General features: G+C 40.5%; 6 protein-coding genes across 10 annotated transcripts in view; 5 read left to right on the forward strand and 1 right to left on the reverse strand.

Annotated features, from left to right (window-relative positions):
* The first annotated feature begins 7,764 nt into the window (after positions 1-7,764).
* Positions 7,765-25,011, forward strand: LOC139170578 (alcohol dehydrogenase 1B-like). Its single transcript, XM_070757993.1, has 9 exons — positions 7,765-7,920; positions 12,705-12,806; positions 13,519-13,657; positions 16,498-16,585; positions 16,687-16,900; positions 19,039-19,302; positions 21,347-21,482; positions 23,806-23,944; positions 24,877-25,011. Exons 1-9 carry the CDS (start codon positions 7,903-7,905, stop codon positions 24,899-24,901), a joined length of 1,125 nt encoding a protein of 374 aa, XP_070614094.1. The 5' UTR covers positions 7,765-7,902; the 3' UTR covers positions 24,902-25,011.
* A 1,408-nt stretch (positions 25,012-26,419) lies between these two features.
* LOC139170577 (alcohol dehydrogenase 1-like) lies at positions 26,420-45,728 on the forward strand. Its single transcript, XM_070757992.1, has 9 exons — positions 26,420-26,658; positions 31,484-31,585; positions 32,605-32,746; positions 34,903-34,990; positions 35,092-35,311; positions 38,273-38,533; positions 40,579-40,714; positions 42,266-42,404; positions 44,676-45,728. The coding sequence occupies exons 1-9, from the start codon at positions 26,641-26,643 to the stop codon at positions 44,698-44,700; spliced, it is 1,131 nt and encodes a 376-aa protein (XP_070614093.1). The 5' UTR covers positions 26,420-26,640; the 3' UTR covers positions 44,701-45,728.
* A 7,836-nt stretch (positions 45,729-53,564) lies between these two features.
* On the forward strand, positions 53,565-71,673 carry LOC139170566 (alcohol dehydrogenase 1-like). Of its 2 annotated transcripts, XR_011559642.1 has the most exons (10): positions 53,565-53,670; positions 57,288-57,389; positions 60,075-60,216; positions 62,892-62,979; positions 63,400-63,622; positions 64,769-65,029; positions 66,541-66,676; positions 68,548-68,686; positions 69,615-70,421; positions 71,371-71,673. XR_011559642.1 is itself a non-coding variant. In XM_070757959.1 (9 exons), exons 1-9 carry the CDS (start codon positions 53,653-53,655, stop codon positions 69,637-69,639), a joined length of 1,134 nt encoding a protein of 377 aa, XP_070614060.1. In that variant the 5' UTR covers positions 53,565-53,652; the 3' UTR covers positions 69,640-71,673. The 2 variants fall into 2 exon arrangements, 1 of the variants encoding a protein (XP_070614060.1); XM_070757959.1 differs by having other exon boundaries at positions 69,615-71,673.
* A 21,824-nt stretch (positions 71,674-93,497) lies between these two features.
* LOC139170567 (alcohol dehydrogenase class-3) lies at positions 93,498-112,314 on the forward strand. Its single transcript, XM_070757960.1, has 9 exons — positions 93,498-93,712; positions 97,781-97,882; positions 99,423-99,564; positions 99,852-99,939; positions 101,498-101,717; positions 103,898-104,158; positions 105,535-105,670; positions 108,165-108,303; positions 111,959-112,314. The coding sequence occupies exons 1-9, from the start codon at positions 93,701-93,703 to the stop codon at positions 111,981-111,983; spliced, it is 1,125 nt and encodes a 374-aa protein (XP_070614061.1). The 5' UTR covers positions 93,498-93,700; the 3' UTR covers positions 111,984-112,314.
* Positions 112,315-115,216: 2,902 nt separating this feature from the next.
* Positions 115,217-137,557, reverse strand: METAP1 (methionyl aminopeptidase 1). 2 transcript variants are annotated; one of them, XM_070757991.1, is made up of 11 exons: positions 137,527-137,557; positions 131,595-131,646; positions 129,504-129,616; positions 125,688-125,748; positions 124,068-124,159; positions 123,828-123,911; positions 122,784-122,922; positions 121,697-121,828; positions 120,586-120,729; positions 118,681-118,746; positions 115,217-117,032 (listed from the first exon to the last, which is right to left on the reverse strand). In XM_070757991.1, the coding sequence occupies exons 4-11, from the start codon at positions 125,746-125,748 to the stop codon at positions 116,869-116,871; spliced, it is 882 nt and encodes a 293-aa protein (XP_070614092.1). In that variant the 5' UTR covers positions 129,504-129,616; positions 131,595-131,646; positions 137,527-137,557; the 3' UTR covers positions 115,217-116,868. The 2 variants fall into 2 exon arrangements, with proteins under 2 accessions (XP_070614092.1, XP_070614091.1); XM_070757990.1 differs by lacking the exon at positions 137,527-137,557 and adding an exon at positions 136,964-137,490.
* Positions 137,558-139,542: 1,985 nt separating this feature from the next.
* EIF4E (eukaryotic translation initiation factor 4E) overlaps positions 139,543-144,179 on the forward strand; it is a 19,260-nt gene continuing 14,623 nt past the window's right edge. Inside the window, exons 1-2 of one of the 3 annotated variants that reach the window (XM_070757963.1) lie at positions 139,543-139,654; positions 143,550-143,665. In XM_070757963.1, the coding sequence (XP_070614064.1) occupies positions 139,637-139,654; positions 143,550-143,665 (134 nt within the window). In that variant the 5' untranslated portion in view covers positions 139,543-139,636. Of the gene's footprint in view, positions 139,655-139,965; positions 141,323-143,549; positions 143,666-144,179 lie in introns of those variants that run through there. The other 2 variants (XM_070757964.1, XM_070757962.1) reach the window with 2 other exon arrangements.

The following is a 144,179-nucleotide window of genomic DNA, read 5'->3' on the forward strand; positions in this document are numbered from 1 at the left end:
CAGCTTCAACCACAACAACAAAAGAGTACACAACAGATTTAAACTTAATATTAACTGCTCCAAACTTGACTGTAAAAAATATGACTTCAGTAACCGAGTTGTCGAAGCGTGGAACTCATTACCGGACTTCATAGTGTCATCCCCAAACCCCCAACACTTTATCCTTAGATTATCTACGGTTGACCTATCCAGATTCCTAAGAGGTCATACATAAGAGGTTAGTAAGGGGCGAGTGCAAGTGCACTAGAGTGCCTTCCGTCCCCTGTCCTATTCAATTCAATTCAATTTATTAGATTTGTATCTCGCCCCTCTCCGAAGACTCGGGGCGGCTCACAACAGCAAAAAAAACAATATAGAATAGAATAGAATTTTTATTGGCCAAGTGTGATTGGACACACAAGGAATTTGTCTTGGTGCATATGCTCTCAGCGTACATAAAATAAAATATACTTTTGTCAAGTATCATGTAGTACAACACATATTCTATCGAAAACAAATCTAATATTAAAAAACACATAAAAACTCTATCATATTTAAAAAGCAAACAACATATCCATATCCAAACATAAATATAAAAAAAGTCTGGGGGATAGGTGTCTCAACTCCCCCATGCCTGGTGGAATAGATGGGTCTTGAGTAATTTACGAAAGACGAGGGTGGGGGCAGTTCTAATCTCCGGGGGGAGTTGATTCCAGAGGGCTGGGGCCACCACAGAGAAGGCTCTTCCCCTGGGGCCCACCAAACGACATTGTTTAGTCGACGGGACCCAGAGAAGGTCAACTCTGTGGGACCTTATCGGTCGCTGGGATTCGCGCGGTAGCAGGCGGTTCCGGAGGTACTCTGGTTCAATGCCATGTATGACTTTAAAGGTCATAACCAACGCTCTCCTATATCTCCTATACCTTCCTTCCATTCCTATATCTCTTCTTCTAGTCTTTCATTGATAGGTTCTATTACTATATCTTCTTTTCTATTCTTTCATAGATATATTTTACTATGAGTATCTCCTCTATAAACTTCATCATGCATTTTACTATGTGTGTATATATATATATACCCACTAAAACTCTCATTGTGTATTGGACAAAATAAATAAATAAATAAAATCAATTAAATATGAATTAACAATGTGGGGCAGCAGCCAAAAAAGCCAATAAAATCCTAAATTGTGTTAACAAAGGGCTACAATCAAGATCAGGTGAGGTACTAATACCACTCTATAAAGCCTTAGTAAGACCACACCTAGAATACTGTATGAACAGCTTTGAATGGTACCGTATGTTTTTCCACCGTACCGTATGTAAACCTGACTACGCCTTATTTTCGGGGGGATGCCTTATATTAGCAAATTCTGCAAAACCTCTGACATGCCTTACTTTCGGGGTACGTCTTATTTTCAGGAAAACAGGGTAAGGAGCTCGATTTTTAAAATTTCCCTAAATGAAATCTAATTTCCTTTGGAAATAGACTGTCTAGAAAGCTGATGTTGTTTCTGAAACATAGTGTCTCCTAACTTGACCCCTTTTATTTCCTGGAAGTGATGGGCTACAAACTGTTCTTCTCACATGCCTTAATGGTTGGTCTGAATCCTGTTAAAGTGTGCGATCCAGATCCTGGCAAAATGCCAAGCCATAAAAGGCAGTATAAGTACAAACTAGCACTTTGGATTCCATCCAGAAGACTTTAGAAAGCCAATGCAGAGCTTAAAGCACAGCTGTTGCTTTCAAAGCAGACATCACAACTCACTGCCCTCTGGGCCAGAACTTCCCTGCCATCTTCAAAGTCATCCCCATTGTAGGGTATATTGCAACAGCCCCAACCAAATAACAACAGCGTGAGTAATTGTTGCTCAGTTTTCCTGCATTAAGAAAGGGTAATGCAATAGCTCAACCGAGTAATAACGACATCCATGAGAAATTGTTAGGCTTCCTTCCAGAAGTAGCGTGAGCTAAGAGTTCCCATCAATGCGAAGCAGACTGCCCACAAAGTCTGCAGAGCCACAGAGCTTCAAAAAAAACCCATTTGTCTCCTGCTTCGAATAAATCAGTGCAAAACCAGAAGAGACCAAATTAAAACTTCTTGGCAGACTTTGGCAAGCAAAGACGAAGGCCTCTCAGATCCAGATTTGTGAATAGTGATGAATGAGGGTGGGGGGAAAACCCATGCATCAGATAGACAAAAATCAAGATAACTTCACCTCTATCTATCTCACCTCTATCTCACAGCCAACTCCCACTCAGTAAAAGACCTTGGAATACTAATATCAAATGATCTAAGTGCCAAAGCCCACTGCAACAATATCACCAAAAAGGCTTCTAGAGTTGTTAACCTGAACCCAAGCAGCTTCTGCTCTGGCAATCTCACGCTACTCACCAGAACCTACAAAACTTTTGCCAGACCCATCCGTGAATACAGTTCATCTGTCTGGAACCCATTCCACATCTCGGACATCAACACCCTTGAAAATGTCCAAAGATACTTCACCAGAAGAGCCCTTCACTCCTCCACTCGAAACAGAATACCCTACGAAAGCAGACTATCAATCCTAGGTCTAGAAAGCTTAGAACTACGTCGCCTAAAACACGATCTAAGTATTGCCCACAAGATCATATGCTGCAACGTTCTACCTGTCAATGACTATTTCAGCTTCGACCGCAACAACACAAGAGCATGCAACAGATTCAAACTTAATATTAACCGCTCCAAACTTGACTGTAAAAAATATGACTTCAGCAACCAAGTTGTCGAAGCGTGGAACTCATTACCTGACTCAGTAGTGTCAACCCCTAACCCCCAACATTTTTCCCTTAGACTATCCACGATTGACCTCTCCAGGTTCCTTAGAGGTCAGTAAGGGGCGTGCATAAGTGCACCAGTGTGCCTTCCGTCCCCTGTCCAATTGTCTCTCCTTATCTCATTTATCTTTTCTTCCTTTCAAATATGTTCTCCTATACTTTTATATCTTTTCTTCTATTCTTTTCTTTACTTATATTATTACATATCTTTCTCTTCAATGTGTATTATGTATTGGACAAAATAAATAAATAAATCTACTGAAGCACCCAAAGGTGCTTTTTTCAAGAGGCAACTGAACTTTCTGGTTTGCCTTTGAAGACGTTTCATTCCAGGGTGGATTGCTCCAACCTCTGCAACCAGGAAATCCAGTTGCCTCTTGAAAAAGAGGCACCTTTGGGGCAACCATGACCTGGATGACTGAAAATCTCCATAGACATTTACTGAAAGGCTGGCAAGTTCCCATGAATATTTCAACATAATCTGGATTTGCCCAACCGTTTAGATAAAGAAGCAAATATACATCACATGTAATACAGCCTTCTGAAAGCATTCTGCAAGACAGTCTCAAAATGGGTGAGCAGTGTGGTCGGGCAGTAAGAAAAGCAGGTAGGATGCTTGGCTGCATAGCTAGAGATATAACAAGCAGGAAGAGGGAGATTGTGATCCCCTTATATAGAGCGCTGGTGAGACCACATTTGGAATACAGTACTGTGTTCAGTTCTGGAGACCTCACCTACAAAAAGATATTGACAAAATTGAACGGGTCCAAAGACGGGCTACAAGAATGGTGGAAGGTCTTAAGCATAAAACGTATCAGGAAAGACTTCATGAACTCAATCTGTATAGTCTGGAGGACAGAAGGAAAAGGGAGGACATGATCGAAACATTTACATATGTTAAAGCAGGGGTCAGGAACCTTTTTGGCTAAGAGAGCCGTAAACGCCACATATTTTGAAATATAATTCCGCGAGAGCCGTACGTATCTCCCTTTCTCTCTTTCTTTCTCTCTCTCTTTCTCTCCCCCTCTCTTTGTCTCTTTCTATCTCTTTCTCTCCCTCCCTCTATCTTTCTCTTTTTATCTCTCTCTTTCTCTTTCTCTCTCTCTCTTTCTCCCCCTTCTCTCTGAAGTGGGGAGGGCCGGGTTGGCACCAAGGGAGCTCGAGACGGGGTGCAAAAGCAAACTACTCTGCTGGCCCAGGCCCACATCGGAAGGAAGGAAGGAAGGAATGGTAAAAGGGGCGATCAAGAGAGGAATGGGTGAATGAATGGACGGAGGGTGGGAAGGAAGGAAGGAAAGAGGGAAGGGACAGGAACAGAGGAAGGGTGCAAAGAAAGCAAGGAAAGGTGTGAAAGGGGAGAGTAAGAGAAGAAGGAGTGAAAGAAGGGAATGAGGGAGGAAACAAGGGAGGAAGGAGAAGGAAAGCAAGAAATGGAGGGAGGGAAGGAAGGAAGGAAGGAAGGAAAGAAAGAAAGAAAGGGGGAAGGGACAGGAACAGAGGAAGGAAGCAAGGAAACTTATGAAAGGGGAGAGTAAGAGAGGAAGGACTGAAGGAAGGGAGGGAGGGAAGAAGGTAGGAAGGAGAAAGAAAAGAAGAAATAGAGGAAGGGAAGGTAAAAGAGAGAAAGAAAAAGAGCAAGAAAGAAAGCAAGAAAGAGAGAAAGAAAGAATGAAAGAGAAATAAAAATAGAGAGGGGGAATGAAAGAAATGGAAGGAGGGCAGGAAGGAGAGAAAGAAAGAGAAAGAAAGAAAGCAAGAGAAAGAAAAAAGAATGAAAGAGCAAGAGAGCAAGAGAGAAAGAGAAAGAGAGAAAGAAAGAAAGAAAGAAAGAAAGAAAGAAAGAAAGAAAGGCAACTTCAAAGAAAGGCTAACTGAGCATCTCTCACTCTCTCTCTCTTTCTATCCCTCTTTCTTTCTCTCTCTTCCTTTCTATCTCTCCTCTTCCTTTCTCTCTCCTCTCTCTCTCCCTCTCTTTCTATCCTCCTTTCTCTTCCTTCCTTCTCTCCCTCCCTCCCATCCCTCCCTCCTTCCTTCCTCTCCATTTCTCTTTCCCTCCCTCTCTTTCCCTTTTCTTTCTTTTGGTCCACTTCTCTCTCTCTCCGCTTCTCCACTTGCCTCCCCCTCGCGCCTCGCCCTTCCCACCCGGCCACCCGCGCGCGCTTACCAGCAGCAGGAATTCAAGTAAGCCCAAAAGAAGCCATTGGCTCCGGGCGGCGTTCATGGCCCCCCCGAACCCCCAGCCCAGCTGGAGCTCCCTCTCGCCGCCGCCATCTCCCTGCGACTGCCTGCGGCCGCTGCAACCCCCCCCCTCCCACCGGGCCACAAAGGACATTTGCCGCCGATGCCAGTGAAGCTTCAGCTGGGCGGGGCGCTGCCGGTACTTCCCTCCTGGGGCTCCCGCTCGCAGCTGTCCCCCTGCTTCTGCTCGATGCCGCGGTTTTCGGCGCTGTCCTGCTGTGCCCCAAAGACGGAAGGCGGGAAAAAGGCGAGAAGAATGGAGCTCTCCTTCTTCCTGCCTTCCGTCTTTGGGGCCCAGCAGGACAGCGCCGAAAACCGTGGCATCGAGCAGGAGCCAGGGGATAGCTGCGAGCGGGAGCTCAGTGCTAGGAGCCCTGTCTGCGAGCCAGATACGGCCATCAAAAGAGCCATATCTGGCTCGCGAGCCATAGGTTCCCGACCCCTGTGTTAAAGGGTTAAATAAGGTTCAGGAGGGGAAGTGTTTTTAATAGGAAAGTGAACACAAGAACAAGGGGACCCAATCTGAAGTTAGTTGGGGGAAAGATCAAAAGCAACGTGAGAAAATATTATTTCACTGAAAGAGTAGTAGATCCTTGGAACAAACTTCCAGCAGACGTGGTTGGTAAATCCACAGTAACTGAATTTAAACATGCCTGCGATAAACATATATCCATTGTAAGATAAAAATACAGGAAATAGTATAAGGGCAGACTAGATGGACCATGAGGTCTTTTTCTGCCGTCAGTCTTCTATGTTTCTATGTTTCTAAGTTCTTCTGTAAATATCATATAATAGGACTTAAAAGGTTCTTACTTGATGAACAGTGAAGGCAAATGCATAATTATATACCAACTGCACATGGAATTTGGCTAGACCATTCATAAGTAATCTACTAGCAATGTCAGCTGGCCTGGCTTAATCATCAATTTTACTCTAAAGTCAATATGTGCTACAACGTGGCCAAAGGTCTTCAGTTAATAATGTTTGTCTAATTTCCAGAAATGTTGAAATATTATCAAGATGACACAACATTTATTCCGCTTCTTGCTTCTTAGTCATCATGTCTCAATGGGCTCTGTGTAGACTCAAAAATAGCTGAGCTTCTTTCTATCCATGTTTTCTATTTAAACCAGAGTGAAAATATAAGAAATGCTGTAATACGATGAGCCAATATCTTAAAGGTTCTTCCCTCTGTTGTCTCCAGCAAATCTTTTGCTGTCTCTAGGGAAGGGAAGGGTAGGGAAGGTTTGCCTATTTGCCAATGACTCTAAAGTGTGCAATAGGGTTGATATTCCTGGAGGCGTCTGTAATATGGTAAATGATTTAGCTTTACTAGATAAATGGTCAAAGCAATGGAAACTGCAGTTTAATGTTTCCAAATGTAAAATAATGCACTTGGGGAAAAGGAATCCTCAATCTGAGTAGTGTATTGGCAGTTCTGTGTTAGCAAAAACTTCAGAAGAAAGGGATTTAGGGGTAGTGATTTCTGATGGGTGAACAGTGCAGGCAGGCAGTAGGGAAAGCAAGTAGGATGATTGGCTGCATAGCTAGAGGTATAACAAGCAGGAAGAGGGAGATTATGATCCCGCTATATAGTGTGCTGGTGAGACCACATTTGGAATACTGTGTTCAGTTCTGGAGACCTCACCTACAAAAAGATATTGACAAAATTGAACGGGTCCAAAGACGGGTTACAAGAATGGTGGAAGGTCTTAAGCATAAAACGCATCAGGAAAGACTTCATGAACTCAATCTGTATTGAGTGTCTGAAATTTGTACCTGTGAATTTTTGGGAGGATTCTACCAGAGAGCCCGACAGAACAGCTTTTAGAAAATTATTTTAAATTAATTGTTAATTGGATTCAGAAGGTTTTTTTAATAAAACATTTTAAAAAAACAAAAACAAATACAGAACAACGAAAGAGATTTAAACTAAAGACAAAACATCCAAACATAAATTTGCCAACCTATTTGTTGGCATTGCAACTGCAGAAGTATTTTATATATTGTCTTTGGAGAGGGGCGGCATACAAATCTAATAAATAATAAATAATAATATTGAACTGTTGTAAGCCGCCCCAAGTCCACAGAAAGGAGTGGCATATAAATCCAATCAATCAAACAAACAAACAAACAAACAAATAATCAAATCTGGTGGTGTAAGGTATTTTATTGCGGGAGGAGGAGTGAAGGACTCTTGTGAAATAATTCTGGACACTCTCAAGTCTTCGGAGAGGGGTGGCATACAAATCTAATAAATTATTATTATTATTATTATTATTAATTATTATTTATGTCTAATATGCAATGCGGGTATATCAGACATAAAGGCCATCGTGAGTGTCCAGAAATATTCTTCTAATCTGAAAATCTCTTTCTTGTATTCTCAAAGTAAAATTGCTGGAGCTTTCCAATCGCCATCTTTTATAATTCTACAATATATTTTTTAAAGTCAAGAACCGGAAAGTATATTATTGCATCTGTAACCATACCAGACTGCTATTTTTTTTTTCTTGAGCTTGCCAATGTAGTTGCATTTTCACAAATGCCTATGCAAATTGCTGTTTATTGGTCTTACGTAACACAACCCTTGATGTATTACTCTTACAGCTAATAATATTTGCATTGAACTTAAAAACTCCTGGTAATCTATAAACTTACTTGCCTCATTGTTTGACATTACAAAACACACTGGCTAAATTAGCCAAAGTAAAGGAGTGGTTAAGATTGTTGGGTGGAGCTGGGAAAGTATAATAGTTAGCTAAAAGAGAAGTAAACTTTTTGCAATCCATATTTTGAAGGCAAACTGTTTTGCACCAAGTAGAGTAGCCTAGAAGAGGTGAAGTCGTGTATTACAAAATCAAGGACCATGAGCACTGCAGGGAAAGTAAGTAAACTATTATTTCTTTGAATGGGGATTATTTATTTCTGAGATATATCTCAGTATAGAATTGTTTCCAATGTGGTTGGCAAATTGCCTGAGACTGACCCCAAAATATTGCTGTATTTGATTTGATTTGCTTTATTGGATTTGTATGCCGCCCCTCTCCGGAGACTCGGGGCGGCTAACAACAATAATAAAAATATATACAAAATAATCCAATACTAAAAACGATTAAAAACCCATTAATATAAAAAACCAAACAGACATACAGACATACCATGCATAAAATTGTAACAGCCTAGGGGGAAAGAATATCTCAGTTCCCCCATGCCTGATGGCAGAGGTGGGTTTTAAGTAGCTTACGAAAGGCAAGAAGGGTGGGGGCAATTCTAATCTCTGCGGGGAGTTGGTTCCAGAGAGCCAGGGCTGCCACAGAGAAGGCTCTTCTCCTGGGTCCCGCCAAGCGGCATTGTTTAGTTGACGGGACCCGGAGAAGACCCACTCTATGGGACCTAACTGGTCGCTGGGATTCGTGCGGCAGAAGGCGGTCCCTGAGATAATCTGGTCCGGTGCCATGAAGGGCTTTATAGGTCATAACCAACACTTTGAATTGTGACCGGAAACTGATTGGCAACCAATGCAGACTGCGGAGTGTTGGTGTAACATGGGCATATTTGGGAAAGCCGATGATTGCTCTCGCAGCTGTATTCTGCACGATTTGAAGTTTCCGAACACTTTTCAAAGGTAGCCCCATGTAGAGAGCGTTACAGTAGTCGAGCCTTGAGGTGATGAGGGCATGAGTGACTGTGAGCAGTTACTCCCGGTCCAAATAGGGTCGCAACTGGTGCACCAGGTGAACCTGGGCGAACGCCCCCCTCTCCACAGCTGAAAGATGTTTCTCTAATGTGAGCTGTGGATCGAGGAGGACGCCCAAGTTGCGGACCCTCTCTGAGGGGGTCAATGATTCTCCCCCAGGGTAATGGATGGACAGATGGAATTGTCCTTGTGAGGCAGGACCCACAGCCACTCCGTCTTGTCTGGGTTGAGTCTGAGTTTGTTGACACCCATCCAGGCCCCAACAGCCCCCAGGCACCGGCACATCACTTCCACTGCTTCGTTGACTGGTACTCAACCTTGGCATTTTCTTGTCAATAGCACCCTGAAAAACTTTTATTGCATGTAAAACTATTTATCATCCTGGTTAATCTTCTCTGCTCTTTTTCTAGGGTCTCAACACCTTTTTTGGTCACCACACTATAAAAAAGATGTTGAGACTAGAAAAAGTGCAGAGAAGAGAAACCAGGATGGTTAGGGGACTGGAGACTAAAACATATAATGAATGGTTGCAGGAACTGGGCACAGCTATTCTAGTGAAAAGAAGGACCAAGGGAGACATGATAGCAGTCTTCCAATATTTGAGGGGCTGCCTCAGAGAGGAGAAGGTCAAGCTATTTTCCAAAGCACCTGAAGGCCAAACAAGGAATAATGGATAGAAACTGAAGAAGGGGAGATTCAACCTAGAAATAAGAAGAAATTTTGTGCCAGTGAGAACAATCAACCAACGGATCAGCTTGCCTTCGAAAGTTGTGGGAGTTTCAACACTTGAGACTTTCAAGAAGAGATTGCACTGCCATTGGTCAGAAATATCAGAAATGGAGTAGGGCAGTGATGGGTTCCTCCAGGTTCAGACCAGTTTCGCCAGAAATGGAAGCGATCTGCTGGTGATGTCATGATGATGTCACCAACCTGCTTCGATTGGTGACCTATGGGCACCGCCATCTTTTTTATGGAATGAACTTCGGGACTTTTTTTTTTCTTCTGAGCATGCCCAGAAGCCTAGTTTCCGGCGCTGTGTATGCGGTCGCCATCTTGTTTCTAGCTTTTTTTTAAAAAAAGTATTATTATTTTCTTATTTTTTTGGCACTGGGCATGTGCGCATGCGTGAAACACCTGTGCGTGCATGAGTCACACCCACATAGTGTGGAGAAAGTAGGAACTCCTTCAAAGTTGGAGTTTGAAGGATGCGACAAAATGGACAATGCAAAATTGGTATAGGTACATGGTGGACCATATTCAATTTGAAATTATGGACAAAAGGATAAATTCGGATAATGAAACTGAGTTGGGACAACTGATGGGACGGTGGGACAAGGTAAGACGATATATGACGAGCAGAATCCGAGACCAAGCTACAAGAAATAAATTGGAATCACTCTATAATATGTAAATAGATATATTGCTCTTGGGTTAAATGGACTATACAAGAAACACCCCCGATTTGGTGGTGGGGAATATGTGTGTGTTTATGTTGTGTGTAATATAAATTTGTTAAAAATTAATTTAATTTTTTTTTTAAAAAGAGAGAAAGTAGGAATTCACCCCTGGCATAATGTCTCCTTCTTGGGGGAGGGAGTGGAGGTCGGACTAGATGACTTACAAGGAGGGGTGAGCTACTGCCCGGACGGGGAGGGGACGGATGCAGTGGAGTAGCGAAAATGGAGCTCCACCCCAGAGCACCCAATTTGCACTGAAAGATATTGAAAGAAAATGCAGGGCGTCCTGCGCAAGCCACGCCCACAGTGTGGAAGTAAAAGTTTTGCTAGCCTTTCACTGCCTACAAGTTCCTTCCAACTCTGTTAATCTGTAAATCTGTAATTCCAAAAGTTCATTCCGTCCACAGCACAGAGGTAGTGTTGGAGGTGAGAGACTGTTGAACAAACACAAATCTCACATGCTAATTTAAATTTGGTGGACTTAAGCTCAGTCCTTCGGTTCCTGGCTTTTCTTTTTAAAATAAATCAATCCATTCTAAATAATAATAATAATAATAATAATAATAATAATAATAATAATAATAATAATATATTAGATTTGTATGCCGCCCCCTCTCCGAGGACTCGGAGCGGCTCACAACAAGTAAAACATCATATGGCATTGGACCAGAATACCTCCGGAACTGCCCAGTACCGCACAAATTCCAGTGACCGATAAGGTCCCACAGAGTTGGCCTTTTCTGGGTCCCGTTGACTAAACAATGTCGTTTGGTGGGCCCCGGGGGAAGAGCCTTCTCTGTGGCGGCCCCGTCCCTCTGGAATCAACTCCCCCCCGGAGATTAGAACTGCCCCCACCCTCCTTGTCTTTCGTAAATTACTCAAGACCCACCTATATCGCCAGGCATGTGGGAACTGAGACACCTCCCCCAGGCTTATTATATTTCATGTTTGATGTGTATGTGCTGTATGGTTTTAAACGATGGGGTTTTATATGTTTTTCCTCTTTTATTATTAGATTTGTTCCACTGTAACATTTTTTTATTATTGTTGTGAGCCACCCCAAGTCTTCGGAGAGGGGCGTCATACAAATCTAATAAATTATTATTATTATTATTATTATTATTATTATTATTATTATTATTATTATATACAAATCCAATGTTAAAACAGTTTTAAAAATCCCTATTAAAAACAATCATACAACCCAAACACACCATACATAAAATCAAGACAGCTAAGGATATATCAATTCCTCCATGCCTGGCAACATAGATGAGTTTTCAAAAGTTTGCGAAAGGCAAGGAGGGTGGGGGCAGTCCTAATCTCTGTGGGGAGCTGATTCCAGAGGGCCCGGGCCACCACAGAGAAGGCTCTTCCCCTGGGTACCGCCAGACGGTATTGTTTCGTTGATGGGACCCGGGGAAGGCCAACTCTGTGAGACCTAATCGGTCCCTGGGATTTTCTGATAGAGAACATGTTTTGTCCTTTGTGTAACATCAATTATTTAAAAAGTGCTATCATGAGTGCCCCTAACACTTTTTTCCTCAAATAAATATTTTAGTTCTTTTAACTATTTCATTCCTATCATCTAAGGCAGTGATTTTCAACCTTTCTTGAGCCGCGGCACATTTTTTACATTTACAAAATCCTGGGGCACACCACCAACCAAAATGACACAAAATGACACCCTAAGACACTCTCCTCTCTTTTTCCATCCCTGTCTCCTCCCCACCCTTGTGTGTATGTGTGTGTGTATACACACTCTTGAACCATTTGCAAAAACAGGTGAGGGCTGGGTTTTTTCTCTCTTATTCTTTGGGTGCTTTTTATCATATGCTTTAAATCAAGAGTCACTTCTCTCTCTCTCTTTTGTTTCTCTCTCTTTCCTCTCATTCTCTGTCTCAATCATTTTCTCATTTCTCTTTTTTTCCTCCCCTTTTTGCTCATTTCTCTCTCTCTCTCTCCCTTCCTCTCCTTTTCTCTCTCTCTCTCTTGCTTTCTTTCTCTCTCTTGCCTTCTTTCTCTCTCACTCTTGCTTTCTCTCTCTCTCTTTTCTTTCTCTCTTGCTTTCTTTTTCTCTCTCACTCTCTTTCTCTCTCTCTTTCTTTCTTTCTCTCTATCTTTCTCACTCTCACTCTCTCAGCAAAAAGTTGCGAGACCGGAACCTGAGCTTCCTTCTTCGCGGCACACCTGACCATGTCTCGCGGCACACTAGTGTGCCACGGCACACTGGTTGAAAAACACTGATCTAAGGAATTAAACAAGAAACATTTCAATGGCTTGCCAACAGATGGAACAGGAAAGAAATTCAGGAACTACAAAATGTTAACATGGATTATCTGTAGGAAAAGGGGTTGTAAGAGAAAGAACTTGGTGGATCAAAACTGAGCTCGACAAGGAAGGAAGGAATTTTGGGTGCCAGAAGAGTAGGCTTTCCTATAAATGCTTGATTACTCAATGAATTAATGAGTGTCTTCTCTTAGAATAAACTATCTCTTACTTCCATTTTCTTAGGTAATCAAATGTAAGGCAGCAGTAATCTGGAAACCTAAAGAACCATTTAGTATTGTGGAAATAGAAGTAGCTCCACCAAAAGCACGTGAAGTTCGCATCAAGGTAAGGGAAATGAACCAAAATCCATGTTAATGCAAGTTATTCTTATCTATACGCCAGTGTTTCCCAACCTTGACAACTTGAAGATACAGTGATACCTCGTCTTACAAACGCCTCGTCATACGAACTTTTCGAGATACAAACCCGGGGTTTAAGATTTTTTTGCCTCTTCTTACAAACTATTTTCACCTTACAAACCCACCGCCGCCACTGGGATGCCCCACCTCCGGACTTCCGTTGCCAGCGAAGCACTCATTTTTGTGCTGCTGGGATTCTCCTGAGGCTCCCCTCCATGGGAAACCCCACCTCCGGACTTCTGTTGCCAGCGAAGCACTCGTTTTTGCGATGCTGGGATTCCCCTGCTGGGATTCTCCTGCAGCATCGCAAAAACACAGAAGTCCGGAGGTGGGGTTTCCCATGGAGGGGAGCATCAGGGGAATCCCAGCAGCGCAAAAATGGGCACTTCGGCTGGCAAAAGGGGTGAATTTTGGCCTTGCACGCATTCATCGCTTTTCCATTGATTCCTATGGGAAACACTGTTTCATCTTACAAACTTTTCACCTTAAGAACCTCGTCTCTGAACCAATTAAGTTTGTAAGACAAGGTATCACTGTATTTGGACTTCGCTGGCTGGTTGAAGGATCACATTACTATAAGTTTAAGTTTATGCCTAAAATAATGTACTCCAATGAGTTATCATCTGCCTTTATTCTAGATTTTGGCTTCTGGAATCTGTGGCTCAGATTCCCACGTTTTAAGAGGTGCAGTAAAGACAAAATTACCTATTATTCTCGGACATGAAGCAGTTGGCGTGGTTGAGAGTGTGGGGGAAGGTATTACCAGTATGAAACCAGGTATGGAAATTGAATGCAAAAGCTTTCCCAGTAGGTAAAATCAATGAGATAATTAACCACTAGATATTGAACAGGTCCAAAGATGGGCTACAAGAATGGTGGAAGGTCTTAAGCATAAAACGTATCAGGAAAGACTTCATGAACTCAATCTGTATAGTCTGGAGGACAGAATACGTTAAAGGGTTAAATAAGGTTCAGGAGGGAAGTGTTTTTAATAGGAAAGTGAACATAAGAACAAGGAGATACAATCTGAAGTTAGTTGGGGAAAGATCAAAAGCAACATGAGAAAATATTATTTTACTGAAAGAGTAGTAGATGCTTGGAACAAACTTCCAGCAGACATGATTGGTAAATCCACAGTAACTGAATTTAAACATGCCTGGGATGAACATATATCCATCCTAAGATAAAATACAGGAAATCGTATAAGGGCAGACTAGATGGACCATGAGGTCTTCTATGTTTCTATGTGAATGAAAATTACATACAGGTAGGCTTCAACTTACAACCATTTGTTCAGTGACCCCAAAGATGAGATCAGTTAGATCAGTTCAGAGGCGGCGCAGCTGTAAATTGTCTAATTTCAGTATTTCAAGTCGGGCGGAGTAAGGTATTTTGTTGCGAGATGAGGAGTGTAGGATTCTTTATTTTATTTATTTTTATTTATTTTGTCCAATACACAATGAGGGTTTTAGGGTTATATGTCACATGTTTAAGCTGAATTTGAAAATTAAGGGAGACTAGGATAGATCTATTTCGGCCTTATTTTGGCCTCATCAGCTAGCCATACCCACTGGGACTTGAACCTGCAACCTTTGCCTTGTAAGGCAGAGAATTATCCTCTAGGCTACAGTATCCAATCCTTTCAGCTCTGTACCAGGGAAGGGTTACATTTTGTGTCGAATCACCCTGGTATATTGAAGGAACATCACAGCTCCTTTTTTGCCTCTCGGCCCAACCCAGGGCCATTTCCAAGGCAGTTAATTTTATTGATAGCCGACAATTTTATCTGTATGTGTCACATGTTTAAGCTGAATTTGAAAATTAAAGGAAGCCTAGGATAGATCTATTTCGGCCTTATTTTGGCCTCATCAGCTAGCCATACCCACTGGGACTTGAACCTGCAACCTTTGCCTTGTAAGGCAGAGAATTATCCTCTAGGCTACAGTATCCAATCCTTTCAGCTCTGTACCAGGGAAGGGTTACATTTTGTGTCGAATCACCCTGGTATATTGAAGGAACATCACAGCTCCTTTTTTGCCTCTCGGCCCAACCCAGGGCCATTTCCAAGGCAGTTAATTTTATTGATAGCCGACAATTCTATCTGTATGTGTCACATGTTTAAGCTGAATTTGAAAATTAAGGGAGACTAGGATAGATCTATTTCGGCCTTATTTTGGCCTCATCAGCTAGCCATACCCACTGGGACTTGAACCTGCAACCTTTGCCTTATAAGACAGAGAATTATCCTCTAGGCTACAGTATCCAATCCTTTCAGCTCTGTACCAGGGAAGGGTTACATTTTGTGTCGAATCACCCTGGTATATATATATATATATATATATATATATATACACACACACACACACACACACACACATAGTAAAATACATGATGAAGCTTATGGAGGATATACTCATAGTAAAATATATCTAAGAAAGAATAGAAAAGAAGATATAGTCATAGAACATATCAATGAAAGAATAGAAGAAGAGATATAGGAATAGAAGAAAGGAATAGGAGATATAGGAGAGCAATAGGACAGGGGATGGAAGGCACTCTAGTGCACTTGTACTCGCCAGTTACTGACCTCTTAGGAATCTGGATAGGTCAACCGTAGATAATCTAAGGGTAAAGTGTTGGGAGTTTGGGGATGACACTATGGAGTCCGGTAATGAGTTCCATGCTTCGACAACTCGTTTACTGAAGTTGAAATTGGATTGTAGTTATCGACAAGAGAGGGGTCTCCTTTTTTGAAGATGGGGATGACTCTCCTTGTGAAATATTTATTGTTCTGTCGGGCTCTATGTTAGACTCCTCCCAAAAATTCACAGGTACAAATTTCAGACACACACACGTTTGAAAATTCAAAACAATGTTCTTTATAATGAAAATTCACTTAAACCAAGCCCTCTTTTGGTATAGCAAAGAGCACTCGTCTCCAAACAAACCGGTAATTTGTACAAGTCCCTTATCAGTTCTGTGATACTTAGCTTGCAGCTGTGAGGCAATTCACAGTCCTTCTTCTTTCACAAATTGAAACACACTTTGACCTGGTTTAGTTTCAAAGTGGTGGAAAATCAGCACACAAAAGGTCAAAGTCAGTAAAGCAGGCACGAAACACAAGGATCAGATAATCCTCCACAATGGCCAAACCCACAGGCTGCTCTTTATAGCAGCCTCACTTATTACCACAGCCCCACCCAACCACAGGTGGCCTCATTTTCTTTGATAATAATCTCTCAGTTGTTGCTGCCTATGCATCGCTCTCCGCATGCGTGGCTGTATCATTAACTCTTGTTCCAAATACAAGGAGGAGCTAGATAATTGATCTCCTTCTGAGCTGTCTTCCCCACTCTCCTCCTCCCTGTCACTCATGTCCTCTTGCTCAGAGGAGCATTCATCAGCAGATTCCACCGGGGGCAAAACAGGCCTGCAGCATGTGGATGTCTCCCCCACATCCACAGTCCTTGGGGCAGGAGCTGGGCCAGAGCTAACCACAACAATTTATATTGACTCTTTTGCTGGTAAAATCCTGCCAACTATTGTGCTGGTAAAATCCTGCCACTAAGCCGCCTGAAAGTTTCAAGCCCATTGATGATCTTTTTTCTCATTCTCAGGAGACCAAGTCATTCCGATCTTTCTCCCCCAATGTGGCAAATGTAGTACTTGTCTGCATCCCACAGGTAACCTCTGCAAGATAGATCGGTGAGTTTACACTCTGACTTGGGGCACGACTGTACTTTCATGTCTTGGCTGAAAACTCCGATAATTCTGATTTCCCCTGCCATGTTTTTGAACCTTCCCAGAGGGTCTGGATTAATGGAGGATGGCACAAGTAGATTCACTTACCAAGGAAAACCACTGCACAATTTTGTTGGCACCAGCACTTTTACAGAATATACGGTGGTGCACGAGGATTCGGTGGTCAAAATCGATGCTGCAGCCGGACCGCCTGAAAAAGTGTGCCTTATCAGCTGTGGGTTTTCTACTGGCTATGGTGCTGCCATAAAGGCTGCAAAGGTAAGCTTCTGATATCTTCATGTTATAGGTCAGGATAGTGGTTCTGAACCTTTTCTTCAACACAGACCCGCTTTAAGTAACTTTTGTGGTCATGGACCTCCAAGGCTTCTCCAGATTTAAATCATAACGTTTTTTTCAAGCCTTCACAGATCCTCTGGGATGGCATCACATGTTCCCAGAGGTCTGTGGTTCACAGTTAAAGAACCATTGTTCTAGGGCAGTGATAGGGAACCTATATCATTCATTCATTTATTCATTTCATTTATTCATTTGTTCAATACACAATACATATGGAAGAGAATAGACATGAAGTAATATATATAAAGATAATATGTAAAAATAGAGGAGAAACATAGAAGACTGACGGCAGCAAAAGACCTCATGGTCCATCTAGTCTGCCCTTATACTATTTCCTGTATTTTATCTTACAATGGATATACTGTATGTTTATCCCAGGCATGTTTAAATTCGGTTACTGTGGATTTACCAACCACGTCTGCTGGAAGTTTGTTCCAAGGATCTAATACTCTTTCAGTAAAATAATATTTTCTCATGTTGCCTTTGATCTTTCCCCCAACTAACTTCAGATTGTGTCCCCTTGTTCTTGTGTTCACTTTCCTGTTAAAAACACTTCCCTCCTGAACCCTATTTAACCCTTTAACATATTTAAATGTTTCGATCATGTCCCCCCTTTTCCTTCTGTCTTCCAGACTATACCGGAAAAGGGGGGACATGATCGAAACATTTAAATATGTTAAAGGGTTAAATAGGGTTCAGGAGGGAAGTGTTTTTAACAGGAAAGTGAACACAAGAAGATATATGAAAGGAAGAAAATATATATGAGATATGAGATAAAGGAGAGACAATTGGACAGGGGACAAAAGGCACACTAGTGCACTGATGTACGCCGCTTACTGACCTCTTAGGAACCTGGAGAGGTCAATTGTGGTTAGTCTAAGGGAGAAATGTTGGGGGTTAGGGGTTGACACTATTGAGTCCGGTAATGATTTCCAGCACCTGATGAAAAAAAAGATTCACCATCACTGTTCCAGGACATGTCACATAGGAAGCTATAGTGCCATATATCTGCTCATTTTAATCCCATGATGGAATTAAGACATTTGTAGACGGTAAAATAAAATGTTGGTGGCTGCAGGTCAGTGAACACTTATTTTAAAAGTATATTACCTGCCAGACCAAGTTGAAAGTTAGAAGAGATCATTTTCGGGAGATTAGAGATATTGGTGGAAAGCAATTTGTCTAATTAGCCTTGTAGAAAGTAGATATTTATATGTTGCAAGCTGCTCTGAGTCCTTGGAGAGAGGCGGCATATAAGTCCAGATAAATGAATGAATGAATAAATAAATAAATAAATAAATTGACCATTTTCTCTGTTGGCAACTGCAATTCACATAGAAATATTGGGAATAAGGTTCTGCTCTATAAAACAACAATACAGGGCGTTGTAGAATGTATTTTTTTAATGATTGGTTTTTAAAAACTTAGCTTTTTAAAAATTATTTTAAATTAATTATTTTGTTAATTGGATTCAGAAGTATTTTATATATTGTATTTTTTTATTGAACTGTTGTAAGCTGCCCCAAGTCCACGGAGAGGGGGTGGCATATAAATCCAATAAATGAATGAATGAATGAATAAAGGAAGGAAGGAAGGAAGGAAAGAAGGAAAGAAGGAAGGAAAGAAGGAAAGAAGGAATTGAGATTGAGAAAGGGAAGGAAGGAAGGAAGGAAAGAAGGAAGGAATTGAGATTGAGAAAGGGAAGGAAGGAAGGAAGGAATTGAGATTGAGAAAGGGAAGGAAGGAAGGAATTAACTAACAAACAAATAAATAAATAAGTAAATAAATAAGTAAATAAATAAGTAAATAAATAAGTAAGTAAGTAAGTAAGTAAGTAAGTAAATAAATAAATAAATAAATAAATAAATATTTGTGACTGGTCACATTTTATCACAGCCATTCAATGAATGTGCAATTCTTTCCCTGGTATCCATTTTCTGATCATACACATGAGATGCTCTCAAAATTGCATGTTGGTCCATATCTTTGGACCAAAAGAGATTCATTAACTCTGCTATTATATAACCATAATGCTCCAATTTTTTTGTATGCCAACAAAGGTGCGGCCTGGTTCTACCTGTGCCGTTTTTGGACTCGGAGGAGTTGGTCTCTCAACGGTCATGGGCTGCAAGGAAGCTGGCGCTTCCCGAATCATTGGAATCGATATCAACAAGGACAAATTCCCCAAGGCTAAAGAAATTGGTGTCACAGACTGTATCAATCCCAAGGATTTCCAGAAACCCATCAATGAAGTGATCTTTGACATGACTGGAGGGGACGGAGTAGAATATTCCTTTGAAGCCATTGGAAAATCTGAAACCATGGTATGTGCATTATTTATATTTTATTATTTTATTTATTTTATTTTATTTTATTGTTTTATTTTATTGTTTTATTTATTTTATTTTATTTTATTTTATTTTATTTTATTTTATTTTATTTTATTTTATTTTATTTTATTTTATTTTATTTTATTTTATTTTATTTTATTTTATTTTATTTTATTTTATTTTATTTTATTTTATTTTATTTTATTTTATTTTATTTTATTTTATTTTATTTTATTTTATTTTATTTTATTTTATTTTATTTTATTTTATTTTATTTTATTTTATTTTATTTTATTTTATTTTATTTTATTTTATTTTATTTATTAGATTTGTATGCCGCCCCTCCCCGTAGACTCGGGGCGGCTCACAGCATACAATAAGACAATTCATAACAAATCTAATAAATTTAAAAAACATTTTAAAAAACCCATTATTAAACCAGTCATACACACAGTCACACCATACATAAATTATATAGGCTCGGGGGAGGGAGGGGGAATGCCTCAATTCCCCCATGCCTGACAGCAGAGGTGAGTTTTAAGGAGTTTATGGAAGGCAAGGAGGGTGGGGCCAGTTCTAATCTCCGGGGGGAGCTGGTTCCAGAGGGTCAGGAAGGTAGTACATTAAGGTAGTACCGCAATAGAAGTACCAAAAGGGACATGTTATCTTTTACTAAAAGCCAACATCGCGGGGTGGCGCAGCAGGTAGAGTGCAGTACTGCAGGCCACTGAAGCTGACTGCAGATCTGTAGGTCAGAAGCTCAAATCTCATCACCTGCTCAAGGTCGACTCAGCCTTCCATCCTTCCGAGGTGGGTAAAATGAGGACCCGGATTGTGGGGGGCAATAGGCTGGCTCTGTTAAAATGTGCTATTGCTAACATGTTGTAAACCGCCGAAAAACCCCACCCAGAGCCTCTGTGTGAGCCAAAAATTAACTGGCCAGCATACACATGCATGTTGCAGCTGAGCTAGAGCAATGGCTTATGTGCCAGCAGATATGGCTCCGCGTGCCACCTGTGGCAGCCGTGCCATAGATTCGCCATCACTGCTTTAGAACATTAAAATCATTCATTCACATTTAAACAACAAACATACATCACACTCATTGGCCAGAAACTAGGGTCCAGTGACCCCAAGCCTGGCAGCATAGATAGGTTTATTTTATTTTATTTTATTTATTTATTTATTTGTTTGTTTATTTATTTATTTATTTATTTATTTATTTAATTGGATTTGTATGCTGCCCCTCTCCGTAGACTCGGGGCGGCTAACAACAGTAATAAAAACAGCATTTATTTATTTATTTATTTATTTATTTATTTATTATTTAGATTTGTATGCTGCCCCTCTCCGCAGACTCGGGGCGGCTCACAACAAAATAAAACAATTCATGACAAATCTAAATTATAGTTTAAAATATTTTAAAAATCCCATTTACTAAGCAAACATACATACAAACATACCATGCATAAATTGTATATGCCCGGGGGAGATGCCTCAGTTCCCCCATACCTGATGGCAAAGGTGGGTTTTAAGGAGCTTACGAAAGGCAAGGAGAGTAGGGGCAGTTCTAATCTCTGGGGGGAGTTGGTTCCAGAGGGCCGGGGCCGCCACAGAGAAGGCTCTTCCCCTGGGTCCCGCCAAGCGACATTGTTTAGTTGACGGGACCCGGAGAAGACCCACTCTGTGGGACCTAACTGGTCGCTGGGATTCGTGCGGCAGAAGGCAGTCTGGCTGGAACTCACTACCTGACTCTGGTTTCGTCACCAAACCCCCAAAACTTTACCCTTAGACCATCCACTGTTGACCTCACCCAATTCCTGAGAGGTCAGTAAGGGGCGTGCATAAGTGCACCAGCGTGCCTGCTATCCTTGTCCAATTGTTCCCTCTTATCAGTACCTACCTTATGTATATAAACAATGTTATATCTAACTATCTTACGAATACGTATTGGACAAAATAAAATAAATAATTGTAGTTGGAGTGGTAAACATTGACTTTTGTTTGATTCACATATATGTCTTTGGGTTGACTGTAGCTGGCTGCCTTGAATTCCTGCCAATTAAATTATGGAAAGTGCTTCATTGTGGGAGTACCCGCTACGGATTCTGAGGTTACGTTTTCTCCAGGACTTCTCTTCTCGGGTCGCACTTGGAAAGGAACTCTATTTGGAGGTAGGCACCCTATTTGGCTATTAATACATTCTCTCTCTCTTTTGTACCCTATATCTCAGGGACCGCCTTCTGCCACACGAATCCCAGCGACCAGTTAGGTCTCACAGAGTGGGTCTTCTCCGGGTCCCGTCAACCAAACAATGTCGCTTGGCGGGGCCCAGAGGAAGAGCCTTCTCTGTGGCGACCCCAACTCTCTGGAACCAACTCCCCCCAGAGATTAGAATTGTCCCCACCTTCCATGCCTTTCATAAGCTCCTTAAAACCCACCTCTGCCGCCAGGCATGGGGGAACTAAGATACACTCTCCCCCTAGGCCTTCACAATTTTATGTATGGTATGTTTGTATGTATGATTGGTTTTTATATAATGGGTTTTTAACTGTTTTTTAGTATTGGATTTTGTTGTACTGTTTTACTGCTGTTGTTAGCCGCCCTGAGTCTGCGGAGAGGGGCGGCATAGAAATCTAATAAATAATAATAATAATAATAATAATAATAATAATAATAATAATACCAATGATTTTCAACCTTTTTTGAGCTGCGACACATTTTTTACATTTGCAAAATCCTGGGGCACACCATCAACCAAAATGACACTCTAACACAGTACATATTATACATATATTTAATAATATATCACCCTCTGTGGGGGCCTCTTATAAAAGAAAAAGGTCAAATATCTATATACACCATCAGGATAGACATAACCAGCTGAGGCTGAGGTTTCATCTAGTGGTGGCAACATTTACCTCCAGTCCTGAGCAGGATTAGAAATCGGGACCACGGGGAGGAGTAGCAGCTTCAATTACTCGCCGCGGTCACACAATGACAAGTGCGTGGTATTTTTTCTGTTGTTGTGAGCCGCCCCGAGTCTTCCGAGAGGGGCGGCACACAAATCTAATAAATAAATAAATAAAATAAATCTCCTGCATTATATAAATGCAAACTGTACTAAGAGGCAGAGAAGAATTCCATAAGAAATAGAGTTCTCAAACTCCTTATGAAACCATATGGTTGTTCTAGTGGTGCTATTTACTTATTCATCTTGACCAATTTAATATTCTCCAGAAATGCTAGATTTGAATACCAGCATTTCTCAGACAACGTAATCTTTAAAGTCCAACTTTTATGGAAAACACTAGGTCAAGGAGGTTTGGTTTTCAATGATGATCCAGTAATCTTTACAAAGGACATGATAATATTATAGATTCCCTATTACTTTCCTCAATGCATAGAAACAATATCGCCAAAAAAGCTTCTAGAGTTGTTAACCTGATCCTACGCAGCTTCTGCTCAGGCAATCTCACACTACTCACAAGAGCCTACAAAACTTTTGCCAGACCCATCCTAGACTACTGCTCATCTGTCTGGAACCCATACCACATCTCAGACATCAACACCCTTGAAAATGTCCAAAGATATTTCACCAGAAGAGCCCTTCACTCCTCCACTCGGAACAGAATACCCTACGAAAATAGACTAACAATCCTGGGCCTAGGAAGCCTAGAACTACGGCGCCTAAAACACGATTTGAGTATTGCCCACAAGATCATATGCTGCAACGTCCTACCGGTCAATGACTACTTCAGCTTCAACCGCAATAACACAAGAGCACGCAACAGATTCAAACTTAATACGAACCGCTCCAAACTTGACTGTAAAAAATATGATTTCAACAATTGAGTTGTCAAAGCGTGGAACTCTTTACCGGACTCAATTGTGTCAACTCCTAACCCCCAACACTTCTCCCTTAGACTCTCCACGATTGACCTCTCCAGGTTCCTAAGAGGCCAGCCAGTAAGGGGCGTACATAAGTGCACTGGTGTGCCTTTCGTCCCCTGTCCAATTGTCTTTCCTTTCTTTCACCTATCTTATATATTCTCTTCCTTTCATATATCCTCTCCTCTAAGTTCACTTTCACCCTCATTTATATTATCACATGTCTATTTTTCTTCCTATGTATTTGTGTATTGGACAAATGAATAAAATAAAATAAAAAATAAAATAAAAGAGCTTTAGAATGAGTTGGTTGCTACTCCTTGCCCTGTGAGAACCAGGATTTCAAGAATGGGGAATAGATGGGATCTTAGAAATTTGAACAGAGCCCATAGATTATCCAATACAGAAAAAAGTCTGTAATTTATACTATAAATCCTTCAATAGATAGCAAACATCTCAGCTCTGGGATCAGCAGATCATCTGATAACACATGACACCTAGTCTGATCTTATTAGGAGTTATTGCTTCAAGAAAAGCTATAGAAGTACATTTTAAATGACCCCTGTAAAATTAATGCAGTATCTTTATATCCCTATATACTTTCAGACTGGAAAAGTAAAGATACGGTTCCTCTGTTGGTTTCGGATTTCATGAACAAAAGATTTAACCTAGATCCATTAATTACTCACATTTTACCCTTTGAGAAAATCAACGAAGGTTTTGATTTGCTTCACTCCGGAAAAAGGTAAGACTTTAAAAAAATAGCTTATAATGAATAAATATGGTCCAAAAGATAATGAACTGCATTAATTTATGCACATAATTAAAAGTTAAAATTCATATTAAGGAATTGTTCAAATTTTGCCAACAGAAGCTTTGCAAAATAGCTCCATGCCTTGAGTTTCATGCCTAAATTCTAGAAAGAAGAAAACTGTACTAAGAAAACTTGGAGAAAATATTACTTTGTTAAGTTGTACAGTTGGGGCGATGTAACAGAGGTGATCGCGTTGTTGTGACTGTATCTTGAATTTTTAATTACACTGCAGAACCCCCAATTTCTTATAAAAACTAGATTAAGGCTAAGGTTTTTAAATACTTGCCATTTTATACTGAGAGGTTTATTGCGTTGCCATTGTAATTATATTAGCTATTCTGAAAAGTTTGGCTAAAGATGATGAATGGTATGTATTTCAGTTCATTATTAATGAATAAAAACACCAACAAGGTGGTAATTAGCTGAAATCAATGCTGATAACTATTGAAAAGATTAAGAAATTTCACAGGAAAAACTAAGGCTTTCACATATTTGTGTGAACATTTGGCCCACCAAATTATTGTTGACAGCCCATTGTTCTCAGGACAAAAAAGCTGAGTAGCCTCATTTGCAAAATACAGATTTATCTGTGTCATCAATTCTTCCACAGAAATAATGGCATGTAAAAAAAGATTTATTTTGGCAGTTTTCATCCATTTCCTGTTTGTTTCACCCTCTCTTTAATCTGCCTTGAAAGTTCTTATAGTATTAATCTATTGTTATTATTGCTGGGCTTACTAAGGTCTACGGAGAGGGGCGGCATGCAAATCTAATAAATAATAATAATAATAAATAAAATGTCTTGGATTTTCTAAGAAAAGAAAGAACTACATTTAAATATAAACTGTTTTCTGACGTTTCAGCATCCGCTGCGTCCTGACGTTTTAAAGCTCCTGGTTCGGAAGAAAAATAGGAAAACAAATCATCATTTCTGTCTCTGAAATCCACCAGAAATACATTGTGCAGCATATATGCTTCAATAAACCAGTTAACAGAAACGGAATTATTTTTCTTTCTATCTCTTTTCTCCCCTTTCTGGCTCATGTGTTATTATTACTGTTGAATTTACCCGCAAGAGAGACAACCTTGAAATTAAGTAAGTACCACACAAAAACAAAGATTAGGCTAAATATATTTATAAACATACTTAACTTTCCTGTTTTGTACACTTTCCCTATTTCATTTTTCAATTCTATTCTATTCTATTTTACATTGCATTTACATTCAGTGGGAGACCCTCTCTTACCCTTGGAAAGGGAAAAAATGGCAAATCCTTTCTTTGCCAAGAAAACTGCAGGAATTAGCCCAGTTGGTTATACCTTTGACCCAACTCAAGTGCTGGGTTAAAGATGCAGTATATAAATTCAATAATATAAGTGGTAATAACCAAGCTGGCCAGTTTCACTAGTTGTCAAGGCGTGGAACTCATTACCTGACTCAGTAGTGTCAACCCCTAACCCCCAACATTTATTAGATTTTATTAGGGTTTATCCTGCCTGTCAAGGACTACTTCAGCTTCAACTGCAACAACACAAGAGCACGCAACAGATTCAAACTTAATATTAACCGCTCCAAATTGGACTGTAAAAAATACGACTTTAGTAATCGAGTTGTCGAAGTTGGAACTCATTACCAGACTCTGTAGTATCTTCCCCTAACCCCCAACATTTTACCCTTAGACTATCCACAGTTGACTTCTCCAGATTCCTAAGAGGTCAGTAAGGAGCGAGCATAAGTACACTAGTGTGCGTCCCGTCCCCTGTTCTATTGTCTCTCCTATATCTCCTATATCATATCTACTATTCCGCTCAGAGTCCTTGGAGAGGGGTGACATACAAATCTAATAAATTATTATTATTATTATTATTATTATTATTATTATTATTATTATTATTATATTCTTTTTATACTACTTTCATAATATCCTTCTATTCTCTAATAATTGATATATTCTATTCCTAAATTTTCACTTCTATTCTTTAATATATTTTACTCAAGTATAACCTCTATAACCTTCATTGTGTATTATTGTACATTGGATAAAATAAAATAAAATAAAATAAATAAAATAAAATAAATAAATTAAAATAAATGAATAAATGAATGAATAAATAAATAAATAAACAAACAAACAATATTTCAAGAGTTGTAATCGTCTTCCCCACATTCTGGTAAAACAAATACTGTAATGCCTTTTCACACCACCTTTGCTAACGGAAAAACTCAATATATATATGAATGTACAGTCTCTTTATTCAAACTGCCGAGTGAGGAATGTATTCTTGTTACGGTTACAGTGTATTGCCACACGCGACTGCCTTGAGATGATAGGCAAGCTCGCTCTTCCAACAGGCAATATTGTAGGCAGATTTGACTACATTCCCCAGAGTCCTCCGCGGCGCGACTACGGCAAGTGAGAAGTCCAATCGAAAAGTTGCCTTCGGACCGTTCTTTGACCCTAAAGGAATCTCGATGCTGGAAGCCAAATGCCTAGCGCGTATTGGGCGATATTACTGAAGTCGCTTCTATTTTCTGCCCCCACCCACCCCCAATTTCCCAAAGCGATAAACCAGGGTTCTCCGAAAGCGGAGTGGAAAGATCTTCGCTGCAGTAGGTAGTTTGCAGACATGGACACTTCTGGGAAAGTAAGAAACGATTTATTCTTCTTAGGGAAGAAGTAAACTAATCTAAGATGTAAACTCATTGAAACGGGAAATGCGTGTGCTAATTTCTGGTTAATCTTTGGTGCGAGTCCCGCTGTTAAGGTATGTAGATGATAGCTGGTGCTTCCCTCTTTTGTGTATTAAAGTGCACCAGTGTGCCTAATTTTCTTTCTTATTAGTAGAATAGAATAGTATTCTTTATTGCAGTGTTTCCCAACCTTGGCAACTTGAAGATATCTGGACTTCAACTCCCAGAATTCCTGAGCCAGTCATGCTAGCTCGGGAATTCTGGGAGTTGAAGTTCACAAGTCATAGAAGAGCCAACTTTGCGTAATTAGATCATAATGGCTTTGCTTGCAAGCTGTAGTTATTGCACTATGATTCATTTAGTAAGCCTAATACAAGACAGATGGGCGGCGTTTTCAAAATAGGCTAGACCAAAATATGGTTGACTTCTTTGTTGTTCCATAAATCCAAAAAGTATGTTCAGTTGGATCAATTTCTATTTAAATATGTTTACATTTGAGACATCGATTGATACAGGGGTTGAGGCCTCAGGCTAGAAACTGGGAAATTGAGAGTTCTAATCCCGCTTTAGACACAAAGACCTTGAGCCAGCCACACTGTCCTAGCCCTTGGAAGCAGGCAATGGCAAACCATTTCTGAAATCTTGCCACGAAAATCTCAGGGAGCTATCCGGGCAGTCACCAGGAATCAAGATTGCCTTGAAGGCTTTCCACCACCTAAAATGGTTACAATTGCAATCTAATTTTCATGCTTTTGCAGCTAGATTGGCCTCTGCCCCACATATAATAAGGGATTTAAGTTTTTATTTATTTTATTTTATTTATTTATTGGTCCAATACACAATACATATTGAACAGAATAGACATGTAGTAATATATATAAAGAAAAGGATAGAAGAAAAGATATATTTGGCGGGACCCAGGGGAAGAGCCTTCTCTGTGGCGGCCCCGACCCTCTGGAACCAGCTCCCCCCAGAGATTAGAACTGCCCCCACCCTCCTCGCCTTTCGTAAACTCCTTAAAACCCACCTTTGTCGTCAGGCATGGCTGAATTGAAACATCTCCCCCGGGCCTATACAGTTATGTATGGTATACTTGTGTGTATGTTTGCTTTTAATAATGGGGCTTTTAGTGTTTCTTTTAAATTATTAGATTTGTTATATATTGTTTATTATTGCTGTGAGCCGCCCGAAGTCTACGGAGAGGGGCGGCATACAAATCTAATAAATAAAATAAATAAATAAATATAAAAATAGAGGAGAAGATATATGAAAGGAAGAAAAGATATATGAGATAAAGGAGAGACAACTGGGCAGGGGATGAAAGGCACACTGGTGCACTTATGTACGCCCCTTACTGACCTCTTAGGAACCTGGAGAGGTCAATCGTGGATAGTCTAAGGGAAAAATGTTGGGGATTTGGGGATGACACTACTGAGTCCGGTAATGAGTTCCACGCTTCGACAACTCGATTGTTAAAGTCATATTTTTTACAGTCAAGTTTGGAGCGGTTAACATTAAGTTTGAATCTGTTGCGTGCTCTTGTGTTGTTGCGGTTGAAGCTGAAGTAGTCATTGACAGGCAGGATGTTGCAGCATATGATCTTGTGGGCAATACTTAGATCGTGTTTTAGGCGTCGTAGTTCTATGCTTTCTAGACCCAGGATTGTTAGTCTATTTTCGTAGGGTATTCTGTTTCGAGTGGAGGAGTGAAGGGGTCTTCTGGTGAAGTATCTTTGTCGAAGTCTTAAGTGCATACATGGCTGCATTCATCTCTTACTTAGAGCAGTGTTTCCCAACCTTGGCAACTTGAAGATATCTGGACTTAAACTCCCAGAATCCCCCAGCCAGCATTCGCTGGCTGGGGAATTCTGGGAGTTGAAGTCCAAATATCTTCAAGCTGCCAAGGTTGGGAAACACTGACTTAGAGCATATAATAGTTCAATACAATACTGTATAATACATCATCTAGTAAGTATATGATTTCTGGAAAATGCATTAGACTATATCACTCATTGCACTGAGAGGGGATTAAAAACCTGAGGAATAAAATGATTTGTTAAAGTAATACTGTTAATATATAATTGCCCGATTGCGCCACTAGACTTGGGGTCAAAGCTCAGTTGTAGATCACATTACATTTACTACTTTGCCCAAGTCCAAGTTTCAAACTAAATTAAAAATGGGCATTTTTTTAGGTGGTTGGAAGCCAGAATTAACATTTTGGGAAAGTGAATTCATGCTATGCCACAGTGGGTACAGAATTTCTGGTGGGGCAGGGAATCTGTCAGAAGGGGGTGGGCACACACAAATACACAAACACACACACACTTTTAAAAGTATAGTATGCCTAGGTTTTTTTTCAGCTTGTCTCAAAAAGTAGAAAAGCACCAACAGTTTTCAGCCCCCCCTAATGAGAGGATGCTCTAATTATCAGAAAGATTATCACTCTCAGATGTAGAGTAGATAACACGATGGGTTAATTTCCACTTTTCCCAAATGGCAAAGAAATTCATCCCCCATTATTCAAATACTAACCGCTGCCAGGTTAACATACGCACAGCACTGGAAAAAAGAAGACACTCCCACAAATTTAACCATCATTAGTAAAATTATGGAATGCGCCGAACTATCAAAATTAACAATGGAAATTCAAAACAAAAATGATTCAGAGTTCTACAAGGCTTGGGAGAAATGGTTCAGATGGCTATGTAACTTTAAAAACAATAAAACAAAAACCAATTAAAACCTCTTAATATAAATCAAAATACAGATATACACAATAGAAATTCGGACCAAAATCAATACAGTAGTCCCTCACCTATCGCGGGAGTTACGTTCCAGACCTTGCCGCGACAGGTGAAATCCGCGATGGGGAATTTATCCTCCTTCCCACCAGCTCCGGATGCCTGGAGGCGAGCAACGGCCGGCTAACCTTCCCCCCCCACTACTACTTACTCTGTTCTTTGCAGCAGTTCGGCCAAATGTTGTGTTTTTTGCCTTGCCCCGGCTGTAAAGTCCCTGGTGAGCTGCCCCGGCTGTTTCTTTTTTTCTCTCTCTCTCTTCCGCCCTCGAGCACTTCCTCTTCCGCCCTCGAGCCCAGTCTGGAAATCCCCGCCGCGTCGCGTTCCTTTCTTTTTTTTCCTTTCGGCACTGGTGAGGGGGATTGAACGAGGGGACGGGCCTCCGCCGGAGCTCAGTCCCCGCCCCGCTCATCATTTGGGAGTCCCGCTGGGGGATTCTAGCGCTGGCGAGGGGGATTGAACGAGGGGACGGGCCTCCGCCGGAGCTCAGTCCCTGCCCCGCTCATCATTTGGGAGTCCCGCTGGGGGATTCTAGCGCTTGTTTGTATGGCAAAATCATTCAAATGAAGCTGACTTCAAAACCCGCGATGAAGTGAAGCCGCGGCAGGTGAAGCGCGATAGAGCGAGGGACTACTGTACAACCCCTCTCTGGGTTCAATCCATTTGATAATTATCAGAAATTTACTAATATCGCAACCTTCAATTACTTCTCACTAACAAAAATAATAAATATAATCAAACTAAGTCGTCACAATCCAAATGCCTGCTAGTTTGCAGATACCACCCCTCCTCTTTTTCTTCTTTCTCCTCTCTTTCGTCTTCTTTTTTCCCATTCTCTTTCCTTTTCTATCCCACCTCCAACCACCTCTTCTTTCCACGTTATTCTTGGACTACTAAATACTACAGCTATAAGATTATCCAAATAAGAATACTGAATACAAAATATTTACGTATAGACAAATATTTGGAATGTATATACAATAATATATATAAGTCGCTGTATAAAAATACTGTTTACCCCACTCCCTCTTCTCTTTTTTGTATTCCCATCCCCCTTTTCCCTGTTTTCTTTTTTTTTATAATCTAATAAAGTATATTTAAAAAAAGAAAGAAAAGAAATTCATCCCTTCACGTCAGCCCTGTTGTGCTCCTTTATTGCAAAAGATTGTGTTACACAGAAGTGTCCACAGGATGGAGGCTTTCCTTAAAATGACTGGAGCATCATTACATCCTTTCAGTGCAGGTTCTGCTCCATTTGTACATATGTACATCCTCATGATACATGTCCAAAGGGAGTAGAGCTTGTGGTGCAACTATGGGACATTATGATTCTCATTTGAGCCTCCAGTGGAGATCTTTGGTGGTGTATCTCAAGGAAGCTGATTACTTCCATTGCATCGGACCAGAATATCTCCGGGACCTGGGAATCCCAGCGACCGGTTAGGTCCCACAGAGTTGGACTTCTTCGGGTCCCATCGACTAAGCAATGTCGTTTGTTGGGACCCAGGAGAAGAGCCTTCTCTGTGGCGGCCCCGACCCTCTGGAACCAACTCCCCCCAGATATCAGAGTTGCCCCCACCCTCCTTGCCTTTCGCAAACTCCTTAAAACCCACCTCTGTCGTCAGGCATGGGGGAATTGAGATATCCTCTCCCCCTAGGCTTATAGAATTTATACATGGTATGCTTGTATGTATGAGTGGTTCTTTAAATTGGGGTTTTTAAAATTATTTTTAATATTAGATTTGTTTTCATTGTCTTTTCATTGTTGTTAGCCGCCCCGAGTCTTCGGAGAGGGACGGCATACAAATCTAATAAATAAGTAAGTAAATAAGTAAATAAGTAAGTAAGTAAGTAAGTAAGTAAGTAAGTAAGTAAGTAAGTAAGTAAGTAAGTAAGTAAGTAAGTAAGTAAGTAAGTAAGTAAATAAATAAATAAATAAGAAAGACTAAGCATATTTGTTTTTGGTTTGACTTTCCTAGGTTATCAAGTGTAGAGCAGCTGTGGCTTGGGAAGTCGGCAAACCACTTTCTATTGAAGAGGTAGAAGTGGCTCCACCCAGGTCTCACGAAGTTCGTGTTAAGGTAGTTCAATCTTTATGAGTCATTTTCCATGTCCTCTATTTTGGAAAGCACTGCTTTGTTTTTGAGGGAAAACTACAACTTCTCACTTCCTTTAAATATCTGTTTTTGAAAGCATTTGCAAAGCAGTTTGCTAAATAAATGCTTGTACACCGGCAACCCTTGAAAGACTAAAATAAAAGTAAATGAGAATTGTGTTTCATTCACAGACCAATGTGCTCTTTTTGGGTTTACTAAATGTGTCGTGTGAAGGCAGCCTTGCTTTTATTAAATTTTCATTCATAATCTCTAGTTTACGTGCAATTTTACTGGCATCCCATTTATTTGTATGTTTGTTTGTTTAGATTTCTACACCATCCTTCTCAACTGACTCAGGGCAGCTTACAATACAATAAATACAAAATCTAAGAAAGTGAGAAATCTAATATTAAAAAAAAAAAGATTCTAAAATTCTACAACCCCATTTTTCCTAAAAACACAACCACCCACGTTCATCCAACTCAGTGGTTCTCAACCTTTCTCATGCCACGACCCCTTAATAGAGTTCCTCATGTTGTGGTGACCCCCAACCATAAGTCTAGCGCCAATTCTCCCAGCAGAGATTTAAGCTCATTGGCAGGAAGGTCAGAGGGTCAACCCCCCCCCCTGTAAACACCTGATTGGTCAGATTGTATAAATATGTTCCAAGGCGCCAGAGTAGATTAGGCGACCCCTGTGAAATGGCCATTCGACCCCCAAAGGGGTCCCGACACCCAGGTTGAGAACCACTGATCCAACTGGATCTAGCCATTCATGACATTGGCTGGAGTTAATTCACGGCCCCCATGCCTGGTGGCAAAGATGGGTCTTCAGGGCCTTGTGAAAGGCCAGGAGGGTGGGGACGGTCCGAATCTCCGGAGGGAGTTAATTCTAAAGGGCCACCACAAAGAAGGCCTTTCCCCTAGGCCCCACCAGACAACATTGCCTGGCTGACAGGACCTGGAGAAGGCCAACCTGACATAACTCCTTGTTCTCTATTATAGATAATAGCCACCGGAATATGTGGGACAGATGACCACGTTCTGGAAGGTTCTTTCCCCAAAGTAGAGTATCCTGTCATTCCTGGCCACGAAGGAGCCGGAATAGTAGAGAGCGTTGGACCAGGAGTGACATGCGTGAAACCAGGTAGAGAGAAGAACTTTTTCGTGTGCATTTCAATATCTTCAAAATACAATGGGTATCTAGCATACAATATTTGTTATACACTATTGCGTAGGGTCTGCATTGTACAGAACTAAGCTCAGATATTACAGACCATGATTTGTCTAACTACAGGTAGTCCTCGACTTAAAACCACTTGTTTAGAGACCAGTCCTTTCCAGGCCCTGAAAAAATAAAGACTTACAATCAGTTCTCACACTTATGGCCTTGTCAGCATCTCCATAATCACTTGATCAAAATTTGCATTCTTGACATCTGTATAGTCTGGAGGACAGAAGGAAAAGGGGGGACATGATCGAAACATTTCAATATGTTAAAAGGTTAAATAAGGTCCAGGAGGGAAGTGTTTTTAATAGGAAAGTGAACCCAAGAACAAGGGGCACAATCTGAAATTAGTTGGGGGAAAGATCAAAAGCAACGTGAGAAAATATTTTACTGAAAGAGTAGCAGATGCTTGGAACAAGCTTCCAGCAGACGTGGTTGGTAAATATGCAGTAACTGAATAAAAACATGCCTGGGGTGCCGAAAGAGCGTGGGCGTACGTTATCATTCATGTGCGAGTGCCCACACTCATAATTCAATGCTTGGGGATGGCAAAAACATCTTCCCCCATCTCCCCGGAGGCCCTCTGGAGGCTGGAAGAGGCCTGTTTCCCAACTTCTGGTGGGCCCTGTAGGCTCGTGTTTCGCTCTCCCCAGGCTCCAAAGGCTTCCCTGGAGCCAGGGGAGGGTAAAAACGCCCTCCCCCATCCTCCCAGAGGCTCTCTGGAAGCCAACAACGCCCTCCCAGAGCCTCTGTGCGAGCCAAAAATCAGCTGGATGGCACACGCATGCACGTTGGAGCTGAGCTAGGGCAGCGGCTGATGTATCAGCAGATATGGCTCCGGTTGCCACTTCTGGCACCTGTGCCATAGGTTGGCCATCACTGAGTTAAGCCATGGTGTAGTGTGAATGAAGAATGATGAAATATGGTTAAGTGAAATGAGCTGCTTCTAGGATATCTGATTTATTTATTTATTTATTATTTTATTTATTTATTTTGTCCAATACACAATAACACACAATGAAGGGAATAGAGGACACCTTCGAGGAAATAGAATTAGAGAAAGAATAGAAGAGAGAATATAGGATAAAATAATCAATGAGAGAATAGAAGAAAGATATAGGGATAGAAGAGAAGATATATGGGATATAGGAGAGACAATAGGACAGGGGTCGGAAGGCACTCTAGTGTGCTTATGTACGTCCCTTACTAACCTCTTAGGAATCTGGAGAGGTCAACCGTGGACAGTCTAATGGTAAAATGTTGGGGGTTAGGGGATGATACTACGGAGTCCGGTAATGAGTTCCACGCTTCGACAACTCGATTACTAAAGTCGTATTTTTTACTGTCAAGTTTGGAGCGGTTAAGATTGAGCTTGAATCTGTTGTGTGCTCTTGTGTTGTTGTGGTTGAAGCTGAAGTAGTTGTTGACAGGCAGGACATTGCAGCATATAATCCTGTGGGCCATACTTAGATCAAGTTTAAGGCATCTTAGTTCTAAGCTTTCGAGGCCCAGGATTGAAAGTCTAGTCTCGTAGGGAATTCTATTTCGAGTGGAGGAGTGAAGGGCTCTTCTGGTAAAGTATCTTTGGACATTTTCAAGGGTGTTAACGTCTGAGATGCGTCTGAGATGTGTGCTCTTGTGTTGTTGTGGTTGAAGCTGAAGTAGTTGTTGACAGGCAGGACATTGCAGCATACAATCCTGTGGTCAATACTTAGATCATATTTAAGGCATCGTAGTTCTAAGCTTTCTAGGCCCAGGATTGTAAGTCTAGTTTCATACAGTATTCTGTTACGGGAGGAGGAATGCAGGGCTCTTGTGGTGAAGTATCTCTGGACATTTTCGAGACATTCTGGACATTACATTTAATATTGCTTCCCCCCACCCTACCCTGCCACCCCCAATTCACAATAAATTACAATCTGAATTGTAATGAGTGCATTCAGAAGACGATTTCAGCTACAGCAAATATAACAGGGAAAGTCTGCTTTATAAATCTTGATGTATAAAAACGTGGGTAATAAACATGATCTTTTCATCCAGATGTTTCATGGGGGTTTTTTCCTTTGTATTTGAAGGAGACAAAGTTATTCCCCTTTGTCTGCCCCAGTGTGGAGAATGCAAATCATGCTTAAAACCAAACACCAACTGTTGCCTGAAAACCCAGTGAGTTCCTTGAAAGCTTCTTTTGTATTTTTTTTCTGGATTCGTGGCATTGCACATAAAGTGTCTTTTCGCGCTGACAAATCCGTTTGTCTCCGAAACAGCATTTCCGAACCACAAAATCTGATGCCTGACAAAACCAGCAGATTCAGCTGCAAAGGGAAGCGAATCCATCACTTCCTTTGGATTAGCACTTTCTCTGAATATACAGTCATGCCCGACTCCACCGTTGTTAAAATTGATGGTGATGCGCCTCTGGATAAAGTTTGTCTTTTTGGCTGTGGATTCTCTACTGGTTATGGGGCTGCCCTCAACACAGCCCAGGTGAGAAAACCTGTTTTATAAGTTGTCTGCAGAGATTTATTTTATTATTTATTTTATTTTATTTTATTTTATTTTATTTTTTATTTTATTTTATTTTATTTATTTATTTTATTTTATTATTTATTTTATTTTATTATTTTATTATTTATTTTATTTTATTATTTATTTTATTTTATTATTTATTTTATTTATTTTATTTTATTTTATTATTTATTTTATATTTATTTTATTTTATTTATTTTATTTTATTTTATTATTTTATTATTTATTTATTTATTTATTTTTATTTATTTATTTATTAGATTTGTATGCCGCCCCTCTCCGCAGACTCGGGGCGGCTCACAACAACAATACAACAATGTATGACAAATCTAATCATTTAAAAGTCACTAAAACCCCCTTATTAAAAAGCAAAAACATACACACAAACATACCATGCATAAACTGCATAGGCCCGGGAGAGATGTCTCAATTCCCCCATGACTGACGGCAGAGGTGGGTTTTAAGGAGTTTACGAAAGGCAAGGAGGGGGGGGCCTTCTCCGGGTCCCGTCAACTAAACAATGCCGTTTGGCGGGACCCAGGGGAAGAGCCTTCTCTGTGGCGGCCCTGGCCCTCTGGAACCAACTCCCCCCAGAGATTAGAATAGCCCCCCCCCTCCTTGCCTTTCGTAAGCTCCTTAAAACCCACCTCTGCCGTCAGGCATGGGGGAACTGAGATATTCTTTCCCCCTAGGCTTCTACAATTTATGCATGGTATGTTTGTATGTATGATTGGTTTTTAGCTGTTTTTTAGTATTGGATTGTCACATGTTGTTTTTACCACTGTTGTTAGCCGCCCCGAGTTCACGGAGAGGGGCAGCATACAAATCCAATAAATGAATGAATGAATGAATGAATGAATGAATGAATGAATGAATGAATGAATAAATATGTTTATTTTTACATGAAAGGACTGCCCTTTGCTTGCAGTGCCGCTGCGGCGTCCTTTTTCGTAAAAATAACAATGTTTATTTTTACGTGAAGACCTCCCTTTGAAGGAGCTGGGGAATCCCTCCCACGAAGAGATTCCGGGGGCAGAGCTTTGACGTCACCAGCAGGTTGCTAAGGACGCCAAGGTGATCACTTCCTGGAGTCCATGGTATACCGAAAACCGCAAAATTCGGTACGGACCCGAATTGTGTGGGTTCAGTTTGCCCATCACTACTGAAGAAGCTTCGGGGATGAGAAGAGAAACGTCTTCAAAGAAAAAGCATAAAGTCCCTTTGGGACTACAGTGGTACCTCTACCTAAGAACGCCTCTGCTTAAGAACTTTTCTAGATAAGAACTGGGTGTTCGAGATTTTTTTGCCTCTTCTTAAGAACCATTTTCTACTTAAGAACCCGAGCCCGGAAAAATTTCCCAGGAAATTTTAGAGTGGCATGAAGGCCCGGCCAGTTTCCTGCCATTCTCCCTTTCATCCCGGCCATCTCGGGCTTTTCTGGGCTGCCAGAAGAGCCTTTCAGTGGCGCTTAAGGAGGCTTTGTCAGTCCAGAGCGAACGAAGCATTTTCCTTTCTCTGGGCGCTTGGAGAGGAAATAAACCTCTGCCAGCGCCCAGAGAAAAGAAATGCTCCCTTCGCTCTGGGCAGCAACTTTCTTCCTCCTCTTCTTCCTCCTCCTCCTCTCACCCAAATTCTGAGCTTTTATTTCTTTCCTAATGGGTTTGCACGCATTATTTGCTTTTACATTGATTCCTATGGGAAAAACTTTTCTACTTAAGAACCTGGTCACGGAATGAATTAAGTTCTTAAGTAGAGGTACCCCTGCATTTATAAGTTCTGATCGTCTCTCAAATTCTCTGCCATTTAAGAACTTCTCCATCAGTTTGTTATGCTTCTCTGGATAGCTTGAATGTATTCCATCTGTCCGTCCATTACCCTGGGGGGAGAACTATTGACCCCCTCAGAGAGGGTCCGCAACTTGGGCGTAATCTTCAATCCACAGCTCACATTGGAACATCATCTTTCGGCTGTGGCGAGGAGGGCGTTTGCCCAGGTTCGCCTGGTGCACCAGTTGCGGCCCTATTTGGACAGGGAGTCAGTGCTCACAGTCACTCATGCCCTCATCACCTCGAGGTTCGATTACTGCAACGCTCTCTACATGGGGCTACCTCTGAAAAGTGTTCGGAAACTTCAGATCGTGCAGAATGCGGCCGCGAGAGCCATTGTGGGGCTTCCTAGATTCGCCCACATTTCTGCGACACTCCGTGGCCTGCACTGGCTGCTGATCGGTTTCCGGTCACAATTGAAAGTGTTGGTAATGACCTTTAAAGCCCTACATGGCATTGGGCCAGAATACCTCCGGAACCGCCTTCTACCGCACGAATCCCAGCAGCCAATAAGGTCCCACAGAGTTGGCCTTCTCCAGGTCCCAGCGACCAAACAATGTCATTTGGCGGGCCCCAGGGGAAGAGCCTTCTCTGTGGCGGCCCCGGCCCTCTGGAATCAACTCCCCCCAGAGATTAGAACGGCCCCCACCCTCCTTGTCTGTCGCCAGGCATGGGGGAGTTAGGATATTCCTTCCCCTAGGCCATTACAAGTTATGTATGGTATGTTTCTGTGTATGTTTGGTTTTTTATAATAAGGGTTTTTAGTTGTTTTATTAAATTGGATTGTTACATGTTGTTTTTTATCATTGTTGTTAGCCGCCCCGAGTCTGCAGAGAGGGGCGGCATACAAATCCAATTAATAATAATAATAGTAATAATAATAGTAATAATAATAGTAATAATAATAATAATAGTAATAATAATAATAGTAATAATAGTAATAGTAATAATAGTAATAATAATAATAGTAATAGTAATAATAATAATAATAGTAATAATAATAATAATAATATTATAATAATAATAATAATAATAATAATAATAATAATAATAATAATAATAATTTCATCTCGCTTTCTCCACGACTCCATAGGTGACATCTGGATCCACCTGTGCTGTTTTTGGTTTGGGAGGAGTTGGTCTCTCGGTGGTCATGGGATGCAAAACAGCTGGAGCATCTCGTATCATTGCGATTGACATTAACAGCGACAAATTTGGAAAGGCAATGCAACTGGGAGCTACAGAATGTATCAACCCTCGAGATTACAAGAAACCCATTCAAGAAGTAGTACTGGAAATGACTGGACATGGGGTAGATTATGCTTTTGAGGTTGCTGGAAGTTTGGAGACACTGGTATGTATTTAATCAAAATGTATTGGCTCATTTGCCATTTGATGCTAGTTTAATTGGAAATTAAAATTCACTTTAGTGAAATTTTGATTTAAAAGAACATTCAGGATGACCCAACATCTACTACCACCTATCTAAGTCAGAATATATCTCATTTGTGTAAACAATCGCTGCTTTACTATATTTACATAAATCCATTCTTATGTGAGTGATGTAAATTGCATCAATATGCAAATGATAATTGATTGATTGATTGATTGGATTTGTATGCCGCCCCTCTCCGGAGACTCGGGGCGGCTAACAGCAATAATAAGACAGCGTATAACAATACTCCAATACTAAAAACAATTAAAACCCATTATAATAAAAAACCAAACATACATACAGTCATACCATGCATAAAATTGTAAAGGCCTAGGGGAAAAGGGTATCTCAATTCCCCCATGCCTAGCGGCAGAGGTGGGTTTTAAGTAGCTTACGAAAGGCAAGGAGGGTGGGGGCAATTCTAATCTCTGGGGGGAGTTGGTTCCAGAGGGCCGGGGCCGCCACAGAGAAGGCTCTTCCCCTGGGTCCCGCCAAGCGGCATTGTTTAGTTGACAGGACCCGGAGAAGACCCACTCTGTGGGACCTAACTGGTCGCTGGGATTCGTGCAGCAGAAGGCGGTCCCTGAGATAATCTGGTCCGGTGCCATGAAGGGCAACCAATGCAGACTGTGGAGTATTAAATTGTATTAAATAATACAATTTAAATTGTTAATCTAAATTAAAATGATTTTTCTGAATTGCTTTGGATATAATTTTGGAGAGGTATTGGGACATAGATTTTGTCTACTGTATCCAAATGTTTGAAAATGGCAATCCACTAAGTCTGGATACTACTATATGTGTGTTCTCTCTAGGTTTGCTGTATTGATATTTTTGTGAAATATTTGTCACTGCAATAAAACGGTTATTTCATAAAAATCAGCCCAAAGGATCATCTGATTCAGGGTTCTGTCCAGTGTTCCCTCTAATATTTTTTTGGGGGGTGGGCGGAAAAGTATAATGTCTGAGCGGCAGTCCCTTTGGGACTGGGCGGCACAGAAATAATAAATAAACAAACAAACAAACAAATAAATAAATAAAAAACCCACCCTGTTTTGCCTCAGAGAATTTCAAAATAAAATACTGTACTGTGTGTCTATAACAGTGAGCTCATAATAGGGAAACTCTATCAATATCAAAATGCCACTTAAATAGTTGAGTTAGTTTCAAACTAGATTTTGATTTTCTTTCTCTCTTCCTTACTCCCATTCTTTTTCTTTTTCTTTTCCTTCCTCTCTTTTTTCTATCTGTTTCTCTCTCTTCCTCTCTCTCTCCTTCCCTCTCACTCTTTCCCTCTCAGCTTCTGGGCAGGTTTGGAAAACTCTGAGTTGATGATGATTTTTAAGTGAGTGATTGCTTACTGCTCAGCTTAGAGGGAACTATGGTCCTGTCTCTCCTAGTAATAGGTGAATTAATCAATTCATTTGAGAAATTCAAAGGGGATGAGCTTACTACCCTGTTTCCCCGATAGTAAGACACCCCCGATTGTAAGACGTATCGGGGGTTTCAGGGGGGTTGGCTAATATAAGCCGTACCCCGAAAGTAAGACATATGTCTTACTTTCGGGGAAACACGGGGGTATTGCCGCCTCCCTCTCATCTAGCTGCGCACCGCCTCCTGCCCACGTCCGCACCGTCCCCCTCTCCATACGTCGCCGCGTCTGCCACCTCCCTCTGATCTTAATGAGCGCCGCCTCCTGCCCACTTCCGCGCCGCCCCCCCCTCCATACATCACCGCGTCTAAATGTTAATTTTATGGTTAAAACAAAAAATTCGACGATTTTTTTCCAATATAAGACATATCCCGAAAGTAAGACATAGTGGGGCTTTTGGGGATAAAAAGGGGAAACACGGTAGCATCCTCTTCCAGGGTCAAATACAGTATTTTTAAATGTTCATCCATTATCCCTTTTTTTTTCTTTGAACAGCAAAAACTTTCTTAATTTCTTCCCTTTTTTCAACCAGGCAGCTGCTTTGGCCTCTTGTCACATGGGCTGTGGGGTCTGTGTGGTGATTGGCATGCCGCCTTTAGGCGCAAAATTCCCATTGGATCCTATGCTGCTTCTTACAGGGCGCACCATAAAAGGGAGTTTCATTGGAGGTATGTTGACAGATGAAAAATAAGTAAGCACACCCATAAGCAGGTCATTTCTTTGTCTTTTTTACCTGTCGGCGACTACTTCAGCTTCAACCACAACAACAGAAGAGCTCACAACAGATTTAAATTTAATATTAACCGCTCCAAACTTGAATGTAAAAAATACGACTTCAGTAACCGAGTTGTCGAAGCGTGGAACTCATTGCCGGACTTTGTAGTGTCATCCCCAAACCCCCAACACTTGACCCTTAGATTATCCACGGTTGACCTCTCCAGATTCTGTCTGGTTTGGTGCTGCAACCCAACAGGACCGACACAGACTTCAGAGGACAATCAGAAAAAACAATTGCTGCCAACCTGCCTTCCATTGAGGACCTGTATACTGCACGAGTCAAAAAGAGGGCGGGGAAAATATTTACTGACCCCTCACATCCTGGACACAAACTGTTTCAACTCCTAGCCTCAAAACGTCGCTACAGAGCACTGCGCACCAAGACAACTAGACACAAGAACAGTGTTTTCCCGAACGCCATCACTCTACTAAACAAATAATTCCCTCAACACTGTCAGACTTTCTACTAAATCTGCACGTCTATTCTACTAGTTTTTCTCATCATTCCTATCCTCCTTTTCATTTCATTTCATTTTATTGGATTTGTATGCCGCCCCTCTCCGTAGACTCGGGGCGGCTAACAACAGTGGTAAAAACAACATGCGACAATCCAAGACTAAAGTAGCTAAAAACCCTTATTTTAAAACCAATCATACATACAAACATACCATACATAAATTGTAGAAGCCTAGGGGGAAAGAATATCTTAATTCCCCCATGCCTGACGACAGAAGTGGGTTTTAAGAAGCTTACGAAAGGCAAGAAGGGTGGGGGCTATTCTAATCTCTGGGGGGAGTTGGTTCCAGAGGGTCGGGGCTGCCACAGAGAAGGCTCTTCTCCTGGATCCCGCCAAACAACATTATTTAGTCAACAAGACCCGGAGAAGGCCAACTCTGTGGGACCTAACCGGTCGCTGGGATTCGTGCAGCAGAAGGCGGTCCCGGAGATATTCTGGTCCGATGCCATGAAGGGCTTTATAGGTCATAACCAACACTTTGAATTGTGACTGGAAACTGATCGGCAACCAATGCAAACTGCGGAGTGTTGGTGTAACATGGGCATACCTTAGGAAGCCCATGATTGCTCTCGCAGCTGCATTCTGCACGATCTGAAGTTTTATACGTCACGTTTTGTGAGATGGGATAATTGCAAATGAGAGATGGAGAAAAAAGACCTCATGTGGATACCAGGGTTAGGAAAAAGCCGTCATCTTTCCTCCAGAAAATGAAGCAGCAGTTAAGAGTAAACATTTAGTAATTCCCGTGCTTCCATTTTTAGTTTTTTCTACATTTGATTTTACAACAATAAAAAAATAACGTTACATCGTTTGTTATGAGCGATGTTGCAGTTTGCCAAAAAAAAAAAGCTTGACAAATTGCAAAAATGTTCACGGGAAGCAGAGCCAACGTCTAGTAAGTTACATTTGTTTTTGTTTCTTCCAGGCTGGAAAATGAAAGATTCAATTCCTCAATTGGTCTCCGGTTACATGGAAGGAAAATTCAAACCAGATGTTCTGATCACTCACGTTTTACCATTCAACGATATTGGGAAAGGATTTGACTTGCTTCGTGCTGGAAAGAGGTGAGACTTCTGTCCCATCGTTATCTACCTTTAACAGAAGTAGTTTCAGCTTAGACTTCAGTTTGCATTCCAAAAGCCAGGTTGATTTAATGCAATGGCTCTCAACCTGGGGATCGGGACCCTTTTGAGGTTTGAATGACCGTTTCACAGAGGTCACCCAAGACCATGGGAAAACACAAATTTCCCATGGTGTTAGGAACTAAAGCTTCTATTCTGGCGCCTTGGAGCGCATTTTTACAATCCGACCAATCAGGCGTTTACAGTGGGGGGTGTCCCTTTGACTTTCCTGCCAATCAGCTTAAAGCTCTGTTGGGAGAATTGGTGCTAGACTTATGGTTGGGGGCCACCACAACCTGAGGAACTGTATTAAGAAAAAAATAAGCATTGGAAAGGTTGAGAACCACTGGTTTAGTGGTTAAGGTACGAGTCTAGAAACCAGGAGACTGGGAGTTCTAGTCCCACCTTAGACATTGAAAGCTAATTGGGTGACTTTGAGCCAATCTCTCTCTCTCAGTCCAACCCACCACACAATGAGGTAAATAGGAGGAAGAACGAGTATTAGTTATTAAACGTGGCCTCCAGGAAGGACGTCTTCGTGACGTCAAAGCTCCGCCCATGGAATTCCCTATTGGGATTCCCCACCTCCGTTTCAGCCTCCAGATCGGCCGAAAACGCCACTGCTGATTGTAAAAACGGTGCTCCGCCAGGCGGCGCCCAGCTGTAACCTTCTGAAACAGCCGGGCGCTTCTTGGCGGCCACCGGAACCGGAACCCAAACTTTTGCCGAACTTCCGGGTTCAGCGTTCGGGAGAACGCCGAAAGCCCCCTGGCTGTTTCAGAAGGTGACAGCCGGGCGGCGGGGCTTCTCGGCAGCCTCCCGAACCCGAAAAGTTCGGATTCGGGTTCGGGAGAACGCCGAGAAGCCCCCCGGCTGTTTTAAAAGGTGTCAGCCGGGGGGCAGCGCCCAGCAGAGCGCCATTTTGTGATTTCCCCCCCCCCTTGCACGCATTAATCACTTTTACATTGTTTCCTATGGGAAACATTGTTTCGTCTTACGAACTTTTCACCTTACGAACCACCTTCCGGAACCAATTAAGTTCGTAAGATGAGGTATTACTGTATCTGGCCTTCTAGCCTTTAAACACTAAACTGGCTTTTAAGATATTACTTTATTGTTTTAAATAATGTTAGGTAAATGTTGGGTAAAGGTTGGCTGGTTCTGGCTCCTTTGTAAAGACTTGGCAGAGTCTTTCTCTAGATAAAGTTAAAGGATGATTGAAAGAGTGCATTTTAAAGCCTTGTAAAGGTTTAATTCTGCTAATTCATTATTCTAGTGAACTTTATTTTTTATTTTTTTTAAATAAACTTTATTAATTTTCAATAAAAAAGACATACAAACTTACAAACATTTAAGCACATATTAGGGGTTACAATTTCCCCTCTTTTCTTGAAGTCAATTTTTAATACAGAAAAAAGGATAAAATCTTTAAATCAAACTACCGGTAATATTCTAATTGAAAAGAAAAACTTTGTTTACATATTCTAATAGACATAAAGTTAAATTGATAAAATAGAAAAGCCAACAACACTAGAAACAACAAAAAATATCAATAACATTTAATTATATTCATACCGTTTCCGTTACCTTATTTTCAACTTTATTCTTATCTATCCACGTATAAACTTTATCCCAACTAATATAAAAATCAGATTCTTCTTGATCAATCAGTCTTCTTGTCATCATATCCATCTCTGCACAGTCCAGAATTTTTTTAATTACCTCCTCTTTTTGGGGGATATCTTCCCCTTTCCAATTTTGTGCTATTCTAATGAACTTTATATGCACAAGTGAACACACCCATAAGCAGTGTTTTTTAGTATGGAATGATATTGGAAATGTGAAAATACCCTTAAACCAAAAGTTATCCTAGGAGAATTGGTCAATTTGATCTGGGGCTGTATTATAGATAATCATTGATTTATGATCACAACTGAATCCAAACCTCCACCCCACCCAGAAAAATTTTAATTTTTAATTTCTTAAGAATGGCAAATGCTACGGTCCTGACATTGCTATAAACAAGTTCAGCCATCACATTTCCCTACTGCCTAGCCTGCCCTACCCGTATTCCAAGATTAACAATAATATCTGTCAGCAAGCTTTGAAAATAGGAAATCAGTCCCAGGCTCTGAATTTAAAAATACTTGTGTTTTGATCATTTTCCTTTACATAGAGGATGTGGAAAGTTGAAGCCTGTGTTTTATTTTTCAGCATCCGTACTGTCTTGATGTTTTAAGCGGCTCAACTTGCCGAATCTGTCTGGAAGTCTTTAGCATGGGAACCACGAAGATTACTCTTTTCCTTGGCCCTGTGTTTGTTCTGAAAATACTGGGGGGCGGGGGGGTTTGAAACATTCCTGTTTTGTATTCCTGTGTATTTATGTTTAGGCCATAGCATAAATAACATGATTTACAAGATGGGAAGTTGATTTTAACTTGGCCCCAGATGCAAAAAAAAAAAAATCTGAGTCATGTTCTTAGTTTTAATTATCACAGAAAGAGCACAATCCAATTTTAAGGCTCCAAAGTGGGTGGGAATCAATAGTATCTACATAAAATGTAGAAACTCATGTATTTCATGAGGCTCGACTACTGTAACGCTCTCTACATGGGGCTACCTTTGAAAAGTGTTCGGAAACTTCAGATCGTGCAGAATGCAGCTGCGAGAGCAATCATGGGCTTTTCCAAATATGCCCATGTCACACCAACACTCCACAGTCTGCATTGGTTGCCGATCAATTTCCGGTCACAATTCAAAGTGTTGGTTATGACCTATAAAGCCCTTCATGGCATCGGACCAGAATATCTCCGGGACCGCCTTCTGCCGCACGAATCCCAGCGACCGGTTAGGTCCCACAGAGTTGGCCTCCTCCGGGTCCCGTCAACTAAACAATGTCATTTGGCGGGACCCAGGAGAAGACCCTTCTCTGTGGCAGCCCCGATCCTCTGGAACCAGCTCCCCCCAGATATCAGAGTTGCCCCCACCCTCCTTGCCTTTCGCAAGCTCCTTAAAACCCACCTCTGTCGTCAGGCATGGGGGAATTGAAATTTTTCCTTCCCCCCTAGGCTGATAGAATTTATACATGGTATGCTTGCATGTATGATTGGTTCTTTAAATTGGGGTTTTTTAGATTATTTTTAATATTAGATTTGTTCACATTGTCTTTTTTATTGTTGTTAGCCGCCCCGAGTCTTCGGAGAGGGGCGGCATACAAATCTAATAAATAAAATAAATAAAATAAATAATAAATAAATCTACATAAAATGTAGAAACTCATGTCTTTCATTGCTTAGATTCATGGTGTTAGGACATGACATGATTCACTAACTGAATTATACCAGAAGGGCTCCTGATTAGTGAAGAGAAATTAGGATCAATCACTCTTTATTGTTTTAGCCATACAATTCTGTTTCCATGGCATTAATTCTGTTGAAATAGACCCAAGCTATCAAGATGCCAAAAGCAGCTTCTATTCCTTTGGCAGTTCAGGGCAACCTGCCTTCATTTTCTCTATACTGCCATTACAATGGTACCTCTACTTACGAAGTTAATTCGTTCCGTGACCAGGTTCTTAAGTAGAAAAGTTTGTAAGAAGAAGCAATTTTTTCCCATAGCAATCAATGTAAAAGCAAATAATGCATGTGATTGGCACGAATCCCAGCAACCGGTTAGATCCCACAGAGTTGGCCTTCTCCGGGTCCCATTGACTAAACAATGTCATTTGGTGGGACCCAGGGGAAGAGCCTTCTCTGTGGCGGCCCCGACCCTCGGGAACCAGCTCCCCCCGGAGATTAGAACTGCCCCCACCCTCCTTGCCTTTCGTAAACTCTTTAAAACCCACCTCTGCCGTCAGGCATGGGGGAATTGAGACATCTCCCCTGGGCCTATACAGTTTATGCATGGTATGTTTGTGTGTATGTTTGCTTTTAATAATGAGTTTTTTAGTGTTTTTTTAAATTATTAGATTTGTTGTACATTGTTTTATTGTTGCTGTGAGCCGCCCCGAGTCTACGGAGAGAGGCGGCATACAAATCTAATAAATAAATAAAATAAATAAATAAATAAGCCACAGGTAGGGTGGAGGCCTTGTTTCCTCCCAGCAGATTCCTCGAGAGGCCCCACGGAGGCTTCTCCCCGCCTTTTCCGGCCCCGTTTCCTCCCAGGAGATTCCTAGTGAGTCCCTACAGAGGCTTCCCACTGCCTTTTCTGGCCTGTTTCCTCCCAGGAGATTCCTAGAGAGTCCCCATGGAGGCTTCTCCCAGCCTTTTCTGGCCCTGTTTCCTACCAGGAGATTCCTAGAGAGGCCCCACGGAGGCTTCTCCGAGTCTTTTCTGGCCCTGTTTCCTCCCAGGAGATTCCTTGAGAGGCCCCACGGAGGCTTCTCCCCGCCTTTTCCAGCCCTGTTTCCTCCAGGAGATTCCTAAAGAGGCACCACAGAGGCTTCCCCCAACCTTTTCCGGCCCTGTTTCCTCGCAAGAGATTCCTAGAGAGGCCCCACAGAGACTTCTCCCCGCCTTTTCCGGCCCAGTTTCCTCCCAGGAGATTCCTAGAGAGGCTCCACGGAGGCTTCTCCCTGCCTTTTCTGGTTACAGTTTTGGAGGCTCGGGTTTGTAAGTGGAAAATGGTTCTTGAGAAGAGGCAAAAAAACCTTGAACACCCGGTTCTTATCTAGAAAAGTTCATAAGTAGAGGCATTCTTAGGTAGAGGTACCACTGTATCTTGTTTTACCAATAAAGGAGAATATTTGTAGCTCAGGGTTGAAATGAGGGATCCTTGATTCTCTTTGAGCACGGTGTCTGACGATCTTATCTAGTTTGAGTAATGAAATATCTCCAAGAAAACAACCAAACTCAGAGAGCACCAAAGACTGTTAGACTTCTGTCCAATCAGTTTGGGTTGGCAAATATATAAACCAGCAATGTATGTCTACCAACAGCTCCAGTAATTGCTTTACTTACATGTGCTTTACAAGCAGGAAGAGGGAGATTGTGATCCCCTTATATAGAGCGCTGGTGAGACCACATTTGGAAGACTGTGTTCAGTTCTGGAGACCTCACCTACAAAAAGATATTGACAAAATTGAACGGGTCCAAAGACGGGCTACAAGAATGCTGGAAGGTCTTAAGCATAAAATGTATCAGGAAAGACTTAATGAACTCAATCTGTATAGTCTGGAGGGCAGAAGGAAAAGGGGGGACATGATCAAAACATTGAAATATGTTAAAGGGTTAAGTAAGGTCCAGGAGGGAAGTGTTTTTAATAGGAAAGTGAACACAAGAACAAGGGGACACAATCTGAAGTTAGTTGGGGGAAAGAGCAAAAGTAGCATGAGAAAATATTATTTTACTGAAAGAGTAGTAGATCCTTGGAACAAACTTCCAGCAGACGTGGTTGGTAAATCCACAGTAACTGAATTTAAACATGCCTGGGATAAACATATATCCATCCTAAGTTAAAATACAGAAAATAGTATAAGGGCAGACTAGATGGACCATGAGGTCTTTTTCTGCCGTCAGTCTTCTATGTTTCTATGCTTAATTGTATCATGCAAACCTGATCAATAGAAAAAATATACATACAGACATACAGTCTCATTTGAGGATCAACACTGCTTCAAAGTGGATACGTAGCAATTTTGTATTTTAAAAAACGTGGAAAAATCATTATAAAATGCAACTGATACCGATTCGGTGACTTTGGGTCACCAACACACACTGAGCCTGACTCAACTGACAGAGTTGAGAGGAGAAAAGTATTCACCGCTTTGAGTTGTTTATAAATGTGGGATATAAATTAAATAAATGCAATTTTTAAACTCTGTTGCTTTAACGTTTTCTTCCTTGACTTTTGGCTGAAAAGGGTTAATTTAAATTTGGCCGCACGCAGCAGTAAGAAAACAAATCATGTCCATGTTTTCCATTGCAATATTTTACAGTTCTTTTAGCCAACATACATTTCCCTTGCGGCACAAGGATTAGAATGCAGTATTGTAGGCTTACTCTACCCACAGTCAGGAGTTCGATACTGACGTGGCTCAAGGGTGACTCAACTGGCCATTCTGAGGTCAATAAAACGAGGATCCAGTATTTGAGGGCAAAAGGATTGCCTTGTACACTGTTCGGAGAGAGCTGTAAAGCACTATGGAGCTAAATATAAGTCTGAGTACTATTGCTATTTCTCCACACTTCCCAAATCTACCAAATAGATATACGTGAACATGTACATAACAATACACTGGTACCTCGACATACGAGTTTAATTCGTTCCAGACCCGAGCTCGTAAGTCGATCAATTCGCATCTCGAACGCATGCCTTTAGACTTTGTTTTTCACGCCGAGATAACTGGAAGCAAGGAGATTCTTGCGCCACCTAACGGAAGCTCGGCTCGTATCCCGAATTTGAGCTCGGGTGTCGAACAGAAATTTTGCTCGTGTCGTGGCTCGTAACTTGGAATACTCGCATGTGGAGCAGCTCGTCTCTAGAGGTACTACTGCATATAGAATAGAATAGAATTTTTTTTTATTGGCCAAGTGTGATTGGACACACAAGGAATTTGTCTTGGTGCATATGCTCTCAACGTACATAAAATAAAATATACATTTGTCAAGAATCATGTGATACAACACTTAATGATTGTCATAGGGGTCAAATAAGCAATGAAGAAGCAATATTAATAAAAATCTTCGGATATAAGCAACAAGTTACAGTCATACAGTCAACATGGGATATCCTTACTCATTAAAGATACTGTTGAACAGGAACAAAAATGTAATACAGTGTTCCCTCGATTTTCGCGGGTCCGAACTTCGCGAATAGCCTATACCATGGTTTTTCAAAAAATATTAATTAAAAAACACTTTGCAGGTTTTTTTGTATACCACGGTTTTTCCCGCCCGATGATGTCATATTATTAATAAATAGTTATGTTTATAAATATCAGGATCACTAAGTGTCTTATTTAATGGTGAGTACCAGTAATAATGGTGAGTAAATGGTTGTTAAGGGAATGGGAAATGGTAATTTAGGGATTTAAAGTGTTAAGGGAAGGCTTGTGATACTGTTCATAGCCAAAAATGGTGTATATACTTCCGCATCTCTACTTCGCGGAAATTCAACTTTCGCGGGCGGTCTCGGAACGCATTCCCCGTGAAAATCGAGGGAATACTGTAATGCTATTCTATTTGGGCTTGAAATCACAAATGAACCTGATATAGATCAGGTTCTCAACATTATCGCATCAAAATTCTCCGCCGAAGAAATTGAAGATTCCAGAGATGTCCCCGAGTTTAAATATAGAAATGGTTCAGTAGCCCCCAAATTCTGTAGAGTCGTTTGCAAAGATAAAGTCAGCAAATGAAAATTCTTTTATACTATAAACCCTATTCACAAAAGTGACCCCAACTGCAAAAAATCTGGCTCAAGGCTTGACCTATCCATACTACAACGAATCCGCTCCTGCGAACGTTGAGCAGATCTCAAAAAATGTCAAGACCAAGGACAAACCGACCTGTACATCGTCTACTGTACTGGCTGCATCAAAACTAAGACCCACAATCCACCATCCAACTTTCAAACCGCCATCACCAAAACCATCCAAACTTCCAATCCACTTTCAAACAAAACCAATCCCCATAAACCAAAACTAAGTATGCACACCCCTTACTTCCTCAATATCAACTACTGCTTATCTGCCTGCCTGCCTGTATCTCTCTCTCACACACACTCCCTCTCTCTCTCCCTCCCTCCCTCCCTCCCTATCTACCTACCTTCCTACCTATCTATCCATCCATCCATCCATCCATCCATCTATCTATCTATCTATCTATCTATCTCCCTTCCTCTTGATTAAAAATTTATTTATTTGATTGATTGATTGATTGATTTTGTCCATTACACAATGAGGGTTATAGTAGGTAGACATATAGTAAATATATAATGAAGGTTATAGAGGAGATACTCATAGAAAGATATATCTAAGAAAGAAGAGAAGAGAAGTTATAGGAATAGAACATATCAATGAAAGAATAGAAGAAGAGATATAGGAATAGAAGAAAGTTATAGGAGATATAGGAGAGCAATAGGACAGGGGATGGGAGGCACTCTAGTGCACTTGTACTCGCCTCTTACTGACCTCTTAGGAATCTGGATAGGTCAACCGTAGATAATCTAAGGGTAAAGTGTTGGGGGTTTGGGGATGACACTATGGAGTCCGGTAATGAGTTCCACGCTTCAACAACTCGGTTACTGAAGTCGTATTTTTTACAGTCAAGTTTGGAGCGGTTAAAGTTAAGTTTAAATCTGCTGTGTGCTCTTGTGTTGTTGTGGTTGAAGCTGAAGTAGTCGCTGACAGGCAGGACGTTGCAGCATATGATCTTGTGGGCAATACTTAGATCATGTTTAAGGCGTCTTAGTTCTAAGCTTTCGAGGCCCAGGATTAAAAGTCTAGTCTCATAGGGTATTCTATTTGGAGTGGAGGAGTGAAGGGCTATAATTTTTATTTTATTATAACATGATCCATGATTTTTAAGTTTTTCTTTATTTAAACCATTTTAGTTTTTTAGTGAAGCTTTCCCCCGCTCTTTCTCTGTTTTGTTTTTGAAAATGTATCTCCCGCATTGTGCCCGCCAAGAACATTTCTACCAGGAAACTGCTAAAGTAATTTCATATTCAAGTGCGATTGCTATAAATGTTGTTTTTGCATCAATTCTATTCACTGATTGCAGTGGCATCTACTTTTAGGTTGATTTCGTTTGGCTAAATTTTGCCTGGAGAGCCCAATACTAGCTGTGCTTGTGTGATATACTGACACACAGAGTAGTCAAATATATTTCATGTTATGCAAACATAACGAGAAGAGTTAGTTTATAGTTCAATGTATTGGGCCAATACAGAATGCATTCCAGCAACACATGAGTAGAATTCGACAATTATTTTAAGTTAATAATAATAAAAGAATACCCTACGAGACTAGACTTTCAATCCTGGGCCTAGAAAGTTTAGAACTAAGACGCCTTAAACATGATCTAAGTATTGCCCACAAGATTATATGCTGCAATATCCTGCCTGTCAGCGACTACTTCAGCTTCAACCACAACAACACAAGAGCACACAACAGATTTAAACTTAACTTTAACCGCTCCAAACTTGACTGTAAAAAATACGACTTCAGTAACCGAGTTTATTTTATTTATTTTATTTATTACTTAGATTTGTATGCCGCCCCTCTCCGAAGACTCGGTGCGGCTCACAACACGTGGAAACAAATCATAAATAATCTGACAATTTAAAATATTAAAGATTTAAAAAAGACCCCATATACTAACAGACATACACACAAGCATACCATACATAAATTAGACATGCCCAGGGGAAGATGTTTCAGTTCCCCCATGCCTGACGGCAAAGGTGGGTTTTAAGGAGTTTACGGAAGGCAGGAAGAGTAGGGGCAGTTCTAATCTCCGGGGGGAGTTGGTTCCAGAGGGCCGGTGCCGCCACAGAGAAGGCTCTTCCCCTGGGGCCCGCCAACCGACATTGTTTAGTTGATGGGACCCGGAGGAGGCCCACTCTGTGGGACCTAATCGGTCGCTGGGATTCGTGCGGCAGGAGGCGGTCTCGGAGATATTCTGGTCCAATGCCATGAAGGGCTTTAAAGGTCATAACCAACACTTTGAGTTGTCGAAGCATGGAACTTATTACTGGACTCCATAGTGTCATCCCCAAACCCCCAACACTTTACCCTTAGATTATCCACGGTTGACCTATCCAGATTCCTAAGAGGTCAGTAAGGGGCGAGTACAAGTGCACTAGAGTGCCTTCCGTCCCCTGTCCTATTGTTCTCCTATATCTCCTATACCTTTCTTCTATTCCTATATCTCCTTCTATTCTTTCATTGATATGCTCTATTACTATACCTTCTTTTCTATTCTTTCTTAGATATATTTTACTATGAGTATCTCCTCTATAACCTTCATCATGTATTTTACTATGTGTATATAGATATATACCCACTAAAACCCTCATTGTGTATTGGACAAAATAAATAAATAAATAAATAAATATATATATATATATATATATATATATATATATATATATATATATATATATGTAGATTGTTCTGAGTTCGGGTTTTGCCCTGTGTAATGTTTTGCATGTCTATGCGACGTTTCGGTAAAATCACATTTACCATCATCAGGCTGGAGTTCCAATCTCTGTGTTTTTGCAAAAACATAAATATATATATATATATATATATATATATATATATATATATATATACAGTGTATAGATAGATAGATAGATAGATAGATAGATAGATAGAAATAAATAAATAAATAAATAAATAAATAAATAATGGGATAATTAAATCAATCTTTGAAGCCATGCATGAATGAATCAAATAATTCAGCGATGATTTAAGCCCATCATGCATTTTCAGCTATCTTCTGTGAGTAGTCATTTAATGTTTAATGTTTCACAATCCAGAGGCAATGTGAGAAATTTGGAGCTGTACTTTTAGGGCTAATTAGTGTTGCACATGCTGGGAATTTTGCTAAAGATCCATTAAAAAAAAAAGTGCTACTTTTCCATTTATATTGTTTGTCATACGAACTGTCATTTGTTTTAATGAATCTTTGCCTTCACGAACGTGTTATATGCACATTGCAAACTTCCTAGCTATTCCACAAGGACTCCTTTTTCTCAATTATGATGCGGACATCAAACCTGTGGGATTAACATGGCTGCCCAAATGCATTATACACTCTGTATTTATCCTTTATGTAAGTAATTTAAGCAAGAGAACATCAATCAAATATGTTTGTGGTTGTTGTTGAGTTTTTTTCTTTTCTGGTACAGACTAGTTTTTAATCAGAAACTTCTTTGGAACTAAGCCTTGTGGTCTGTATGCTTTTGGAATCTATCTTCTGGGTCTAAATGGCAGTTATCTTTGGATGGTCTCTCCAGAGGCAGATCGTTTTAGGCAAAACTCTTGGAAAACATTGAACTTCTTAGTACGGTTGCAAACAAACCCTCCCCTTCCTGAGCTGACCTATCATAGATTAAACATTTTATGTGTTGGACAGGGTGGAGAAAAGTTGCTCATGTATCTTTCAGAGCCAAAGTAATCAAGGAAAGGAGTCATTTATAGACGAGCTTGGAGAGATACTAAGCAGGGATCTTGGAATACATGGCTACCACTGGGAAGGTAAGGAAGACTCTTAATCAAAAATTGGGTGTACTGTACGTGGTTATTAGACCACTTCTAAAATTGAAGCATTCTGTGAATTTGACTTGTGTTGATTTATTCTCTTCTCTGTAAAATTCAGACTTGAAGAATCATTCAACACTTGGGAATTCAAAAAGTAAATCTGCCTGACGATTAAAAAATAATATTAAGCCTTCTAGAGCATTGTTGAACTTGTTTGAAATTCTGTCGTGGGTCAGAAAACATATACTCATATGCTTGCTTTTTTAGAGTATACTCTAAAAAAGTAGAGTAGAGTGTTTCCTCGATTTTTGCGGGTCCGAACTTCGCGAAAAGTCTATACCACAGTTTTTCAAAACTATTAACTAAAAAATACTTCACAGGTTTTTTCCGTATACCACGGTTTTTCCCACCCAATGACGTCATATGTCATCGCAAAACTTTCGTCTGCCTTTAATAAATATTTTTTTTAATAAACTTTAATAAATAAACATGGTGAGTAATAATCTAAATGGTTGCTAAGGGAATGGTAAATTGCAATTTAGGGGTTTAAAGTGTTAAGGGAAGGCTTGTGATACTGTTCATAGCCAAAAATAGTGTATTTACTTCCGCATCTCTACTTCGTGGAAATTCGACTTTTGTGGGCGGTCTCGGAACGCATCCCCCGCGAAAAGCGAGGGAGCACTGTAGAGTATTTTTATTCTTCACCTGAACTCTAGGCAGAAAAATACTGACCCAATCTGTCTTGGGCTTACCGTACTAAGACTTAGCGCTGTCTTCGGAGTATTTAAAACACTCACGATATCTTCTTCCTATATACTCGATTACTCGAGTCATTTCAAGATTGCATTGGAGATGTTGGTTAGAGATAATGGAATCACAATCTAATCTATAGTATCTGAACAGGGCAGTGGTATTTCCTATTCTTTAGCTCTGTTGAGGAATTTTCGGGATGAGAGTAGGAGCGGCCGCATCTGATAAACCCAGTGGACAAATATTAGTTCCCAAATATGTTATTTATTTTATTTGTTTGTTTGTTTTGTCAAGTACGTATAGGTGGTATACAAAGATATAACAATATTTATATATATAATACTAGTAGTAAAAATAGAAACATTAGGACAGGGGATGGAAGGCACTCTGGTACATTTAGGCATGCCCCTTACTGACCTCTTAAGAATCAGGAGAGGTCAGAAAGATGGGCTACAAGAATGGTGGAAGGTCTTAAGCATAAAACGTATCAGGAAAGACTTCATGAACTCAATCTGTATAGTCTGGAGGACAGAAGGAAAAGGGGGGACATGATCGAAACATTTAAATATGTTAAAGGGTTAAATAAGGTCCAGGAGGGAAGTGTTTTTAATAAGAAAATGAACACAAGAACAAGGGGACACAATCTGAAGTTAGTTGGGGGAAAGATCAAAAGCAACGTGAGAAAATATTATTTCACTGAAAGAGTAGTAGATCCTTGGAACAAACTTCCAGCAGCTATCCACAGTCACTGAATTTAAACATGCCTGGGATAAACATACTATCCATTGTAAGATAAAATACAGGAAATAGTATAAGGGCAGACTAGATGGACCATGAGGTCTTTTTCTGCCGTCAGTCTTCTATGTTTCTATGTCAACAGTGGATAATCTAACGGTAAAGTTTTGGGGGTTCGCCTCGGGGGGGGGGGCTTTAAATGCTGTACCATGTTTGATTTAAATCGATAGTATTTGGTAATGTAAATGTGGACTGACCTTCGTTCTTCGCCATGCAGAAGACCAACATTATTGAAAGCCAGTTTGATCTAATGGAGAAGACACCAGGCTAGAAATTAGGAAATTCTTGAGCTTTAATCCCACTTTAATCTTCGGGACAGCCTAATTCACATCACAGGAGGAAGAAGAGATTCAGATAGGTTTGCTACCTTGAGCTTTGTGTTATTTATAAAAATAAATTAAATCTTAATTTTGTGTTTCTCTTCCGTGCAGAAAACTAATTGAATCTCACTGCAGTTTAAGGGAAATGTGCCAAAAATAAATAAAAATAATGTGTGTGTGTGTGAATGCGTGTGTTTCCAGAGTAGTGTTTAAAGCAGAGTTTTCAGCCAGAAACTTTTCACTCTTAGAATCTCTTTTCTGTGGCTTTACAAGCTCATCTAAATATGGAGACCACGTTTCCTCTTTCGTTTGTTTTATAATTTATAGTACAAGATTCCTAAGTAGTTTTTTTTTATTTAGTAATAAATTATAACGAATGTGAAGTGTTGTGACTTGCAAAACTCTTGTCAAATGTAAAAGAGAACTACTATGAGATAAAGTGAATGTATCTACGCTTGAGGTAAGGAAATCTATTTATTACATGATGTGTACATAGATTGTACATTTACAACTAGACCAGAAATGAAAGCAGGGAATAAGTTGCTATGCTTACATATCTGTACATGATAGGCATTCCTTTCCTCTTTATTTTATTTTATTTTAATTGATTGATTGATTTTGTCCATTGCACAATGAGAGTTATATCGGGTATGCATATAATAAATATATAATGAAGGCTATAGAGGAAACACTCATGGTAAAATATATCTAAGAAAGAAGAGAAGAGAAGACATAGGAATAGAACATATCAATGAAAGAATAGAAGAAGAGATATAGGAATAGAAGAAAGGTATAGGAGATATAGGAGAGCAATAGGACAGGGGATGGAAGGCACTCTAGTGCACTTGTACTCGCCCCTTACTGACCTCTTAGGAATCTGGATAGGTCAACTGTGGATAATCCAAGGGTAAAGTGTTGGGGGTTTGGGGATGACACTACAGAGTCCGGCAATGAGTTCCATGCTTCGACAACTCGGTTACTGAAGTCGTATTTTTTACAGTCAGGTTTGGAGCGGTTAATATTAAGTTTAAATCTGTTGTGAGCTCTTGTGTTGTTGTGGTTGAAGCTGAAGTAGTGGCCAACAGGCAGGATATTGCAGCATATAATTTTGTGGGCAATACTTAGATCATGTTTATGACGTCTTAGTTCTAAGCTTTCTAGACCCAGGGTTGAAAGTCTAGTCTCATAGGGTATTCTATTTCGAGTGGAGGAGTGAATGGCTCTTCTTGTGAAGTATCAATATAAATTTTATTCTTTGTGCTAAGTATATATATTTACTGACTAGTTGTGTGCTTTCGAATTAGTTTTTGACTCCTGGTATTTAGCCTAGAACCTTAACCACTACACCAAACTGGTTTATAAGTAAATTAGTTTCTTTTATTACCTACCTATTTACTTATGAACAGACCAACCTGCTTCTGTCTATCTATCAGATCTATAATTAATTGCATAGTTAAAATTTACAAACTAATTTTTGGCAACAAGTGGAAGTTCTGTAACATTTCCAGATAGGAATGGATACTGTTTTCTTTTTCTAAAAAAACGTTTTCATCGTTTCTGATTTTTGCAAGTTCAGTTAATTGGTATGGAAGGGTGGTTTGTTGTTTTTTTCCCACATGACGTGATGTCATATACAGGCAAAACTCAAAAAAAAAAGAATGTTGTGCAAAAGTTCATTTATTCGAGAAATATTCTTAGGATAGATTTTCTCATTCCTCTGACTTCTTTTGATGGTCCATGTATACACAGGTGATTAAGTGCAAAGCTGCGGTCATCTGGGAACCAGGCAAGGCGTTTTCGATTGAAGAGATAGAAGTAGCACCACCAAAGAGCCATGAAATTCGAGTGAAGGTAATGCAAGCAAATAATAATAATAATAATAATAATAATAATAATAATAATAATATTAAATTTGCAGTTATCTTGTACTTAAACTATTGAGAGTTGCTGGAAAGGCTAATAATGCTTAGGCAAATATAAATAGCAAAGAAGGCTTGAACACAATGTGCTGCTATCTGAAAAGTTCCTGTTGATGGATGCTCCAAACTTTGTAAAAGTCAGACTCCTCTTTTTCTTTTAGTTCTCTAGTTCAGTGATTTTCAACCTTTTTTGAATCATGGCACATTTTTTACATTTACAAAATCCTGGGGCACACCACCAACCAAAATGACACAAAATGACACCCTTAGACACTCTCCTCTCTTTTTCCATCCCTGTCTCCTCCCCACCCTTGTGTGTCTGTGTGTGTGTGTGTGTGTGTGTGTGTGTGTGTATACACACTCTTGAACCATTTCCAAAAACAGGTAAGGGCTGGGGGGTTTTCTCTCTTATTCTTTGGGTGCTTTTTATCATATGCTTTAAATCAAGAGTCACTTCTCTTTCTCTTTTGTTTCTCTCTCTTTCCTCTCATTCTCTGCCTCAATCATTTTCTCATTTCTCTTTTTTCCTCTCCTTTTTGCTCATTTCTCTCTCTCTCTCTCTCTTGCTTTCTTTCTCTCTCTTGCCTTCTTTCTCTCTCACTCTTGCTTTCTCTTTCTCTCTTTTCTTTCTCTCTTGCTTTCTCTCTCTCTCACTCACTCACTCTCTTTCTCTCTCTCTTGCTTTCTTTCTCTCTTTTTCTCTCTTTCTTTCTCTCTCTCTTTCTCACTCTCACTCTCTCAGCAAAAAGTTGCAAGACCGGAACCTGAGCTTCCTTCTTCGTGGCACACCTGACCATGTCTCGCGGCACAATAGTGTGCCACGGCACACTGGTTGAAAAACACTGCTCTAGCTGACATGCCCATTTCCGCACAGTCCATTATTATTATTATTTTTTAAAACACCATATGGGATAAATTTTGTAAGTGGCTAGAAAACAAACGAAACAAACAAACAAAAATAATTGGTAACTGTTTTTTTTTTTAAATTATAACTTCCTCTTTAGGTGTTCCCTTGTTTTTCCAGAACTGTGTATCTGTAATTCTTGCCACAGTTAAAACAAAATTTGTATATGCTGTACTTTATAGAACCAGTTTTTAAGGAGACCACAGTTCAAATTTTGATAACACTCAAAACAAATTATTTTGAAAAGTGCCAACCAAAGAAATCAATATGGTTTACTTACAGGACCATTTTTTGCCTCATTCTTCCCAGTGACCGATCAGATACCACAGAATTCTGCCTCCTCCAGGTCTCATGAGCCAAACAGTGTCAGCTGGCAGGATCGTGGTGGAGGGCCTTCTCTGTGGGGGCTCCAGTTGTGGAATCAACTTCCCCTGGAGATTCGCACTGTCCCTCACACTCTTGGTCTTCCGAAAGGCCTTTAAAACATGGCTTTGCCACCAGGTCTGGGGCCATTGAGCAACAACATACAGCTCCGGACCGAAGTGATAGATGATTGATGGATGGATGCTTTTTAAATTTTGGGGGTTTATTGATTGTATACTGTATTTAAACGTGTTGTATGCCATCCAGAGTCCATTCTGGGGATGGATGGCTTATAAATCCAATAAATTGAATAGCATTCTTTCTTGTGATCTCCAGACAACAAACTAAATCTCCTTACTCCTCCTTCCTTTAACTGTATAACTGTTATTTATCTATCTATCTATCTATCATCTATCTATCTATCTATCTATCTATCTATCTATCTATCTATCTATTTATTTGATTTGTATGCCGCCCCTCTCCGGAGACTCGGGGCGGCTAACAGCAACAATAAAACAGTGTACAATAGTAATCCAATACTAAAACGATTAAAAACCCATTAATATAAAAACCAGACATACATACGTACATACCATGCATAGAATTGTAAAGGCCTAGGGGGAAGAGGGTCTCAATTCCCCCATGCCTGACGGCAGAGGTGGGTTTTAAGTAGCTTACGAAAGGCAAGGAGGGGGGGGCAATTCTAATCTCTGGGGGGAGTTGGTTCCAGAGGGCCAAGGCCACCACAGAGAAGGCTCTTCCCCTCGGTCCCGCCAAGTGACATTGTTTAGTTGACGGGACCCGGAGAAGATCCACTCGGTGGGACCTAACCGGTTGCTGGGATTCGTGCGGCAGAAGGCTGTTCCGGAGATATTCTGGTCTGGTGCCATGAAGGGCTTTATAGGTCATAACCAACACTTTGAATTGTGACCGGAAACTGATCGGCAACCAATGCAGACTGCGAAGTGTTGGTGTGACCTGGGCATATTTGGGTAAGCCCATGATTGTTCTCGCAGCTGCATTCTGCATGATCTGAAGTTTCCGAACACTTTTCAAAGGTAGCCCCATGTAGAGAGCGTTACAGTAGTCGAGCCTCGAGGTGATGAGGGCATGAGTGACTGTGAGCAGTGACTCCCGGTCCAAATAGGGCCGCAACTGGTGCACCAGGCGAACCTGGTTATGTGGTGGGATTGGGGGGATTGTCCTCTTTGAAGGCTTCCACAAAGCATCTGCTGGGTTCACTATGCAAAGAGAATGCTGGATTAGATAGACTTTGGGTCTGGTGAACCTTTTTAAGTGAAAATACGAATTGCACCCAAGTGTTCAAATGACATACTCTTATCCATACAGATGGTAGCCACTGGGATCTGCCGGACAGATGATCATGTGTGGAAAGGGTTTTTTCCAAACATAGACTACCCTGTAATTGGGGGCCATGAAGGAGCAGGCATCGTTGAAAGTATTGGACCAGACGTCACTTGTGTAAAACCAGGTAAGGATTTAATTTAATTTAATTTATTAGATTTGTATGCCGCCCCTCTCCGGAGACTCGGAGCGGCTCACAACAATAACAACAATGTAAACAAATCTAATACATTAAAAAAAAACATCTAAAACCCCATACAACACAAACCATATATAAATAATATAAACCCAGGGGTTCAATTTCCCCATGCCTGACGACATAGGTGGGTCTTCAGTAACTTACGAAAGGCAAGGAGGGTGGGGGCGGTTATGATCTCTGAGGAGAGTTGATTCCAGAGGGCTGGGGCCGCCACAGAGAAGGCTCTTCCCCTGGGGCCCGCCAGATGACATTGTTTAGTCGATGGGACCCGGAGAAGGCCAACTCTGTGGGACCTAATCGGTCGCTGGGATTCGTTATGTGATGAGATAGATAAACTATTCACATTGGATAATACAGTACTAGGAATTTCAGGCAATTCTGAAGATGCATCTGTATTTTGAAATATTCAAAAGGGATCAGATTCCTTATTTTCTTTTGACAATAATTACAAAAGGTCATACATCTTGAATGCACACATATACTATGCTGTAACTCTTACAAGATAGTTGGTTGTTCGGAAGAATTTGATGCGTATGAAGGCCTATATCAGCTAAACGGGCAGCGATAACTTGATATTGTTGTGCATTGTTAATATATGAGCAGAGTAATCCTTATTTACCAAGGTTGTGTATGAGCAGAGTAATCCTTGTTTACTAAGGTTGTGCACACAGAGAAATGTTTAGATTGAGATTAGTTGTGAATAATTACTCAGCCACACACAGCTAACTTGAATTAAAGTTTACTTTGAGAAATAACATATTCAGATAAACAGTCATACAGACTTATTATGAAGTCAGAATAACAATCCAAATATGAATAATAATATAAAATAAATAAAATAAAATAAAATAAAATAATAAAATAAAATAAAATAAATAAAATAATAAAATGAAATGAAATGAAATGAAATAAAATAAAATAAAATAAAATAAAATAAATAAAATAAAATGAAATGAAATGAAATGAAATGAAATGAAATAAAATAAAATAAAATAAAATAAAATAAAATAAAATAAAATAAAATAAAATAAAATAAAATAAAATAAAATAAAATAAAATAAAATAAAATAAAATAAAATAAAATAAAATAAAATAAAATAAGCCATCCCATTCAGGTGGGGGTTCCTATTTTCTGCTGCTATCAGTGCTCTCCGCGCGCAGCTCCAGCATCTGAGCAAGGTTTCGTTTCTGCGTATACGCATGGAAGCAAAATCTCACAAGGGGGCACGCATGCTGGAGAGATTTTGATGATTCACCAAAATCTCTTGCACGCATTCCCTAGCGAGATTTTACTTGCGCATACACCGAAGCAAAATCTCATTCGGATATGCATGCACACATGCCAGAGACATGGAGCTGCGCACACAGCTCCATTTTCGCTACCAGAGCTATGGTGTGGTCCATGCCGGTAGCAGCCCGCTACTGATCCCATTTTTTCCCCAAGCCTTTTCAGAGGCCTGGGGAAAAAGCTACTTAAAAATTATGTTAACAGTTGACTTCTTAAAATAGCAGCATCTTTCCTCCTGGCCCCTGAAAAGGCCTGAAAAAACATAAGCTGTTTTTAACAAGCGAATGAAAAAGGTGACGACCTAAGGTCTGAAATACATCTTGGGAATTTTTCTCCGTGTTTACAGCTTAAATATTGATTCCTTGAACTTTTATTAATACGCTATGAGATTTTTAACCCCCAAGAGGTCACATTAGGACTGATTTTTTTAAAAAAATATTAGTTATTTACATTAAAAAAGGGTAATAAACAATACAACAGTACAACGTTTACAAAGTGCATAAAATTACATAATTATTTTTGCATAGAAATCCAAAGAAAATAAGAAAGAGAAAAAGAGTGAGAAGACAAGGAATAACAACATACCTATATACACTCAAGACGGAATAAAGCATTGTGCTTTATACACGGGTTGTTTTGGTATCAGAGCTTAATATTTACACCTGCTAAATTGCAGGCTAATTGTTTTTTGCAGCATATTCATTTATAACAATTTTTTTTCTCTCCTTGTTTATTATTACACATATATCTTGTTAATTTATCCATTGACGTATCCATTTCTATGTGTTTGCTTTCATATCCTCTATATTTTTCCATGGTATAATAGTGCCTTACAATGGTAATATTTCCTCTTAACAATACAGTGTTCCCTCGATTTTCGCAGGTTCGAACTTCGCGGAAAGTCTATACCACGGTTTTTCAAAAATATTAATTAAAAAATACTTTGCGGGTTTTTTCCCCATGCCACGGTTTTTCCCACCCGATGACGTCATATGTCATCGCCAAACTTTCGTCTGCCTTTAATAATTTTTTTTTTTTATAAAGTTTAATAAAGAAACATGGTGAGTAATAATCTGAATGGTTGCTAAGGGAATGGAAAATTGCAATTTAGGGGTTTAAAGTGTTAAGGGAAGGCTTGAGATACTGTTCATAGCCTAAAATAGCGTATTTACTTCCGCATCTCTACTTCGCGGAAATTCGACTTTCGCGGGCGGTCTCGGAACGCATCCCCTGCGAAAAGCGAGGGAACACTGTAGTTTAGTTTTTCTCTCTTAGATTTGTAGCTTTAAAAGGACTGTTTTTTATTCCCTGCAAGGTGACAAAGTCATTCCTCTCTGTGTTCCTCAATGTGGAAAGTGTGATTGCTGCTTGAGTCCAAAAGCCAACTGCTGTCTCAAATCCCAGTAAGTTTGTTGTACGTATTACTTATTTGGGTTTTCCAGTTACAGCATGGGAGGTCAAACTCAAGGCCCAGGGACCAGATCTGGCCCAGGGGATCAGTAGTAGGCCACTCCTGGAACAGTCAGGATCGCTATTCTGTCTGAGATGCAATATGGGTTCCAAACAGATGAGCTGTATTCGAGGATGGGTCTGGCAAAAGTTTTGTAAGCTCTGGTAAGTAGTGTGAGATTGCCAGAGCAGAAGCTACGTAGGATTAGGTTTACAACTCTTGAAGCCTTCTTGGCTACATTGTTGCAGTGGGCTTTGGCACTTAAATCTTTTGTTATTAGTATACCAAGGTCTTTAACCGAGTGGGGATTATCTGTGATAATGTAGTCTATAATAGTCTATGACAAAACACTGACTTGAGTCTCCTCAAACAGCCTTTATAAAGCTTTCCAAAGTCTGATGCCAGATGGAACCAGCAGGTTCACCTGCCGGGGAAAACCGATTCATCACTTCCTGTGGATAAGCACCTTCTCCGAGTATACGGTGATGCCTGAGGCATCTATTGTAAGAATTGACGATGATGCTCCTCTGGATAAAGTTTGCCTCTTTGGCTGCGGCTTTTCAACTGGCTATGGAGCTGCCATCAATTGTGCCAAGGTAAGAATTTTATACTTTCTGTATAGGTTGGAAGAAGAGTTCGTTTCATATCTTCCAGAACCTTGATTTATTTGGCTTTTGTTGTAACTTGTGGTATAAAGATAACAATTATGATTTGAGTAATTCTGATCTACTATGGTTGATTTACATTGTAAATATGGTGCTGACTTAGAAACGTAGAAGACTGACGGCAGAAAAAGACATCTAGTCTGCCCTTATACTATTTTCTGTATTTTATCTTAGGATGGATATATGTTTAACCCAGGCATGTTTAAATTCAGTTACTGTGGATTTACCAACTACGTCTGCTGGAAGTTTGTTCCAAGGATCTACTACTCTTTCAGTAAAATAACATTTTCTCATGTTGCTTTTGATCTTTCCCCCAACTAACTTCAGATTGTGTCCCCTTGTTCTTGTGTTCACTTTCCTATTAAAAACACTTCCCTCCTGAACCTTATTTAACCCATTAACATATTTAAATGTTTCTATCATGTCCCCCCTTTTCCTTCTGTCCTCCAGACTATACAGATTGAGTTCATTAAGTCTTTCCTGATACGTTTTATGCTTAAGACCTTCCGCCATTCTTGTAGCCCGTCTTTGGACCCGTTCAATTTTGTCAATATCTTTTTGTAGGTGAGGTATCCAGAACTGAACAAAACTGCCTTGTAAACCATGGGTTAAGTTGATGTCAATCTCTGGCTTGTTTGAGCTTCGCTTGATATATCTTGTGAATCCAATTATTAAGATTTGTAAATTATAGTTCGTGACTTCAGTAACCGAGTTGTCGAAGCGTGGAACTCATTACCGGACTCCATAGTGTCATTCCCAAACCCCCAACACTTTACCCTTAGATTATCTACAGTTGACCTATCCAGATTCCAGATTCCTATATCTCTTCTTCTGTTCTTTCATTGATATGTTCTATTACTATACCTTCTTTTCTATTCTTTCTTAGATATATTTTACAATGAGTATCTCCTCTATAACCTTCATTGTGTATTTTGTTATGTGTATATAGATATATACCCACTAAAACCCTCATTGTGTATTGGACAAAATAAATAAATAAAAATAAATAAAATTCCATTGGTTAATTTTTGTATTGCCCTTTTTTCTTGATTCTTCTCTGTCTGACTTTTTTTCCAGGTTGAAGCTGGTTCTTCCTGTGCCGTCTTTGGCTTAGGAGGTGTTGGTTTGTCTGTGATCATGGGCTGTAAAGCAGCTGGAGCATCCAGGATTATTGGGATCGACCTCAACAAGGATAAATTTATGAAGGCCCAAGAATTAGGAGCCACCGAGTGCCTCTGCCCCAAAGATTTTGAGAAGCCAATTCACGAGGTGCTTGTGCAGAAGACTGGTCTTGGCGTGGACTATACTTTTGAAGTGATTGGACGCATCGACACGGAAGTATGTGATTTGTGTTGGGAATAATCTCTTAGGTTCAAATTTCCATTTTGTGGCAGGAAAGCACCTTCAGATCTTAGGATTAACATTCAAACAGAAAATATTCTAGTGTCTTGTGGTCACATATTCTATATTTGGGGGGGATCTTTTTTCCATTTTCTAGGAAAAAATGTGAACATTAAATATACTGTATGTCCAGAAGAGCCTTCTCTGTGGTGGCCCCGACCCTCTGGAACCAGCTCCCCCCCAGAGATTAGAACTGCCCCCACCCTCCTTGCCTTTCGTAAAGTTCTTAAGACCCATCTCTTCCGTCAGGCATGGGGGAACTGACACATCTCCCCCAGGCCTATACAGTTTATACATGGAATGTTTGTGTGTTTGTTTGCTTTTAATAATGGGATTTTTAGTGTGTGTTTTTTTAATTATTAGATTTGTTCTTACACTGTTCTTGTTATTGTTGTGAGCCACCCCGAGTCTACGGAGAGGAGCGGCATACAAATCTAATAAATAAATAAATGAATGAATGAATGAATAAATAAATAAATAAATACAGTGATACCTTGTCTTACGAACTTAATTGGTTCCAGGACGAGGTTCGTAAGGTGGAAAGTTTGTAAGACGAAACAACGTTTCCCATAGGAATCAAAGGAAAAGCGCTTAATGCGGGAAACCCAAAATTCACTCCTTTTGCCAGCCAAAGTGCCCGTTTTCACGCTATTGGGATTCCCCAGGGGCTCCCCTCCATGGGAAACCCCAGCTCCGGGCTTCCACATTTTTGCGATGCTGCAGGTAAATCCCACCAGCGTGAAAACGGGCTCTTTGGCTGGCAACAGAAGTCCGGAGGTGAGGCATCCCAGAGGCGGCGGCAGGTTTGTAAGGTGAAAATAGTTCGGAAGAAGAGGCAAAAAAATCTTAAACCCTGGGTTCATATCTCGAAAAGTTCGTATGACGAGGGGTTCGTAAGACGAGGTATCACTGAACTTTGGAATCTTCGTAGCAGTATCAGCGAGTCACATCTAAGATGATGATAATAACAATAATCATCATCATCATCATCGACATCGCAATCCCAGGAGACAGCAGAATTGAGGAGAAGCAGCTAGAGAAATTAGTGAAATACGAAGATCTAAAAATCGAGCTGCAACGACTCTGGCATAAGCCAGTGAAAGTGGTCCCAGTGGTACTTGGCACGCTGGGCGCAGTGCCAAAGGATCTCAGCGGACATTTGAAAACCATTGGAATTGACAAAATTTCCATCTGTCAATTGCAAAAAGCCGCTTTACTGGCAAATATAATTCGCCGCTACATCATGCAGTCCTAGGTGCTTGGGAAGCGCCCGACTGGTGATGAAATACGAAATACAGCATAGTGATCTCGTTTGCTGTGTTGTACTGACATAATAATAATAATAATAATAATAATAATAATAACAACAACAACAACAACAACAACAACAACAACAACAGTCTGTTCACTTTAATTCTTTAGCTTGTTTTTCTTTGTGTCTCAAATAGGTCAGTGCCCTTGCATCTTCCCACCTGGGCCATGGGGTCTGTGTGCTGGTGGGGGCACCGCCTACAAAATCACAGCTCTCTTTTGACCCTGCTCTCCTGCTCACAGGAAGGAGGCTAGTAGGCTGTCTGATTGGAGGTACGCACCGGCTAATGTGGGTCAAAAGATATCTATAACCAGAAGCTGCGTGAGATTCTTTTTTTCAAAATAAGAAGTATAGTTTTAGATTGGTCCGGCTTGGTATAAAATTGTATAAAGTTATTTTGACTTTTCTATCTACTGTTCTGTCGGGCTCTCTGGCAGACTCCTCCCAAAAATTCACAGGTACAAATTTCAGACACAGACACGTTTGAAAATTCAAAACAATGTTCTTTATAATGAAAATTCACTTAATCTAAGCCCTCTTTTGGTATAGCACAGAGCACTCATCTCCAAACAAACTGTAATTTGTACAAGTCCCTTATCAGTTCTTGCAGCTGTGAGGCAATTCACAATCCTTCTTCTTTCACAAAGTGAAACACACTTTGCCCTGGTTTAGTTTCAAAGCGGGGGAAAATCAGCACACAAAAGGTCAAAGTCAGTAAAGCAGTCACGAAACACAATGATCAGATAATCCTCCACAATGGCCAAACCCACAGGCTGCTAATGACCACAGCCCCACCCAACCACAGGTGGCCTCATTTTCTTTGATAATAATCTCTCAGTTGTTGTTGCCTATGCATCGCTCTCCACATGTGTGGCTGTATCATTAACTCTTGTTCTGAATCCAAGGAGGAGCGAGATAATTGATCTCTGTCTGAGCTGTCTGCCACACTCTCCTCCTCCCTGTCACTCATGTCTTCTTGGTCAGAGGAGCCTTCATCAGCAGATTCCACCGGGGGCAAAACAGGCCTGCGGCATGTGGATGCCTCCCCCACATCCACAGTCCTTGGGGCAGGAGCTGGGCCAGAGCTAACCACAACATCTACTATCTGCTTAGTTTCAGGCTCTGAACTGTCTCCATTTCCCGTTGCTGAATTTTAGCAGAGAGTAGTAGGCTCCGGTTAGGAAATGCTGTTTTGTCAAGATTCTCAATATCTTATTATTGCAATGCAATGGAAGACTAGACTAGACTTGACTTGACTTGACTTGACTTGACTAGACTAGACTAGACTAGACTAGACTTGACTTGACTAGACTAGACTAGACTAGACTTGACTTGACTTGACTAGACTTGACTTGACTTGACTAGACTTGACTTGACTAGACTAGAGTAGAGTAGACTGACTTGACTAGACTAGACTTGACTAGACTAGACTAGACTTGACTTGACTAGACTAGACTTGACTAGACTAGACTTGACTAGACTAGACTAGACTAGAATAGAATAGAATAGACCAGTCTAGGCTAGGAATTAGAATAAGAATTAGAATAAGTTGGAAGAGATCTTGGAAGTCTTCTAGGGTTTAGGCAGGAGACCCTGGCCTACACTATTTCAGACAAATGGTTATCCAATCTCTTCTTTTAAAACTTCCAGTGCTGGAGCATTCACAACTTCTAGAGGCAATCTGTTCCACAGATTCATTGTTCTAATGGTCAGGAAATTTCTTCTTAGTTCTAGCTTGTTTTTTTCTTTGCTTAGTTTCCACCAATTGCTTCTTGTCCTACTCTCAGGTGCTTTGGAGAATAGCTTGACTCTCTCTTCTTTGTGGCAACCCCTGAGATTAGCTACAGTTTTTTTAAAGAGATGACATTATAATGAAAAATGGATAATAAACACTAACCCTTTTTCTAATATAATAGCATTTATCATTGTAGGTATTGTGATATAATTGGAGAATAAGCCAACAGTTCAGAGTTCACCATTCTAATGGTCTCCAATCGCATCATTTCAATATTTTGAAGGACAATTTTATTATAGGTACCAGAGTTGGTGATGCTGCGTTTTTTAAAAAAAATAATTCATTTCTTTTATACAAAGAAATGAATAGCTCAATTAGTATTCCTATTTGTTTTCTTTTAAAACCCAGGTTGGAAATTAAAGGATGCACTCCCTAAACTTGTTTTGGATTATATGAAACATAAATTCAATACAGATGCATTAATATCTCATGTATTGCCTTTTGAGAAGATCAGCGAAGGATTTGAGCTTTTACTTTCTGGAAAAAGGTATGATTTCAGGCTGTCACATTTTATTTCTCTTATTTGGTCAGATCATTCTTCTAAAGGTTTCATGCTGATACAGTTTCATCATTATAACTTATCTCTAAAGTACACGAAGCTAAAAAAGTAGTGATGTCACAAGGATAACCTGTCATACCTATGGAAGACAATATTTATAGAACAGGTTGAACAATAGAGTCCTTGGTATTCTCCAAGTTTGAAAAATTTCTTGCAGATGTTTTATTACCAAACTAGGTGCTATCATCTATACTAGCTCTGATTATGTTATCTAACTTAGTAATGAAACATTTGCAAAAAAACCTAGCCAAGATCTGAAAACACCAAGGTCCCCATGATTCCCTGTGAACTTCAGAACTGTGTAGGAATTTGAACCTGCATATTTTTGATCAAGAGATCAATGTCACTTTCCATCCCAAATAACTTGAATTCCCATGTGCTTTGAAGATGTCAAGATAGGCTTTGGCTAAATTATACAAATAAAAGATAGAAACAATGGAAATTGATTATACACTGGCCAGAGTACCTTTTTGTGTTTTAATACAAATTTTATTAAATAATATTCATTTTTATAATATTTATCTTTTAATGTGGATAACTTTTATAACTTTTGTAAGCTGGGTGGCTATGTGAATTTGATTCATAAATATTCATTTTTATATTTATCTTTTAGGGTGGATTTTTATATTTTTATAGCTGTTGTTTTTATAATTGTATAAACTATTGTTACAGAGTAGCCTAGAGTTGCTTTTTGTGAGATGGGAAACTATAAAAAATATGATTGATTGATTGATTGATGGGTTGATTGATTGATTGATTGATTGATTGATGGAAATGGAGTCAAGGTTATTGCACTATCATCTTAGTGTAGGTAGACCTTGCAAATGTATTAATCCTCTTTCTTTTTATCTTTCAGCATTCGCTGCGTTTTGCTGTTTTAAAACTACAAATTTAACCTATCTCACAGCCTCTTGTGCAGTTTTAATAGCATCTCAATTTAATACTATACAACCATTTAGTCTGTGCTGAAAACATTTATAATCAATTATATTGGTAAACGAATATGGAACGCCATTAAATTTATAAGTTGTTGTGGGGAAATGTTTTTGATATGCTGTTAAGGCCAGTTGATCCTCCCATCACCATTGCAGAGACCCATCCATCTTTCCACCGCCTGCAAGATATGTTTATCATTTGGCCAGATTCAATGAAAAAGCAAACATGGAATCTTGAAACTTAGATTGAAATAATAACCACATTTGGAATACTGTGTTCAGTTCTGGAGACCTCACCTACAAAAACATATTGACAAAACTGAACGGGTCCAAAGACGGGCTACAAGAATGCTGGAAGGTCTTAAGCATAAAACGTATCAGGAAAGACTTCATGAACTCAATCTGTATAGTCTGGAGGACAGAAGGAAAAGGGGGGACATGATCGAAACATTTAAATATGTTAAAGGGTTAAATAAGGTCCAGGAGGGAAGTGTTTTTAATAGGGAAGTGAACACAAGAACAAGGGGACACAATCTGAAGTTAGTTGGGGGGAAGATCAAAAGCAGCAAGAGAAAATATTATTTTACTGAAAGAGTAGTAGATGCTTGGAACTAACTTCCAGCAGACGTGGTTGCTAAATCCACAGTAACTGAATTTAAACATGCCTGGGATAAACATATATCCATCCTAAGATAAAATACAGGAAATAGTATAAGGGCAGACTAGATGTACCATGAGGTCTTTTTCTGCCGTCAGTCTTCTATGTTTCTATCTAACCTTTAAATATCTGATTTGGGGACAAAGTCAACTTGCATCATGGCCCATTGGAAAAAAATCCTTTTTTAAAAGCTCTCCTGAAACACAACTGTGCAAACTTTGAGGAAATGTGCTTCTGAAAGGTAGTAGTAGTGGTAGTGGTGACCTAGCAAGAGTATTATCCCAAGTATGGATTTGACAAAGGAAGTTCAGACATGTGCAGTCAGGCGGTAGGGAAAGCAAGTAGGATGCTTGGCTGCATAGCTAGAGGTATAACAAGCAGGAAGAGGGAGATTATGATCCCACTATATAGAATGCTGTGGTGAGACCACATTTGGAATACTGTGTTCAGTTCTGGAGACCTCACCTACAAAAAGATATTGACAAAATTGAACGGGTCCAAAGACGGGCTACAAGAATGGTGGAAGGTCTTAAGCATAAAACGTATCAGGAAAGACTTAATGAACTCAATCTGGAGGACATATATCCATCCTAAGATAAAATACAGAAAATAGTATAAGGGCAGACTAGATGGACCATGAGGTCTTTTTCTGCCGTCAGACTTCTATGTTTCTATGTTTCTATGTTTGAGATATGTCACAGAATCTGTTCCAGGCTATTTTGATGGCACATTAGCTACAAACATAGCAAAAAGCAATCTCATTTGTTTAATAGTGGATTAGCCAATATGCAATAGGTACAAGTCTACTATTTTAAAAAAGGATTATAATTGACACTGCAACATAACACAACTAATGCTTCCATTTGTTTTACACAATAGGACATTTTGGAATTTCCTTGTGGGCTGCATTGTTCTTCCATTTTTGTAACTGGTTTTAGGATGATAAATTGGTTTAAATTTTTAAAAAATAACAACATATATAGAAACATAGAAACATAGAAGACTGACTGCAGAAAAAGACCTCATGGTCCATCTAGTCTGCCCTTATACTATTTCCTGTATTTTATCTTACAATGGATATATGTTTATCCCAGGCATGTTTAAATTCAGTTACTGTGGATTTACCAACCACGTCTGCTGGAAGTTTGTTCCAAGGATCTACTACTCTTTCAGTAAAATAATATATATGCCACCTTGAATTGTTTTGTGATTAGGCATCTTATGAATTGAATGAATGCAGTAATGAAGGGATGAAAATAAAATGTTTGCACACATTTCTGTGTTGCTTTGGTTGGTCATAATAAAGGCATTGATAAATTATAGATTTTGCCATAAGTTTATTTTGTGGTCTAGCATAGTTGGAGACGGGGTTATGTTATCTCTGGATTAAATAATAAATCTAGAACCCCCAATATACAAAGGAGCATAGTTTCTATTCCCTTTTGGTAAAACAAGGTGCACTAGCAAGCGATCTGGCAATAATGCAGCGTCCTGCCTGTCGATGACTACTTTAGCTTCAATCGCAACAACACAAGAGCACGCAACAAATTCAAACTCAATGTTAATCGCTCCAGGCTCGACTGTAAAAAATATGACTTTAGCAATCGAGTTGTTGAAGTGTGGAACTCATTACCTGACTCAGTAGTGTCAACCCCTAACCCCCAACATTTCTCCCTTAGACTATCCATGATTGACCTCGCCAGGTTCCTAAGAGGTCAGTAAAGGGCGTACATAAGTGCACAAGTGTGCCTTTCATCTCCTGTCCAATTTGTCTCCCCTTATCCCATATGTCATATATCTTTCCTCCCTTCATATATCTTCTCCTCCATTTTCATATCTTTTCCTTGTATGTAATACTTCATGCCAATTCCCATTGATGTGTTTTGTGTATTGGATGGATAGATAGATAGATAGATAGATAGATAGATAGATAGATAGATAGATAGATAGATAGATAGATAGGTAAAATATTCTCACCCCTGGTGGAGGATGGCCCTGCCCCGAAGATGGGTTCATTAGAATAGAAGTGAATTCTTTATTTACCAAGTGTAATTGGACACACAAGGAATTTGTCTTGGTGCATATGCTGTCAGTGTACATAAAAGAAAAATATATATTTGTCAAGAAGAGCCCTTCACTCCTCCACTTGAAACAGAATACAGTACTCTACGAAAGTAGACTAACAATCCTGGGTCTAGAAAGCTTAGAACTACGACGCCTAAAACACGATTTAAGTATTGCCCACAAGATCATATGCTGCAACGTCCTGCCTGTCAATGACTACTTCAGCTTCAACCGCAACAACACAAGAGCACGCAACAGATTCAAACTTAATATTAACCGCTCCAAACTTGACTGTAAAAAATATGACTTTAGCAATCGAGTTGTCGAAGCGTGGAACTCATTACTGGACTCGGTAGTGTCAACCCCTAACCCCCAACATTTTTCTCTTAGACTATCCATGATTGACCTCTCCAGGTTCCTAAGAGGTCAGTAAGGGGCATACATAAGTGCACTAGTGTGCCTTCCGTCCCCTGTCCAATTGTCTCTCCTTTATCTCATATATCTTTTCTTCCTTTCATATATCTTCTCCCCTATTCTTATATATCTTTTCTTCTATCCTTTTCTTTATATATATTACTACTTGTCTATTCTCTTCATTGTGCATTGTGTATTGGACAAAATAAATAAATAAATAAAATAAAAATAAACAAATCATGTGGTACAACATTTAATGATTGTCATAGGGGTCAATATAAGCAATGAAGAAACAATCAATATTAATAAAAAATCTTAGGATACAAGCAACAAGTTACAGTCGTACAGTCCTAAGTGGGAGGAAATGGGTGATAGGAATGATGAGAAAAAACTAGTATTTATTTATTTATTTATTTATTCATTCATTCATTTATTCATTTATTCATTTGTCCAATACACAAATACATAGGAAGAAAAATAGACATGTAGCAATATGTATAGGGGTAAAATAAACTTAGAGGAGAGGATATATGAAAGAAAGAAAATATATATGATAAGTGAGAGAAAGGAAAGACAATTGGACAGGGGACGAAAGGCACACCAGTGCACTTATATACGCCCCTTACTGGCCTCTTAGGAACCTGGAGAGGTCAATCGTGGAGAGTCTAAGGGAGAAATGTTGGGGCTTAGGGGTTGACACAATTGAGTCCGGCAATGAGTTCCACGCTTCGATAACTCGATTGTTGAAATCATAATTTTTACAGTCAAGTTTGGAGCGGTTCGTATTAAGTTTGAATCTGTTGCGTGCTCTTGTGTTGTTGCGGTTGAAGCTGAAGTAGTCATTGACCGGTAGGACGTTGCAGCATATGGTCTTGTGGGCAATACTCAAATCGTGTTTTAGGCACCGTAGTTCTAGGCTTTCTAGGCCCAGGATTGTTAGTCTATTTTCGTAGGATATTCTGTTTCGAGTGGAGGAGAAATATTTCAGCCCTCGCAACTTCTGTCCCTATTTGATAAGGCTACTAATCGAGTACGCAAAACTTTCTAGGTAATATAACTGCAAGAGGGGAGTTGGCACATTCTAAGTAATCGGTTTACAACAGGAAGAGGGGAGTAGCCCTTTTTCCATGCTTTCCTTTGTATTCTTTGATAAGGCTATCGTGTGACCTGGGAGTTTTAGGGAAAGGATCTGAGGCAACAATCAGGAGCCTAAAAGCAACGTGAAGGCTTTTCAATAAATTTGTTTTATTTATTTTATTTATTTTTATTTATTTATTTTGTCCAATACACAATGAGGGTTTTAGTGGGTATATATCTATATACACATAGTAAAATACATGATGAAGGTTATAGAGGAGATACTCATAGCAAAATATATCTAAGAAAGAATAGAAAAGAAGATATAGTAATAGAACATATCAATGAAAGAATAGAAGACATATAGGAATAGAAGAAAGGTATAGGAGATATAGGAGAGCAATAGGACAGGGGACGGAAGGCACTCTAGTGCACTTGTACTCGCCCCTTACTGACCTCTTAGGAATCTGGATAGGTCAACCGTAGATAATCTAAGGGTAAAGTGTTGGGGGTTTGGGGATGACACTATGGAGTCCGGTAATGAGTTCCACGCTTCGACAACTCGGTACTGAAGTCCTATTTTTTACAGTCAAGTTTGGAGCGGTTAATATTAAGTTTAAATCTATTGTGTGCTCTTGTGTTGTTGTGGTTGAAGCTGAAGTAGTCGCCGACAGGCAGGACGTTGCAGCATATGATCTTGTGGGCAATTTGGATTTCTGCAGGTAAAACTAGCTATAGGCCTACACCAAAAGTCTTCAAACTTGGCATCTTTAAGACTTGTAGACTTGTAGAATTCTCCAGCCAAAATAGCACAGCTCCCAGTGACCAGTAAGGTCCCACAAGGTTGGCCTCCTTGGGGTCCCGTCAGCTAAACAATATCAGCTGGTGAGACTGCGGGGAAGGGCCTTCTCAGTGGCAGCTCCAGCTCTCTGGAACCAGCTACCACCTGATATCCACACCGCCCCCACCCTACTGGCCTTCCAGATAGCGGGCGGGCCGGATGTGGCCCACAGGCCGCCCCTTGCCCAGGTCTGATCTAAGTGTTGGGGCCCACTGTAACCTAATTGTTGATGTTGTTAACCTAATCTTGCGTAGCTTCTTCTATGGTAACATCGAACTTTTAACTAGAGCATACAAAACATTTGCTAGACCAATTCTTGAATATAGCTCATCTGTCTGTAACCTGCACTACATATCGGACATTAATACAATATGAGAATGTCCAGATACATTTCACAAGAAGAGTCCTCTACTCCTCCCCTTGCAACAGAATACCTTATTCTACCAGACTTGGAATTTTGAACTTGGACAATTTAGAACTACACTGCCTTAATGAACTCAATCTGTATAGTCTGGACGACAGAAGGAAAAGTGGGGACATGATCGAAACATTTCAATATGTTAAAGGGTTAAATAAGGTCCAGGAGGGAAGTGTTTTTAATAGGAAAGTGAACCCAAGAACAAAGGGGACACAATCTGAAGTTAGTTGGGGGAAAGATCAAAAGCAACATGAGAAAATATTATTTTACTGAAAGAGTAGTAGATCCTTGGAACAAACGTCCAGCAGATGTGGTTGGTAAATCCACAGTCACTGAATTTAAACATGCCTGGGATAAACATATATCCATCCTAAGATAAAATACGGGAAATGGTGTAAGGGCAGACTAGATGGATCATGAGGTCTTTTTCTGCCGTCAGTCTTCTATGTTTCTTAGGCCTGCCCTAACATAAAGTATTTGCTACAATGTCCTACCCGTCAATGACTACTTCAGCTTCAACCACCACAACACAGGAGCACACAATAGATACAAACTTAAGGTAAAGCGTTCCAAACTCGATTGCAGAAAATATAACTTCAGCAACAGAGTGATCAACGCCTGGAATACACTACCTGACTGTGATTTTAATTCCAAACCCCAAAACTTTAACCTTAGACGGTCTGTTGTTGACCTCACCCCATTTCTAAGAGCTCTGTAAGGAGTGTGCATAAGCGCACCAACGTACCCACCGACCCTGTGCTAATGTTCCCATGTACCCATAACCATCCCATGTATACATTTTATACGTTTACTGTAATATTATAGATGATTCACAAAAAGATTTTTAAAAAAAAAAAAAAAACTCTTTTCTATTCCTACAAAACCACCTAAATATATTTTTGCAGAACAGCAAGTAGAAAGCTCTTTGGTTCCCATTTTCTTTTCACACTTTTTATTATTATTATTATTATTATTATTATTATTATTATTATTATTATTATTTATTATTATTATTATTATTATTTATTGGATTTGTATGCCGCCCCTCTCCGCAGACTCGGGGCGGCTAACAACAATGATAAAAAACAACATGTAACAATCCAATTTAATAAAACAACTAAAAACCCTTATTATAAAAACCAAACATACACACAAACATACCATACATAACTTGTAATGGCCTAGGGGAAGGAATATCCTAACTCCCCCATGCCTGGCGACAAAGGTGGGTCTTGAGTAATTTGCGAAAGACAAGGAGGGTGGGGGCCATTCTAATCTCTGGGGGGAGTTGATTTCAGAGGACCAGGGCCGCCACAGAGAAGGTTCTTCCCCTGGGGCCCGTCAAACGACATTGTTTGGTCGACGGGACCCGGAGAAGGTCAACTCTGTGGGACCTTATCAGCCGCTGGGATTCGTGTGGTAGAAGGCGGTTCCGGATGTATTCTGGCCCAATGCCATGTAGGGCTTTAAAGGTCATTACCAACACTTTGAATTGTGACCGGAACTGTTCGGCAGCCAGTGCAGGCCGCGGAGTGTTGCAGAAACGTGGGCGAATCTAGGAAGCCCCACGATGGCTCTCGCGGCCGCATTCTGCACGATCTGAAGTTTCCGAACACTTTTCAACCTTCCCCGGCAGGGAGTTTCTAAGAAGGCCTTTAAATCTTTATATTCTGTAATTAGATTTTTTTAAAAAAAAATGCTAATAGCTACAACCAACTAGAGGAACGGTTTCGATTCACACACACAAACATTAACAAGTTGTTGCCAAGATGGGCAATTATGTCAGATCCTGAATTGATGCCAGAGTGATTTTTTTTTTTAATGAATGTTCCTGGGGCGAGAGGAGAGGTTGCCTGAAAGGAATTTGCTCAATAATCTTAGGCAATAGAGGCAGATTCTTAATTGCAAAGCATAATATGTTCATTTCAACTCGGCTTTGGGTTTCAGCTTTCCATAGCAGGACACAACTGGTGGAGCTTGAAAATAAGTCATCCAATCCACAAACAGGACTAATATATTTTACTCTGTTTCAGATCTGGAGCTTAGTTACTCTGTGCAAGTTTGTTTGTTTGTTTATTCCAATACACAATACATATTGAAGAGGATAGACATGAAGTATTATATATAAAGAAAAGATATAAAAGTAGAGGAGAAGATATATGGAAGGAAGAAAAGATATATGATATATGAGATAAGGAGAGACAATTGGACAGGGGACGAAAGGCAGGCTAGTGCACTTATGTATGCCCCTTACTGACCTCTTAGGAACCTGGAGAGGTCAATCGTGGAGAGTCTAAGGGAGAAATGTTGGGGGTTAGGGGTTGACACTACTGAGTCCGGTAATGAGTTCCACGCTTTGATCTGGATATATGAGGAAGTTCATTTTTCCCCCTTTTCCGACCTTTGTCTGAAAACAATCCATTCTCCTTCAATAGACACAAACAAAACACTCATACATGAGACAGTTGGTGTTTTTGCTATCTTGGGAGCTTAGACTTCCTCCATTTCACATGGAATGGCCCTGTTTTGGGTTATGCTTTCATACAATTACCAGTTACAGCCCTCTCTAAGCTGTTTACAGAATCAACATATTGCCCCCAACAATCTGGGTTCTCATTTTACCCACCTCGGAAGGAGGGAAGACTCAGCCAACCCTCATTACCAGCAGGCAATTAGTTAGTTAGTTAGTTAGTTAGTTAGTTAGTTAGTTAGTTAGTTAGTAAGTTACTTACTTACTTACTTACTTACTTACTTACTTACTTACTTACTTACTTACTTACTTACTTACTTACGTACTTACTTATTTATTTATTACATTTGTATGCTGCCCCTCTCTGTAGACTCGAAGCGGCTCACAACAGTAATAGAAAAAAACAATGTAGAATACAAATCTAATAATTAAAACTAAAAACCCATAATTTTAAAAAAAAAAACCATGCACACAACATACCATACATAAACAATATAGGCCTGGGAAAGTTATATCAGTTCCCCCATGCCTGACGACAGAGGTGGGTTTTAAGGAGTTTACAAAAGACAAGGAGGGTAGGGGCAGTTCTAATCTCAGGGGAGAGCTGGTTCTAGCGGGTCGGGGCCACCACAGAGAAGGCTCTTCCCCTGGGACCCGCCAAGCGACATTGTTTAGTCGACAAGACCCGGAGAAGGCCAACTCTGTGGGACCTAATCGGTCGCTGGGATTCGTGCGGCAGAAGGTGGTCCCGGAGATATTCTGGTCCGATGCCATAAAGGGCTTTATAGGTCATAACCAACACTTTGAATTGTGACCGGAAACTGATCAGCAACCAATGCAGACTGCGGAGTGTATTTATTTGTCCATTACATAATACATATTGAAGAGAATAGACATGTAATAATATTAATAGAGAAAAGGATAGAAGAAAAGATAAAAATAGTGAAGAAAAGATATGAAAGGAAGAAAAGATATATGAGATAAAGGAGAGACAATTGGCCAAACTGTTTTGGTTGGAAACATTCATCCTGCAGTGGTGGTGGTGGTGATGATGATACGATAATTAAGAGTCCATTTGATATAGTGGTTTTCAGGCTAGAAGCCAGGAGACTGTGAGTTCCAGACTGACCTTTGTCCAGTCACTTTCTTCCAGCCCTAGGAAGGAGGCTGTTGTGGTTGGCTCTGGCCCAGCTCCTGCCCCAGGGAATGGGGAGGTGGATGCAGGGGAAACTTCAACATGTCACAGGCCTGTGTTATTGCCGACAGAGTCAGTTCAGAGTTTAGTTTCCTTGGACGAAGAAGAAGGTGGGAGTGACTCGGCAGAGGAGGGCTTGGCACACAGCCAAGGCAGTCAATCTCCCTTATCTTCTATAGCTTCAGATTATGACATTTTGGATCCATGCAAGCACAGAATTATGCGTAGAAGACACCAAGTAAGGACATATTACAGGAGATAAGAGCGGCCACCTGTGTTTGGGTGTGGCTCCAGTAATTAGGGCTGCTGCTATAAATAGCAGCATGTGGGTTTGGCCGTCGTGGAAGGATTCGTCAGGAATCCTGGGTTGCTGGTTTCTGGACTTTGCTTGTTGATTTTTCACGCCTTTGAAAACAAAGCAGAGCAACGTGTGTGTGTGTGTGTCTCACTTCATTGGAAGAAGAAGGGGTGTGAAGTTTCTTCACAGCTGCTAGCTAAGTACTTAATGACTGCTTAAGGGAAATTGTACAGACTACCCGGTTGTTTTGGGACAAGTGCTCTTTGCAATACAAAAAGAGTGCTTAGTTTATTTTGAATTTTGGGATAAAGAACATTGTGTTGAATTTTCAAACGTGTGTGTGTGTGTCTGAAATTTGTACCCTTGAATTTTCGGGAGGCTCCTACCAGAGAGTCCGGCAGAACAGAGGCAATGGCCAACTACTTCTGATAAACCTTGCCAAGAAAACTGCAGGCAATTATCCAGGCAGTTGTCAAGAAACATTTAGATTTTAATTCCAGGCATTGCAAACAAGTGTACAGTATTATGTATTTAGTATGGTACATAAATGGATATTTACACATTTCATACAAAACTCACCATATGTAGCCTACTTTAAGTTGGCTCTCAAGTGCTTATTTTGCTGTTTCTTAGGGCAGGACAATCTCTGGACAACCACAAATTCTTGCTATTTGAACTATGAAACTTTATACAAACTTTCCAATGTAAAATATTTGGCTCAGCCTGCAAGGAACTCTTAGTCTAAATATTTAGTGAAATCTTTCATTTTAAAGCCCTTTTATTCTTTGAAACCATTAACAAAACAAAGTTAAACCATTGATGTGACATTTTAAAAGAATGCAATGAGTAATAGAAAGTTCCATAACAACTGATCTGTGAATGCAGGAGCTACACACTATGTTGTAAATACTATTGAAATTAAGTCTATCCCACATTATAAGGTCTGCTGAAAGATCCATATCAGCAGGGACCAATTGAAATTAAGTTTTCAACATCTGCCTTATAGATTGCATTAAATTGTTGGTGGTGGTTTTTAATCAAAAGTGGTTAGGTTCATGCACGTATTAAAACATAAACCACATCTTCCCTAGGGAGTTGGGCGGGGTAAAAACTGAATAAATAAATAAAATAAGCTTAGGCAACACTTGGATTTATACAATATCCTAAACTCAAAATAAATAAGCTGCCTTATGGCCTAGTGTAATATGAATTTGGTAAATGAAATCTAATTCAGAATTCCCTACGAAACTAGACTTACAATCCTGGGTCTTGAAAGCTTAGAACTACGACGCCTTAAACATGATCTAAGTATTGCCCACAAGGTCATACGCTGCAATGTCCTGCCTATCAAAGACTACTTCAGCTTCAACCACAACAACACAAGAGCACACAACAGATTCAAGCTTAATATTAACCACTCCAAATTGGACTGTAAAAAATACGACTTTAGTAATCGAGTTGTTGAAGCATGGAACTCATTACCGGACTCCGTAGTATCATCCCCTAACCCCCAACACTTTACCCTTAGACTATCCACGGTTGACCTCTCCAGATTCCTAAGAGGTCAGTAAGGGGCGTCCATAAGCGCACTAGAGTGCCTTCCGTCCCCTGTCCTATAGTCTCTCCTATATCTCATACATCTTCTCTACTATATCTCTATAAGCTTCATTGTACATTATTGTGTATTGGACAAAATAAATAAATAAATGTAAATATAAATATATTTATTTTATTTATTTATTATTAGACTTGAAAGGGATAGCAGGTTATCAAGTCCAACCCCCTGCCCGAGCAGGAAATCCTATAGCACCCCAGCCAAATGGTAGTCCAATCTCCTCTTGAAAGTGTCCATTGGTTGATCGCTCTGACCATCAGGAAGTTCTTCCTTATTTCCAGGTTGACTCTCTTCTTGGTCAGCTTCCAGTTGTTGTTCCTCATCCGGCCCTCTGGTGCCCTGGAAAATAGTGACCCCCTCCTCTCTGTGGCAACCCCTGAAATACCTGTACACTGCTATCATGTCCCCTCTGACTCTCCTTTTCTCTAGGCATTCACTGGCTGGGGAATTCTGGGAGTTGAAGTCCAAATATCTTCAAGTTGCCAAGGTTGGGAAACACTGCTCTAGGCTATCCATGCCCAGTTCCCACAATCTCTCTTCGTAAGTCTTGGTCTCAAGTCCCCTAATCATTTTGGTTGCTCTTTTCTGCACCTTCTCCAGAGTTTCAATGTCTCTTTTGAAGTGGGGTGACCAGAACTGAATGCAGTACTTCAGATGTGGTCTGACCAGGGCGTAGTAGAGTGGTATTAATACCTCTTTGGTCTTGGAGTGCATTCCCCTTTTGATGCAGTATAGGATTGTGTTGGCTTTTTTAGCCGCTGCAGCATATTGCTGGCTCATTATTATTATTATTATTATTTATTAGATTTGTATGCCGCCCCTCTCCGAAGACTCTGGGCGGTTCACAACAATAACAACAATGTAACAAGTCTAATACATTAAAAGAAGTCTAAAACCCATTATTTAAAAACCACACAACACACTCGTACCATACATAAATAATATAACCCAGGGGCTCAGTTCCCACATTCCTGACGACATAGGTGGGGCTTTAATAGCTTACAAAAGGCAAGGAAGGTGGGGGCAGTTCTAATCTTTGGGGGGAGTTGGTTACAGAGGGCCGGGGCCGCCACAGAAAAGGCTCTTCCCCTGGGTCCCGCCAGATGGCATTTTTTTGTCGACGGGACCCAGAGAAGGCCAACTCTGTGGAATCTAATTGTTCGCTGGGATTTGTGCTGCAGAAGGCGGTTCCAAAGATATTCTGGTCCGATGCTATGTTTAGTTGATTATCCACCAAGACTTTCTTGTAGCCTCATGATTCAAAGCTATTATTTTTTTGTCCCTCTATGAAAGTTCTTCCTGTTCGTGCTATCTATAAACGTCTCCATTATAATGGCCAGCTAATCAGAATTTCAATCAGAATAGAGCTGGAAGGGACTTTAAAAGTCTCCCAGTCCTATTTTTTTATTTGTTTGTTTGTTTGTTTGTTTGTTTATTTGATTTTTATGCCGCCCTTCTCCTTAGACTTAGGGAGGCTTAACAACATGTTAGCCATAGCACTTTTGAACAGAGCCAGCCTATTGCCCCCACAATCTGGGTCCTCATTTTACCCACCTCGGAAGGATGGAAGGCTGAGTCAACCCGGAGCTGGTGATGAGATTTGAACCGCTGACTTGCAGATCTAACAGTCAGCTATATAAACTGTATGTGTATGTACACACGCACAGCTCTTCTAAAATTATACACATTCAACTTCATTTACTGCAATAGGAAAAACATACCCAGAGCCCAGAAGGAAAAAAAAGAAAACAATTCAATTTTTTTCTACTGGTTCTGCGTACCTGACTGTACCTGTAGGAGCCCATCACTGCTATCATGTTATCCCTAATCCTTCTTTTCTCTATCAACTATAAAGCCCTTCATGGCATCGGACCAGAATATCTCCGGGACCGCCTTCTGCAGCACGAATCCCAGCGATCGGTTAGGTCCCACAGAGTTGGCCTTTTCCGGGTCCCTTCGTCTAAGCAATGTCGTTTGGTGGGACCCAGGAGAAGAGCCTTTTCTGTGGCAGCCCCGACCCTCTGGAACCAGCTCCCCCCAGATATCAGAGTTGCCCCCACCCTCCTTGCCTTTCGCAAGCTCCTTAAAACCCACCTCTGTCGTCAGGCATGGGGGAATTGAAATTTCACTTTCCCCTAGGCTTATAGAATTTATATATGGTATGCTTGTATGTATGAGTGGTTTTTTAAATTGGGGGTTTTTTAGATTATTTTTAATATTAGATTTGTTTTCATTGTCTTTTCATTGTTGTTAGCCGCTCCGAGTCTTCGGAGAGGGGTGGCATACAAATCTAATAAATAAATAAAATAAATAAATAAACTGATTTTGTTTATTTGTTAGTTTCTTAGGTCTACAATATCCCCCTTTGCATAAAGAGAAAAGTCTTTAATTGAAGACTAAATTTTCATTATAAAGAGATCTATTATGAGATTGTCACAAACACTGGTTGATACAGTACCTGGCAACACACAAAGCAGTTAACAAGATACACAACTTATTTGCTACTAGGGCAGCGCTGCCTTTACAATCCTTCTAATTGCTATATATGTTTATCATGAATACATATTCTTCCCTCAAAGTGCTAATTAAATTATATACACTGTCGTTAAGGAGATAAATGCTTGGGAGAAATTATGAACAAACCATTTAAGATTCTTCATAAATGCCCGAACGCATGTTTCTGCCACTAAGCCTGTTTTTAGTTTCCTGGAACTTGTTAATGGACTACAAGTCCTTGTAAAATGGAAGGTTCACTCACCACAGAAAAACTGTGTAGTAGCATGGAAACGTAGACAATTACTGGTCCATGTTTTACAGTTGATAATAAACCTAGAGAAGATAGACACAGAACTAAAGAACAAAATGAGACTAAACATTATCAGTCTCTAAAACAAGTGTGTATTTGCTATTCTTGACCAACTCTCCATTTGCAAGCAATCTACAAATATGGCGTAAGAAGTTAATGCAACTTTATTTTTATTTTATTTATTTATTTTGTCCAATACACAATAATACACAATGAAGGCTATCGAGGATATAGTAGAGAAGAAATACGAGATATAGGAGACACTATAGGACAGGGGACGAAAGGCACTCTAGTGCGCTTATGGACGCCCCTTACTGACCTCTTAGGAATCTGGAGAGGTCAACCGTGGATAGTCTAAGGGTAAAATGTTGGGGGGTTAGGGGATGATACTACGGAGTCCGGCAATGAGTTCCACGCTTCGACAACCCGATTACTAAAGTCATATTTTTTTACAGTCAAGTTTGGAGCAGTTAATATTAAATTAATCTTTCTCTTTAATTAATCTTTCTCTCTTTTTCTCCTTCCCTCTCTCTCTTCCTTCCCTCTCTCTCTCTCCCTTTCTCTCTCTCCCTCCCTCCCTCTCTTCCTTCCCTCTCTCTCTCTTTCTTTCTCTCTTTCTCTCTCCCTCCCTCCCTCTCTTCCTTCCTTCTCTCTCTCCCTCCCTCTCTTCCTTCCTTCTCTCTCTCTCCCTTTCTCTCTCTCCCTCCCTCCCTTTCCCCCCTCTCTCTCCCTTTCTTTCTCTCTCTCTTTCTCTCTCCCTCCCTCTCTTCCTTCCCCCCCTCTCTTTCTCTCTCCCTCCCTCTCTTCCTTCCCCCCTCTCTTTCTCTCTCCCTCCCTCTCTTCCTTCCCCACCTCTCTCCCTGTTTCTTTCTCTCTCTCTTTCTCTCTCCCTCATTCCCTCTCTTCCTTCCCCCCTCTCTTTCTCTCTCCCTCCCTCTCTTCCTTCCCCACCTCTCTACGTTTCTTTCTCTCTCTTTCTCTCTCCCTCCCTCTCTTCCTCCCCCCCTCTCTCTTTCTCTCTTTCTCCCTCCCTCCCTCTCTTCCTTCCTTCTCTCTCTCTCTCTCCCCCTCTTTCTCTCTCTCTTTCTCACACACACATGCAACATTCTGTAATAGGGATAGATAACATTATGCTGGCTTAACACATTTCTTTTGCCTTCTTTCCAGCTTCCTGCCCCCACCCCGTTTTCCCTACCATACATTTTGCCAATTAAACAATAACAGATACACAGTAGTGTGTAATTATAAACCTCCGTCACCAGCGACCCATTTTGTCACTACCCACAATAATCTTTCAACATTAGCCCAGGGTCCCAAATATTTGCCTGCCTTTGTACTGGCAAAATTTGTTCAAGACAATCATTCTATCCTTCATAATAGTTCTGACTCCATGGCTACAAACAAAACTTAATTAACAATCATCAACAAGAGGGGGGGGGAAAGGACAAATTTGAATAGGCAATAAGCTGGGAATTATCAGCGATAATACACAGCACAGAACAGAATAAAACACTTCACTGGCTAGATAGGATTGTCATGAAAATAAATTAGTATTGACAGAACAAAACAAAAGAGGCATGAATGGAGAGATAAGATAATTTATTACATTTAAGGTCAAACTATCTCAACGTGATGTTACTCTGCAATCAATCTTTTTACCCATACCCATATTCTATGGGTTATTATTAACCCATAGAATAGCTTAATAATATTGTGTGCACAATAGTAGTAGTATGGTTAGGATTAAATTTTTGTGTTTGTACTTTGCTTATATACGAAGTTTACTTTTCTTTTATAATAAGGTAACATAAAATTTCTTCTTTTCACTTAAAGTAATAGGTTGACTTAAGATATTAATAATGTATTATATTTCTGTACTGCAGTTTGACTTCTTGAATAAAAGGGATATTTGCAACTCCAATTTTATTTATTTATTTATTTTGTCCAATACACAATGAGGGTTTTAGTGGGTATATGTCTATATACACATAGTAAAATGCATGATAAAGGTTATAGAGGAGATACTCATAGTAAAATATATCTAAGAAATTATAGAAAAGAAGATATAGTATTAGAACATATCAATGAAAGAATAGAAGAAGAGATATAGGAATAGAAGAAAGATATAGGAGATATAGGAGAGCAATAGGACAGGGGACGGAAGGCACTCTAGTGCACTTGTACTCGCCCCTTACTGACGTCTTAGGAATCTGGATAGGTCGACCATAGATAATCTAAGGGTAAAGTGTTGGGGATTTGGGGATGACACTGTGGAGTCCGGTAATGAGTTCCACGCTTCGACAACTTGGTTACTAAGTGTGTGTTTGTATGTTTGTCAATTTAAAGAAAATTAATAAAGTGTATTAAAAAATAAAAAAAGAATAGCTTAATAATAATGGAAATACTGTAAAATCACTCTAATAATAATTTTACCAGCTTTGAACACATATTGTTTACAAAATATCGATATGTAATATGAATATTACACTATTGAATACATGCTACAAATTCTTGTTACCAATTTAAATGCTGCAAAAATCAACAAGGAACAAAAGGACATCTTGACAATGAAATGATATGTTACAGCAATGTTGACAACAAATATTTCATGACGTTCAGTACAGCAGGAAACCATTATTTTCGTTGTATTTATTCAGCCTATATCTCCTGCCATTATAATTATGTATTAGACAAAATGCTTCTCAAATGATAGAATGGGTTAAAGAAAAATCATTAAATCCTTTGGCAAACACTGCAAATGTTTGAAATGAGGGCTTAAATTGTAGGGTTGACCATGAAAGCTCTGAAACCTTCACAAAAAACACCATAAACAGCTCCACAGGCAAAGTTATAAGCAGGTTTAAGTATCCATATTGCTTGGCCTGACTAAGTACGGTCTCCTGCCACATACCTCCCAGGGACCTATTAGATCACACAGAATCAGCCTGCTCCGGGTTCCGTTGTGACTAATCTCCGGGACTGCCTTCTGCCGCACGAATCCCAGCGACCAGTTAGGTCCCACAGAGTTGGCCTTCTCCAGGTCCCGTCAACTAAACAATGTCATTTGGCGGGACCCAGGGGAAGAGCCTTCTCTGTGGCGGCCCCGACCCTCTGGAACCAGCTCCCCCCAGAGATCAGAATTGCCCCACCCTCCTCGCCTTTCGTAAGCTCCTTAAAACCCACCTCTGTCGTCAGGCATGGGGGAATTGAGATATTCCTTTCTCCCCCCCAGGCCTATGCATGGTATGTTTGTGTGTATGTTTTATTTTTCATAAGGATTTTTTAGTTATTTTAATATTAGATTTGTCATATGCTGTTTTATTATTGTTGTTAGAGTCCGGTAATGAGTTCCACGCTTCGACAACCCAATTACTAAAGTTGTATTTTTTACAGTCAAGTTTGGAGCAGTTAATATTAAATTAATCTTTCTCTTAAATAAATGAATCTTTCTTCTTTTTCTCTTTCTCTTTCGCTCCCTCTTTCTCTCTCTCTTTCTCCCTCCTTCCCTCTCTCTCTTCCTTCCTCCCTCTCTCCCTCTCTTTCTTTCTCTCTCTCTTTCTCCCTCCCTCCCTCTCTCTTTTACTTCCCTTTCTCTCTCTCTCCCTCCCTTTCTGTCTCTCTCTCACACACACACACACACACACAAACACACAAACACAAACAGAGAGAGAGAGAGAGAGAGAGAACATCTCTTGTGTCCAGCAACTATCCTCCCCTTCGCCTCCACACATAGCCAATCGAAGAGCAATTCCAAGAAATAAGTCATTGCTTCTTCACAGCCATAATCCTCATTTTTCCCAACAAAAGCAGCAAAACTCTCCCTACATTTGGCAGAAAAACAACAAGAAGGAAGAAGCTGAGCATCTTAGCTTCTGGAGGCGGGCAGAAGTTCACACTAATAGGAAGCTATCCTGCCCTATAGCTCCATAGAAAGCATTGCAAAATAATTACACTTACCCCTTTCTCTGGCGCATGCAGCATTAATCAGACTAATTGTTTAAGCCAGTTGGCTCTCTCACTGTAGAGATACGCACCATGGCATACATCTATCTATGTGTAAGGCAGCAAGTTCACGCAGAAAAATAACTTTGAATGTACTGTAAATGGCTGTGTGCGTGTGTGTATAATTGCTTTTTTTTTTTTTTTGCAAACAATACATGAAATGGTTATATCTTACTTGCATCTGGATACCATCTGCTTGTCGTATATTTACAAAATAATTAAGAATGGTTTGACATGGTTCTGGCAGTTCACACTGGGCAGAAACTACAGCCAGCTAGTTTCTGGGATGTGTCCAGAATAATACTGGGAATATAAACCAGCGAAACTAATTTTGGCAAGTGCTGAAACCTGGGTTTAGTCCAAACATATGAGTCTACAATCCCAATATGGGTATGAACTTTCACATGGCTTGACATTGGGATTGAAAGGGATTAGGTTGGTTTGGTTTTTAACTCTTTGTTTGCCAAGCAGCAGTTTTAAACACTTTGTGTTTAAAATGTTTAAATAAATACGTAAACGCCCAACAAAGGCTCAAAATAAGAGGCCATAAAAATAAATCAAACACCTCTAAAACCACACTTCTCAAACACCAGAACATTATCTGACCAAAAATTAAATCAATAATTGTCTTGTGATTCACAGTGGTTTGATTCACAATAGTGTAATATTTTACTTTGAAATCTCATTAATCTAAATAGATTGCTTAAGCATATCCTTATCTCTCTTGTTAAAACATTTGAGAGAGATGGTTGATAATATTTAAATAGACTATCTGAAAATTTTATCAGATTAAAAAAGCCTTGCTATTAGAAATTCTAATTGATGGGGAAAAGTTGAACCTGTTCTGCTAACGAAAGTTTCCCAAAGTTCGGTGCTACAGTCCTGAGATTTAATTGTTCTGTATTTCTGTGTAAATGTTGTTTATTTCTTAGGTTTACACGAGTGATTTATGTGTCAATATCTAGGCATGTGCAGGGGTGGTTCTAAACTTTTTACTACCAGTTATGTGGGCGTGGCTTATTTTGCGGGTGTGACTTCATGGTCATGTGATAGTAGACATGGCTTCATGGTCATGTGACTGGGCGCATGTGGCGTCATGGTCATGTCGCTGGGTGGGTGTGATCTATTTAATGCCAAGAACCCCTTCTTGTGAGATATTCATGCCTAGATCTCATTCTCCTTATCCTTGCATCTAATAGGGGGTCCTGATCCTCAGTTATATGGTAGACATGGTAGCAGTGTTCCAGTATCTCAGGGGTTGCCACAAAGAAGGAGTCAACCTATTTTCCAAAGCACCTCAGGATAGGTCAAAAAGCAATGGGTGGAAACTAAACAAGGAGAGAAGTAACTTAGAACTAAGGAGAAATTTCCTGACAGTCAGAACGATTGATCAGTGGAACAGTTTGCCTCCGGAAGTTGTGAATGCCCCAACACAGTAAGTTTTTAAGCAAATGTTTAGTAGAGTGATGGCATTCGGGGAAAAACTGTTCTTGTGTCTAGTTGTCTTGGTGTGCAGTGCTCTGTAGCGACGTTTTAAGGGTAGGAGTTGAAACAGTTTGTGTCCAGGCTGCAAGGAGTCAGTAAATATTTTCCCCGCCCTCTTTTTGACTCGTGCAGTATGCAGGTCCTCAATGGAAGGCAGGTTGGCAGCCATTGTTTTTTCTCCAGTTCTGATTCTCCTCTGAAGTCTGTGTCGGTCCTGTTGGGTTGCAGCACCAAACCAGACAGTTATAGAGGTGCAGATGACAGACTCAATGATTCCTCTGTAGAACTGTATCAGCAGTATTTATCCTGGGACACATATACAGTGATACCTTGTCTTACAAACTTAATTGGTTCCGGGACGAGGTTCTTAAGGTGAAACGTTTGTAAGATGAAACAATGTTTCCCATAGGAATCAATAGAAAAGCGATTAATGTGTGCAAGCCCAAAACTCACCCCGTTTTTGCGCTGCTGGGATTCCCCTGAGGCTTCCCTCCATGGGAAACCCCACCTCCGGACGTCTGTGTTTTTGCAATGCTGCAGGGGAATCCCAGCATCACAAAAACGAGCGCTTCGCTGGTAACGGAAGTCTGGAGGTGGGGGTTCCCAGCGAAGGGAGCCTCAGTGAAATTGAGGCATCGCAAAAACACCAAAGTCCTTGAAACCCCACTTCCAGACCTCTGTGTTTTTGCAATGCTGCGATTTCACTGAGGCTCCCCTTGTTGGGAAACCCCACCTCCAGACTTCCGTTGCCAGCGAAGCGCCCGTTTTTGCGCTGCTGCAATTCCCCTGCTGGGATTCCCCTGCAGCATCACAAAAACAGGGAAGTCCGGAGATGGGGTTTCCCATGGAGGGGAGCCTCAGGGGAATCCCAGCAGCGCAAAAACGGGCGCTTCGCTGGCAACGGAAGTCCGGAGGTGGGGCATCCCAGCGGCGACAGTGGGTTTGTAAGGTGAAAATAGTTTGGAAGAAGAGGCAAAAAAATCTGAAACCCCGGGTTTGTATCTTGAAAAGTTTGTATGACGAGTTGTTTGTAAGACGAGGTATCACTGTATTTGCCTTCATTGGTGATTGTTTGTTGGTTTGAACAAGCTAGCAAGTATTGGTATAAACATAAACATAAGCAAAGTAGGTACAGGTAAATTAGAACAATTAGAACGGTAGACACAATGGTGTGCTTATGCACCCCATACAGACCTCTTAGAAATGCGGTAAGGTCGACTGTAGGGATGCCCCTTCTGTTTAACACAGTGGTTCTCAACCTGGGGGTCAGAACTTCTTCGGGGGTCGAACAACCATTTCACAGGGGTCGCCTAAGACCACGGGAAAGGACAAATTTCCCATGGTGTTAGGAACTAAAGCTTCTATTCTGGCGCCTTGGAACCTATTTTTACAATCCAACCAATCAGGGGTTTACAGTGGGGTTGTCCCTCTGACCTTCCTGCCAATCAGCTTAAAGCTCTGTTGGGAGAATTGGCGCTAGACTTATGGTTGGGGGTCACCACAACATGAGGAACTGTATTAAGGAGTTGTGGGCCACAACTTGTGGCATGAGAAAGGTTGAGAACCACTGGATATCCCTGAGAACAAAAAATGAAAAAAGCACTAAGAAAGGATGCCGTAAAAGGGTGTGTATATGTTGTTTGTTTTTTAAAATCTGATAGGGTTTTATGTGCTTTTTAATATTAGATTTGTTTTCGCTGGAATATTGTTTTTATTATTGTTGTGAGCCGCCCCGAGTCTTCGGAGAGGGGCGGCATACAAATCTAATAAATTGAATTGAATTGAATTGTTACAGTTGTTATCCTTTCCATCCAATTGTCCTGCAAGAAAGCCAGAAATCTATAAAGTGGAACCCCGACATAAGAGCTGCTCTACTTAAGAGCAACTCGAGATAAGAGCTGGGAGGGGAGAGATATTTTTGTTCTACTTACAAGCCCAAATTCGAGATACAAGCGCCAAGGAGCTGTCTCCTGAAGCCAAACGCTAACTTCCGCGTTCGGCTTCAGAAGACAGCTGCGAAGCGGCGCGCGTGTTTTAAAAGGTTGCAGCCGGCCTGGGGGGCTCGGGGGGGTGCTTGCAGCTTTCTTTCTTGCTCTTTTTCTTTCTCTCTTTTACCTTCCCTTCCTCTATTTCTTCTTTTCTTTCTCCTTCCCACCTTCTTCCCTCCCTCCCTTCACTCATTCCTCTCTTACTCTCCCCTTTCATAAGTTTCCTTGCTTCCTTCCTCTGTTCCTGTCCCTTCCCTCTTTCCTTCCTTCCTTCCCACCCTCCGTCCATTCATTCACCCATTCCTCTCTTGATCGCTTAAAGCCGGTCCCTGGTGCAAAAAGGGTTGGGGACCTCTGTCCTACAGGATTGGGTGGCAGAGAAGTTGAACATATGTAAATTTAAAAGTTTAAGAAAGTTTACAAGTTAAGCGAAAGAAACTTCATTATTCATTTATATGTACATGTACATTTCTTCATTAAAAACATGTCTTTCTGCATAATTTAGACTAACTTTGTGAGTTTTTTGAGGGCTGGAACCAATTAAAATTATTTACATTAATTCCTATGGGGAAAAGTCGTTCGAGATAAGAGCTGCTCGACTTAAGAGCCCAGGTCCGGAACGAATTAAACTCGTATCTCGAGGTACCACTGTATTCCATATATTATTCCTCTGCAGAACCTGTCAAAACTACCGCATGATGGGAATTAAAGTTCACCTAAGTTACTCTACTGCCACCTACTGTTCATAAGGAGTCACTGCAGATTTTGTGGCATTTGCAATTTCCTCATTCCTAGGATTTGAGATTCACCCAAGATCATCAAGTTGCTTTGGTGCCCAAGGCAAAACTAGAACTCAAGATCCCCAGGTTTCCAGCATGATGCCTTAAACAACTACATCAAATTGCCTTCTTAAATTTTAAATACTGCACTTTAAATACCGATCCAGTATATGGGAGTTGAAGTCCACAAGTCTTAAAGTTGCCTAGTTTGGGGACCCCGGTATAGAGTTTAGGGGTTACAGTTTTGGGGGTTTGGGGAAGAAACCACAGAGTCAGGTAGTGCAGTTCAGTCATTGATCCCTCTATTGCAGACTTGGGCATGATGCGGCCCGAGGGCCGGATGTGGCCCACCTGCTGTCTGTGACCCGTCCACGGAGGTCAGTCCAACTTTTCTAGATAAGAACTGTGTGTTCAAGATATAATACAGTATATATATCTAATTATATATCTAATATCTAATATCTAATATCTAATATCTAATATCTAATATCTAATATCTAATATCTAATATCTAATATCTAATATCTAATATCTAATATCTAATATCTAATATCTAATATCTAATATCTAATATCTAATATCTAATATCTAATATCTAATATCAAATATCTAATTTTAAGCTGGCGAGTTTACGGAGAGGGGCGGCATACAAATCTAATAAATAATAATAAGGGAATAATAATAATTAATATAATACAATACAATACAATACAATACTATACTATACTATACTATACTATACTATACTATACTATACTATACTATACTATACTATACTATACTATAATATAATATAATATAATATAATATAATAATGTCGTTTGGCGGACCCGAGGGGAAGAGCCTTCTCTGTGGCGTCCCTGGCCCTCTGGAACCAACTCCCCCCAGAGATTAGAACGGCCCCCACCCTCCTTGTCTTTTGCAAATTACTTAAGACCCACCTTTGTCGCCAGGCATGGGGGAGTTAAGTTATCCTTTTCCCCATGGCTATTACAAGTTATGCATGGTATGTTTGTGTGTATGTTTGGTTTTTATAATAAGGGTTTTTTAGTTGTTTTTATTAATTGGATTGTTCATGTTGTTTTACCACTGTTGTTAGCCGTCCCGAGTCTGCGGAGAGGGGCGGCATACAAATCCAATAAATAATAATTATAATATAATAATATAATAATATAATACTGTAATACTGTAATATAATAATATAATAATATAATAATGTAATAATGTTATAATGTAATACTGTAATACTGTAATACAATAATATAATAATATAATAATATAATAATATAATAATATAATAATATAATAATATAATAATATAATAATATAATAATAATATAATAATATAATAATATAATAATATAATAATATAATAATATAATAATATAATATTATAATAATATAATAATATAATATTATAATATTATAATATTATAATATTATAATATTATAATATTATAATATAATAATATAATAATATAATTTATAATATAATTAACTCAGTTCTACCCAATAATATACTGCATTGGGTAAAACTGAGTTAATTATACTAGTCGGGGCCTCTAAAACCATCCCAACTTCTCATGCGGCCCTAATTGCCCAGGCCTGCTCTATTGTATTTTCTGCAGTCGAGTTTGGAGCGGTTTATATTTCCTTTCAATCTATTTATGTGAGACTTTGGCAACCTGGAGAGACGACAGCACCTGAGAGTATCGCAGCGGGCGGGGCAGGAGGATTTAGAATCAGCGCCTTCTAAACCAGGGGTGGGCGTGGCATTTCACGTCAGCGTCTCTATTCTCTCCCCTCCGGCTGTAGGCGAGTGCGCATGCTCCGAACCTCCTTAGGAAAGAGATCCTTTCGGAGTGGGTGATCAGGGCACGGCGGATTCACGTGTTCCATGGCGAGCGGGGTAAGGAGACGCTTTTGCGTTGGGGGGGGGGCAACAAAGCGACCGCTCAAGCCGCCTCCAGGCCGTGAGAAAGGGAGGGAGAGAGGCCTGCATAGCATGGTAGCTTGGCTTCCTTCCCAACGAATCCAGAGCTTTGGCCAAAAAACTTCACGGAGTTTAGTAGGGTTTCCTTCCAGTTTGGGGCAAAGAGGTCTCCTAAGGGCTGGCGAGACACACACACAACACACACGTGTCCAACTGTCGTAACTCAGACGGCGACAGGTGGGAAGAGGCGTTTTCTGTATGGCTTGCCCGCCACGGGGTTTGTCTAGATTTGGAGGTTCCAGAAAGACACGCGTGTCGGCAGACAGGCACGTTCCGATATTCGGGCATTTTAAGGGGCGTACATAAGTGCACTAGTGTGCCTTCCGTCCCCTATCCAATTATCTCTCCTTTATCTCATATCTCATATATTTTATCTTCTCTATTTTTATATCTTTTTTTCTATCCTTTTCTTTATATATATTACTACATGTCTATATGTAGTATGTATTCAATATGTATTGTGTATTGGACAAAATAAATAAATAAAATAAATAAATACAAATAAATACAAATACAAGTGCACTAGAGTGCCTTCTGTCCCCTGTCCTATTGCTCTCCTATATCTCCTATTCCTTTCTTCTATTCCTATATCTCTTCTTCTATTCTTTCATTGATTACTATGCCTTCTTTTTTATTCTTTCTTAGATATATTTTACTATGAGTATCTCCTCTATAACCTTCATCATGTATTTTACTATGTGTATATAGATATATACCCACTAAAACCCTCATTGTGTATTGGACAAAATAAATAAATAAAAATAAATAAATAAATAAATTTAGCAACTGAATCCATAGATTCCCAAGAACGCGGCCTTATGTGTTTCCCCGTTCAGACAAAATAATAATAATAACAATAATAGTAATAGTAATAGTAATAATAAATGTTGTACTTGATTTTGGCCTTGGGGTTTTTTTCCCCACATACATACTCGACTTGAAGCTGGTGATTTCTCTGGTTTGGTTTGTCCTGATTTCTGCTTTGATTTACGGAAGAAACTTTCTAAATGGAAAGTTCTTCAGACTTGGCAACTTGAAGACTTGTGGACTTCAAGACTTTTAAGACTGGTGGACTGCTTTGATTTACAGAACAAAGGTTCTTAAATCAGAGGTCTTCAAACTTGGCAACTTTAAAGACTTGTGGACTTCAAGACTTTTAAGATTGGTGGACTGCTTTGATTTACAGAACAAAGGTTCTTAAATCTCAATGCTTCAGGCATTCAGATTTGGTTTCTTCACACTCTTCCTCTTATCAACTGGGTTCACGTCCATGGTAAATCAAAAGGTAGGAGTTTGCTTTATTTCTGGTTTTGGGTGGTTGGTTTTACAAATCGATTTAGAGGTGATTTGTAAAGCATTAGACCTAAATACATTCTGGGTTGGAGTATTTATATTCTCAACATATTCTCAACATAATATGCAATGCATTCTGAAAGTACTTGATAGTAGCTATTCAACAGGCCATGTTAAGGTTTCTGGGTTTTGTAACATAAAATTTGCATTCACCCAAGAATATTTTTTTTAACTTGGATCATTTTCTCAATTTTTTGCCTCTTAATCTTTTCACCTAGAGAGGAGAATAGGTGAAAAAATAATATTGCTTTCAAATAAGTCTTGTGCTCCAGATTTCCAGAACATACCCACACAGTGAGAAACTTGGGAGTACTGTAACATCTATTTATTTATTTTATTTATATCGTACTTTTATTATGCTTACAAATAACTCAAGGCAGTGTGCATATCCAACATACCAACATACTCCTCCAGGAGCTGCTTAAAAAACTGATTTATTGCTTAATGCATCACATATATTTCTCTAGCCTTTTGTAATTTCTAGTTGCTAACCATTCATCTTAGAAAATAATTTTAAAAGTTTACTCTGTTATGAAAAAATCGCTTGAAATTGACCTGTTAGCCAGTATAAATTAGGAAAGTAGTGCTTTGTTCTCAAATCAGAAATTCTACATAACTTCACAGTCTAAATTCTTATAAAACATATTGTCAAATGAATTTATGCATAATACTTTGATCATTTATTCTTACACCTTTTTTTATGAATGCATAGTTGGTAAAGATAAGAACTCTGGGAAGACTGCAAATATTTTACTTGGCATCATGTTTTTGAACCTTGCTCCATAAAAATGAATTGGTTTCCGTCTTATCATTGATTTTGCAACTTTGTGCATTGCATTAAGAATTGAACAAACTGTTCAAACAAAGCTTAAATCCAGATTAAAAAGGACAAGGGGTAATGTTGTGGAATTTCTTCTACTTTTCCCATTCCAAATGACATTGGCAAATTAAGAATTCTATCCCCATCTAAACATCTAGAACAGGGGACTCCAGTCGTAGCAACTTTAAGACCTGTGAACTTCAACTCCCAGAATTCCTCAGCCAGCAAAACTAGCTAAGGAATTCTGGAAGTTGAAGTCCACAGGTCTTAAAGTTGCCAAGGTTGTTTTTAAAAAAAATATTTTTATTGATTTTTTAACAAGGTTAATATACATACAACATAAAACAGTGCACAGTGAAAAAAAATTGCCTACCACCCCGATACACACACATACCCCACCACCATATTGGGGGTGTTTCTTATATAACCCACTAGAAGCCAAGAGCAAAATATCTAATTACATATTATAGAGTGATTCCAATTTATTTCTTGTAGCTTGGTCTTGGATTATACTCGTCACATATCGTCTTACCTTGTCCCACCGTCCCATCCGTTGTCTCAATTCAGTTTCATTATCCAAATTTATCCTTTTATCCATCATTTCAAATTGAATATGGTCCACCATGTACCTATACCAATTTTGCATTGTCCATTTTGTCGCATCCTTCCAACACAAAACTATTACCGCCTGAGCGCTTTCTATTGCTGCTTGTTTTATTTCTCTAAATTCTCCCATCGCATTACTTTTAACTAATACTGTCATTTCCATTGTACAGTGATACCTCGTCTTACAAACGCCTCGTCATACAAACTTTTCAAGATACAAACCCTGGGTTTAAGATTTTTTTGCCTCGTCTTACAAACTATTTTCATCTTACAAACCCACCACCGCTGCTGGGATGCCCCGCCTCCGGACTTCCGTTGCCAGCGAAGCACCCGTTTTTGCGCTGCTGGGATTCCCCTGAGGCTCCCCTCCATGGGAAACCCCACCTCTGGACTTCCATGTTTTTGTGATGCTGCAAGGGAATCCCAGCAGCGCAAAAACGGGTGCTTCGCTGGCAACGGAAGTCCGGAGGTGGGGTTTCCCAGCGAGGGGAGCCTCAGTGAAATCGCAGCATCACAAAAACAGAGAGGTCCGGAGGTGGGGTTTCGAGGACATCAGTTTTTTTGCGATGCTGCGATTTCACTGATGCTCCCTTCGCTGGGAAACCCAATCTCCAGACTTCCGTTGTCAGCGAAGCGCTCGTTTTTGCAATGCTGGGATTTCCCTGCAGCATCACAAAAACACGGAAGTCCGGAGGTGGGGTTTCCCATGGAGGGGAGCTTCAGGGGAATCCCAGCAGTGCAAAAACGGGCGCTTCGGCTGGCAAAAGGGGTGAATTTTGGGCTTGTACACATTAATCGCTTTTCCATTGATTCTTATGGGAAACATTGTTTCGTCTTACAAACTTTTCACCTTAAGAACCTCGTCCCGGAACCAATTAAGTTTGTAAGACAAGGTATCACTGTATATTTAACATTCTATTTATATCCTCTTGCACTTTTTGCCACAATTCCCGCACTATGGGGCATTCCCAAATCATATGCATAAACACTTCTTTATCTTGACAGCCAAGGTTGGAGATCTGTGATCTAGAGTGTTTGCTGATTTGGTGAGGAGTGAAGATCCATTTTCAATTCTAGGAGGATCTCCAAGGTTCTAGTAATGAACAAACTTGAGTCTTGAATGGAAATGCTGGGATTGATTCCAAGATTTAAATACGATCATCTCCGTTGAATTCATTAAATGGAAAGTTTCTTCTCTTCTTTAGGTTATCAAGTGTAAGGCAGCTGTTGCCTGGGAGGCAGGCAAACCACTGTCCATTGAGGAAGTAGAGGTTGCTCCCCCCAAAGCCCATGAAGTTCGTATCAAGGTAATGAATCAAGGGTTGAGTTTTAGTAGATCAGCACACGTGGGTGTAGTATTCATTGCAGCTACTCTTAACTGCCAATGAAGACCAATATTTGGGGTGGCTACTTTTATACTTTACAATTCTTGCTTTCCGTGATAAATGATAGAATCCAGTAATAGGATTACCATATTTTTCGGACTATAAGACACACTGGAGTATGCAACGCACTTTAGTTTTTGGGGAGCAAAATAGGAAAAAGAATCTGCTTGCAAGATATTCATCTGGCTAGCGTCCTTAGCCAGCACATTATTTTATCCCTTGGTTAGGGCTTTAAAAAACTTTATTCAGAGAGAGTAAGAAGGAAAGAGCTTGCAAGCTGGTAAGAGCTGGGAACATCATTAGCACCTGGAAAGAAACATTCATAGCAAGTTAGAGCAATGAAAAAACCCCTGCAAAGATAGGGTTTGGAAAACATTATTCTCAGAGAGTAACAAGGAAAGAGGTTGCAAGCCGGTAAGAGCTGGGAACATTGTTAGCACCTGGTTAGGGCGGGAAAGAAACTTATTCGGAGCAAGTTAGAGCAATGAAAAAACCCTGCAAAGACTTAGGGGTTGGAAAACATTCTTCACAGAGAGCAACAATATAAGAGCTTGCAAGGGAAGAGCTGGGAAGATTGTTAGCAGCTAGTTAGGGCTGAGAAAAAAAACTGCATTCAGAGTATAATTTATGTATGGTATGTTTGTGTGTGTGTCTGCTTTAATAATGGGGTTTTTAATTTTTTTTTTAATTATTAGATTTGTTATGAATTGTTTTATTGTTGTTGTGAGCCGCCCCGGGTCTGCGGAGAAGGGCGGCATACAAATCAAACAAACAAACAAACAAATAAATAAATAAATAAGACGCACCCAAATTATCAGCCTTTTTTAGGGAGGAAAACTGTGTCTTATATTCCCCAAAAAACAGGAGTAATAACAATTGTTTAGTAGACTATCCATAAAATTCTGTTGCAACAATATACAGCGTTCCCTCAATTTTCGCGGGGGATGCGTTCCGGGACCGCCCGCGAAAGTCGAATTTCCGCGAAGTAGAGATGCGGAAGTAAATACACTATTTTTGGCTATGGACAGTATCACAAGCCTTCCCTTAACACTTTAAACCCCTAAATTACCATTTCTCATTCCCTTAGCAACCATTCACATTATTACTCACCATGTTTATTTATTAAAGTTTATTTTAAAAAATATTTATTAAAGGCAGACGAAAGTTTGACGATGACATATGATGTCATCGGGCGGGAAAAACCGTGGTATAGGGAAAAAACCCGCAAAGTATTTTTTAGTTAATGTTTTTTAAAAACCGTGGTATAGACTTTTCGCGAAGTTTGAACCCGCGAAAATCGAGGGAACACTGTATATGTATAATATGTACTGCGTTAGAATGTCATTTTGTGTCATTTTGGTTGGTGGTGTGCCCCAGGATTTTGTAAATGTAAAAAATGTGCTGCGGCTCAAAAAAGGTTGAAAATCACTGCTCTACACCATTATTCATTGTAACTTCCTAGATTATTGCTACTGCCGTGTGTCACACCGATGCCTTTACTCTGAGTGGTGCTGATCCCGAGGGGAGTTTTCCTGTAATCCTGGGTCATGAAGGAGCAGGGATTGTGGAGAGTGTTGGAGAAGGAGTGACTAAATTTAAACCAGGTAAGAAGCTGAGTCTCTTGATGTTCTATCAAGAGGAATAATGACGGCATAATAATAAAGGGCAACAAGAATGATAAAGGAAATGGAGCTCCTCCCTTATGAAACCAGGTTGCAACGCCTTGGTCTCTTCAGCCTTGAAAGACGGCGTTTAAGGGGTGACGTGATCGAAGTGTGTACAATCATGCATATAGCCCTTAGCCACTCAAAATAGAGAAATGTGTAAATAGAGGAATTCCGGTTTAATACAGTGTACTTTTGATCAGTTGAAATTGTTATCTGTTTTTCAGGAGACACAGTTATTCCTTTATATATTCCTCAATGTGGCGAATGCAAATTCTGCTTGAACCCTAAAACGAATCTCTGTCAGAAAATAAGGTTAATGTTTTTTCATTTTCTTTCCTGGTTTGTGCATTGCAGAAATCAAATGTGCTTTGCTTGCTTCTTGGTAGAACAGTGTATGTGAATGTCCATGGATGGGGATTTAGAATCCAGCTCGCTTGAGGAAGGCTAGCTCAACTGGAGGCTCATTGTTGATGGTCTTCCTTTCCTAAATGCTCCGGTATATGGTATAAATGAGAAAAGTGAAAGAATCTTGTTTCTGATTGCTTTTCCAATTGGGAGAATTTCAAAGCTTCCCTGTGTGAACAAGATGTAGAACTTGGGTGAGAAATCAATCAGAAATAATATATCAATAGGATAGATAGATAGGTGGGTGGGAGGAAAATGGATGGGTAGGTAGGTAGGTAGATGGATGGATGGATAGATTAGAGAGAGAGAGAGAGATACTGTAGATGGATGGATGGATGGATAGATAGATAGATAGATAGATAGATAGATAGATAGATAGATAGATAGATAGATAGATAGATAGATAGATAGATAGATAGATGATAGACAGAGACAGACAGTAGGTTGGTTGGTAGGTAGATGGATGGATGGATGCTTCTTTGCTTGCAGACATTTCATTTCAGGTAATATCAATGCCTTGATCACCAATGAAATTTAATTCAATTTAATTTATTAAATTTATAGCCTGCCCAACTCCTTCCCGTCCAGAGTACAATAATATATGTAAGGCAACCTAAAACCTGTTGGGTACTTTCCACAACAGTTTAAGGAGTTTATGAAAGGCAAGGAGGGTGAGGGCAGTTATAATCTCCGGGGGGAGCTGGTTCCAGAGGGTCAGGGCCGCCACAGAGAAGGCTCTTCCCCTGGGACCCGCCAAATGACATTATTTAGTCGACGGGACTCGGAGAAAGCCAACTCTGTGGGACCTAATCGGTCGCTGGGATTCATGCGGCAGAAGGCGGTCTCAGAGATATTCTGGTCCGATGCCATGAAGGGCTTTATAGGTCATAACCAACACTTTGAATTGTGACCGGAAACTGATCGGCAACCAATGCAGACTGCGGAGTGTTGGTGTAACATGGGCATACCTAGGGAAGCCCATGATTGCTCTCGCAGCTGCATTCTGCACAATCTGAAGTTTGCGAACACTTTTCAAAGGTAGCCCCATGTAGAGAGCATTACAGTACTCGAATCTCGAGGTGATGAGGGCATGAGTGACTGTGAGCAGGTGTCTGTCTGTCCATTACTGTTTATAGATATAATTTGGGATTGCTCCGGAAGACCCCAAAAATATGGCTGAGGGATTAATGCCTACTGTGGATTGCCTACCCTCTGGGTTATTGAATTGGCTACCATTGCACCACACAGCATGCTAAATCTTAATCCATGGTTTACACATGGATTTTATTTTATATAGGTTGCAAAGCTTATAACTAAATTTCATCTCGGTATGATGTGCCTAATCCATATTTATGGCTAATAAGAAACACAGTGCACCAAATCAGGGTTTTCAGTCTGTACTGCAGCCTGCCAATAACTTAATGTATTGTGACATGTGAATGATGTAGTAATTTTCCCACCGCAGAGTCACTCAAGGGAAAGGTGTGATGCCTGATGGTACCAGCCGCTTCTCCTGCAAAGGAAAGCAAGTTCTCCACTTCATGGGAACAAGCACGTTCTCGGAATACACCGTTGTGGCTGACATATCCCTGGCAAAAATAGACCCTTCAGCTCCATTGGACAAAGTCTGCCTACTTGGCTGTGGAATTTCTACAGGCTATGGGGCAGCCTTGAACACTGCAAAGGTAGGACAACTGCTTCTTCTCAATCCTTTTCCTTACAAGATCATTTTAATCCTAAAACTATTTTGTATTTATATTTATATGTCCTATTTAGAGACCACCCCTCATATAGAGCAAATCTGGGCGGTGATTATAATATAACGCAGTCTTTCTCAATTTTAGCACTTTTAAGATGTGTGGAGGGCACATAGCTCATTGTCATAGGTCGAAATAAGCAAGATTCTTTCCTAAAATGTTTTTCCATTCCACCATTTCTCAACCTTGGCCACTTTAATTTGTTTGGACTTTAACTCCCAGAACTCCTGCCCTGTCTTGGTATGTCTAGTTGAATGAAAAGAAGGACCAGGGGAGATATGATAGCGGTGTTCCAATATCTCAGGGGTTGCCACAAAGAAGAGGGACTCAAACTATTCTCCAAAGCACCTGAGGGTGGAACAAGAAGCGATGGGTGGAAACTAAACAAGGAGAGAAGCAGTTTGGAACTAAAGATAAATTTCCTGACAGTTAATTTCCTGACAATCACTGGAACAACTTCCATCCAGACCAGGGGTCCCCAAACTTTTTACACAGGGGGCCAGTTCACTGTCCCTCAGACTGTTGGAGGGCCGGACTATACAAAAAACCTATGAACAAATCCCTATGCACACTACACATACCTTATTTAAAGTAAAAAACAAAATGGGAACAAATACAATATTTAAAATAAAGAAGAAGTAATAAGTAATTAATAATTAAGTAATTTATACTTCTTTATTAACAAGTAAATTTAAACTTAAATCAACAAACTCCATTTCTCCTTCCTTCCCTCCCTCCCTCTTTCCTCTCCACTTCTCTCTTCCCTCTTCCTTTTGTCTCATTTGTTTCATTTTCCTCTCCCTCGTTCCTTCCCTCCATCATTTTCTCATTTTTCTCTTTTTCTCTCTCTCTCTTTCTATCTCTCCCTCCCTCTTCCTTTCTCTCTCCATCTCTATCTCTCCCTCTTTCTCTTTCTCTCTCTCTCTTCTCTTTCTCTCACTCACTCACTCACTCTCTTTCTAGCTCTCCCTCTTTGTATCTCTCACACTTTCTCTCTCTCCCCCTCTCTCTATTTCTCCTTTTCTCTCTCTCCCTTTCTCTCTCTCCTCTTCATTTCTCTCTCCCTCTCTATTTCTCCCTCTTATTATATCGATCGGTAAAATCTTGTGTGCTGCCACGGGCCGGTTAAAAGACCTCAGCGGGCTGTAGTTTGGGGACTGCTGCTCCAGACATTGTGAACGCTCCAACACTGGAATATTTTAATAAGTTAGATAACCATTTGTCTGAAATAGTGTAGGGTTTCCTGGCTAAGCAGGGGGTTGGACTAGAAGACCTCCAAGGGCCCTTCCAACTCTGTTATTATTATAAAAAAGGTGTGCATAGGGCACACAGCTCATAGGTTAAATAAATAAGATTCTTCTCTAAAATGTTTTTCCATTCTAGCATTTCTCAACCATGGCAACTAACCAGAATATAGCTTAACCCAGTGTTTTTCAACCAGTGTGCCGCGGCACACTAGTGTGCCGTGAGACATGGTCAGGTGTGCCGCGAAGCTCAGAGAGAGAGAAAGCAAGAGAGAGAGAGAGAGAAAGCAAGAGAGAGAAAGAGTGAGAGAGAGAAAGAACAAGAGAGAGAGAGAAAGCAAGAGAGAAAGAGAACAAGAGAAAGAGAACAAGAGAAAGAAAGCAAGAGAGAGAGAAAGAGAGAGAAAGAAAGCAATAGAGAGAAAGAGGGAGGGAAGGAGAGAGAGAAAAACATAGAGGGAGGAAGGGAGGGAGAAAGAGAGCAAAAAAGAGAGGAAGGAAGGAAGGAAGAGAAAGAAAGAGGGATGGAGAGAGAAAGAAGGAAGGGTGAGAAAGAGGGAGGGAGAGAGGAAGAGAGAGAGAGAATTTTTTTGTCCAAACTTTTTTTAGCCCCCACCCTCCCCCCGCTCAATGTGCCCCAGGGTTTCGTAAATGTAAAAAATGTGCCACGGCTCAAAAAAGGTTGAAAATCACTGGCTTAACCTACCCAAATTAACTTTAATGCATAAAATGTTTGTCAGTTTTAAAAGCAGACTACAGCTTGGTTTAGTCCTTTGGAGAAGCATTGAACTTTCCCTGTGTAGCAATTGTTCTCTGTAGCTTTCTTTCCCATGTTGTTGGTCCAATTGTCACATTTTCTTTCAGGTTGAACCTGGCTCTACCTGTGCTGTCTTTGGCTTGGGCGGAGTTGGGCTAGCCGTTACCATGGGCTGTAAGGCAGCCGGTGCATCCAGGATCATTGGGGTGGATCTCAACAAGGACAAATTTACCAAAGCCATGGAGTTTGGGGCTACGGAATGCATCAGCCCCAAGGATTTCAAGAAGCCTATCCAAGAAGCCCTGGTTGAATTAACAGACGGTGGAGTAGATTACTCCTTTGAATGCATCGGGAATGTCGGCGTGATGGTAAGCACAATCTGTGGACCCGCCAATTTTATTTTTTATTAAAGCTTCTAAATTAAAAAAAGTGAATTGTGAAGACAGTATGTTACAACGTATAGGCCTCTAGTATCATCTTATTCACAAGGATACTTTTACAATATTGTGATAGTAAAGTATCTGTACTCATGCCTTGCTTGTAATTTTTTCCACCTCCCAAGAAAATAGCCAAAGCTAAGCTTTGTATTGATAATCCTTTGGCTGTGGGATGATTATTATTATTTGGCTATGGGATTATTATTGTTGTTATTATTATTATGATGTCAGTACAACACAGCAAACGAGATCACTATGCTGGATTTCCTATTTCATCCCCAGTCAGGCGCTTCCCAAGCACCTAGGACTGCGTGATGTAGCGGCAAATTATGTTTGCCGATCCCAGTAAAGCGGCCTTTTGCAATTGACAGATGGAGATTTTGTCAATTCCAATGGTTTTCAAATGTCCGCTGAGATCCTTTGGTACTGCACCCAGCGTGCCAAGTACCACTGGGACCACTTTCACTGGCTTATGCCAGAGTCATTGCAGTCCGATTTTTAGATCTTCGTATTTCACTAATTTCTCTAGCTGCTTCTCCTCAATTCTGGTGTCTCCTGGGATTGCGATGTCGATGTTCCATACTTTCTTTTTCTCCACGATCACGATGTCTGGTGTGTTATGCTTCAGAATTCGGTCAGTCGGAAGTTGGAAGTCCCACAGCAGTTTTGCTTGCTCATTTTCAACCACTTTTTCGGGCTTATGTCCCACCAGTTCTTTGCCACTGGTAAATGGTAGTTCCGGCACAAGTTCCAGTGGATCATCTGTGCCACAGCATCATGTCTGACGGATGATCCACTGGAACTTGTTGTTGTTGTTGTTGTTGTTGTTATTATTATTATTTATTAGATTAATAAAGTAAGTACTATTATTTACATTAATTAATAAATAAAGTAAGTACTATTATAGCAATTCTACTTACTTATATACCGCTTTAGAATGCTTTACAGCCCTCTCTAAGAGGTTTAAAGAGTCAGTATATTACCCCCAACAATCTGGGATCTCATTTTACCAACCTTGGAAAGATGGAAGGTTGAGTCAACCTTGAGTTGGTGAGTCTCAAACTGCCGGCAGTCAGCAGAAGTAGCCTACAGTACTGCATTCTAACCTCTGCGCCACCCCGACTCTTATTATTTCTTATTAGCTCAGTTATTAATTGAGCATCTGCTAAATATTTGTTTTGTGATTGGCCACAATTGTAAGTTAGCTATTTTACAAGAGCATGGAAAAAGTCTTCAGTTTTCTAACAGTTTCCTGTTTCTTGTGTCACCTCAATCCGTTGCCTCATTTTCCCTTCTACATTCAACAGAGAGCAGCTTTGGAAGCCTGTCATAAAGGTTGGGGAGTGAGTGTGATAGTCGGAGTTGCTGGCGCTGGTCAAGAAATCTCTACCCGTCCATTCCAGCTGGTTACTGGACGAACATGGAAAGGGACTGCTTTTGGAGGTACACCTCTATGGGATCTTTTCCATTGCCAGTGTAGTTAATACAGTGGTACCTCGACATACGAGTTTAATTCGTGCCAGAGCCAACCTCATATGTCAATCAATTCGTATCTCGAACAAATGCATTTAGATTTGGCTTTTCACACTGAGATAACTGGAAAAAATGGGATTCTTGCACCACCTAGTGGACGCTCGGCTCGTATCCCGAATTTGAGCTCGGGTGTCGAACAGAAATTTTGCTCGCGTCTCAGCTCGTAATTTGGAATACTCGCATGTAGAGCAGCTTGTATCTAGAGGTACTTCTGTACTTGAAAGTTGGAACTCCAGCATCTTTTTTTATATACAGTGGTACCTCGTCTTACGAACGCCATTTGATACGAACTTTAAGATTTTTTTGCCTCTTCTTCTGAACTATTTTCACCTTACAAATCCGAGCCGCCGCTGCTGGGATGCCCTGCCTCCAGAGTTCCATTGCCAGCCGAAGCGTTGGGATTTCCCAGAGCCTCCCCTCGCTGGGAAACCCCACCTCTGGACTTCCGTTGTTAGCCGAAGCGTCCGTTCTTGCATTGCTGGGATTTCCCTGGGGCTCCCCTCGCTAGGATTCCCTTCATTTTTGCCAGTGCTGCTTTGAATCCCAGCAAGGGGAGGCTCAGGGAAATCCCAGCAACACAAGAACGAGCATTTCTGCTGGCAACAGAAGTCCAGAGGTGGGGTTTCCCAGCGAGGGGAGGCTCAGGGGAATCCCAGCAACGCAAGAACGGGCGTTTTGGCTCGCAACGGAAGTCCAGAGGCGCGGATTCCCAACGGCGCAAGGCAAAAGGGGTGACGTTTGGGATGGGGTTGCACGCATTATTTGCTTTTAAATTGATTCCTATGGGGAAAATTGCTTCTTCTTACAAACTTTTCTACTTACGAACCTGGTCATGGAACGAATTAAGTTCGTAAGATGAGGTACCACTGTATATAAATTTTTTTTAATTGATTTTTATAGTAATAATAAAACATCCACACAAGTAACAATGTGCTCAATGCCCAAAGTACCCACCACCAAACATCATTCATACCCCTCCACCAAGATGGGGTGATATTTTCTATATTTTATTTATTTATTTATTATTTGGATTTGTATGCCGCCCCTCTCCGAAGACTCGGGGCGGCTCACAACAAGTGAAAACAAATCATAAACAATCCAGTTAATTAAAATATTTAAAGATTTAAAAACCCCATATACTAACAGACACACACACAAGCATACCATGTATAAATTAAACGTGCCCAGGGGGAGATGTTTAATTTCCCCATGCCTGACGGCAAAGGTGGGTTTTGAGGAGTTTACGGAAGGCAGGAAGAGTTGGGGCAGTTCTGATCTCCGGGGGGAGTTGGTTCCAGAGAGCCGGTACCATTTTAACTTAAGAGCAATATATCTATTTACATATTATAAAATAATTCTAATTAATTCTACTAACCACATATCCTCTTACCTTGTCCCATCATCCCATCAGTTCCCGCAGATTAGTTTCATTGGCCAAATTCATCCTCTTGTCCATAATCTCAAAGTGAATATGATCCACAATATACCGATATCGGAACTCCAGCATCTTGACCCATAGCATTTCAGTCCCACCCTATCTTTATTGAAAATAAGATATCTTCTCACTTGGTTCTTTTTATGTTAAAAGCTTACATATAAGTCTTTTAGAATGTGTTGGGAACTGTATGTAGATAGTGGAGGAAATGAGTGTGGTTAAAGTAGATATACCCAAAGTAAATATATTTTTTCTTACATTCTGTCCAGTAAAATAGTATCTACTCCATACTTTTTTCCATTCTTCTCCAGTTTAAATCCATTAAGTTGAAACTCAAAATTGGCAGCACTTTAAGTAGAGATAGTTGTTACTGGTTATAGTCCAGTGGTGGGTTCTTCTTTCCTTTTTCTACCGGTGCGCATTGAGACGTTTTGCGCATGATGAGTACCGCTAGGATCTTGCACACACATCCCCTAGTGTTTTTCCTTCTGCGCATGCGCAGATGGACAATTCTCCTTCCGTGTATGTGCAGAGCTGAAAAAATTGGCCAAAATTAGAAAAAAAAATGATGGCGCGCATGGACTAGCAAAGACAACACCGGTACAAATCCACCTGTTATGCTCCCAAGTTCTAAAAATAAGCTTCAACAACTTCTAGAATGTATCACCCTTCTTAGAATATCTTCCAAAATGCATCATTTTTAAAACAACACACAAATTTATGTGTGGCACAACTGTTGCTTATAAATAAGTGTCCTTTCCTTCACTTATAATAAAGATTAATATTATACTTGATTACCATTTTAGTTGCATTATAGGCTGACGGCGGTTGAAGATCTGAGTTCTGAATTTTAAGATTCATTTTTGTAAGTTTTTAATTGTTGCCTGATACTGGTGTAAAGACGCTTAATAGTTATTTTTATCTTGTCCTGATTCTTGTGCATTAAGAAATGATTTTATTTCATGCCAGGATGGAAGAGCGTGGACAGCATACCGAAGTTAGTCGCTGAATACATGTCCAAAAAAATAAAAGTGGATGAATTTGTGACCCACACTCTACCTTTTAAGCAAATTAATGAAGCTTTTGAACTTATGCATGCTGGCAAGAGGTAAGTGTTTTGCTGCATATTAAGTTTATAGAAACATAGAAACGTAGAAGACTGATGGCAGAAAAAGACCTCATGGTCCATCTAGTCTGCCCTTATACTATTTCCTGTATTTTATCTTACAATGGATATATGTTAATCCCAGGCATGTTTAAATTCAGTTACTGTGGATTTACCAACGTCTGCTGGAAATTTGTTCCAAGGATCCACTACTCTTTCAGTGAAATAATATTTTCTCACGTTGCTTTTGATCTTTCCCCCAACTAACTTCAGATTGTGTCCCCTTGTTCTTGTGTTCACTTTCCTATTAAAAACACTTCCCTCCTGGACCTTACTTAACCCTTTAACATATTTCAATGTTTTGATCATGTCCCCCCTTTTCCTTCTGTCCTCCAGACTATACAGATTGAGTTCATTAAGTCTTTCCTGATACGTTTCATGCTTAAGACCTTCCACCATTCTTGTAGCCCGTCTTTGGACCCGTTCAATTTTGTCAATATCTTTTTGTAGGTGAGGTCTCCAGAACTGAACACAGTATTCCAAATGTGGTCTCACCAGCGCTCTATATAAGGGGATCACAATCTCCCTCTTCCTGCTTGTTATACCTCTAGCTATGCAGCCAAGCATCCTACTTGCTTTTCCTACTGCCTGACCACACCGCTCACCCATTTTGAGGCTGTCAGAAATCACAACCCCTAAATCCTTCTCTTCTGAAGTTTTTGCTAACACAGAACTGCCAATACAATACTCAGATTGAGGATTCCTTTTTCCCCAAGTGCATTATTTTACATTTGGAAACATTAAACTGCAGTTTCCATTGCTTTGACCATTTATCTAGTAAAGCTAAATCATATTATAACAGAATTTCATATAGGGCTTTTAAGAGATAATCCTTACTGAAGAATGGGCCTTATTTTTAGTTAGGTAGGCCCAAAATTAGTATTTAACTTGCATCTTTTTTCAGGGTTTGTTTTTGTTTTTGATAGTGACTTGGCTTTTTATGTTTCTTTTTTTTAATCTTCTCATGTTGCTTGGATCAACTGCCTTCTTTTGAATGGGAAGTGATACTAGTATGCCAGTTTGGGTGCTGGGATATTTTTCCAAGATTTTGAGTGGATCCGTTTAAAACTTGCTGTTATCTTCTGGTGTGGGAGCACAGCTGTTTTGGCGAGTTGTTAAAGCAGAGATCTTCAAACTTGGAAACTTTAAGACTTGTGGAATTCAACTCCCAGAATTCTCCAGCCAGCATTGCATAGCTGGCTGGAGAATTCTAGGAGTTGAATTCCACAATTTTTAAAGTTGCCAGGTTTGGGGACCCCTGTGTTAAAGTATCTTTGCCTATAGAAAAGACATATTATGCTACAGGGTTTTTTCCAGGGCCATAAGACTGTTGCATCAGAGAGTGGGAGAAGTTTATTTTATTTATTTATTTTGTCCAATACACAATGAGGGTTTTAGTGGGTATATATCAATATACACATAGTAAAATACATGATGAAGGTTACAGAGGAGATACTCATAGTAAAATATATCTAAGAAAGAATAGAAAAGAAGATATAGTAATAGAACATATCAATGAAAGAATAGAAGACGAGATATAGGAATAGAAGAAAGGTATAGGAGATATAGGAGAGCAATAGGACAGGGGACGGAAGGCACTCTAGTGCACTTGTCCTCGCCCCTTACTGACCTCTTAGGAATCTGGATAGGTAAACTGTGGATAATCCAAGGGTAAAGTGTTGGGGGTTTGGGGATGACACTATGGAGTCTGGTAATGAGTTCCACGCTTCCACAACTCGGTTACTGAAGTCATATTTTTTACAGTCAAGTTTGGAGCGGTTAATATTAAGTTTAAATCTGTTGTTTGCTCTTGTGTTGTTGTGGTTGAAGCTGAAGTAGTCGCCGACAGGCAGGACGTTGCAGCATATGATCTTGTGGGCAATACTTAGATCTTGTTTAAGGCGTCTTAGTTCTAAACTTTCTAGGCCCAGGATTGTAAGTCTAGTCTCGTATGGTATTCTATTTCTAGTGGAGGAGTGAAGGGCTCTTCTGGTGAAGTATCTTTGGACATTTTCAAGGGTGTTAAAGTCTGAGATGCGATATGGGTTCCAAACAGATGAGCTGTATTCGAGGATGGGTCTGGCAAAAGTTTTGTAAGCTCTGGTAGGTAGTGTGAGATTGCCAGAGCAGAAGCTACGTAGGATTAGGTTTACAACTATTGAAGCCTTCTTGGCTATATTGTTGCAGTGGGCTTTGGCACTTAGATCTTTTGTTATTAGTATACCAAGGTCTTTAACCGAATGGGGATTATCTGTGATAATTTGATTATTCAGTTACCGGAATCCTCATTTTTTTATTTAAACGTATCTTTTCCTTGCCATCTTATACTGGGAAGAGGTTAAAACGAGAGGAACTCAAACAGATAAAAAGGGTGAATTACAGAAAGAAGCCCATTAATGTGATTATTCAGCTGCACTTGATGGGAAGAGTTGCTAAATGCATGGAGGGCTACAAGATACCGTTATTTATCTGGAAATATGGCTAATTTAAGATGATCTTCTAAAACATATTAATAAAATAGGGTGTACAAAAATCCTTCAGTTAGTGCGACGTGAACCTCTCTCTTCCTTTCCTTTCACTGGAAATGGTGAAATTTAAAAAAAGGAAATGAGATAAAAGTGTAGCTATTCCTAGAGGCGTCTGTAATATGGTAAATGATTTAGCTTTACTAGATAAATGGTCAAAGCAATGGAAACTGGGGGTAGTTTAAATTGCTGAGACTGCAATATTGAGCATTCTGGGAATTGTAGTCCTCACCTCTAAAAAATGCGTAAGAAGGGGCATAAGAGCATTTTTGTTTTTACTGTACAATTTATGTTATCTTGATTTGCTGCCGGTCAATTTCCAGTCACAATTCAAAGTGTTGGTTATGACCTTTAAAGCCCTTCATGGCACTGGACCAGAATATCTCCGAGACCGCCTCCTGCCGCACGAATCCCAGCGACCGATTAGGTCCCACAGAGTGGGCCTTCTCTGGGTCCCGTCAACTAAACAATGTCCGTTGGCGGACCCCAGGGGAAGAGCCTTCTCTGTGGCGGCCCCGACTCTCTGGAACCAACTCCCCCCAGAGATTAGAACTGCCCCTACTCTTCCTGCCTTCCGTAAACTCCTTAAAACCCACCTTTACTGTCAGGCATGGGGGAACTGAAACACCTCCCCCGGGCATGTACAATTTATGCATGGTATGTTTGTGTGTGTTTGTTAGTATATTGGGGTTCTTTTCAAACTTTTTAAATATTTAAATTTATTTGGATTTGTTACGATTTGTTGTGTCTTGTTGTTAGCCGCCCCGAGTCTGCGGAGAGGGGCGGCATACAAATCTAAATAATAAATAATAAATAATAAATTTCTCTTTAAAGATTTTTTAAGTTACTGTAGAATATAAAATACTTCTCTATTTACCTTCAATAATTAAATTTTCTTAAATGTCTTATTTACTGGAAAAATATAACGTCATCTTGATGACTGTAAGCCAAGTCTTGCATAATTTGAGGAAAAATACAGCTTTCTTTCTAGTAAATATACAATATGAAATCCTACTTTTGTGGTACAGTTGCAACTACAGAGTCTGAAATTGTTTTTCTTTCTTTTTTTACAGCATCCGAACTGTTCTGAAACTTTAAAAGGTCTGAAGAAATAATGTTTAAAACTTTTCAACACACATTTTGGAACAATTGTAATAATCAAGTTGGAACCCTCCTCTGCCACTAAAAAACATTGATCATGCCTTAAGATAGCACACACTAGCTGTTTTGTTTTAATACTGTATACAATCTTAACTTTTTTCCATCTTAGTGTATCAGGAAATATCAAACTGTAGATTAAACTGTAGGTTTACTTAAAATCAGAAACTATTTTTTAAAAAAACTTCTACTAATACTGTAATCAGTTTAGGGTAATTCTCCCCTTGGAAAAAGAATCGTGATTAAAACTTGTCATTACCTTATAAGGATATATATGTGAAGTTGTGTGTTTTTTTTCCCTTTCAGATTTACCCACAATTATTCAGGGATTCTGTTGTAGTTCTGGTTTGTTTCAAATAGAGGTAATGAAACCAAAAAAAAGCTCTTTTGGTAAAGGCAACATGGAAGTACCAGCTGTAACACCAAGCCATAACGTAGTTTGATTTTTTTAGCTTTGAGGGTTGTATTAAACCAACCAAAGGCTTGCAGATTATGGTTTATATCATTATCTCATCCAGCTGAGGTTCATTCATATAAATCTAATCAAAATTAAGCCAAAATCAAAAATTGGCATTGGAAATACAGTAATACCTCGTCTTACGAACCTAATTGATTCCGGAAGGAGGTTCGTAAGGTGAAAAGTTTATAACACGAAACAATGTTTCCCATAGGAAACAATGTAAAAGCGATTAATGCGTGCAAGGGGGGGGATCACAAAATGGTGCTCCGCTGGCCGCCGCCGGCCGCCTGTCACCTTTTAAAACAGCCGGGGGGCTTCTCGGCGTTCTCCCGAACCCGAACTTTTGCCGAACTTTTCGGGTTCAGGTTCGGGAGGCCGCCAAGAAGCGCCGCTGCCCGCCTGTCACCTTCTCCTATTGGGATTCCCCACCTCCATTTCAGCCTCCAGATCGGCTGAAAACTCTGCCGCTGATTGTGAAAACGGCGCTCTGCTGGGTGGCGGCGCCCGGCTGTAACCTTCTGAAACAGCCAGGCGCTTCTCGGCAGCCTCCGGAACCTAAACCCAAACCTGAACTTTTGCCGAACTTCCGGGTTCGGCGTTTGGGAAAACGCCAAGAAGCCCCCTGGCTGTTTCAAAAGGTGACAGCCGGGCGGCGGCGCCCAGCAGAGCGCCATTTTGCAATCTGTGGTGGGTTCGTAAGTCAAAAAAAGTTCGTAAGAGGCAAAAAATTACCGAACCCCGGGATTGTATCTCGAAATGTTCGTATCATGGCGGGGTTCGTATCACAAGGTACCACTGTATATCTAAAATTTGGTTCTAGAAGCAAAAGTGCAAGTGACGCATGAATATTTCCTCATCTGGCACATTTTCTCTGCTACTGTTGGTCCCAATCTAAACTTGATGGCTTTTCTGTTCTGCCCATTGGTCAAAGACACCATTTGACTTCCTTGGCCCAGTCCCTTTGTTGCTGGTTTCCTTCCTCCCGATTTAGGCACCTCAATGTTCTGCCACATCATTCTGGCTTTAAAATATAGATCCACTTTCTGGAAACTTTGTCCTGTTGGAACTTTGTAATGCTCAGTTAGATGCATTGATAGAAACATAGAAGACTGACGGCAGAAAAAGACCTCATGGTCCATCTAGACTGCCCTTATACTATTTCCTGTATTTTATCTTACAATGGATATATGTTTATCCCAGGCATGTTTAAATTCGGTTACTGTGGATTTACCAACCACGTCTGCTGGAAGTTTGTTCCAAGGATCTACTACTCTTTCAGTCAAATAATATTTTCTCATGTTGCTTTTGATCTTTCCCCCAACTAACTTCAGATTGTGTCCCCTTGTTCTTGTGTTCACTTTCCTATTAAAAACATTTCCCTCCTGGATCTTATTTAACCCTTTAACATATTTAAATGTTTCGATCATGTCCCCCCTTTCCCTTCTGTCCTCCAGACGATACAGATTGAGTTCATGAAGTCTTTCCTGATACGTTTTATGCTTAAGACCTTCCACCATTCTTGTAGCCCGTCTTTGGACCCGTTCAATTTTGTCAATATCTTTTTGTAGGTGAGGTCGCCAGAACTGAACTTCAGCTTTCCTTTAAAAGCCATGAAATTCCAGCAGTCCGGGCATTTCAACAGTCTTCTCTCTGAGCTCCTCTTTGCCAAATCTTCATTAACCAATGCGCCATATCTACCCGTACCTATACACCTTTTGCTAAAAAGAATGAACAAACTCTAGGCCAGTGATGGCAAATCTTTTCAGCACTCAGTGGCGAAAAGCGAGCGTTTCACACGCACGCCTGGGCCACAACCAGGAAGAGCTGCCCAGGGGACATGCGCGCACTGGAAAACAAACTTCCGGTTTTCAGCATGAACATGCAGGCTGGCCAGGAAGTATTCCGGTTACTGCCGCGCATGCGAACACACCAATCAGCTGCTCACACCGAAAAACCAGCTCTTCCGGTTTCCAGCACCGCCACACGCATAAAGGCCAGCTGATCATCACATGAGCATGCTCACCAAAACCCGGAACAGGAACGGCCGATGCTTGTGACAGGCTCCATGTGCCACTTTGGGCACACGTGCCATAGGTTTTGCCATCGTGGTTCTAGGCCAACCACCCAGACTTCTAATCTCCTTTCAATAAATAAGTTATTCGTTTTATCATACCTGTTCTAAACCTCCAAAGAATATCAATAAAGTCAGATGCTGCTGATGGAAGAAGAGATCATCATCCCAGCGACCGATAAGGTCCCAGAGTTGGCTTTCTCCGGGTCCCATCGACTAAATGTCATTTAGCGGGCCCCAGGGGAAGAGCCTTCTCTGTGGCGGCCCCGGCCCTCTGGAACCAACTTCCCCCGGAGATTAGAACTGCCCCCACCCTCCCTGTCTTTCGTAAACTAGTCAAGACTCACTTATACCGCCAGGCATGGGGGAGTTGAGACACCTTCCCCAGGCTTTTTTATACTTTATTTTATGTTTGGTATGAATGTGCTGTTTGTTTTTTTAAAAATAACGATAGGGTTTTATATGTTTTTTAATATTAGATTTGTTCCACTACTATATTGTTTTTATTACTGTTGTGAGCCGCCCCGAGTCTTCGGAGAGGGGCGGCATACAAACCTAATAAATATTAAATATTATTATGATTATTATTAAACAGCTTACAATGATTTTTATAACTAACACAGAGCGGAAATGAGCATATTATGCCCATGATTTCATGACTTTTATTTTGTCTCCATTTCTGTTGCTGTACCTTCAACACTGTATGGATGAAGTAGGCACCAGAATAAAAAACGTGTTTGAAAAATCATTTTTTTCATTACAGAAATACAATGCTAGATGGAAACAGCCATTGGCCAACAAAATTAAGCCTTCCCAGACATCAACTATGGCAAATCTGTATAACCAATTCCTATAAAGCATCGGGATATTATCATACCATCAGCTTTGTTGCTGGTCTAAGAACCTTTGGGAAAAGATGAATTATTTCCAGGCCTGTTCAAATCTTGTACATTTCAAAGGCATCATTATCTTTGCAACAACAGCTTCCTTTTCATAAAGTATCACATTGGCCAGTTGCAATAGCACTTGCACCTGCTTTGTCAAATACCTAAGAACATTTCAGAAAAATAATTGTGTGATAAAATGTGTTGTGGGAAACACACATTATATCTAACTTTCCTGTCTGGCTCAGTTCTCAAAGTTTTCCTCTTTAATCTCCAGTGAAACTGGTTTCAGTTGTTATGGGCTAAAACCTAGCCGTTTCTGATCCAATTCCTGACAGCTGCATATCACGAGTCTTCGGAGAGGGGCGGCATACAAATCTAATAAGTTATTATTATTATTATTATTATTTGGGGTACCGTGATGGAAACGTTATCAAGTGAGCCCTACTGTGGACAAACATTGGATCATGGCAATGAAGTCATATAAAGTCACAAATGTTACTATACATGGTAAACAGGAATTCTTTGTATTTTTTTTTCTACTTCGGTGGGAATAACAGCTGAAATTTTAAGAACCTTGTTGGCTGTCAAGTGCTACCCATTTTTTAAAGCTGCAATTTGGTAAAAGCTCAAACCAGGCAGGATCTCAGTAATGTTGGCCTCCTCGGCAGAGAACACCCTGGGCCAGGGACCCCCAAACTTGGCAACTTTAAGACTTGAGGACTTCAACTCCCAGAATTCTCTAGCCAGCTATTCTGGGAGTTGAAGTCCGCAAGTCTTAAAAGTTGCCAAATTTGGAGACCTCTGCCCAAGGCAAAGGCCAACTCTCTTCATTAACTAGCGGTTATTGTACCTCTATGTACAATTACCACAAAAAACAACCAAAATAGTAGGAAGAAAGGCAGCAAGCACTAGTACACAGTACTAGTTTCATTTTTGTAGTATATAATAATGCCGCCTCTGAGTTATAAACAGACAAAAGCTTCGCCGGTTTGAAACTGCCTGTGCAGCACAAGCTAAGCAGGGAATTGCCTTTGGAACAAGAAAAGTTCAAAACCTAAAGTAAGCTGTCACATTTCACCATGAAAACATTCTTAGGTACAACAGCTGACAACTGTGGCAGTGACAAAAATCATATGAATCCCAGCTTTTTTTTGCTGTTGTTTTCTCTTGGTGGGTGGAAAGGAAAACAAAGGGAGGGGGGGGCCTACTTGGACATTCTTTTTTAAAAGTTCAAACAGTGTCGCGGGGGTCTGCATCAGTCTTCCGAGTTGTACAGTGCAATTTGCATTTTCCTTATATATAGGCCATTGACAAGAAAACAGGTGATAAGTTTCCCCCCTTCCATCCTGTACATTAGTAAAATGCATAGTACAAATGCTCATTTTCAAGGTCTTCGTGTGGCTTCTACTAGCACTGGGTCATGAAGTGAGGGCGAAGGCTATCCAACCGCCGGGTTAAGATGTCACACCCGGTATCCGTGACTAGGAGTGTGTGCTCAAACTGGGCAGACCGCTTGCCATCTCGGGTAACTGCAGTCCAGCCATCGGGCCAAGTTTCATCCTGCCAACCACCTAATGAAGACAGCATAAACGGTTCAACGTGATGGACATAACACAACAGATACAAGCAGGGATCTCCAAACGTGGCCACTTTAAAGACTTGTGGACTTCGACTCCCAGAATTCTCCAGCCAGCTAATGGGAGTTGAAGTCCACAAGTCTTAAAGTTGCCAAGTTTGAAGACCTCTGAGATACAGCTTCTGCAATTGTCTATGGAGATTCTCAAACGTCCAGCCATGGTTGTCCCAAAGGTGCTCTTTCCAAAAAGTTTTTTTTCCCCTTTTGAAAACATTTCGCTTCTCATCCAAGAAGTTTCTCCAGTTGAAGAAGAAGCTTCTTAGATGAGAAGCAAAATGTTTTGTGTTTTGTTTTTTTGGTTTTTTTTTGGGGGGGGGGGGTTGGTTAAGAAAATCCAGGGTTTGGTTTTTTTTGGGGAAAATCACCTTTAGGACAGCCTCATCTACGGAGAGGGGCGGCATACAAATCTGATAGATAGATAGATAGATAGATAGATAGATAGATAGATAGATAGATAGATAGATAGATAGATAGATAGATAGATAGATAGATATAGAGAGATGATAGATAGATGATAGATAGATAGATAGATAGATAGATAGATAGATAGATAGATAGATAGATAGATAGATAGATATAGAGAGATGATAGATAGATGATAGATAGATAGATAGATAGATAGATAGATAGATAGAGATAGAGAGATAGAGAGATGATAGATAGATAGATAGATAGAGATAGAGATAGACAGATGAGAGATAGAGAGATAGAGATAGATAGATGATAGATAGATAGATAGATAGATAATAATTGTTCATTTTTATTTTTTTTACAAAAAGAAATAATTCAATTCTTCATATATTTTTTTAAAAGAAAAACTTTAGCTTTTTATTCAGGCATACTATATAGCTGTGATGGTGAACCTATGACACACACGCCACACGGAACCATATCGGAGGGCATGCAACGCATTGACCTATGTCAGCTCCAGCACCAGCTGGTTTTCAGCCTTGGGGAAGGCCGTTGCACCCTCTGGAGCAGAGGTCTCCAAACTTGGCCACTTTAAGAGTTGTGGACTTCAACTCCCAGAATTCTCCAGCCAGCTTTGCTTTGACAAGAAAGCCAGCTTTGGTAGCTGGAGAATTCTGGGAGTTGAAGTCCACAACTCTTAAAGTGGCCAAGTTTGGGCACACTTGCTCTGGAGGCTTCAGGGAAGCTTCCTGAAACCCCAGAGTGCAAAAAGCCACCCAACAGGCAAACTGTAAGTGTGGAAAAATAGACTCCCAGTTTTCCTGTTGTGTTGTTTTTTGCACTCCGGGGCTTCAGGAAGCTTCCCTGAAGGCTCCAGAGTGCAAAAAACAGCGCAACAGGCAAACTGTTTTTCCAAACATCTGGTTTGCCCGTTTTTTCACCATCAGTGAAAAATAAAGACAATCTTGGATACAATATTTTGTAACTTCAAGAAAAGACGTAATAATGAAAAAATATGCAGCAAGATTTCAACCCAACATTTGGAATATACTTTGCTAACAAGATAGCAGCTCACCAGTAACTAGGAAATGCTCATACAGATAGCTCCTAAATTAATTTCAAGAAATTTCTAGTTAGAAACAGAATTCCTTAGATTCATAACAGCATATTACCTTCACAGATCATTGGTTCTATCGTAAATGCATGGCCAGGCTTCATTACTCCAACAGCCTTGTTTTCTGGGAAGCACAATAAAATGTTATCAGGAAATGATCACTTCTCCCAGATAATACAGGAATAAAATACAAGACAATGCTAAAGTACCAGTGATACAATAATTGTACAGGTGTTTTTTTTAAACCCTTTCTTTTATTTTCTTTCATTTGGATAGAGGTATTGAAAGCTGATCCAGTATAAAATAATTCACCCAAAGCAAAAACTAGATAGAAAAATTGAATTTACAAAAATCCTTTGTCATTTCCACTTTCCTACCTGCAGCTGCCAATCAATTCTAGTGATTCCCTTCCCACCCAAATAAATGTATACATGCTATTGTTAATGTGCACATTTCTTTGGTATGTGGGTTTACTATGTCATGGATTTTTCTGTTTATTTTAAAAATTATTGTTGAAAGCTGCCCAGAATCACTTGCATGGGATAAGTGACTATATAAATCATATAACTAATTTTTAAAAACCATATAGAGTACACATATAAATGAATGTATATGCTTATTAAAATGTACTAAAAGGGCAGGGGCAAGATAAATAGCCCCACAATTTAATTATTAGTGTTTAAAACTTTCTATAAAAGCTACTTCACTTATAAAATTAAGAAATTTACATCTGCATGGAACAATTTCATGCAGAGTTGACTGAAGAAAAGACCTCCTTGGTGTTACAAAAGGTTAGTACACATACGAGTTTAATTCGTGCCAGAGCCGAGCTCGTATGTCGATCAATTTGTATCTCGAATCAATGCATTTAGATTTGGCTTTTCGCGCCGAGATAACTGGAAAAAATGGAATTCTTGCGCCACCTAGTGGACGCTCGGCTCGTATCCCGAATTTGAGCACGGGTGTCGAACAAAAATTTTGCTCGCATCTCAGCTCGTAACTTGGAATACTCGCATGTGGAGCAGCTCGTATCTAGATGTACTACTGTATAGTCACCTTCTTTGTGCAAGTAAGGAACAAGAATCTACATCAAACCAAGGCTAATATATAACAAGTTCCAGAAATATCAAGAAATAGCACTAGACTGACTTTTTAAAAGCAATCAACCATTATTTCAGGAGTTGTTCCCCTGCTTTAAGGCAAGAATATAGACAAAGTATGAGATATATCCACATCTCAGTCTGGCCTATGTTAGCAGTCTTAAAACTAACTATGCTTTGCCTATAAAAAGCCATGATTTTATCTGAGAGCATTTCATTATTTTCAATAAAAGCAATATAATTTTATAATATATTTACAGTTGCACAAAAATAGAAGACATTCACTGATATGTGTATTGTAGGTATTTTATTTAATTAGTTATATGATTTTATGTATTTGCTCATCTCATTCAAGTGACTCTGGGAAGCTTACAAGAATAATTAAGAACACAGAATAACCCACGACATAATAAGTAAAGTCAATTGGGAAAGCTAGACTCACTTAACAATTGGGTTACTACCTTAGCGACTGCAGTGATTTCCTTAAAAACTAAGGCAAGAAAGGTTGTGAAACAGGGCAAAACTCAATAAATATCCCACCTAACCACAATTAAGCTCAACTGTAATCATAAGTCAAAGACTACCTGTATACTGTTTGTAGAGCCACTCTTCCATTATACATCCACAATATTAACTGGTTTGGCCAGTTAAGGTGCTGATCACTTTATTCTGATTATAAAATAAGCCTGTGTGCTTCCCAACCCATTTTAAGATCACCTAAAGACTGAGATGCACATATGCGAATGTTACTTCCAATGCCAACTTCACTGTCTTTTAAGGACACCAGCTATAGAAACATAGGAAATGATAAGGTTTATTGATTGCTAGCAATACAACACCAAAGCAGGTATTGTTATACTTACTGGCATAATGTGGCACATTGGGAGCGGTGTGGAAAAGCTTATGAATCCCATGTCCACAGTAGCTCCGAACTACTGAAAACCCATTGGCTTGAGCATGTTTCTGTATAATATTTCCCAATTCTCTATACCGTACACCAGGTTTTACTGCAAAGCAATGCATACGTTTAGAAATCACAACAAAAACATAGAAACATAGAAGACTGGCGGCAGAAAAAGACCTCATGGTCCATCTAGTCTGCCCTTATACTATTTCCTGTATTTTATCTTAGGATGGATATTGTTTATCCCAGGCATGTTTAAATTCAGTTACTGTGGATTTACCAACCACCTCTGCTGGAAGTTTGTTCCAAGCATCTACTACTCTTTCAGTAAAATGATATTTTCTCACATTGCTTCTGATCTTTCCATCAACTAACCTCAGATTGTGCACAATCAAAACAATGATTTATACACAGTCTCCTTCAAAGAATTACACAACAGCTCAGAATTTATGACACGAGAAATACTTTTGTATTTCTGATCAAATATTTTCAAATGTAAAGATTTCAAATCTGGACACACAGAATATTTCAACAGAATACAGTGATACCTCATATTACGAACTTAATTGGTTCCGGGACGAGGTTTGTAAGGTGAAAAGTTTGTAAGACGAAACAATGTTTCCCATAGAAATCAATGGAAAAGCAATTAATGCGTGCAAGCCCAAAACTCACCCCTTTTGCCAGCCGAAGCGCCCGTTTTTGTGCTGCTGGGATTCCCCTTAGGTTCCCCTCCATGGGAAACCCCACCTCCGGACTTCCGTGTTTTTGTGATGCTGCAGGGGAATCCCAGCAGGGGAATCCCAGCAGTGCATAAACGGGCGCTTCACTGGCAACGGAAGTCCGGAGGTGGGGTTTCCAGTGAGGGGAGCCTCAGTGAAATTGCAGCATCACAAAAACACAGAAGTCCTCAAAACCCCACCTCTGGACTTCCGTGTTTTTGTGATGCTGCGATTTCGCTGTAATATAGCAATTTGGAACAGTGCAGCATGCCGATTGAGAGAGACTCCATAAGGGAGGCAAGACTCAATACAACTGATCTTCTGTCTGTAATGTGTAAAAAGCTCCCTTACCTGCATCAATTGCTTGCATTAGGCATTCATATGTCGTCTGAACTAATCGTTTTGCACCCTCGTCAACTTCTCCGATATAAAATGTCTCATTGAGATCCCCATGATAACCATTACGATAAACAGTAATGTCCACTGCAAGAAACAAAAGGAACACTGCATTTTCCATATTCTGTGTTTGCAATCGTAACAAGGCTCAAAAACACATCACAAACTCAGAAAGCATTGTGTGTGTGCTCCATGGACTATTTTATTCGACATCTACATAAATAATAATAATAGTAATTAATAATTATTATTTATTGGATTTGTATGCTGCCCCTCTCCGTAGACTCCGAAAACTATCAAGATTATCAAAAGGCATCTGAAGAAATAGCCATAACATCAGCATATAAATATAATTTACAATTTGCTTGGCAATGCAAGGATTGTGTTTCAGACTGATAAACATCTTATGGTCTCTTACGTATACAACCCGTTGCAAAACTCCCATTCTCAGCACTCCCATTCTTGATTCTTTGCCAATTCGAGGAAATATAAAATCAGACAGTCCCAATAGTGAACTACACAGAGAGACGGTGAATGTAAATTGGAAAGAGCTCGTTTGAAATTCCTGCACCTCTCTATTCTTCTCATCTCAATAAATTTTCCTAAAGAGAACTCCATATGAATTATGTTTGAAAATAATTATTTTCAGTTCAGGCTCCTCTCAAAAAGCTTGGCAGCCAAAAGAGACAGAAGATGCAGATACTTTTTTAAAAGAAAGGAATTGCTATAAGGTTTATGGCTTTAATTCTGGCCAAATGTAAAAGTTGTAGAAAAGAAACAAAAAGAACTTAATTGGTTGCATCTGTATACAATTAGCCAAGTAGGAGATGAATGCATTATGACCAGTAAGCTTCCTCAGCAGTTTTTAAAATAACAAGAATAAAGCGTATGTTTTGCTGTTTGGTAATCCGCAAAGTAAAACAAAAGTAATATTTTGGAAGGGTATCATCATTGGATAGATGTTTACATAGACACTCTCTCCAATGGCAATATCCGTCCCAAAACCTATTTCCTATTAAAATATTTATTTGACGTTTCCTACCGTTAACAATATCACCGTCTTGTAAGCGTCGCCTGTCTGGAATGCCATGGCAGATGACTTCGTTGACCGATGTACAGCAAGACTTTGGGAAATTGTAATAATTCAGTGGTGATGGGTAGCAGTTTCTGGCAATGCATGCCTGAAAAGAATTTTAAATAAGATTTTCACTCAAAAGTATTCCGAAAGTGTAATTTTAATAAATGCAGCAAGTTTAAGCAAGCAGAATGTCTGAAAGATGGACTAAAATCAACTATATAAGGTAGTCCACGTGTCGGCCAGCCAGGAAGGACATCTCCGTGACGTCAAAGCTCCGCCCCTGGAATTCCCTATTGGGATTCCCCACCTCTGTTTGAGCCTCCCGACCGGCCAACAGCTCCAGGGCTATTCTGGGAAAGTGACAACTGGGCGGTGGTGCTTCTCGGCGTTCTCCTGAACCCGAACTCCGAACCCAAACTTTTGGGAGAACGCTGAGAAGAGCCCCGGCTGTTTCAGAAGGTGACAGCAGGGCAGTGGCGCCCAGCGGAGCGCCCGTTTTTGCGATCCTGGGAGGTGGGGTTTCCCATGGAGGGGAGCCTCAGGGGAATCCCAGGATCGCAAAAACGGGCGCTTCGCTTGCAACGGAAGTCCGGAGGCGGCGCATCCCGCCGCTGGCGGGTTCGTAATGCGAAAAAAGTTCATAAGAAGAGGCAAAAAAATTCCAAACCCCGGGTTTGTATCTCGAAAAGTTCGTATGACGAGGGGTTCGTATCACGAGGTACTACTGTATTTGAGACCTAATAGCATTTCTAAAATACACATGATGCCTGACAACATATTAGCTTTCTGATTTTTGAAAATTTGAATATTAGGGGGAAACTGAAGTCAGGTAGTACAGAGTCTGGCAAGTTTGCAGAAAAATCTCAATAATGCCCTGGTGCTACAGGTTCAATATTGGGAATCTATGAACTAATGTTATATGGCCACTCTTAATTATGCCGGACATTAGTAAGCTGGTTTTTCTTTTTTATCTAAGCTTTAAAATATGGTAGAACAAAGTATCCTTACTAAATGAACAGCATGATCTATTTCTTCAGTGGTTACACCTGGCTTCACCATCATGGCAGCAACATCTAAGACTTCTCTAGCAAGCTGCAGGATAAAGGAACAGAAATTTATTCATAATAACAAACAATATTCATGGAACATAAATATAAATATGTAATCACATTTTCAAAGGAAGCATGCGAAGACTTTTCTTTTTGGATTCTACTTCATTTCAACTAACATTGTGCAGTATAAACTTACCCTACACACAACTCGCATCCCTTCTATATCTTCTGAAGAAAGGATCTTTATCTGAGAAGTTCCTTTAAGGGTCTGTTCGGACTCAGACATACCTAAAAGAAAGGATTATTACCAGTATGATAACTAATAGATTGATCTCCCGTGTTTCCTCCAAAAAGTGCAAGGTTAGAAAACTTATAAAGCTGTTCTATTATTTTATCCCAACAATGACACCCAATGAGCTTAGAGGTGATTGCTCAAAAATCGCTAGGAAACTTGTGATTCAATGGGAATTAAAATGTTGTTTATTCCAACCTCATTATACTGGGAAATGGTATCTATTCACAATAAAGTTTAGAAACAAATGCATGTCGGTTGCATGTGAAAATTACAGAAGATTTACTTCCAGTAAACTACCCCAGCATTCGCAAATAAATCAATGGTTAATATAAATCAATGGTGTGAGCACATCTCAAATAATGTGTGCAGTTCTGGGCACCACATCTTAAAAATGATACATCGGAACTAAAGATTCAGAGGAAGATAATGAATATTTGCAAGCTTCTCTTTCAAATATTGCAAGAGAAGCTTGCAATATTTGGGGCTTTTAGAAAGGAGACAACTGAGAACATCATTGAAGTATACAAATTAGAAACATAGAAACATGACGGCAGAAAAAGACCTTATGGTCCATCTAGTCTGCCCTTATACTATTTTTGTATTTTATCTTAGGATGGATCTATGTTTATCCCAGGCAGGTTTAAATTCAGTTACTGTGGATTTACCAACCACGTCTGATGGAAGTTTGTTCCAAGCATCTACTACTCTTTCAGTAAAATAATATTTTCTCACGTTGCTTTTGATCTTTCCCCCAACTAACTTCAGATTGTGTCCCCTTGTTCTTGTGTTCACTTTCCTATTAAAAACACTTCCCTCCTGGACCTTATTTAGCCCTTTAACATATTTAAATGTTTCGATCATGTCCCTTTTTCTTCTGTCCTCCAGACTCTACAGATTGAGTTCATGAAGTCTTTCCTGATACGTTTTATGCTTAAGACCTTCCACCATTCTTGTAGCCCGTCTTTGGACCCGTTCAATTTTGTCAATATCTTTTTGTAGGTGAGGTCTCCAGAACTGAACACAGTATTCCAAATGTGGTCTCACCAGCACTCTGTATAAGGGGATCACAATCTCGCTCTTCCTGCTTGTTATACCTCTAGCTATGCAGCCAAGCATCCTACTTGCTTTTCCTACTGCCCGAAATAATGAAATAATTTTAAAAGATAAAGGATATTAATAGAAGTAAAATATAAAACAGGACCAAAACAAATCCTCGATATGACACGTCTTCTTATTTGAAGTTCCCCTAATTTTTCTCAAACATTTGACAAAGTTATCTGGCGAAATATAGTGACCAAATGAGTGTTGCCCAACAGAAGGGTGGCTAATGTTTGTTTGTGAAATTTTAAAAAGTCACTTCTGCTTGATTTTTTTTCCCCCCTAAAGCAACTGGTCACCAAATCTGCAGCAGAATACATCCAAATGTTTTCGAGACATACTCATTCTGAAAAAGAAATAGTTAACACAGTTTAAATTAATCACAGGCTCAACAAATGAAAGTTGTGCTATGCCTATAATTACCTAAGGGGTGATCTGCATAATCTGGCCTTTGAATGTAACTCGGCACAGGCCTCATTGGCATCTAAATAAAGCACAATTAAGATCTGTTTAAACATATTTATTAACTTAGTCATTCCGAATGTGGATAACAGTGGCTAGAAAACAAACTACAAAATGGATGTTTTCAAATCAAATGAAAGCGTAGATTAAAATTTCCCATCCAAGAGTCACAACCCAAGTGCGTTGTTTGATGAGCTGGTGTCAGATTACAAGAGACACAACAATGGGAGACATCAGCAAAAATAAATGGGAATCAGTCTAAGAGCCCAAAGTATACAGTGGTCCCTCGATTTTCGCGGGTTCGAACTTCGCGAAACAGCTATACCACGGTTTTTCAAAAATATTAATTAAAAAATACTTCGCTGTTTTTTTCCCTATACCATGGTTTTTCCCGCCAAACTTTCGTCTGACTTTAATAAATATTTTTTTTAATAAACTTTAATAAATAAACATGGTGAGTAATAATCTAAATGGTTGCTAAGGGAATGAGAAATTGCAGTTTAGGGGTTTAAAGTGTTAAGGGAAGGCTTGGGATACTGTTCATAGCCAAAAATAGTGTATTTACTTCCGCATCTCTACTTCGCGGAAATTTGACTTTCGCGGGCGGTCTCGGAACGCATCCCCCGCGAAAATCGAGGGGACACTGTATACCTTATTATTCATATTATAAGATGTTCCAGACTTTTGGGAAAGAAAACAATGAAATAAAATCTGCCTTCCAGAAATTTGCGTATTGGAGCGAATAGCAAACAGCCTGGTCAGCTGCATCACTATCTGATTAGCAGAGCAGCTGATTGGCAGTTGTATCAGCCTCCAGATATACCAACGATCAGCTGTTCCAGGTTGCGGGGATCACCACTGCCCATTGACGCCACTGCCACATATTACTGCCTCCGCGCATCCCATTTTCAGGCCATTCCAGGCAGCAGGGATAGGTGGTGGTGGCAATCCCCGCCTAGAATGGACCAAAAATGGAGTGGGTGGGGGATTGAGGCCAAAAACAGGTTTTGATTTGATTTTATTGGATTTGTATGCCGCCCCTCTCCGCAGACTCGGGGCGGCTAACAACAGTAGTCAACAGCATATGACAATCCAATATAAACAGTTAAAAACCCTTATTGTAAAACCAAATATACATAGACATATCATGCATAAAATTGTAAGGGCCTAGGGGGAAAGAGTATCTCAGTATCTCTTACGAAAGGCAAGGAGGGTGGGAGCAATTCTAATCTCTGGGGAGAGTTGGTTCCAGAGGGCCGGGGCCGCCACAGAGAAGGCTCTTCCCCTGGGTCCCGCCAAGCGACGTTGTTTAGTTGACAGGACCCGGAGAAGACCCACAACTGGTCGCTGGGATTCGTGCAGCAGAAGGCGGTCCCGGAGATAGTCTGGTCCGGTGCCGTGAAGGGCTTTATAGGTCATAAGCAACACAGGTTGTATGAAGGCAGTGATAGGCGGCAGCGGTGATAGGCAGCGATCCCCGCAGCCTAGCCCCAACCCTGATTTCCAAAGGAAGATGACAATACTCCAGATAGACAGATGTTAGGGAATCAAAGAGAAGAAACTGAACTGGACTCAGGAACAAGAGGCAAAGACAAGTGGACACAAATGTCCTTAGCAATTCTCAGCCTTTCTCTCAAGAAGTGGATGAAGAAGAATCAACACAGAGCTCCAATCACATTGCCCTGGGGATCCTTAGCTCTATGAAGCCTGGTGCGCCCTAGAGAAAAAGCGTTCATCTCCCAAGTAACCCTCCCAAGATGTCTATCTTTAAACCATTCTGTATGTTGCTCTGAAACCTGGCGATCACACTGAACTCCTGGGCTCAGAAATCAAGAGAGTTCTTCTAGTTTAGATTATTATTATTATTATTATTATTATTATTATTATTATTATTATTATTTATTGGATTTGTATGCCGCCCCTCTCCGCAGACTCGGGGCGGCTAACAACAATGATAAAAAACAACATGTAACAATCCAATTTAATAAGACAACTAAAAACCCTTATTATAAAAACCAAACATGCTTAAATTACAGGCTCGAAAGACAAAGAAAATACCGTTTCTGCTTCTGGTTTAGTCTAACGCTTTAGGAAATAGGTTTCTCTTAATTCCCAAGTTGCCCAATTCTACTTCTCTTCCTCTAATAAGGATTTCTATGACTATAGCTTAAAAATCCTGGGCTATAGAAATGAATCCCCAATAAAAACAATTTTAAAAAGACATTTGGATAATAGCCAGGTTTTCAGTCCTTCCACCATTTATAGCTATTGAAGCAATGTATATTTATGAGGTTTCAGTTTGACAACATGTTGTTAGAGGCAAAACGAATCCACTAAACACTGAATAACAATGGCAGACCGCATTAGTTCCCAAGGCATTGTGTGAGTCTTCCAAAAACCTTCCATTGAACTGTAATATTTACTGTGGCAGGAGAAAAAATTAAATGTGTACTGCTTTAATTATATTTTTATTTGCATTTTTGTTTCCTTGCTTTTTGAGTTGAAATAACAAGCCGCAACAAGATAACATGCCCTTGCCTTTAAGGATTGCGTTATTCCAATTGTTTAAAAGTTTTCTAGTTTAAACTGTCTCAAATTAGTGCACTAAGAACTGCAGCTTCTATACAGAGCCAATATTCCAATGGCAGCATCGCAAAAACATGGAAGTCCTCGAAATCCCATCTCCAGATTTCCAAGTTTTTGTGATGCTGCAATTTCGCTGAGGCTCCCCTCGCTGGGAAACCCCACCTCTGGACTTCCGTTGCCAGCGAAGCGCCTGTTTTTGCGCTGCTGGGATTCCCCTGCAGCATCGCAAAAACACGGAAGTCCGGAGGTGGTGTTTCCCATGGAGGGGAGCCTCAGGGGAATCCCAGCAGCGCAAAAACGGGCGCTTACATGGCATTGGGCCAGAATACATCCAGAACCGCCTTCTACCGCACGAATCCCAGCGGCAGATAAGGTCCCACAGAGTTGGCTTTCTCCGGGTCCTGTCGACCAAACAATGTCGTTTGGCGGGCCCCAGGGGAAGAGCCTTTTCTGTGGCGGCCCCGGCCCTCTGGAACCAACTCCCCCCAGAGATTAGAACAGCCCCCACCCTCCTTGTCTTTCACAAATTACTTAAGGCCCACCTTTGTCGCCAGGCATGGGGGAGTTAAGTTATCCTTTCCCCCTAGGCTATTACAAGTTATGCATGGTATGTTTGTGTGTATGTTTGGTTTTTTATAATAAGGGTTTTTTAGTTGTTTTTATTAATTGGATTGTTCATGTTGTTTTACCACTGTTGTTAGCTGCCCCGAGTCTGCAGAGAGGGGCGGCATACAAATCCAATAAATAATAATAATAATAATAATAATAATAATAATAATAATAACAACAACAACAACAACAAAGTCCGGAGGCGGTGCATCCCAGTGGTGGCGGCTTGGGTTTGTAAGGTGAAAATAGTTTGGAAGAAGAGGCAAAAAAATCTTAAACCCCGGGTTTGTATCTCGAAAAGTTTGTATGACGAGGGGTTTGTAAGACGAGGTATCACTGTAATAGAATTTGATAGTTTCCATAAAACTCCCTCTTTAATGGACATTTTAAATTGTCTGATATCCATTATGTTAAATAACTATCAAAATTGTTTAATGTGTGCCCATCTTTTAAAAAAAATAATTGGACAATCACGTTCTCTAACTGGGACAAACCATCATGAAAAAAAATGACCTTCCTGTGGTTTGACTGGCGGAAAAACTGAACAAAGTGACACATTTTCAGTTATTTCACCCTATTTACCAGTGGATAGTGTGGCCTGAGTTTCCCAGTATATCGATAGCCAGCCCAGGGATCTGTGTTTATGTCTCCATCGATAGTCCAGGCAGAAACCTCTTGTTTTGCTTTCTCATCTTCTATAAAACAAAAGCAGGATCATTACTGATTTTAATTAAGAAACTTCATGGAACATCAGAAATTGGAAGTTGAGATGGATAGATGGAACTTCTTTCCACTTGCTTCTTTAGAGCTCTAAATCACCCTCCCCCCCCCCATGCTTGTTTTTCCCGTACAATCTAACTCGTACAAAGGTCATTTTTGCCAAAAAGCTACAAAAAAAGAAATAAATCCAATTCAATACTAAAGCACGAATCCCAGCGACCAGTTAGGTCCCACAGAGTGGGTCTTCTCCAGGTCCCATCAACTAAACAATGTCGCTTGGCGGGACCCAGGGGAAGAGCCTTCTCTGTGTCGGCCCCAGCCCTCTCGAACCAACTCTCCCCAGAGATTAGAATTGCCCCCACCCTCCTTGCCTTTCGTAAGCTTCTTAAAACCCACCTCCGCCGCCAGGCATGGGGGAATTGAGATCCTCTTTCCCCCTAGGCCTTTTCAATTTTATGCATGGTATGTCTGTATGTATGTTTGGTTTTATAAATAAGGGTTTTTAACTGTTTTAGTATTGGATTATTATTATATGCTTTTTTATTGCTGTTGTTAGCCGCCCCGAGTCTGCGGAGAGGGGCGGCATACAAATCAAATCAAATCAAATCAATCAATAAATAAATAAAGCACCCTCATCTTGCCCTGCCCATTCGCAATAGATTCATTGTCAAAACTCTACTGTTCCAATCATTCTGTGTCTTTATTTTTAAGTTCCTCTGTCTCCCTAAAGCCATTTTTATATACAGTAGTCCTCGGTTTACAACACTTCATTTAATGACAGTTCAAAGTTACAACAGCACTGAAAAAAATGACTTATAGAAACATAGAAGATTGACAGCAGTAAAAGACCTCATGGTCCATCTAGTCTGCCCTTATACTATTTACAGTATTTTATCTTAGGATGGATATATGTTTATCCCAGGCATGTTTAAATTCAGCTCCTGTGGATTTTTTTAAACATTTTCTTACTTTTTACCCTTAGCCCTCCCCGAGATTATCCACCAAGACTCCGAGATCTCTTTCGCCGTCGCTACCGCTGAGAGGGGTTTCTCCCAGGCTGTATGTGTGTCCAGGGTTTTTTTTACCTAGGTGAAGGACTTTGCTATACAGTGATCCCTCGATTTTCGCGATCTCGATCTTCGCGAAACGCTATATCGCGATTTTTCCACCCGATGACGTCACTCTCTTCCTTCCTTTCTCATCTTTCTTTCTCTCTCTCTTTCTCTCTCTTGCTTCTTCCTCTCTCACACTCTCTTCCTCCCTCTCTCATCTCTTTCTTTCCTTCTCTCTCTTTCTCTATCTCTCCCCCTCTTGCTGGCGGGCGGCGGGCGGGCGAGCGGGGGCATCAGCGAGGAGCCGGGGTTTCCCCTTTGCGTGGGCGGCTGGGAAGACCCAGGGAAGGTTCCTTCGGCCGCCCAGCAGCTGATCTGCTCGGTAGCGCAGCAGCAGCGAGGAGCCGAATCGGGGTTTCCCCTTTGCGTGGGCGGCGGGGAACGCAAACTCCACCATCTACGCATGCGCGGCCATAGAAAAAAAGGGCGCGCATGCGCAGATGGTGTTTTTACTTCCGCAACCCTACATCGCGAAAAATCGATTATCGCGAGGGGTCTTGGAACGGAACCCTCGCGATAATAGAGGGATCACTGTGTATGAAACTAGCTGCTCTGAACTATCAACTATGTGTACAACCAATTGAAGAGATGCAATAAACCATATTAAGCCATTCAGTGCAACACATGGATTGGGTTTTTTTCCTTTTCTGTTATACAAAAGACCATTCAGTCCTCTATGAATCCTTGTATAGTGTACCTCAGACAGCAAACCCGCATTTATTACATCTATAGCAACCAAACAGTTATTACAGATTGATTTTAGGGTGATCTGATGTCACCATCAACAAAATAAATTGGAAAGGAAATAGTACAGTAAAATCAAAAGAATGTTCTTGCTTACTTGCTTTCTTGTGCAGCAATTTATGAGTAGCCCAGCTTCCTTTAAAACATTCCTAAAAAAGGCAAATTATATAAATTTAGCAATACTTTGAAACAGACTCACTTTATATGGCTAACACAATTCCATAGGTTACAAACTACACAGTGGAAAGATGAACGAAAATAAGTTTTCTTTACAGTTCTCTGCACTTCAGTTCAAACAGCAGACCCTAATTGGATTTATTTTTAATAAGGTTCAAAAGTCACTTGACATATACAGTAAGTGTATTTATTTATTTTATTTATTTATTATTTAGATTTGTATGCCGCCCCTCTCCGCAGACTCGGGGCAGCTCACAACAAAATAAAACAATTCATGACAAATCTAAATTATAGTTAAAATATTTTTAAAAACCCATATACTAAGCAAACATACATACAAACATACCATGCATAAATTGTATATGCCCGGGGGAGATGTCTCAGTTCCCCCATGCCTGACGACAAAGGTGGGTTTTAAGGAGCTTACGAAAGGCAAGGAGAGTAGGGGCAGTTCTAATCTCTGGGGGGAGTTGGTTCCAGAGAGTCGGGGCCGCCACAGAGAAGGCTCTTCCCCTGGGGCCTGCCAACCAACATTGTTTAGTTGACGGGACCCGGAGAAGGCCAACTCTGTGGGACCTAATCGGTCGCTGGGATTCGTGCGGCAGAAGGCGGTCTCGGAGATATTCTGGTCCAATGCCATGAAGGGCTTTATAGGTCATAACCAACACTTTGAATTGTGACCAGAAATTGATCGGCAACCAATGCAGACTGCGGAGTGTTGGTGTAACATGGGCATATGTAGGGAAGCCCATGACTGCTCTCGCAGCTGCATTCTGCACGATTTGAAGTTTCCGAACACTTTTCAAAGGTAGCCCCATGTAGAGAGCATTACAGTAGTCGAACCTCGAGGTGATGAGGGCATGAGTGACTGTGAGCAGTGTATATGCCTAATATTCCTTTTATATATTTGTATACATTTGTATATGTTTTTATATATTAGTATATGTTTTAAAGTCTAATATATCATATATTACACTTACATATATTATATATATAAGATGCACCTTAGTTTGGGGGGAGAAAAATAGAGAGGAAAAATCTGCCTACTAGGTATTCATTTGGCTAGCTTCCTTAGTCTGGTCAACTTCAGCACATTATTTTATCCCCTGGTTAGAGCTTTAAAAAAACCTATTCAGAGAGAGTAACAATGAAAGAGCTTGCAAGCTGGTAAGAGCCAGAACATTAGGTTAGGACTGGTTAGGACTGGAAAGAAACCTATTTGGAGCGGTAGAGCAATGAAAAAAAGCTTGCAAAGACTTAGGGATGGAAAAACATTGTTCAGAAAGAGTAACAATGAAAAAGCCTGCAAGGTAAGAGTTGGGGAAAAAGAGTTAGGGCTGGAAAAAAAACTTTGAAAAAAGCTAATTTTCAGTGTCTTTTAAGGAGAAAAAAGATGCGTCCTATACTCCAAAAATACAGTATGTTTTTAAAGCACTTTAAAAACGTACATTCGTTTAATCTTAGACTGGAAACACGGAGCCCTTTCATATCTTTTTTATTATCAAACGTATTTGCCACCCAACTCTAGGTTCAAGACAACGCTGAGTCTTTTATGGCAATATTTGTTGTGTGAGCATTTATAGCCAACACATGGGGATGGGACATAAGCTTGTAAAAAGCACAATAAACAAATTTTGACATTTCAAAATGGAAAATAAGTTTCCTGGAGCCTGAATGATAACATTCACAGCACTGCTAGATAATGTTGGTTATGACCTATAACGCCCTTCATGGCACCAGACCAGATTATCTCAGGGACCGCCTTCTGCCGCACGAATCCCAGCGACCAGTTAGGTCCTACAGAGTGGGTCTTCTCCGGGTCCCGTCGACTAAACAATGTCGCTTGGCGGGACCCAGGGGAAGAGCCTTCTCTGTGGCGGCCCCGGCCCTCTGGAACCAACTCCCCCCAGAGATTAGAATTGCCCCCACCCTCCTTGCCTTTCGTGAGCTTCTTAAAACCCACCTTTGCCGCCAGGCATGGGGGAACTGAGATACTCTTTCCCCCTAGGCCTTTACAATTTTATGCATGGTATGTCTGTGTGTATGTTTGGTTTTATAATAAGGGTTTTTAACTGTTTTAATATTGGATTGTTTATATGCTGTTTTTATTACTGTTGTTAGCCGCCCCGAGTCTACGGAGAGGGGCGGCATACAAATCCAATAAATAAATAAATAAATAATACAGAACTCGCCATCACATCCCCAACTAGTTATACCCTAGCATTAAAAAAATTATTTTTCATGCAGCACAAAAAATTTAGCAAAATCATGGAGACCATTGCTAAATTCTACATTCCCTAAGGCAACGTGTAGATGATTTATTCTTACAATGTTGTTTTTCAGGAGCCTCTTTTAGCCTGGAAAAAGCAGCTCCACCACACCAGTAAAAAGGTGGGCAGCTGAATTCCTCATATGTGCAGCATTTCCACACCTTTTTTTTTAATCCTTCAAGAATACATTCTGAATGCTTGATTCAGCCTGGTTTCCTATGCAAATATTTTCCTCAACCCAGTTCTATTAAATTCGTAAAACTATTGCTCTTTGCAACGAAGAGCAAAAATACAACACACCGATGTTCCCATTTCCTTTTCTCCCAGTTCTCATCATCTTCAAACATTTATTTTTTAACGACACAAAGGTTAGCGGCTGCCTTTTCATTTTTTTCCATTTTGCTTTCTTGTATTAATTTTTAAGAAAATGCCTTCTCTGTGGCGGCCCCGACCCTCTGGAACCAGCTCCCCCCGGAGATTAGAACTGCCCCCACCATCCTTGCCTTTCTGTAAAGTTCTTAAGACCCATCTCTGCCGTCAGGCATGGGGGAACTGAGACATCTCCCCCGGGCCTATACAGTTTATACATGGTATGTTTGTGTGTATGTTTGCTTTTAATAATGGGGTTTTTAGTGTTCTTTACTTATTAGATTTGTTCTTACATTGTCTTTGTTATTGTTGTGAGCCGCCCCCAGTCTACAGAGAGGGGCGGCATACAAATCTAATACATAAATAAATAAATAAAATAATCAAATGGATTTCACACATCACAAACCTTAAACCCCTGACAGAAGCAGAGTGTAATCTTGTGGCCTCCCAGCACAACTTAAAGCCAACTGAAGTATTCATCATCAAAAAAGATTGCAAAAGGCTTCTTCCTTCAAACCCCAGCAAACATATATTTGTATGAATACCACAGAAACCAATTAAGTTTAAAACAAGCGTACACAAGTTCTCATATTCATGGCATTCATTATGGACATTGCATGTGTTTTACACTATGCATTATACCTGTGATGGTGAATCTATGGCACGCATGCCAGAGGTTGCATGCAGGGCCCTCTCTGATGGCGCATGAACCGTCCACCTCAGTTCAGCTCCACTGCACATGTGTGCGAGCCTCCTGCTGGTCAGCTGATGTTCAGGACTCTGTTGTGCATGCATAGGACATGACATGCAGGGCCCACATGCACATTGCATTTGGGAGGTTTGGGTGCGTGCGTGCGTATGCTTTGGGCACTTGATCAGGAGTGCATTATACACTAAAACTATGGGTTATGCTTTTACAAGTGTATACAAATATGAATTCAGGTCCGACTGCAAGCAACATCAGGATCTTTAAATTGGACAAATTAATCAGACTTATATTACCGTGTATTGAAATATGATTTGCAATAGGGGGGAAAAATGACTCTTCTTTATAACTATTCCCCAAATTTCTTCTGTAGTCCGCTCAGGCAGCACAGTTAAGAGATTTTTGGCTAAATTCAAATGAGCATGGTTCCTGGATGGTGTACCAATAGGACAGTGTTTCCCAACCTTGGCAACTTGAAGATATCTGGACTTCAACTCCCAGAATTCCCCAGCCAGCATTCGCAACAAACAGCACAACAGCAAACCGGAAGTGTGTTTTCCCAAACTTCCGGTTTGCCCGTTTGGGCATTTTTTCCACCTACCAGCCTTCAGAAAGGCCTATGCGCATGCGCGGAGGCAACGTGGGAGGGGTACACATGCGTGGAGGGTGGGAAGGGAGGTGGGCACATGCATGCATGCTAGCACACCCATACACACCCCTTTTGGCACATGAACCAAAAAAGGCTCGCCATCACTGCCCTAAGATATTGGAAAATTTAGAATAGTTCTGGCGCCAAGGCCTGATTTTCTTCAAATTTGACACAGAAACATGTTACAGTTAATATCAAAACCTGAGCCTGTGGGCTGCTTTTGGAGGAAAAGTTTTGGCAAAAATCCCCTCAGCAATAAACTAAAATATCCAAAGTACAACAACAATTACTTGTTGACAGAATGGAAGAACACAGCCCTTGGCTTTTTTCCTCTCCTGTGAATCTTGATGACAGAATACATTGGGGGGTTTTTAAAAAGGGGGGGAGGGGAGATGTCATAGAAACATACAAACATAGAAGACTGACGGCAGAAAAAGGCGGACGAAAATTTGGCGACGACATATGGCATCATCGGGTGAGAAAAACCGTGGTATTGGGGGGGAAACCGCAAAGTATTTTTTAATTAATATTTTTGAAAAACCGTGGTATAGACTTTTCGCCAAGCTCGAACCTGGAAAAATCGAGGGAACACTGTACTCTTCTTCCCGTTACAGAATTGGGTGTTCTGGACCACATGTGACATCCCTGGGAAGAATGGGCATTGTAGTCCTTTGCTCTACAGCAGTGTTTCCCAACCTTGGCACCTGAAGATATTTGGACTTCAACTCCCAGAATTCCCCAGCCAGCAAATGCTGGCTGGGGAATTCTGGGAGTTGAAGTCCAGATATCTTCAAGGTACCAAGGTTGGGAAACACTGTGCTATAGAACCCCAGGTTGAATTATAGTGCCTCAGCTTTGCTTTTTTTTTTTCTTCTTCTTTCCTCCCTTAGCAACAACGCAAGGAAGAAGGCAAACAGAGAGAAAGACCCAGAGAGAAAGAGAAATCCTACTTAGAAGAAATGCAGGAAATCTCGGTTACACCGTACAGCCCTTCAGTTCCTCACACCAGCAAAACGTGCTCGGGCGGCCAGAGGACAGGCCCGGGCCCAGCCAGCCTGAGTCACACCTGCCTTGACTAGGGCAGCAAGCCGCCCCACATGTCCCCTCACCCCCAGGCGTCCCGGGCCGTGTTCCCCGTCTCGAAACCAAAAGGGAGGCGGGCCGACAGCAGCCGGGGCCCCGCTCGAACCGAGCTCCCGTCGGGGTGGGGTGGGGTGGAAAAACCCCTCCGCGGCCGAAGCTTTTCCGCCGATCTTTCCCTCAAAGGGCGCCGCCGAGCAGCGGCGCTTTTTTACCTGCGAGCAGAAGTAAGATCCCTGGATGCCCAGCTTGATGCAGGTGGGGCACTGCAGCTTGGCCTCGCTGCTGCAGCCCGACGTCTCGCACACCCGGGCTTCCACCACCGCCGCCATGCTTGCCCTGCTGCGACCGCCCCGCCACAGGAGCGACCCAGGCGGACGGCGGGAGCAGCAGCAGCAGCGGCGGCAACCACCACCACCACCACCGCCGGGAAAGGGCGGAGGGAAAGGCGGAACTCTGGGCCTGGAGGTTTCCTGACTGGAACAGGGAGGGGCGCCAGGCCCCGCTTGCCCGCCCGCCCGGCTCTCTCCGCCCTCTAGTGTGGAGTTAGGCGGAGAGCGTCGGCGGCCGTCGCTTCGAGCAGGCCCCACGCGGGCCCCTGAAGCCGACTCGCCTCCCCGGGATATTTTTTTTTTTCTTCTTCTAGTCGCCGAGTTGTCTCCCTCACCGCTATGGAAGGCCGCCGCGCTTGTTCCGCGAGTTTGCGCCGGAGCCACGCGCAAAGTCTCCTCATCCAGACTTGTTGCGCGCCTCAAGGCTTCGCACGACCCAAACTTACCTGACTCGGATAACGGACGGATCCTCGGGTTCCTCCGGGCTCGAGGACGCTTGCAGGTTTATATACTGCCTGAGCCTAGGTTGGCGAGATCCGATGGGTTTTATTTTTTAAAAAAATTGTAAATTGCTGGTTTTAAATTGTTTTGCACTGTTTTTAGGGGGCTTTATATTGTACACAGTTCAAAAAAAATTAAAGGGAACACTTAAACAACAGAATATAACTCCAAGTAAATCAAACTTCTGTGAAATCAAACTGTCCACTTAGGAAGCAACACTGACTGACAATCAATTTCACCTGAATGTGTACAGAACAAAGTGTTCAATGAGAATATTTCATTCATTCATATCTAGGTGTGTTATCTGAGTGTTCCCTTTATTTTTTTGAGCAGTATATTTTATGTGTACAGTATACATTGTTCCTTTTCTATATAGCAGCTCATAAGACTGCATCCTTGATAGATTCTTTATTAAACGTTATGCCACTCAACTCTCAGTGATGCTGGGCACTTCACAACCTCCAAAATAAATACTTTATTATTGTAATTGGATGTATATGCACAGTAAAATAACAAAAATGTAAAGATGCCAAATGGGATGAAAATACATTGCTGATATTTTTGAAGATGTGAATTTGTTTGTTGTGCAAGTGTTTACATACATTCAGATTATTTTTCCATTCTGATAAGAATAACTCATCAATTTTACAACAAATTGTATTCAGTTGTGAATGAAAGCAAATATATGTGTCCTAGGATAATGTTGCAGGATACAATCTGAGTAAGTGACTAGGACCAGAGGTTTTGTCTTCTGAGCTTTTGGACTTCTGCTGGAGTCCACCTTTAAGGAACTTCTTTCTAAGCAGTCTGGTGAAAGTCTGAAAGTTTAGAAGACAAAACCCACAACACCCCAGATGGGATCCTGTCTTTAATTGTGTACAGAGTGATATATATTGCGAGCTGCTCCGAGTCCTCGGAGAGGGCCAGCATGCAAATCCAATCAATCAATCAATATACTCTTTTCTTTAAAATGTTTATTAAATAAGTCTTCCTTTGATCTGTCGTTTTCTGTATGTATTCGGTTTCAACTTCTGTCATGCCCCGAACAGCATGTTAAAAAAAAATCAGGCATACAAATCTAATAAATAAATAAAAAAGAATTTGCTAGCACTTTTTCTTTTTGACAAACATCTACAATAGTTGGTGTTAGTTGGAAAGGGGGCCACTCTCCAGATTTTCTTGCCCCCTCCCAAAGACTCATGGGGCTGCCCTCCTACAGTATGAAAGTTGCTCACCGCAGGGTTTCAGAGGGATGGAGCTCCATCACAACTTAAGATCACAAAGACAGCACTATTAATGAAAATACAGAGTAAGCCAAAAAACGGGCAGCTGCACTGGTATCTGTGTTTCTATTCTGAGAATGGGAATTTCAAGGGGGGGAAAACATGGATAGATTGGCGGACTAATGTAGATCTCTCATTAAATTATCCCAAGGATTTCAGGATATTTCCTCTGTTTTCGAGTACGTGTAAAACGCGCAAGTGAAAGAAGCAACTGTGATCGTTCCCTCGCCTTCCCGGCTCGCTTTCAGATTTTGGGTAGGGAGCTGAATGGTGGCGACCGGAGAGACGAGGGGCGGCTTGCATCACACATGCCGATGACACCCTGTGACAGAAAAGGACCAGCTGCGCCGTCAGGCCGGGCATCCGCGGGGGGATGCAGAGGTCACACCCGCAGGCTGCTCCTGCAATTGCCAATTTCGGACTCGAGGAGTCACTTTCCCCCACTCTGAGGAACCTCGCCTCAGCCTGACATGCCCCTGTCTGCCTTTCCCACGTGATTTCTCTCCTGGGAAGGGAAGGTGGGGGAGAGAGGGAGGGGGTGAAACAACCCGAGACTACAATTCCCAGAAGCCGCTGCTGCCGCTGCTCCCTCAGGCAGCGGGCACCGACCCCTCCCCTGCACGGGGCTTGCGCACGCGCCGAGCCGCCAAAACGGCCGCCGCCTCCACGTGACTCCCCGCCGACCAATCGTTTTCGAACCTGATTTGTTATCCCGCCTTCCCCTTTTACCTCTCTCCTCCCCTCAGCGCTTGTGCGATCAGAGCGATCTAAGATGGCGACGGTGGAACCGGTGAGTGTCCTTATTCCCGTTTCCTCCCTTCGGTTTATACAACCCCCCTTCTCCTTCCTCCCCCTCCTCCTCTTTTTCTCCGCCCTCGCTCTGTCACGTAGGCTTCCGTCAAGATTGTAAAAAGGCCGCTTGGCCCTAAAGAGGGGGGGGGGGGGACATACAAATCTAAGCTAGAAAGCCGAAAAGTGTGGGGGGGGGGCATAGAGATGGTTGGCCAAGAAGGGAGGGCGACAGACAGCGGCCTGGTGGGAAGCGGTGTGGTGGCGCGCGCAGGCGCGCGTGTACGGCAAGCGAAAGGCGCCGTTCGTGTTGAGATGGAGCGCCTTGGCAGGGGGAGGATGGGAGGCCCCGGGGAAAGGGAGGTGGGGGCGGGTGGGAGGGGGCACTCCGAGCGCGTGAGGCGAGCGGCTAGGATTGTGCCGTCACAGTTTGGGCGGGCGGGCGCGCGCGTTGTGGGGGGCGACTGGGAGGAGGGGTCTCGTGTGACGGCCGAAGGTGGAGAAGAGTGGAAGGCCCAAGACGGTCGGCGGGGCGCAGCAGTCCGCGGAGGAGTCCGCCACGAGAGAGGAAGGCGGAGCTCGGTCGGACCTCTGGGCCCCCCATCCTGGACGTAACTTCTCTGTAATTCGCCGTGCGGGCTTACGGCGGCCTGTGTCTCCTCGTCTCCCCCCGCGCCTGCCACACCGACGGAGAAATAACCTCCCTCCTCAGCTCCCATCCCTCATCTTCGTGGCTGCTCCCAGTGCTGTCACAACGCCTGTTGGTTTCCTCTCAAGCGATACCAGGCGTACACATTGCTTTATTTTATTTATTTTTAGATCCTTAGCTTAACTTTTAACACTCTTTTTTCGCTCCTGGCCTTTCACAAGAGAAGTATAGTTATAATTGAACCCCATAGAACCGGCTAGGGGGGCAAACAAAATACCCCTAAAATTCTTTGACAGGAACTTAATTTGGGGCGGATCCCATTTTGTTATACTTCAGTTTTTCAACTTTTCCGTAAAGAATTTTTAAAGCCAAACATTTTCATTGAACGAATAGTTGCCCATCATATCTCCACCCACTCACCCCCATTGCAATATACTGTATTGTAAGTTGAGTGCTGAGCCACAAAAGAAGGTGTTGATATGCAATGGAAGATGACAGTAGTAATACTAAGCAGGGGGAAATACTGGCATTAAACCACCAGTGCAGTTGGCACTGACACTGTAGGTAGTGGCAAGTTAAACACTAAAGTATTTCACTACACACAAAAGGAATGAGATTTACCAGGGCACAGCATGCATGTACTATGTGCCTCTGCATCTAGTTACAAAAAATGTTACCTGTCATGTTCCAGAGTAGGCACAATTTACAAGTGTATTATTTTTCTACTCCATAAATGTTGCCAGGATAATACAAGGACTTTAAGCTCAGAAGGGAAAAAAACTATGGAATGATCCATAATTACCACTAGATTACAGCTTTAAGCGTGTTTGGCTTTTTGCAAACTCCTTTTCTGATAGACTTTGCACATTCCTAATTTTTATACTTTTATAAGCGTCATTGGTTTCCAACACAAGTAGAAAAAAAGCACATGTATAATACAGAAGAATTATATGAATGACAGTTTAAAAAGTTTGAATCGTCATGATTGAAAGCCATTCTGGGTTATATAGTTCAGTAAAGGTAAGCTGAAGTTTATAATATGTGAATCTGTATTATTTTAATTTTACTTATTGGAAAGACAGGCTTATTAAATCTATAACATGAAGGAAAGATATTGGAAGGAATGAACTTGAAAAACATTCAACTACCAGCCAAATGCAGATATATTAAGTTCAGAAGTTTTATTGTATGCAGAAATTTTAGTTGATACCTCTCTTTTAAGAAAAGTGTTTATTATAAAGATAGTTTCACAATCTAATTTACAATTTAATACGATTTAGCATAAAATGATGGATCGAGTTTCAGATGATCCACAAGAATGCATAAGGATTAATTTCCTGTTTAGATTGGAAGTTAAAGGGAAGACAAGTCTGTGTTGTTGGTTATTGAAAGATTTTCTTCATCTAAGGTATAATATCTGCAGCTAAGAGAACAGGTAATAAAATTGAAAGTTACATATTTAATCAGTCTGTAGACTGCCAATATTAAATGGTTCTTTTTATATGCTAGATTTAGCTAATACAGTATAGTTTTTGTGTACCATCTGTTAGATGGTAATATCACTATAGCTCCAGATGCTCAAGCACAGGGGCATCAAACTCACAGTCACGTGACATATCAGGACTTTTCCCTTCTTCCCTAAATTGGTCATGGGTGGAATGAGCACATGAAGTATCCAGGCCATGAGTATGACACTACTGCTTCTGCATATAGAATGTATAAAATAGAACGTCATAGTTATCTTCACTTCTCATAGTACTTTTCATTTAGAAATAATGCTTTTGTGCCTGGTTTATTATTTTTAGCCTTTATTAAGGGGCAGAAAAAATTCTCAGATTTTATAGATGTACAGTAAGTCTAAAAAGTGGCTGGAATTTACCACTTACATGACAGTAGAGGTGTCTTCTTTACAGGTAGTCCATGGTTAGTGACCACTTGTTCAGAAAGTTACCACAATGTGAGTGAGTGGTACTAAGATAAGTCCTCAAAGTTCTGGCCACTGCACTACCCTATCATTGCAGTCTAGGTGCTTGGCAACCAGTTCAAACAACGGTTCCAGTGTGCCATGATCATAGTCCACAAAGAGGGGCAGCATATAAGTCAAATAAATAAATAAATAAATAATTCCCATTTGCAACCTTTTCTGCTGGTTTCCTTCAAGCAAAGTCAATGGGGGAACTTGCAGGGAGGGTTGCAAGTCACTCGGGTAACTCCTGTGCCCAGCAACTGCACCCCAAGCCTTGCTGTACTTTCACCACATTCACCTTAAGTGTTTACCCCTCTCATGCAGTATTCATTTACAGCCTACTGGTTTGCTTGCAAGCCATCTGGGACTTTCAACTTTCCCCACTACCTTGCTCTTTCACTAAGTGTCTAACCCTAAACCTTAATCCTAAAATGTAATGATGTGGTCATTAAGTCAGTAAATGGGCTGAAATTAGGAAATTGGATTCCAATTATCTAAGCATGCAGAAAAAGTACTATACAGTATATCTTACTCCCCTGAAATCAATACTATCTAAGTTACTGATAACAAATGATTCACACTAATTTTTGAGACCTTACTGTAACTAGCTTTATCTGTAACTGTTCTATTGCAGTATTTTATTTTATTTTTTGCATTTTTATACAGTGGGTGTTCATAAAACAATTTTGGAATAAATAACATTTGTGCATGTTTCCTAATCAAATGTATTACAATATTACAATAGACAATGGTTTGTGCATACCTTAAATTCTATCATATGTTTTAATATTCCAGATCTTAATGAAATATATAGAAAGGGGAAGAAATCCGTATGAAAACGTAGCTGTTTACAATGTAGTAAAGTTAGCAATATTTCAAAACATGCGTTGATTGGTACCATTCTCAATTTTACCTAAATCATAAATTTGGAGTATGCATGGGGCCTATGGTTATGAATCACTTAATGTATGTGCTATGAGAATTACTGCATTAAGAATAGCAAAAAATTTGCACACATTTGACAGTATAATCCTCCATGGAGAAATAGATTCCATCTTATTGTTTCAGTTGCAGTTGTCTAAGGTGACTTGTGAATTTTACATTCATTCTAATTGTTATAGAATGCCTATATTTGGAAAACATAGGCATATCCTTATTAAAAAGATTTGCAGGTGTTAATGGCAGAACATTTGAATATGGTGGTTATCTTTTAAATTATCCCTTTATGAATAATATATAAAGAAGCAAGTTAATTGTTTACTGTTTATTTTGTTTGTCTAGGAAACCATTTCTAATCCTCAGACTTCAGAAGAAGAAAAAACTGAGAAAACTGAGACACCAGCAAGTCAGGAGATTGTGAGTCCTGAAACATACGTTAAGCATCCATTACAAAACAGGTGGGGCCTGTTTCCTTTAAATTGTGTAATAGCGTGTTCCAAAGCAGAATTAATTAGATATTTTGGAATGCATTTTTTAAAAATGCAGAATACATATCCACAAACATCCTCCTTTTGAAAAATTGGGGAACATTTGTAGGTCTTTATAGGTCATTTATGACAATTTCTGAAATGTTGTATGTTGAAAACACTACATATAATTTGAAATCACTGTTTGTGTTGCAATCAATCAATATCAACTTTATTTGATTAGTCAATCGACCATATCAAAGCGAGGAAAAGGACCCCATCGGTCGTCATAAAACTGTAACTGGTTAAAATACAATAAAATTGGCTAAAATAGAGGGAATTTGAATAAATAATAAGTTAAAATGCAGTATAATATGCTAAAACTGAGTAGTAAAACATGAGAATATAACTCGTGCAAAGGATTATATTAAACAAATCTAAGATACTGATATAAAATATTCTTAAGTGAGTTCATCTCCTTTGCATGCCACCCTAATATGTTCTA

The sequence above is a fragment of the Erythrolamprus reginae genome, chromosome 7 (genome assembly GCF_031021105.1).
Source record: "Erythrolamprus reginae isolate rEryReg1 chromosome 7, rEryReg1.hap1, whole genome shotgun sequence".
NCBI classification, from domain to species: domain Eukaryota; kingdom Metazoa; phylum Chordata; class Lepidosauria; order Squamata; family Dipsadidae; genus Erythrolamprus; species Erythrolamprus reginae.

Excerpts from the sequence above, each read along its gene's own strand:
- LOC139170566 (XM_070757959.1), top strand. Across the intron at positions 62,980-63,399 it reads AACTGCTGTCTCAAATCCCA|CCTTTATAAAGCTTTCCAAA; the intron begins GTAAGTTTGTTG and ends CTCCTCAAACAG. Across the intron at positions 68,687-69,614 it reads CTTTTACTTTCTGGAAAAAG|CATTCGCTGCGTTTTGCTGT; the intron begins GTATGATTTCAG and ends TTTATCTTTCAG.
- LOC139170577 (XM_070757992.1), top strand. Across the intron at positions 40,715-42,265 it reads AAAAGGGAGTTTCATTGGAG|GCTGGAAAATGAAAGATTCA; the intron begins GTATGTTGACAG and ends TGTTTCTTCCAG. Across the intron at positions 42,405-44,675 it reads TTGCTTCGTGCTGGAAAGAG|CATCCGTACTGTCTTGATGT; the intron begins GTGAGACTTCTG and ends TTTATTTTTCAG.
- LOC139170578 (XM_070757993.1), top strand. Across the intron at positions 16,586-16,686 it reads AACCTCTGCAAGATAGATCG|AGGGTCTGGATTAATGGAGG; the intron begins GTGAGTTTACAC and ends GAACCTTCCCAG. Across the intron at positions 23,945-24,876 it reads TTGCTTCACTCCGGAAAAAG|CATCCGCTGCGTCCTGACGT; the intron begins GTAAGACTTTAA and ends CTGACGTTTCAG.
- LOC139170567 (XM_070757960.1), top strand. Across the intron at positions 99,565-99,851 it reads AGTGACTAAATTTAAACCAG|GAGACACAGTTATTCCTTTA; the intron begins GTAAGAAGCTGA and ends TCTGTTTTTCAG. Across the intron at positions 99,940-101,497 it reads AATCTCTGTCAGAAAATAAG|AGTCACTCAAGGGAAAGGTG; the intron begins GTTAATGTTTTT and ends TTCCCACCGCAG.
- METAP1 (XM_070757990.1), bottom strand. The coding sequence starts at position 137,080 with ATGGCGGCGGTGGTGGAAGCCCGGGTGTGCGAGACGTCGGGCTGCAGC. Across the intron at positions 131,647-136,963 it reads GATCTTACTTCTGCTCGCAG|GAATGTTTTAAAGGAAGCTG; the intron begins GTAAAAAAGCGC and ends TGCCTTTTTTAG. Across the intron at positions 120,730-121,696 it reads AATGCAAGCAATTGATGCAG|TAAAACCTGGTGTACGGTAT; the intron begins GTAAGGGAGCTT and ends ATTGCTTTGCAG.